The sequence below is a fragment of the Erithacus rubecula genome, assembly GCF_903797595.1.
Source record: "Erithacus rubecula genome assembly, chromosome: 3".
NCBI lineage: Eukaryota > Metazoa > Chordata > Aves > Passeriformes > Muscicapidae > Erithacus > Erithacus rubecula.
This window is the reverse complement of record NC_136689.1, coordinates 135,317,064-135,420,692: the sequence shown is the minus strand read 5'-3', so window position 1 is coordinate 135,420,692 and position 103,629 is coordinate 135,317,064. Positions and strand designations below refer to the sequence as shown.

The window sequence follows — 103,629 nt, the reverse complement described above, 5'->3', positions numbered from 1 at the left end:
CACCCGCAAAACTGCTACTGCCCTCCTGCTGTCCACATTGCCGCTTATCTGCCACCCAGGGGTTATTTTCAAACCCTGGTCCCCTGCTCACGTCAACTCTTTGTCTCCAGGCGACAGAGGATGCAGAATTCTTAAGGGCAAAAGAACATTTTGTCGTGGCAACGGGAAATAAATTGCAAGGTCACGAACACTGTTTGTCAACATTTTTGATGGGGGGAAAAAATCGTTCTTTTCTTTTAAAAACGTCCAGGAGGAGGCATCTTCTGCAGTGGTCCAACCATGGCTTTCATTTGCAAACACATGCAATACCTTGATTACCTACTCAGTGCCTTTATATCTGTCTGCACAGACTCTGTATGCATGGAAATTATGTCTGCTAAAGTACTTGCAACACTGTCGTCGATTCAGAACCAAAATTACAGAACCACAAGAAAAACTAAGAAGGAATTCAACAAACTAATAGCAACGAGAGTTCAGACAATGAGAAGAAGGTGTTGTTTGCATCACCCATAGCAGAATTGTGGCATTTATTACCAAAGGTGGCTCTGGATATAAAAGAATGGAATTGGAACCACGAAGAAAAATACTTGGAAAAGAAATCTACATAGGGTTACTAAGCAGACAGCAGCCACATCTAGCTCAGGAAATTCTCTGTTCTAAAAATAATGGTCTCACAAGGCAAGCTCTTGTGTGACATTTTTTATGTGCTTTCCCTGCTGCTCCCTACACATCTGTTTATAGCCACTGCAATGAACACACAGGACTAGATGGGCCTTTGGTTCAATCCAGTAGAGTCTTTTTTATGAGCACTGTTGTGAGTCTCAAAGAGCACTAGAGGTCCATGAATGGCAGAGGGAGAAAAACACAATCTGCCTTTGTTTCCTTTGGACCAGAGACAGGGACACCTTAGAACTGTAAGCACTACAGCTTGAGATTACTTTCTGTAAATTTGGAAGATACACATTTAGTCTGAATACTTGCAAACAGCCTCTAATTCCACTCATACTGCAAACATACAAAGTACAGATTCACAGAGCTGGAAACAAAAAGGGAATTGAAACAAGCATCTCATCTGACCTTAGTTTTAAGACAAAGAATGTACACAGCAATTTTTATCAAGCACTTTATCATATGACTGAAGGAAAGACATTTTCAAGAGAATGTACATTGCAGACCATTTCTGGGTAAATCCTTGGCGCTATCACCTGGGTTTGGCTGATTTCATCCCTTCACTGCTGCTAAAAGGAGATACAGTGTTCCAGGCTCTGGCAGGACAGTCTGCAGTGTGTCTTGTGTTAGTTTTCCCACTTGTAGGACCTCTGCTTGTTGCAATTCAATTCATTAAACAGGCAGAAGAGTAACAAAAAGCAGAGGACTTTCTTCTGAGCTAGTGAGCAGAGCTGTGCAGATGACTGCAGGGTTCAATGAGTGCCAGAGGTGACACCAAGATAGAGTGGGTCTTGGTAGCTTGAAACAGGAACAAAAGAGGAGGAAGAGGGAGAAGAGGCTGTCTTTTTGCAGTGACAAGGTATCGTGACAGGGTGTGGAACTGAAGCCTGAAATTCATATCTTTCCCTGCACAGTTTCGCAACTTGCAAAATGCAGGCCAGTGCAAATTCCTGTTCTGTATTTAATGATTATAGAATTTCATGTTGGCCTTTGCACACTGATATCCCATTTGTAATTTGTTCTGCATCTTCACACTGAAATTTCTTACAGTGACAGTTATCCTGAGAGGAGGGAATTGGCTATGAGTCATTCCAAGCCTACCATCACCCTAAAAAGGGTAATGACATAACCTTGAAGGGTTATGTTGCAGTCAAGAGCCAGTAAAAAGCTACACAAAATAACCTGATGGGATGTTTGCAACTTGCTTTTAATCTACAGAGTGATATAGAACATAAGGTCTCACAAAAATTATGCTGTGTTGACCCTTCCTCCCAGGGTCAGGAAGACTAAAACATCTCCTCTAAGAGATGGGACAGCATTTGCAGATCTAAAATCCTAACAGCAAGAGAGGGAGAGGCATCCCTCTGAGACAGCCTCCTGTAAGTAGAGTGATTTTTTGTTTTTTCAGATAAAGGATCAATTTTAGAAGTTGATGCCTATTCTAGATATGAATACCTGAGTTTTACTTTAGCATGGCTGAAATTAGGAGGTAGCTAGCCACCAGTTAGGCATTCCTCAGCCAAAAGCATGGCAGATCTTTGAGCTGCAGCCCTGGGACACTTCAAAACTCATTCTCCACAACATCAAGAGTGCAATAAAAACTGCACAGGCCTGCTAGAGGGTTGGTGTCACAGGTGTGAGGGGTAGCTCAAGTGTCTTTTGATGACATTAGAGGCTCTCTGGCATGCAGTGAGGTATAAGGCTGTACACTTGAACCACCAAGGTCACAATGCTCTGTGGAACCTAATGCATGAATAGGCACATTGTATTAGAGTACTGGGTTTAGAAAACATGTTAGTAAGTTGTATAAACTTTCTTATCTCATTTAGTAAATGCTCAAGTGGTGAAACACTAGATGTTTACATAATGAAATACGAATATTGCTTTTACTGCTTTGAAGATTGTTGTATCTATGGCCTACATTTTGACTCAATAAATTAATCTGATATTTGATAAATTATTTTTTTAGTCTCACTAGTCAATTTTCTGCAAGCTTATTTTAATACAAAACATCTTCATAAAAGAATTGCAAGTATTCGTGTCTATACTTCTCGTTTCTCCTATAGCATTATTCTTGGGTCCCATATAAAATTGTTTGGTTTTCCCTTGCTGGGATGACTAGAGCAGCTTTTCAAACAGGAAAATGACACAGATGCAAAAGATGGTGAAGCACTTCAGGGACAACAGGCATTAGCAGGTAAGCTGTTAGATGGTTGTGGGTTTTTTTCCCTAAAATCTTTTGTATAAGAGACAGCATTATGTAAACATCAAATTTAAAAATATTTTCCCACTGTCTTTGCTGAGAAAGACAAGTACAAAATGGTTTTTGGCTTTTAAGTTGACTTTTTATCTAAGTAGCTCTTGCAACACTCATGGAAAATTAGTGTGAAGGTTTTTTCCTATATTCCCATGCTAATTTGCAGAGAGCTCACTTGTCTTTGTGTTTCAACTGGTTGACTTCCTTAGCACTAGAGGCCTGGGAAGGGGCACCATAGGAACTACCAGGTATTGTCCAACCTCCCCTCCTCTTTTCAGGCTTGTACAATAGTGTTTCCCATACATGGAAGTGCATAGATTACATTCATTGCTGCTCTAAGTTTGAATCATTTAAGTTGTCTGCTAGGAACTGGTCATAAGAATCAGTGTCTGTGTGATTCAAAGAATGCATCTGGCCAAGCTAATTTTAGTCTTGTGATAAACCACAGGAAAAGTTAGTGAGTTTTCAAAAAAAAGAAAGAAAGAAAAAACCCCAACCCCCCAAAAAACCAAGGATATGTTTTAAACTTCTCTTTTTCTATTATTGCATCCAAGTTCCTGCAAAAGCTTCCATGGTGAGATAACAGAAGGAATTTTTCTCAGTCTGTCCAGCTTTTCAGCACTAGAATGAGAACCATGTCTGTTTATATTCTTATGTTTCATGTGTTACTGACCTGGTAGTTGTTATAATAGTGAGATGAAGTGCAGAGAAAAAGGTATTTTTATCCTGAGATATGCAGAGACAATCTGAAAGCAGTTTTCTAAGCCTGTCCTTGCACTGCTTTTCCATTTTGTATTAAATATTCAAACACTCACGAGGCCAGACAGAGGTAGCAAGATTTCTGTGCAGAATGACAGCTAAGGCATGACCAAGAGGTGGGTATCTGCTTCAGTGCTTGCTCTTGTGAGCAGGTAAATATTTTATAGAAACAAGCAGATTCAATAAGATAAAAGATCAGAAATTCGCATCAGACCTGTAACCCAAATAATTCCAGTTGACAGTATGCTCTTTTAAACCAGCATTTTGTACTACCCAAGGCATGTTGCCCCCTACTTTATTATACCTGGAATATTTTTTAATTCCTCTTATTTCATATATTCATCTGTTTTCCAATTATTTCAAATTTTGAGCATCACAAAAATATTTACAAATCAAAAAACACCTGTAAACCTGTTGGAAACGTCAGGTTTATCTTTGAAGTTCATATGTATTTCCTATAGTTCTTTTTGTTTGTTTGTTTTCTCTTTATTTTATTGTGCATTTTAACCAAGAGCAATTATGAACTTGTACAACTAGAGTTTTGTCTATGTTTAGTCCAGGTCATAGTCCTAGGCTTGTGCAGTATCCAGCCTAATGCATGGACTGGGAGGTGTGACTCAGCTGGGAAGTGTGACTAAGAGCTGAAAAGGAGCTGCTTTCTAAACCACTTCTCAAGTGTGAAGACAACACCTTCTGGCTCCGGTAAAAGCCAGCTTCTTAAGCCACCCGCCAGCCACTTCTGCGTTAATGCACTCTGGTGTCTGCTTGCAAGATTTAAAATGTTTGCTCAAAGCGCTGTGGCTTGAACTGGCGGTTTGACACTGAGTTGCCAACAGCCCTGAACACTCAGGCATGGGCTGGTTTTCTTGTTCTGTGGGAGACAACACCTAAGAGTAAAGATTCAGTCTAAGACACCTTACTATCCTTTGCTATCCATTTCTGCTTCTCACTGCAAGTTTTGTTGAGTGTTTCTCTTTCCACAGTGCCCACGATGGAGCAGACTCTGCCTTAGGACACCGGTTTGTTTCCTAGGGTGAGCATCCCAGCCAGGGCTTGGGGCAGTGCTGGGTGCAGTGTGCACATCTCCGGGGATTCTCTGGGGTTCTGGGGGCAGGAACAGAGGCGAACAGCTTGGCAGAGTCCAAACAGCTGCGTCTGTGAGGCACAGAATCACAGGGCTCCCGACAGGCTGCTGAGGCTTCAGCATTGTCCGTCCTCCCCCACATCCCACCCGGTAATTCCCTAGGTGAGGCTGTGGGGCACACGGAGCCATCCCGGCCTGAGGAAGCCGCTCCTGTGGTCACAGCGCTCGCTGGGGCACAGGCAGCAGCACAGCACGATGACACAATGACAATGTGCCACCGCTGCTGCGGGACATGGGCAGCGCTCATCCTCGGGCACAATCCAGCAGCGCTGCGCTGCGCTGGCTCGCCGGACTCGCCTCCGTGCCCGCAGAGAGAACTGCTGCCGCTATTCAATCACTCTGCCACCCTGTGGCCCTTGCAAGAATTTAACTATGAAAATGCCAATTGGAAAATTGTAGTGGATCGATACTCCACAAAAGAAAAAGACTAATTTTATAAAGGAATAATCTTTAGACAATACAGTCTTAGCACACAATTTAAAACACAAGCATATTTGACTCCATCATTAATTTCCCTCCTCAATGGACACTAAAAATAACTGCCCAATCTAGTAAAAATGAAAAGGTCAGTAAAACACTGGATAATTCAATATTCATTTTCAGGAAGGCACTTTGCAATCATTTGTGTGGGACTTCCTGGGTTCTCAGACTATTTCTGGATGTCCTACAGTGCTGAAGCAATGAGATTAACTCTGTAGAACATGATTCTAAAATAAATCAGAATCTACATTGTGCTGAGACATAGCAAAATGATTATGACCAGTCCCTCTATTGAACTAAAGAGAAAGTATCTTTGGTGCTATTAAGAACCAGAATTCTTTATAGAGAGAAAGTTCTTCTGCAGCTCTGCATCAGGATAACTGGATGCCAAAAAACTGTTGGAAGGAGGGACCCAAGACAGAACTGGGATGAAACAGAAGCATATCAAGGGTCTCTCACAAGATCAAATTCAGGTTTCTTGAAATAGGTGAACAATATTGCCGAGGGCTGAACTGTAGTGGGAACACTGTTCTGCTTTCAACAGCTCAGTGGGGAAAAAAAACAAACAAACAAACAAAAAAAAAAAAAAAACAACAAAAAAACATGTAAAAATCAGTCTGAAGTTGTTGACTCCAAGAAGAAAATTTCACCAAAGTGCACTCCCACAGGGAAGAGGGATGAAATGAGGATAAAAAGGTCCAGGAAGCATCAGCAAAGAAAAGAGGATTGGTGAGAAAAGCATCCCACTAAGAACACAAAAAAGACTTGAGCTGGAGAAGACAGGGGAAAAGAAGCTGGAACAGCAACAATAAAGCCGTGGTGAGGGAGGAGATGGAAGGAATAAATTTTCTTTGTGCAGTCCTTCAGAGTTTTCTCCCTGTATTACACTGGTTTCACAGCAACTGTCAGAGACACAAGACTTATCTGCACTGACTTCTCTCTCTGGAGAGGAGCCCTCCAAAGTGCTACTCTTAAAGATGTCAATATAGAAAACTCACCCAGAAGCATCTCAGAAAACCCACTTACTGAACATTTCCACTGTGGAATAGGATCAGCTAAACCTGTATTTTTTATGTAACACAATTTGGAAGGCCCCAGTGTGCACTCCCTCAGGAATGGAACCTGCATAGAATTTTTAATTAAAGCTTTTGAAGTTTTTTAATTGCCTTTAATATTTCTCTCATTCAAATCATTACATTTCATTACATTTTGGAGGAAAACTCATTTAGCTCTCTAAAGATGGGCTTAAAGGGCAGTATTTTGCCTCCTGCCTCACACAGTATCCCTTCTAAAGCAGTTCATGATGAGAGCAGCCTCTTCATCCACTTACTGAGCAATTTCCCACAGAAAGGCAATTCTGTTAGGTAAGGTCAGGTAATGTCACAACTCATGACCCAGTCTCCAACTCAGACAGGAGCAGTGAGAGGACAAGAATCTCTCCTAAGTGTACAGGCAGTGAACTTTTCTGAATCAACAATGATTGAGAGGCCAAAACATCCAGTGAATGGAGAATTACTTGTGTTATCCTGGTTATAGCCTACCACATTATGTCAAATTGTTCAACATCTCAAGATATTGACAGCCCTTTTGATATACTCACTACTATTCATTACTCAGAGTCGTAAGAAAAAAAATTGAACTATTCATTTTTACAGTGATTACAATGGAAAAATATTTGTCCTTATGACAAACTCCAGTATTCAGCAGCAGGAGAAAAAAATAAAGATGGTTAGCATCTTCACAGAAAAATATCAACAATATAACAGATATGGGATAATTTAGGCATAGACCCTAGTACCTGATGAGGGGGATAGATGGAAATCTTCAGAACAAAATGTTTCCTGCAGAGATGTCTACAGGGTTTTTCCATTTGCATGTCAGGTGGATGGTTTGGGATGAAAAAGGGCATGGGACTAGAAGGGCTTCTAGGTATATTGGGGAGCAGGATGGGAAGGGTATAGCCTGCTCCTCTAACATTGCAGCATTGGGAAGAAAGTTGAGAATAACAAAATCAAGTGAACTGGTTGGATGGTTACAGCTGAGATTGCATTATTCATCATGACTGAGAGTGAAACTAGAAGGCCCTACAAGCAGAAAATAAGAAACACCTGGAATGTAACAGAATCAGGTATTTGTTCTGCAGCCCATTGCAGCATTAAGTTTGTTGGACAGAATTTTTTATTATGTTCATTTTATTCTTTCCCATGTATGGCTTCTGCTCCCTTTGTTACATGAGCTTTTCCTATATTGGCTTCTTCTCATTTAAGTTTTCATCCTGCCATTCTTCACTGTTAGTTTCCTGTGCCCCTCCATTCCTCCATTGTAGTCTCTTTACAAATAGAATACTTGATGCATTTTCCTATTTGAGTTTTTAAAAATATTTTGCATTCAATGGCTACAGTTTTCACATTAATTTTATTAATCTATTTATTTATTTTAGATTCATACAGAAAGTGTAAGTATGTATTTTGCTGGGATATATTTGTAGTGAATATCCCCAGCAATGTCTTAAAAATTAATAATAAACTAAATCCACCCACTCTCTGAGGTTACTACTATGCAGATAGCATCTAGTCAAGAAGAGAGATGATGGGATAACTTGCCAGATGACACATACTGATATTTAGGTTGTCAGTATTAATGAGGTCTGCTGACTGAGCCTTGAAATTAGACACAAAATTTTCTACATGGAATTAAAAAAACTACATTTATTTGCATTTATCTCATGTAACTCCAAGATATCAATGTTAACATCATTTTAAATATCTCTAGCAGCAGGTGTTTTATGTGATTAAATTTTAGGGCTTGCAGTAAAGTATTGCTGTTAATTTTCCCAGCTAGCAAAATCATCTGGGTCTGAACTACAGGCTTTGCTGTGGTAGAAGCACTCTGGAAATCTACCCAGAAAATGATGTACAGGGAGAAAAATATTTTAATGATGTGCTCTTGCATGAATTAACATGGCTGCCTGATATATATGCCAAATTTAAAAGGGTCTCTGTAATTATTACATTCTTGAAAAAAACAGGTTATTCTTTCATGCCAGTGTGAACAGACATTACAGCACCTTCCCCCATCCATTGGACCAGTGTTTACAGTGGCAGGACATGCTGTGCAGCAATGAATGTCCTGGCTGATGGGGGAGACTGGGAGAAGCTCTGAACATAGGCTGGACATCAGCTTGCTCAGGTTTACCTTATCCTGAAATCAGTGTTGCATGACTGATCCTCTGCCTTTGTTTGCAGTTAGACATGCAGTCCCTGCAGAGAAATAACATAGCAATGAAACAGGGCTCTAATTGCCAGTTGTCTGAGAAGCTTTGGGCATCTGGGTTCTTGCTTGTCACTACGGTGTGTGGTGAAATTCTCAAAATCATTTCCAAATTGTCTCGATTGTGTTTGTGCTCCAGCTTTTTGGCGTATGCTTTCCAGCTCTGTGGCTGAGTGTCCCTTCTCCAGTATTTCCAGGCCAGAACCAATTTTATGTCACCGAAATACTCCAAGCTATTGTATGGTTTACATGAATATTTAGGTTTGGTTACAGCTGTTTATTTTCTCCTATATGTGTTTTGCATCTCCGTGGTTGCCTGTTAAGACTGATATGACAGCTTTGTCTGAGGTAGCAATGAGCTGTCTGGTTATTCTACTAATTGGCTAGAATTTCCCCAGTTTGAGTCTTGGATTCATTAGCTCTTGTTTTGTGGTGTTTTTCTGGCTGACATCATCAGGCATGATGGTTTTACTGGGGTACAGTAATACAAATGAATCAAGGTATGCAACACAGAATATGCAAGCCACTGTTTTGCTATTTCACCTTCCATTAAAAAAAAAATTAAAGTTAAAAAAAATTAAAGTATGTCTCAAGAACCAACTCTAATCGAGAGCAGAAGAATGTGTGCTCTGGTGATTTAGTGGGTCTGAATTTATTTTGGATCCTGAGTTATGACTAAAACCTGAATATTGTGATTAACAGAGACAAGCATATCTTTATGACCTTGTTAACTCTTCTGTGGATCACAGTCATTTCAACTTTCACCACATCTCATAAGTTTCTCAATGGGTTGCACAGAAATTTATTCTCTCCTCTTATCCATTATTTTCTGTTATTTTAATCAGTAATCTGCAATTCTTAATTTAAGACAGACTAGACAATCACTATTCAGGATAGGTGTGCACTATGGATTTATACAATGGCACAATTATATTTTCTGTTTGGTCTTTCTTTTCTCTTTCTTCTTTTCCCAGAAGGAAATGTAGTATTCCATTGTGTACCGACATTCATTGTAGAGTCATTCTCCCAGTGTCTGAAACAGCATTCAGTGCTCTAACCCCAGTCACACCTAGAACTTCTGTCACCCTCTGTACTGAAACACAATGAGCACATTCTATGTCAGGTATTTCTAGACAAGGGGAAATTGTCATTTAATGAGTAAAAATGTAACACACACGCTAATTTTAAATATTGCAGATGGCATTCCAGCTGAAAAAATAAATCCTTGAACTAGGGCTTATGTGGCTTTAATCAAAAGGAGTCTCTCTTGTAGAATAATTTCTAAGAACTGTAACTGTGAATTGTGTAATTATCACTGAGCTGATAATGTGTTGCTATATTCAACTTTGGCACTCTGCCAGTTTTTCCAGGGCTGGCTTTTTTTTTTTTTTTTTAAATTATTTTCTCAGCTACCTCTGTTATACTTTGAAGGACATCTGTAAATTTCTAGTGTGTACATCTTTGTCATTTGAATATCCCATTTCAAGTAGCCCCATTTTCTCACTTCATTTTACTGTACAGCTCCCAAGCACTTGAATTGCAATCACACATGGGAAGTCATCCTCCCAACATAGCAGCTAATGACTAGAGCCTGACAGTGCTAACGTGCACTGTTACCTCCTGCTTCATCATTCTAGGTTTCAGTCATGGAGCTTCAGAGTTATTTCTTTTACTTGATTTGTCTCAGATACCCTTCATTTATTTAACAGTTCACATCCCTGATGTTTGAGTCCTGGGAAGGATTATACAGGGTCAAGGACTTCAAAGACAAGACTATAACAATCTTCAATGATCCTTTTTTTATTTGCTAACTTCACTCAACGATTGTCAACCACATTCCATCAACACTAATTTCCATTAACATTTGTCAGTTGAAAAACTATGTCAAAGCTTATCTTGCTCGAGGCTTGACTTGATTCCAGCCCAGCTGAGGATGCAGAGGCTATTTAGCAGTTCAGTCTACTTCTCCCTTATGCTACTACAGGTGTACATGTTGTACCTCACACTCACAGCAGCCACTTAAAGCCTCCAGTGGGCACCTGGGTGGACTGATAGCAGTTGGTAATTATGGTAATTTGTTAAATCAGGATGGCTGCATTTACTGCTTCCTCAACTCTTGTTTCCATTCTCCTACAGGTGAATTTCACTCCTGTTGTACCATGATGTTACATGCTCTTGAACCCTGACAGTTTCAGCCCATAAGACCAGCTCAAACAGGAACGTTGCTACTTCATCATCTCATTTTCTCTGCGATTCAAATTCATTAAATGGTTCATTCATGTTTCAAGAAACCAACTTCATGAGGTCCTAGACAAACCTATTTTTGCCAGGTCACTGCTCTAAAACAATCTCATATAATACATAATAGCAGCTGTTTCCAGAGAAATGAGACATCTCTATAGCTTTATGTCCATGTCTTTGGTGATAGGTGCATTGGCTTCCACCTCTTAGAATCAGAGCAGCATTCCCCCAAGTAGGGGCTTCATCAGCCAGCCACTGATTTCTACCAAAATTCCAGGAAATTCACCTGCCAAATTTGCTTGAACTTGAATATCAACTTCCAGAGGGGTAAACAAGGGACAGGCAGAGAAAGATGGCAGGCAGCACAAGCATGTACATTTCAGTTCTGAAATATAAAATAAACAAAAAGCATCTTCAACCAGAACTACCAGGATAAACAAAACTGTTTAGAAGAATTAACAACTACTACAAATGTTCCTGACCACAGAACAATGCCAACTCCTGAATAACATCCAGTGATTTAATTCCTATTGAATTTCTGTTACATAGAAGATCTCTTAAGATAGAAACTCCATGAACCCATGCCTTGGGCGCAGTTTCTTGGCTATACCATAATTTTTTTTATTTCACAGAATGAAAAGAAGAAAGAAGAATAAGCAAGTGTGCAAGGTCATTGGAAAATTGCATAAATTAAGGTATAAATTAAAGCCAGCAAAAATAAGCTGCTATTCAGTTAGCAACTATTTCAGGATTTACTTGGTAAAAAGTGATTTTGTGGTTTACCTGAGAAGTGTGCATGAAGAGATTCACATTGAAGCAAAATGTAAATCTCAAATAAGATTATACACATATCAGTTTGCACCCCTGCATTAGTAGAAACCAGCCAAAGTTGGAGTGTCTCTGGTTTCCTGTGCACACAATGATGATATTTCCAACTTCCAATGACTGAAATAAAACATGTAAACATAATAGGTGTCTGGGTGTTTGAACAAGCCACTGCACATGTGTTGTGACAGAGGTAACAGCCTAATAATTTCAAAACTTCAGCCAAAGATTTCTCCAAGACCAATTAAGGCAGATGCCTGACTCAGTCACATACAACACCAGTTGGTCTCTGCCAGGCTGGGACTGAACCAAGCCAGCTCACCCCACCAGCTCCTGCTTCTGGTTCTCACATAAAAGTGGATGTGACCTCCTCGTCTGGGTCATTTGGTACAGACTCTTACCAAGCACAGAGGCACTCTGCAAGTGGATAGACATAACTTAGGAGCACTGAGGAACTATTTGTTAGCTGATGCACACAGCAGGCAGCTGGGGCTAACACACTACCAGGCTGAGTGTTAATATGCTCTGTAGCAAAAATCAGTATCTCAGGAGCCAGTTGTCCTGGACAAGGCAGGGAAGAGGCATCTTGTGCTGCTCCTTGCAGAAGTCTGATTCCCAGTGCTGTTTAGCTGCTGTGTTCTGAGCTTCCACTTCTGTTTTCTTCTCATGGTTTAAGGACATCAATAGACCTCCCCTTGAATCTCTGAGCTGCAGATTATTTCCATTGCAAGCCTGTGGTTTCCACTCATTTGTGTCATGGCTTTAGCTCAAGCACTTCCTCCGGCAGACGTAGCCCCATCAGGCCACAGCAAGAGCCCGAGCTGAGCCCTGAGTCAGGGGGAGACAAACCTCCATGTGAGGCTGTGCAAGCCTTTCCTGAGGGCTCATGTGTGGATGAGCACCTGCAGGTAGCTGTCCTCAGTCAGACTGTCCCCAGAAGGACAGAAGGGTGAGTGGTGCCATGGTGGCAGCTGCCTCAGCAGTGCTTTCCCACCCACGGTCAGGCCCTGTTGTGCTGGCTGGGACACTCAATCTCCCTCTCTCCACACTTGCTGTCATGCTCTGGTGTTGAGGAAAAACTTTGAGAGTGGCACAGCAATGCTCCAGGCTTGGAGCAGCATGGGTGGAAAGCTGTCAGGTGGAAAAGGGGCACTGGTCAACGTGGGCGAACAGCTGAATGAGCCAGCTGTGCCCAGGCAATGGCATCCTGGCCTGGGTCAGCAATAAGGTGGCCAGCAGGACCAGGGCAGTGACTGTCCCCTGAACTCAGCACTGGTGAGGCCATAGCTGGAATGCTGTGTTAAGGTCTGGGCCCCTCACTACAAGAAAGTCATTGAGGGGCTGGAGCTTGTCCAGAGAAGGGCAGTGGAGCTGGGGAAGGGTCTGGAGCACAACTCAGTTGAGGAGCAGCTGAGGGAGCTGGGGCTGTTTAGCCTGGAGAAAAGGAGGTTCAGGAAAGGCTCACCACCACTGCCTGAAAGGAGGCTGCAGCCAGGCAGGGATTCTCCCAGCTGAGAAGCAACAGGATGAGAGGAAGTGGGCTCAGGTTGCAGCAGCAGAGGTTTAGATTGCATAGTGGGAACAGTGTCTTCACAGAAAGGGTGGTCAGACACTGAACAGGCTGCCGAGGGACGTGGTGGAGTCACCAAAGAGATGTAAGTGCGGCTCTTAGGGACACGGATTTGCCAGTGCTGGATAAAGGGTTGGACTTCATCATCTTGGAAGCCTTTTCCATCCTAAACACGCCTATGATTTTATGCTGTCTCAGAGCTAGGCAGTGACTTCCATACTGGGCCTGTTTTGCAATGTTTTGTCATTTTATTTAGTTTTGCGCGTTTTGTATATTTTTATTGCATTTTTTGGCGTAAGGGGAGATCTTACTGCAGCACAGCCCGGCTCCTGTGCAGGGGGACAGAAATGGGGAGGTTAGCGAAGCGACTCCCCTCGGTACCACCCCGAGCCTTTCCCGTCCGCTTCCCGGTTCCTGTCTGTCTGTCCGTCCGTCACTCGCGGAGCCCAGGCAGGCTGCGCGCGCCGCCGCCGCCGCCTCCCCGTGGGCCGGGCCCCGCCGGGGCGGGCACGGAGACTGAGGCGCGGAGTTCGGAGCGGGCCGTGTTGGGGATGGAGACTGAGGCGCGGAGCTCGGAGCGGGCCCCGCCGGGGATGGAGGCCGTGCCCGTGGCCGCCGTGCGGAGCCGCGCCGAGGTGGACGCCACGCTGCAGACGGCCAAGCTGAACCCGGCGGAGCTGCTGCCGGCCGTGCAGTGCCTCAGCTTCGGCCCGCAGGCCGGCGGCGAGTGCTGCCTGCTGCAGCTGGAGCCCGGGCTGTGCGCCGAGCTGGAGGCGGGCCGCAGGTACCGCGGGCGGGGAAACGCGGGAACGCGGCTCAGTCCGCACTTGGGTTCTTGAGATGCGGTGTGCATAGGTGCCCCTTAAATCCCTTAAACCTGTCTCAGTTACACTGGAAACTAAAGTCTCTTTACACTTAAAAAAAAAACGTTGTTTGTGTTTGGGTGGGTTTTTTTGGTTTTTTTTTTTTATTTTTTTGCATTTTTTGGTTAATGGAAGAGTTGCTGTGGAGACTTGGAGACTTCTAAACAAAACTCAGAAGGTTCTGGAACAGGCTTCCCAAAAAGTGGGCACAGCCTGCCACAGTTGAAGAAGCAATTGGACAGTGTCTCGGGCACAGGGTGTGATTATTTGGGCAGCCCTGTGCCGGGCCAGGAGCTGGACTCACTCATCTTTGTGGGTCCCATCCAGCTCGGGATGTTCTATGATCAGAAATACAAGTTTAGAAAAGAGATTATGTCTCTAAAAGAATCCTGCTGACTCTGAGATTTTCCTGTTAGAGCTCTCGAGGTCTGATGGATGGCAGAGTGCCTACAAGATAGACAAATTGGCAGGGAAGGATGTGCAGTATTAGCATGGGCATAGGGTAACATGGTTATGTGACACCAAACTCTGGACCAAGAGCAAGTTCTAAATAAGGTTTTGATACTGTTTTAAATTTCTTCCTTTTACTGCTGTGCCAGTGACATAAGGAAAATCTTCAAAGTGATACAAAATGAGAAGTCCCTCTAAAGAAGGTAGTTCTGTGAGATGTATGTTAGTACAGTTCCTATTTAGTGCAATACTGATAAAGTATTATCTGTTGGAGGCTTGAATCATGTTGGTCCCTTGGGGCACAGCTGAGCTTTGTTCATGCAGGCTTTGGGAAACAAGAGGAGCAGTTTAACTAAATTGAATCTGAGCACCTGGGTTAGTGTATGTAGCCTGGGAGGAACTAAACATTCCCCTGTCATCATCATTATTTCTGTGCTGTTTTTTTTTTTCCCAGCCTAGTAATCCGTGGTGAAAAGGATGAACATGCAGTGTTGTGCAGCAAAGACAAAACTTATGACATGAAAATAGCAGATACCTCAAATATGCTGCTGTTTGTTCCTGGTTGCAAAACTCCAGAGGAATTGAATGCAGATCTGGCATCTTGTAATATTATTCATTCACAGGTATGTCTTTCAGGGGTTTTTGTTTGTTTGCTTTAATTCTGTGCTTTCTTATTTTCTGTATTTTTTTTGTATTTTGTCCAAGCTGCATATATGAAACCCAGCTGGGATTCACTTGCCTAAACATAGGCTTCTAATGCCATTTTAGATGCCCTGTGGTATTGCTTAGCCTCTATTGCAGGCTGCCACTGGAGAAGGAATGAGTCTCCTGTAATTTCTTTGGGTATTGACCAGTTTCAGGAAGATGTCTTTATAAATGTGCTTTTTATACAGGGCCATGCTAGGTGGCCAAAATGGCTTTGGAGCTCTTCTTCAGGCAGCTGAACTTTCTCTGTAATGTATGATTATTATTATTTCCAAGAAGTTAAAATTGTGGTTTATATTCAGTGCACAGTAATTACTTGTACTGAGTATTAAAAGATTGCAAAGAGAATATAATTTCTCAGTGTTAGGAATGATTTTTAAAGTAAGGTTGATTTTTAGGAGTGCTTTCCCTAAAAAGCAGATTTTACCACGTCATGTCTGAATATTATTTCTAAATATAGAAATGTATTCAAAGCTGGCTCTTTCAATTAGCATATCCAAACATTTATCAAAGTGAATGATTTTGGTGTTCTTGGTTTAAGAATTTATAGTTCTCTGCCCTCCTGAAGCATATTTAATAAAATCCTATTAAAAATAGCTAGGCAAATATTAGTTAATTATTTGCTGTAATGGACATAAAGGTGTCATTGAGGAATAATCCTACTTTGGCATCAGTTCTTTCATGAGACCTAATGAGCTAATGTAAAAAGTTAATTCAAGCTGAAGTAGATTAATGAGAAAGTCACATTATTCCATATACTTTTTCTTCTTTTGCAATATTTAATAGTTTCACTACTCCTCATTAGTTGAAGTTTCACCTCATTAAAATGTAATTTGCTTAGGAACTATTTAAAAAGTTTTATTTCTAAGAGCTCTCAAAATGGTTTCAGAAATGTTAGATGGTTCATTGACACTGTAAATTGTGAAACATAGCAGAAGATACCATGTGTACTCAGTACTTTGGGGCTTCACTGCCCTTCACTTGCAGTTTTGGTGCTGATCTTTTTATGAATTGCACAGCTGATACTCATATCTGCCATTTTATTTACCTCACACAGCTCAGCTCAGATTATGAGCTTTGGAATATTAATTGGAATTATTTATTTTCTTTTCTGTGCAGAGTATCTACTTATTACCAAATTCATCACAAGACAACTTGGCAGGAAAAAGCCTAGCACTTAAGTAAATGGTAATTGACATGAAGCTTGGAAGTTTATCAGGAAATTGGTGTTTAGCTGAATTTTTTCCTGAGCCAGTTATATAATAGATTAAAATTGAGAGATTCTGTGCATTAGAATTTGTATGGGATTTCTTCTATGTATAGGTGGTTTTGCTTATAGTCGATTACTTGAAAGTTTTAGTTGTTTTGTTTTCTTTTGATGGAGGACTTCTAAAATACACCAAGTACTCTGATAAAGCACTTAGGGTATTATAAAGTACTGTCCAGAGGCTTTTTTATGAAAGCTGTTTTAACATGGGGCTAATGATTGGGTCAGGAGCTAGAGCCTGTTCTGCCTCTGCAATTCTGTTCCCATTTCTGTCAGTTTGGTAAGTAGCAGAAATGATGCTGAAAGGCCTCCAATAGTCCACCCTCTTCAAAGAATCTTGCAGGAAGTCAAAGCAGTGATTACTTTTGAAAGTAAAGCTTTGGTAAATCACTGTTGTTGAATCAAGAACAGCTGAGCTTCCAGTTGCACACTCCTCATTTGTGTGTTGACTCAGGGCAAAGAAGAGATGTCTTGTCAGTTGTGTGCAAGTGCAGCTTTCTGTCCTTGTTAATGTCTGCTTTGCTTGAGCTTAGGGCTATGATGGTTCATTAAGGTGTAAAAAGGCCATGAATTAGATCCCATGCATGGGAGGAAGTGGGGAAGATGGACACAGGTTGATTCAGGAGGGCCCTTATGGCAGTAGTATCATTTACTGTTAAGACAAAAAGCAGTTTTGAGGGGAATTGTGCAGAAATATATCCCATGGTGATTTCCTGTCATTTGCAGGCAGAGTTGAATTGTTAGCTTTGTCTTATGCACTACGAACATTTTCTTTATCAATTAGTAGTGGATTTTTATTTTTCTGTCTGTAGTATTTTTTTATTGAAAACATCAGAATGCTTGTTTTGTCTTTAAAGTAATTACTCTGTTAGTAGTTTCTTGTTTTCAGTGACTAGATTAACACTGCTTGCTGATAATTTTTGGTAAGCAGCTTGAATCCAGATGCTGTGTTAAAATGTTTAAAGAGTCACTGTTTTCTGTTGTAGATTGCTGGTTTCTCCAAGAACTATTGGGAATTAAGGAGATGTCGACCAAAACTGAAGAAACTGAGGAAGCTCTTAATGGAAGATCCATATGAAGGGCCTGATAGCCAGAAAGATCAGACTTCAACGTTGTCAAAGGTAAATCATCTGTGTAAATTGCTTCCTTGCAATTGGTGATGAGCAAATTAAAGTGAAGATACATCCTTAAGTAGAAAAATCCCTTTTTTTACGTGATTCACAGTGCTTCTTTGAGTTAATTTTTTAGCTCTTCTATTCTAAACAAATTGGTTGTTATTAGCACTTTCAGTGAGTACATATAAGCAACCTTTTTATTAGTTAAAGGAGGAAAATTAAGGACATGGAAGGAGGCTGGGCATTTCTCTTTTCCTATGGGAAGTTTCTTGGAGGATGGCCTTTAGAATCTTTTTTAAATTCCATAAGAGTTACATGACTACTAAGATATAATGCAGCCTTTCCTTCTCCTTTGGGTCTGTCATGTATGAGGTCAGAGCACACCCGTGTGCAAGTTGCTTTCCAATCAGTAATTGGTGATGACAAGGAGGAAGAGGGAAGAGAGTAACAGGGATTATTGTAAGGCATGGAATAAGACACATTAAAAGAAGGGGAAGCACAAATGAAATCCTGTCCTGCTGTCTTATGTTTCCAGGAAATTCAGTTTGGGACCTAAAGAGTAGTGGGGAGACATGGACTGTGCAGCATATGATCTCAGATAGGTTTTCCTTTTAAGTTTAAAACCAAAAAGTAGTTGCTCCCAAGTATTTTATGCTGGGGCTTGAGTGAAGCTGACACCAGCAAACCATCTGCATGTGCTTGGATGTGCAAACACAGATGTTACTTTTCCCTGGAGAGACATGATGCCTCTCTCTTCTTAGATGATTAACAGGCTGATTTCTTATTAGTTACAGAATCTTGCCCCCAGAATTGCCTACTTGTGCTGATCTAGAAGGACATGCAGCAAAATAAGGGGTGGCAAAGATTAAAGGGCTTAAATGGTTTGAAAATTATGAGCATTGTCAAAGGCTAGCAACATGAAAAAGTCATATGAAATAATAATTTATTCTTAATATTGAGTATTACTAAAAATATGTCAGTGTCTCCCAAATGTTAATGCCCAGTTTGAGGTTTGATCACCATTTATTTTTGAAGGAGAATGTATTTCCTCCATGAGCTTATGGATAACAACTAGGTGTGTCTGATACATGTAGACAAGTCTTAACCTTGCCTCTGGTGGAACTCCTACATGAATCTGAAAGCTCTCTAGGGGAAAACTCTTTCCAATGGGAATAATTTTCACTGAAATCCCCAACAATGGATGTGTAGGAAACAATGATTTCCACTGTTTTGTTTGCTTACACTTAACATTTATTGTGTGCTGGAACTAATAGGCCACCTTTAATCTGTTTGAAAACAAATTACTTTCTTTTGGTTGCTTACTATAAGCTAAGTCTCATGATCTCCAGGACTGTTGGGAGTTTGGTTTGATGATATTTCAACACACTCTGATAGGAATAGCATATCAGAAAGTAGAGGCCTTTCTGTATTTATTAAATGCTTTTTAAACATGTGGTGTTCCAAACTTAGAGTTGGTATGTTCTGTTGGTGTTCCCATGGTCTGATAGATCTCAATCCCACACTTAATGCAATGTTTTTCTTTCTGATAGGAAATATTCTTGAGCTATAATCAACAAAACTTTAATATTGGAGTTGATTAAAAAGGCTCTAATGTGAATAAAGGAATTGATGTCGTATTTCCTGTGCATTGAAGTCTGATATATCTTCCATTTACTTCACTCTTCATGATAACTTTTGTTCCACCCACATCTTCACCACAGTATCTCACAGCACCTTCCCATCTCACCACAGAACTGTTCTGCAGGGAGGTGTTTGTGTTATGGCTGGGTCTGTGCTGTGTGTGTGCCAGTTGATTAGCAGACACCAAAACACAGCATGTAACTGTTGAGGTCATGGTGGAGGAGGCTTTCCCTCAGTGGAGGTACTAAGTGCAGGTTCTGACTTCTATCCAAAAGTGATAAGTGATTGTACTTTGCCTTTTCTTTGGATCTCAAAGATTAAAGTATGTGATTTCAGGAAAGCCAGAACACATTCACTTTTCATACTTACTGGGATACTTCACTTGCAAGGTCTGCTTGTGCTAGTTTGATGTTCTGGGAATACAAATATATTATTGCTTGCACCTGATACAAAGACTTTCCTGTAGATAGACTGCTTTTTATATTGAATAACCCTTTAAGAAAACATTTTAAGTTACAGGAAAATTTTCAGAGAGTGTAGCAAACCTTAGAAAATCAGAGTCTGGGAAAAAACATGTTTCTTAAGCCTTTCCTTCATTTTAGCTTATAATGCATTTAGTGTGGTTGCTGAAGCAAAGAAGGTGTAAGAATAACCTCTTTTATTTCCTTCTTTTTTTTTCCCTTATTGCAGTATACAACAGAAGATTTGTTAAGTCTGATTCAAGCAAGTGAAGAAGAAATACTCCACCAATTGCAGGTTATAGATGCCTGCAAAATTGAAGGTATTTATATCTAAAGAATATTATTACCTATGAGGAAATAACCCTGCTACTTTCCCCAGAATAAATGTCTCCTTTTGCTAAGGCCCGTTCCATATCCTTGACTTTCAAGGTGCAAGTTACTTCAAAGTTCTAAGACTTGTTTCCAAAGATCCATGTCCTCTGCTGCTATGAATCTGATCAGAAGGATAAAGCTGAGCAGGCACTGGCAGTCTCTCCCTTTCCAGGATGACTCCTCCTTTGCTGCTACAAACACTGGCATCAGAATGTCCCACCCACAGCACAAATATTTTTAGCTGTTCACCCTCTTCATGAATGAGTGGGTACTGCTTTCTGTAGTTCTAGAGGCAAAATTAGCTGATTCTTAGGTAACCCCATGCTTTTCATAGTCCTTTCTTCCTCCCAGACTGGGTTTATCTCAGTGTCTTCTTACCATGTGAGGAAAGACTTGAGCAAGTCCCTCACCTTGGGACAGGTCCTTCTCATCCTTTTCTTGGCCTTGCCCAAACCCTCCCTGGGACAAAGTGATGGCAAGTCCTTGACTTATGTGGATTTCTGGATTTTTGTAAACTTCTCTGGACCTGAGCTGTTGCTTTATAGGGCCAATGCAGACAGTTCTGTTCATGCAGTTCTGTTCCTGAACTAATTATTAGTTTTGCCACATCTGATTTATCTTGGAGGGATATTTGTAGTATCTTTGTATCTATGGATTACAAACAATTGAGATAATTAAGTTTCATTCTCCTTTACATTTGCTCTTATTATTTGGTTCCTTTTCTCAGCTTTTAATCTTGAAAAAGACACAATGCTGCTGTATGTTGCAAAGGTGTGACCTGAATGTTCAGACTCCAGTAATGTGTCTTAATGGCAGTAGAATTAAGGTGTTAATGCTTTCCTTCTAACACTGTTTTGTGGTGCTCTGTTTGGCAGGATATTGGAGAATTCTAGACTTCGACTATGAGATGAAACTCTTGAGTCATGTGACTCAGCTAATAGACTCAGAGTCCTGGCCTTTGAGTAAGGTTCCTCTATGTGCCTGCCTTGAAGAACTTGGATCTCTAGAACCCAGGTAAACAATTATTTTTAATACTTGAAATTACCCATGTTCTTTATTAGCTATTAATAATTACAGTACTTGATAACTGTCTATTAGAATTATAGTCTTGCAAGTCTAGATTCTCATTATCATGATGTAAATGATATATGTTCTTTGTTTCTAAAAATACTCAAGGGAATTTTTAGACAGGTTAGTAAATCGATTTTAATCTTTAGTGCTTGTATTTCCATTGATTCATAACAGAAGCATTACTTCTGAGTTGTAAATGATAGAAGTGGCATGTGCTTAAATTGTAAATTGCTAGAAGTAGCATGTGCTTAAATTGTAAATTGCTGAGCATCTCAAAATACCTGTTCTGAAGCTATAGCTAGCCAAAAATGTTTGGTTTATCTATTGCATATTAGCTGAGAGGGGGGTATGTTTTCTGGTGTAATTCAGAATTACCATTCAAAGAAAGTCTTAAGTTTACAATATGTAGCATTTTCCATTTAATTGGCTTTGGGCTCAAAAAGATACCTGCAGTTAGAATACAATTTCATGACACAGCTTCAGTAAAGTGCCTATTATTCAGTAAGGATAATTAATTGCTAAATTTTTGACTTGCATCATAGGATCATTCAGACTGGTAAAAAACATTAAGATCATTGAGTCCAACTATTAACCCAGCACTGCCAAGTCCAGTACTGAACCATGTCCCTAAGTTATAGGGACATATTATTTGCTAGTTATAACTAGAACGTGGAAGAGACCTTTGGTATTGACAGGCTAAATTAGCTCCTCTCTGTTATTTGTCCCCTTTTGTTCTCCTTTACTTCTATTTTTTACCAGTTTCTTTATTCCCCCACAAAAATGTCTTCTGATCTATTATCTTCATTTTTTTTCCTCCATACCTGTTTCTTAATATTTGTGGTAATGGTTTCAGTAGTGTCCTATTAAACAGTATTAGAACTTGATTTCTGATTTTTTTTTTCCCAGGGAGATGATAGAACACATTCTTTTAAGTTATGGCAGAAAATATGTTGATGATGGTAAGTTTGGGAAAGCTTAAATGGTTAACTTTGCATAAAAGAAATAGTTATTAATTAGGAAATGTAGGTTTTGCAAAGAATGGCCCAAATGAGCCAGATGAGTTTGCTGCAGTTCCAGTACAAGGAGGGAGCAAACTGGGCTAAAAATCAGTGCAATTGTTAAAGGAAGTTTGTTTCATAGGAAAAAAAAGATTATTAAACTGTACAAGACAATTGTGCACAGAGGTACTGAAAAGGATTTATTAGGTGTCTACAAGTCATAATTTCATCACTAAAGAGAGGTCACTAGTAAACTTTAGATGGCATCTCTTTAGATACCCTAGAAGATCTCAGATATTTAAACAGTTAATTGTGCTATTAGGAGTAGTCAGTGGTGAATTCAGCTTACCTGAAGTAGCTTCCTGCCTTTGATCTCTTGAACTGCACTTCAAGATCTGCTGGTTGTATTGATTAGATTTCCATTGTCCATCTCACACACACATATGATACTGCACTGCCCTAAACTCAGCCTGAATTCTTCTCCACAGTGGCTTTCATCTCACCTGAAGTAGGAGTTGCACTCAACCTTAGAGAACATAGGAAAGTAATTGGAGTGACAACAGACTCTTGTCTTAATATATTTAGGCAGTTTGCACAAGGAACAAGTCTGAGTTACAGACAGGTGGCTGAAACAATAGAAGGAAGTGTTTATATGTGATTTGGTTCAGAGAATTTTAGCTAAGTCAGTGTGAGAGAAAATGAAGTCTTATTCCCTCATAATCTCATAAGGGTGATTAAAGAAATGAAAATTTTATTAATTGTTCAAGCAAATAATACAAGCCATTTAGAAATAGGAATGAGAGCTGTAGGAGAAACAGAACAGAGTGAAAGAGGAAAACAGGGAGGGTAAGCACATTTATGGATATGAATTAACACTGTAGTTGGGACCTTGCTGCTGTATTCTGTATAATTTGTTCTTCAGAATGAGAAGATGCCATAATTTATCCAAATTAATACCAAGTCATATTACTTCCCAAGGGAAAGAAAAACAAGAATGCTTGGTGTACAGAAGACTGTAGAACAGAATGGAAATACAAGACTGTTCTTTTATCAAAGGCAAGAACCCAAGATAACCTAGTTTTTACTTCTTGGCAGGGGAGGTTTTCTTTGAAATGCGTGAAGATAAAATATGCAGAGCTATAGCACGAATGCTCTTGCAAAATGCAGTTAAATTCAACCTATCAGAGTTTGAAGAAGTCTGGCAACAGAGTGTCCCTGAGGGGATGACCACAAGGCTTGATCAGCTTCAGGTAAACACATAAATAATTATGGATTCTTTTGTGAGTAGGCTGACTGTGTCATATAGTAGTAGAACTGACTTGTGTCATATATAGATTTTATCCATGATTGGGTATTGTGTTGTTTCTGTCAGCTTTTGAGATCAAGGACACTTTATGATGTCCTCTATGAGCACCAGTAGTCTGTAATCATGATATTTCAGTTTTCTGTGACTCAGGCACGTTTCACTGTTTGAAGAATGGTTGCAGCTGTACCATTACTACTTGTAAATGTGACTGGAACAGAAGCTGAAGCTGTTGTTGGACAGATGGTAGTGACAGCCAGTAGAGTAGCAAACACTATAGGAATCCTTTTGCTCAAAGTAGGCAGAGAGATGGTGGAACTCAATGGATTCTCCCTTCCTTCTTGTCTTAAAGGAAATTAAAATACTGCCTGTAAAACAGTGCCTTTATGATACTTCTTCACTTTGCCTCTGGTAGTGCAGTTCTGGAAGGCTTTGGATCTGCAAAGAGCAACTTGTATGGAATATTGCTAGAAAGAAGGAAGTTTAATTGTTTTGTCAGTACTTAACATTTCCTTTCTGATGCTGATCTACAGGGCTTGGCTCTTGTGGATAAAAGTTCAAGACCAGAGACCATTTTTCTGTTAAAAGTAGAAGACTTACCTGAAGACAATCAGGAAAGATTCAACAGCTTATTTGGCATACGGGAAAAGTGGACAGAAGTGGATATTACCCCTTACATACAGTAAGGATGTAGTTTTTTAAATTAAAATATAATTAGTATTATATTCTTCTCTTTTTGCCTAGCAGGCTTCTGTTAACCTATCACTGCCTCAGTTGTACTACTATACTTTGCATTTTTAATTAATATGGATTCTATATGACTAGAATACCCACCTCTGGGATCTGTAACTTTTTTTTTTTTTATTTTTATTTAAATGTGTGTAAAAAGCTGATTTTACTGGGTTTAAATGAGCAATAATTCTCCTTTGATTAAGGCAGACAATTCAAAGGCTAAACTTTCTGACATGTACAATGAGTCTCTATATTTACAACACTTGAACTGTAGAGCAACAGTGCTTCCTGTACTGCATCCTTTGTTCCTTTGATATAAGATTTACTCTACTGCACTAGCTGGAACATCCAGCTGTGATAAATGTGAGCAGGTATTGATGGTAACCCAGAAGTAACTGCATCAACCCTTTATGAGTGGCTCTAAATTTACTGGAATATAACTGAATATAACTGAATAGGTCAGAGCTGACTGTTTTGCTAGATTGAAAACTCTAATAGAGAACAGTTTTCTGCCTAAACCCCAAAGTTCTTTGTTCTGAAGTATGTAATGTAGTTTGGCCTAGTGCTTAAATGTCAAGGGAAGTTCTAAACTTTAGGTAATTTAAAGCATTATGTTACAGTTATAATAGTTTAGGTTTTTTTCCTAATAACTCAATCCAATTTATTGCTGCAGTTATAAATATTTTACAGATTCATTTAGTGTGTCTCTGAATGCCAATGTCATGTGCTTTATTTCCTCTTCAGAGATTTGTGTGCAGAGAAGCAGACTGTTGGTGCTCTTCTGACAAAATATGCTCGCTCATCAATGCTGAATGGTGTTAAAGTTTTTAATTCTAGAAGACCCATCTCATAACAAGTATTGTTTGAAGAACTGAGGACACTGAATGTAGTAACAGGAACGTTCCTTGCTGCTGCCTTCTGGGGAAGAGAGTTGCCAGCCATCATTATACAGTGGAGTTTAAGCAGCTAGGCTACTTGAACAAGTTGTGTTTTCTGCTCAGCTAAGGAGAATGTGAGGACACTTGGGGCCTCCATGGAATGATATTCAGCTCACCTTCCTACGCCAGCCTTCTTTGCTGGCAAACTTTCTTTGCTCAGCTTCTTTTTCCTCTGTGTCTGGTTAAGCCAGGAGCCAAACTACTTCTTGAATAAGCTTAATCTGTTTATTCGTAAGTCTGAAATGAAAATTTAAAACCTCTTTGATAATAGTTCAATCAATTGATTTGGATAGCAAAATGGAAATTTTGGTCTTCTGCCCATTAGTGGCCATTCTTAACAATTAAACTTTCAATGCAGTGTTCACGTTTTGAATAGCACAGAGCTCATCAAGCTCATGAACAAATCATTCCCCACCGAGACTGTACCAGTCTTGATTTTGAAATGTGGTTGTTTTTAAGCTCCTGTCTATGAACACCATCAGCACAAGCACCTGACACTTGAATCCTTGGCAGAATGGCCTTATATATATTACAAAAAACCTAATTGCAGTGAAGTGTGAATATAAGAGAGTACTTGGACATTGTTACGAATTTCCTATAAATTGTCATTAAAATGTAGCTGAGGTAAAGCTATTGATTTACAGAAGACTACTTCAAGTTTTTTAAAAAGAACTGATAAATTTTGTAGTACAATTATTTTTTTAAAACTTTGTTGTGGCAAATAACTGCACATAGAAATTGTGCCTTGAAACCTTACAGTATAATACTGTGCTGTGTTGAGCAATGAAACAGGATGTTTTTATGATACTGCCATGAAGTGGTGTGCCTGAAATGGTATTTTTGTAATAATTAAAAAGGATTGTTTGTATGTCAGTAAACCAGAGTTTAATATTAGATAGTTTTCAGATTTATATTTTAAACTTAACAGTTGTAGGTTGTTTGATACAAAAAGCATTTTTTCCATCGGACTCAGATGTGAGGTATGAAATCCCTTGGAACTCCCAGCATTCCAGCTGTAGAATGAGGAGAGAAACTCCTTCTAAATCAAATGTAACTCTAAGAAGCAGGGTGTGTGTATTTGGAATTTGTTACAGATAAAAAGCCGAATAAAAGCTACTCCCTGAGCTCTGTTTATTGCTGCAAGGACAGTGCTCTGTGCTGCACAGTGCTGTGCAGGGGTGTGGTGCTTGGCCAGCTGTGTGGAGATGTGGAATGGCTCTGCTGGGAAGGGCTGCCTTGTTTGCTGTCTGGTTCCCACAGCTGCAGTCCCCCAGTAGCACCAGAATGTTCATTCCCAAAGATCAATGAATATTAATGGAAAAGACTTGGAAATTCCTTCCATTGCATCACAGAATGCTCCTTAGTTAAAATACTCAACACCATCGATACTTTTGTATGTGTGGTCCAAGTTTATATTTACATAGGGGTTTCTTTGTAAAACAAATAAGAAATTAAGTATTTCATGAAGAGAGATTTATTACAGTCGTGAAAAGAGTTTGTTTAATTTTGTGTGTGTTCATTCCTCCTGATTCAAAATGAAATGACGCTTTCAAACTCTGACCAGTTTCTTCGATGCGGGCATTTATTTTAACCTAAACTAGATGACTGGCGTTCCTTAGAACAGCCTCGGTGCGAGGGGCTGCGTGCACAGCCTCGGTGCGAGGGGCTGCGTGAACAGCCTCGGTGCGAGGGGCTGCGTGCACAGCCTCGGTGCGAGGGGCTGCGCGAACAGCCTCGGTGCGAGGGGCTGCGCGAACACCCTCGGTGCGAGGGGCTGCGCGAACACCCTCGGTGCGAGGGGCTGCGCGAACACCCTCGGTGCGAGGGGCTGCGCGAACACCCTCGGTGCGAGGGGCTGCGCGAACACCCTCGGTGCGAGGGGCTGCGTGAACAGCCTCGGTGCGAGGGGCTGCGTGAACAGCCTCGGTGCGAGGGGCTGCGTGAACAGCCCCGGTGCGAGGGGCTGCGTGCACAGCCTCGGTGCGAGGGGCCGCGTGCACAGCCTCGGTGTGAGGGGCCGCGTGAACACCCTCGGTGTGAGGGGCCGCGTGCACAGCCTCGGTGTGAGGGGCCGCGTGCACAGCCTCGGTGTGAGGGGCCGCGTGCACAGCCTCGGTGCGAGGGGCCGCGTGCACAGCCTCGGTGCGAGGGGCCGCGTGCACAGCCTCGGTGCGAGGGGCCGCGTGCACAGCCTCGGTGCGAGGGGCCGCGTGCACAGCCTCGGTGCGAGGGGCCGCGTGCACAGCCTCGGTGTGAGGGGCTGTGTCTCGCGTGCCGCTCCTCCCAGCGGTGACCCCGCGGGTGGCGGGCAGGGATCGCCGCGCTCCCGCCGCCCGTTCCCGCCTTCCCCGGGCCCGCGCCTGCGCGAGCCGCCGCGCCTGCGCACGGGGACACGGCGCGGCCCCGCTCGGTTTTCGGATTATTTTCTTATTTTCTTTTTTTTTTTTTCCCTCTTTTTTTCCTCCGTAGCTGCCTCCGCTGAACCGCCCTTCTGTAAAACGCAAAACTCCAAAAGCCTTCCCCGCTGAAGTGACAGAGCTCAGTGAATCGGCCGTGACCTCTCACCCGCGGGGTCGGGGGTGACCGGCAAGATGGCGGCGGCTGCGGAAGAGCCGCGGCGGGCGCGCTGCTGAGGGAGCCCCTGCCCGGCCCGGCCCGCTCCGCTCTCCGCCCCTTCCCGGCTCTCCGCGGACGCGCTCCCCAGCCGGCGCCCCGCTGCCTGCCCGGCCTCCTGGCCGCGGCCCTGCTGGTTCTGTGGCTGCCGCTGCGCGCTGAGCCCGTTGTTTGCCCTGGTTCCCGCGGAGAGGAGGCGCCTCTGGACTGGTCCCGTATCCCAGCGCACAGAGGGGCTGTGTGCATCCACAGGAGGTTATGTACAAACACTCCTTGGTGGCTGTGCTGTAACGATGGCGCTCGCTCGGGCTGAAGATTCCTGGCAGCTGAGGGTCACGCATCCGCTGAGGAGATGAGAGATCAAATGCGGCGTGACCCGGGCGAAATTGGAAGGAGCCGTTGAGTGAGGATGGTGTTGGTGCCAGTCTGACGGTCAGCAGTGTGTCTGTAGTGCTGCGGTTCAGGATGAATAGGAAGAAAGGAGACAAAGGATTTGAAAGCCCAAGACCCTATAAATTATAAGTATCCATTTTTTTAAAATTGCTATACTTGAAACCAATGCTCGCTGAATCAGACCACGGGCTGATTAATAATGATTTACTTGGGAAGGTTGGAGCTGTTGCTTGTGGTGTAGCTTGCATTCAGAAAATGCGTGTTGCAGATGTGTGTTTTAATGTGTAAATGGACCTACAGCAAGTCTGTCAGCCATTCAGTCTCACGAAGATATTTACATTATGCTCTTCAAACCTTGGACATTTCTTCACACAGTAGCAGTACTAAAGACCGTACTGCGATGTTCCATATGTACTGCTGTGTCAAGAAGCCCTTTTGACTTAAGGGCTCTTTTATTTATAAAAAAATGCTTGCCTTTGCAGCAAACCGCTTTGTTAAGCAAATTGTCGTTTTCACACATTCACTGTTTGGGTTGTAACCAAGCTACGAAGCACTTGGTGGTGGATTTTAGTGCATTTAAATAGATTTCTTGTTACACCTCCTTGATCCCTTTATAAATTTGTTAGAATCAGTCTTCTCATATACACTTAATATAAGTAATATCTGAATCCATTTTTAGATGGAAGTCTCTTGTAGGAACTTTTATCAAACTTTATCTCATCTGAAGCAATGTCACTTCTTAATGCTCAGGATATGATGAGCCATGGAAGTTGAATTATTTCAAGGTTTTATCTTGACTCATGAAATGCACTACTATGAAGATGGCACCTACTACAGGAAAATACATAAAAATAACTTACAGGATTTCTAAAAAGTTGGAATTATTTTCTCTCCTACCTTTTAAATCAGAGTTTTATTTACTAGAAGATTTAATATGTCACTCAAAATTTAAGCAATTGCGTTTGACTAGTATAAAATACTTACCTGGATTAGTGTATTTGCATTATTATAAATTCTAATGGCATGCTAATTGTAAAAGCACACACTGTATCTTTTAATGTGTAATACCTGCTTATATAAATCATGTACAAATGTCAACTCCCCAGTTAAACTTTCCACAGGTCTCTGTTTTTACATGTTATGGCTCCTGCCATTACTGATCCTGCTCATAATTATAGTGTTAGACCTTGACACTGCCATTTGTAATTCTTTATTTTACATACAGATAATATGATTTTTGAACATTTATCTTCCTATTTTAATTATTACTGGTAAGTTCATACTGGTATGATATACTGTGTTTGATTTTTTGGGGGACTTTCCTGATATTGTGGGTAACTTCTATTCATTATTTGATTTAGACCACATAAACGATTGAGACAATCATTAATGATTTTTATAGAAGTATATTCTGTTGGCAGTATTTATCTATATGTACATATATCCTGTGTGACTCTCTGTTAAACTTTGTTAAAGTATTATTTTGAATGCTGGCATTTGTGCAAAACTTTACTTTTTTTTTTGTTTTTTTTCAGCACAACTCATCAGGTAGTTTGTATCAACAACATAAATTTTCAGAGAAAGTCAGTTGTAGTAAGTATTTGTTAATAAAATGTGAAGTAGAAATTAAGTGTCTGGGTTTTCTTCGTGCTTTTAGAGAATAAAACTGCACTCACTGATTTTGCTGTTCAGCTAGTTCATATGGTCTACTTTCTAGATGCTTTTCCTAAGTATGTCATTGTTGAGATATATCAAATAAAACACCTAACTGTGAGCGTTTTTAGAAGAAGATTTCTAAATGAAGGCTGCTGCATTGTAAATATTACAGAGCAATTTTAATTTCAGAATTCTTGCTCACACATTATTAGCTGATGTTAGGGATAGGATTACTGAGTGTTCTACCATGTATGTGAGTTCATTTGGACTTTGAAGAGGCTTTCATCATTTAAGGCCTGAAGTCTTCAAGGGTCTCTGTCAATTTGCATGTCTGTTTAAAAGGATTCTGCTTAGGTTTTAAGAATCCTTGTCTCAAGTTCAGATACCAAAATAAACAATATAGTGTTACTAATAACTTAAAATCTAGTCAATAGATGTGGATTTTTTCCAGTAAAACAGGCATGATTGCCAGGCATATTTAATTTTTTGTTTTGATTTGTTTCATTTACATCTGCAAAAATTCACTTGTTAAATGGTATGAAAGAAAATGTAGAAAATCTGAAGGGCAAATAATTTGCCTTTTAAAATATGAAAATAGCATCTTTATAGCAGTGATTTTTTTAAATTGTATTGGTAATATTTTTTTATATCTCTCTAGTTTTTTGAGTTGATAAAGATTTAACAGAAGATTTTGATTTGTGTTTTCTTAGGGTTATGTGGAACTGACAATATTTCCCACAGTTGCAAACCTGAACAGAATCAAGCTGAACAGTAAACAGTGCAGGATCTACAGAGTGAGAGTCAATGATTTAGAAGCAGCTTTCATCTATAATGATCCAACACTGGAGGTCTGTCACCATGAGTCCAAGCAGTAAGTGGTGTATTTAAGACTCTGCAGATGCAATGATTTCTGTTACTCTTAAGTAGAATCTATTCTATTTTTCTGTCAAGTTTTACTTGGTAATTTCCTAATGGTAACTTTTGGTATAGTTCCTTAATTTTGGGAAATTATTTTGGCAATAATTTTGACTCCTACACTAGTCTTCTTTAGAATTTCTTGTGCTAATATAGCTTTGTATTGTTCTTTGAAAGATTAGCAAAAATTCTATAAAGTACTTCTTTATGGGAAGAAAAGGCCTTGGATTTGAGCTATATGCTCAAGGCACACTGTGTATTTCTTTATTCATCAGTTATGCAAGGGCTTCAATAATTCAGTTTGCAAATATATTTATATAGGACACCAAATTTATTATCAGAGTTATGCAATTTTCTTTGAGCCTTGATACTGAACCACTTGAGTATATTTGTAGTTCTGTTTGCTTTGTGACTTGATGTTTTTTTTGTTATTGATGCTATTGCTCATTAATGTCAAAAATTCAGAATCCTTGTTGCAGGGATTCTAGATTGTTGTTAAGAGCCAGGAAGTAAAGCTTTTGGCCTTTCCTGAGGAATCAAACTTTCATTATTTGTTATATACAGTATAAGTCCTAGAACCTGAACTCACTTCAAAATGTGAAAGGAACAGTTTCAAATTTGTTCACCATCTAATATTGAAGAGTATGTTTAAAATCATGAGGCATCCTGCATGTTCTAGGGAACTGATATGCAAAGGGACTTTAGCAAAAAATCTTGTAGCCATTTCATTTTTGGTAAGAGCATGAACTGCAAATGTTATTCTTAGGTATTCTCTTTTGATTTGCTGGAGTGTTCATATTCTCACTCCTTCTTTTAGCTGGCTTGGTTGAATTTACAGTTTGCTGAATTCTTAGAAAACTTCTAGAGAAAGTATTGTTTAACAGCAAATGATAAAAAAATCACAGAATCCTTTAGGCTGCAAAAGACTGGCTGAAATCATCTAGTCCAATTCCCCTGTTTCTGTGGGGTCAGGTAGAGCAGGTTGCACAGGGCTGTGCCTGCTTGGATTTTGAGTACCTTCAGGGATGGAATCTCTGTAGTCTCTCCAGGCAACCTTCTCCAGTGCTGGTGACCCTCACAGTAAAAAGCATTTTCCTGTATTCTGGTAGAATTTCACATGTTTTAACTTACATCCACTGACAGGAGCAGACACAGTGGGCACAAACTGAGGCACAGGAGGTTCCCTCTGAACATCAAGAAACAGTTTTTATTGTGAGGTGACTGACCACTGAGACAATTCACTCAAGAGACTGTGGAGTCTCTATCCTTGGAAATATTCCAGCCATCTGGACTTGAAGGAGCAAGCCCAGCATCCTGGGCAAGTGGTTGTAGGTGACCCTGTTGAAGCTGAGGGGTTGGACCAGAATCTTCAGAAACTGCTTCCAACCTCAGCTATTCTCTGATTCTGTGATAACTGGAATCCTATGTAACTCCTGGAAGATGGGAGACAGCAACAGCATTTAAAATTATCAGAGGGAGCACTCCATTATGTTAAAAAAGGAATTAGAAAAGAGAATTCTGTCCTTTTTTGGTGAAGGTGAGGGGTGTTTTGTTCATACTATTCAAACTTAATAGAAAATCTCTGTATTTCATAACTCCTATGTTATTCATAGTTATGAAAGACAGAGGTCACCAAATATTCGTTACAAAAACTGGTATGCCTCTTTCTGTATCTCAGAAGTTAAAGGCAACATGAGTTATAAAATAGTAGATGAAGTTAGATGTATTGTTCCATTGAAATATCTGGTCAGAATTGGGTAGTTAAATATAGCATCTCTGCTCTTTAGGCAGGATTGCAGGCAGAAATACTAGAAATCTAAAAACTCTAGAATTACAACCTCAAAAAAAAACCAACCAGTCAGTGTGTTTTTCTCTGCCCTTCTGTACAAAGAACTGTTTCTAGAAACAGTGCTTTATAGTTGTCTTTATGTCTCATCATCTGGTCATCTCTTCCAAGTTCTCATTTGTTGTGGCAAGTTTAGTGATGATGTCCTTTGTACCCTTGCAGCTGAACTAGCTGCAGCAATTATTTTAAAAGGTACACAGATGAGACATGATAGTTTCTTTCTGATCTTACAGGAATAATTACCTTTTGCACAGTTTTCTTAAATAGTCTGTTGAACTAGTAAATGGGAAATTAAGATGTTTCTTGGCAACCTGTTTACTCAAAATAATTTTTTTCAGTCTTTCCTTTTCCCTGTCGTGTGTAGCAAATATAAGCTCGAGTTATAAGACTGTATATACAAACACTGAATGTTGTTTTTATAATGCTTTTAGTTTCTTAGATGTTGTTTTCTAAAAGAACACTTGAAATCATAGAAGCATTGAAATTGGAAAAGACCCATAAGATCATTATCCATAAGTACAACTGTCAACCCAGCACCACCATGACCATTAAATCATGTCTTCAGGTGCCATGTCCACCTTTTTTTTTAAACACTTTCAGGAATGGTGACTCCATCACTTTCCTGGGAGTCTGTTCCAACCTTTACATTCTTTTCTGTAGAGAATTTTTTTCCAAATAGCCTATCTGGGGCATAAGTATTTAAAAAGTTGTTAATTTAATGGACGATTTTCTACCTTTTTAGCAAAGTTAAAATAATCTGAAGATTTCTTACTCCCTTACTCCCATACTCTGTATGGAGTAAAAATTAGGAAACTTGCTACAGCATCTCTGACTTGAAAGGTTATGTTTGCTGGTAGGAAATTGAGAAATGGTTCACTGTTATGTTGTGCACATTTTGGCATGCAAGGAAACAGTTAAAAGAGGGTTGAGAAATTCAGCTTTACATATGACACAATTCTGTCTGTTTCACTATGATGTTCTTTGCTACTTCTTGGTGAGATCTGTCAGGGCACCTCTTCGTGTTCTGAATTGAAATATTCAACTTGTTTTCAGTTCAAATAGTACTTTTGGGTTTTAGCATCTTTGAGGAAAAAAAAATCATTGACACATGGTGTTTGTCATTTCACATTTAGTGTTGCAGAGGATGAAGCAATTTTTTCAGTCATGTATTTTCATGTATTTCTGAATATCAGAAAAACATTTACTGAAAAGGTAATTAAGAATCAGTGAAATTTGTAGGAAAGGTTCGAAGCCATTCATTAGCACATTGAATATATTTTTAACTTTGATGCCATAGCAAATTTATCCATTAGTCCTAAACCATAACTTCAGGTAAGAGAGTGTTTAAAGGTTTATCTAGAAATAAAGTTGGACTTCTATCTTGTAATTTCCTCTGGAGGCTTCAGGACAACATGGCATTTTCATGTCAGAATAGATGGAGGAACTTAGATAATGGAGTCCCTTCCTTCCTGACCCAGCAAACACCTGAACAGTGGTGTAAGGTATGAAATAATTCACATTGCTTTACTGTGTGTACACAGGCTGGCACAGAATCCCATTTTGCTCCTGCTTTTGAGAAGAGTTTCAAATCTTGTGAAGACTGCATATAGTGTTGGGGAATGTCTATTTTGGTCATGTTTCAGGGCTGTTAAAGTTTTTGTCTTATCCTCTTCATCTTTCTTGTAAATTGTTGTTTTCTTGATTCTGTCAGTATAAGAGAAATGAATTTGCTTTTTCTGGGCTATCCTTCTACATTCTATGTAGAAATCCCAGTGCATATTCTGAATACTGAGACAATTGCTTGTATCTCAGCCCTATTTATTTAAATTGGCAAAAGAGATTTTTTTTTTTTTAAATCTTATGGTTGAGATTGTAAACTGTTAAATAGGTGCAGCAAAAGTTTGGAGTTTGGGTGCAGTAGTTTGATCTCTGATAGGTGAAGTTTGTGATGATCCCACTGTGCTGCTTACATGCTTCATGTTTGTGGGATAATTAGGACACTAGCTAGGGAGAAGCTGTTGCATTTTGCTATTATTTCTGTATAAAGGAAGCTGTGTTTTTGCATAGTTAGCTAATGTGCACATAATGCTTTCCTGTGCAATGCTGGTTCATTTGTCTTTTTTTTAGCTTGAAGACTGTAGCATTTAAGCATTACAAATATCAAGATGTTTTGATGTCCTCTGATTGCACTGTTGCTTTGTTTGCAAGCAGCAGTAAGCTGTGAGAGAGCAATGTGGTAGCCTTCAGGGCTTCATTCACCTCTTTTCTCATACACGATGTCATTGGTATTGTTGCTGTTACTGTCTTATTTCATTGCTGTCTCTGGTAAATTGTTCTTGTCTCAATCTATAATATCTACCTTTTGTGGCTCCAATTCTCCCACCACAGGAGAGGGTAGAGAGATAGAGTGGCACGTGGTAGTTTCAGTGGAAGCACTAAATGGGAGAATTCCTAGGCTGTGACACAAAGGTGCAGAGCACTTTTGAAAAGAGATGACCAAGTCCTTAAACTTGACAAGGAATAAAAATCAGATTTTTCATCATGACAGATTCAAATCATTACCCTATTAATAAATGACCTATATGTCTTATATATTTTAAGTGGGATATCTTGTATGTACTCCAGTATCAAGTGCTTATTCTATATGGGAAGCAAAGTAAAATAGTAATGAATTAAAGGTAGTGAAGAGCAATGAATTACACGTAGAGCAAAGAACTTACTTTGAAAAGTTGAAGTTAAGTACTGTAGGAAAACAGTGGTTTATAGACTGTAAACTACTATAGACTTGTAGCACTGCTGCAGCTACTAGTGGGAAAAGCTGTGCAAAGTTTGAGATCAGTTAGTAGTTTTAAAAAATAAGTCTCTGCAGAATTGCTTCTTTACAGTCTCTCAAGCTGCATTCTTTGGGCTGTAGTTAACAGCCCAAGGTGAATTCTGATAACAAAATGTATCTCTACTGGGGAAAAAAAATGCACAAATACACATTTGTTTTTCATTGTCATTCTACACTTAGCATTAGGAAAATTTATCATTGTTCCTTGGGCTGTAACTTTTGGCATGTGCTCAGTTTTTCTTAAAATAGCCATATTCAGTTTATTGAGAATAGTTCAACCTATAAAAAGATTAATCTGTGGTACTACTACGTCTTTAATGGATTCCTTTTACAATGAATCACCCATTTGAACTGGAACACTTCAGAAAAATAGAAATACAAGAATAGACTTATTTTCCATAAAACGTTAAACTCTGGAGTCTACCTTCTTTGATGTAAAATCATAATGTTTTCCTGTTTGTGAACCCAGTGACGTTTGAAGTGTAGCCACAAGCTCATCACAATCCTCAAAGTTTGAACAGATTCTCACTGATGTGTAGGAAAGGGATCCCTATCAGTAACAGTCAATTTGCAAAAACAGTTGGAGTAAAATTAAACACTTTGGACTTCAGAGTCTAACAGAATGTTACTGTGGTTTTCTGTTGATAGCTTTTTTTTGATTACTTAGTCTCTTTTTAAATAGAGATTTTCCAGTGGTGTTACTTGCCTTTCTAGGGTGCCATTTGAGGGACAACTTAAAGCAACTTTGCTTAGCGAGGTTCTTTGTCCCCTCAGTGTGACAGATCAAGGAAATGAATCAACTAAAAGCTGCCTGATCAGAAAGAAATGACTTATTTTCCCATTTGACACTTTCAGCTGCATCCATACGTGACCATATGAACAGGAATCTCTTTAGTTAGTGAGGTAGTAGAGCACATGAATGGGGATAGGAGAAAGCACATCAGCTGGAGTTTAAGTGGGGATTGTTCTGGAGCCATACCTGAAGTTATACTATATTCCAGGGTACAAGCTCAGCCTTTTCCTTTAAAATCTTGTTGGCATTATGTCTTGCACAAAGGTACAGTTAACTGTGAAAAAGGCAAAGAAAAATATATTAAAACTTGAGATTTGTGTGTTTCTCTACTGAAATGGTCCCATTTACTACTCATGTCCAATTTTCAGAATCTTCCAAGCAAAGTAGAAAAGGTTGCTGCTCCTGATATTCTTAGTCTTGGTAGTGGTGCCAGGGAATTTGTGCACTATTATTGCCAAAGATGAAGAACTATGTGAAAATATGTTCTCAATATATTTCTGTGTTTTAGCAAAGATTTTTGTATGTGGGAGACTCAGAATATTAAGCATGGTGTTTGACATACCTAGACTTATGGAATGGTGCTGGTGTCATGGTTAATTACACTTTGTTCTTCCAAGTAGGGTACAGTAATTTGGGTTGTTTTCTCTGTGGGTGGTGAACAGAGGGTGGTTAGATGAGAGCAAAATCCTGAAATGAGATCATGTCTGCTTTGTGTGGACTTCAGATTCCATGGAAGGTGGAGTCCCCAGCCAGAAGTTAATAGTGGTGCAGTAATCATGCTCCTGGGTCAGGACAGCCCCCAGTGTCAGTACAGGCTGGAGGATGAAGGGATTGCAGGCAGCCCTGCAGAGAGAGACTTCAAGGTGCTGGTGGCTGAGAGGCTTAGCCTGAGCTGGCAATGTGCATTTGCACCCCAAAAAGCCAGCAGTGTCCTGGGCTGCATCCCCAGCAGTGCAGGCAGCAGGGTGAGGGTGGGGACTCCAGCCTTGTGAGACCCCACCTGCAGCAACACTTCCAGCTCTGAGTCCTCAGCACAGAAGGTCTTGGACCTCTTGGGCAGATCCAGGATGGTAAGAGGGATGGAGCATCTGTCTGTGGGGAAAGGCTGAGAGAGTTGGGGTTGTTCAGCCCAGAGAAGATACAGCTCTGGGAAGATCTTATTGCAACCTTTCAATGCTTAGAGAGGCTTTATAAAGAGGATGGGGCAGACTTTTTAGTAGGTCATGCTACAGTAGTCCTACAAAGGGTAATGGTTTTAAACTTCAAGAGGGTAGATTTAGACTGGGTGCCAGGAAGAGCTCTCTTACTGTGAGGGCAATGAAACCCTGGAACTGGTTTCCCAGAGAGGTGGTAAATGCCTCATCCCTGGAAACACTGAAGGTCTGGTTGGACAGGACTCTGAGCCACATTATCTGGTACAAGATGTCCCTGTCCTCCCCAAGGAAAGTTGGGCTAGAGAACCTTTGAAGGTCCCTTCCAACCCAGAGTGTTCTGTGGCTCTGTGATTCTGTGACTGCTTGATTGTGCCCTGCTTCCACAGTGCTTGGATTCATCAGCAGTACCTCTCAATTTTGTGGGAAAGATGATAAGTTAGTCAAACACTTTCTCTTCAGGTATGGTTGTGAAAACTTTTGAAAAACTGTGTGTTCTGGAGAATTAGAATTAAGAAAGATTTTACTTCCATGCATTAAACAGTTTAGAAATCCATTTTTAAAAAATAAAGAAGCTGTAAAAGCAGGGTTGTTTTTCAACTTGACTGGTCATTGTCCAGTAGCTAAATATGATCACATTAAATAAGGTAACATCATCCTCTTAAGTACTTTAGCAGAAGAAATATGCTTGTTCCTGCTCATTTCAGTAGAAAGCAATTAATCTAGGTCATAACTGAAGTAATGATAGGAGACTTTGTAATGAAGTGAGCAGTTAATGAGCAACTGATACATAGTTGTTCAAATCTGATTACAAAACACTGTGTTTGCATCTTAAATAAATAAGGGTTATCTTTAAAAAAGAATGTTTCAAATATAACTAAAATCTAGAAAGTATAGCACATATTTCTGTGTTTGTGTATTAGGCCAAAACTCTTAACATATAATATTTTATGTGTTACTTGCAAGTGCATTAAAAAACTCCTAATGCTATACATCAAGCTAAATGGGTTAAACTAAGATGCCATTGTCAAGCTAAAATCTTACCTTTGGCAAAGCAAGATAAGAGCAAAACTGCAGTATATGAGGAAGCAAATCTTCAACACAGAGCTTTTGAATAAACATAAAAACTTCATCCAAAGTCCAGAATTTTAAATTTCTGTTCCAATAAATGTAGTTATTGCTCTTATTGGCAATAAAAGAACTGAACATTTCTCAGTTTATTGAGAGTTATTACTGCTTAAGTTTTTTTGATCACAGATAAAATATGGCTCTTGCAGAAGTTAAGTTCTGGTTGTTGAAATCTAATCTTTATTCCTTTTCTCTTCCATTCCTTTAGAAACAAAACAAAACACTTGGTTGTCCATGCACCTTGAAATTCAATATAGAAATTGTCTTAATTTGCAAAGTTGCTTTTTGTGCTTCAGCACAGCTGTACTTTAAGAATTAACTGGCTATTTCTGACAGGAGGAATCTCAACTATTTCTCCAATGCCTATGCTGCTGCTGTCAGTGCTGTGGACCCAGATGCTGGAAATGGAGAACTCTGCATTAAGGTTCCCTCAGAGCTGTGGAAACATGTTGATGGTAAAGAGACCAGACTGAAAAATTCATTTAGGATGTCAGAGCTGTCAACTACAATTTTGCTTAGGAAGATAGTAGCTTTGAAGAAACAGAAGTAGTGCTACATTATTTTATTAATTTTTGATTACTGTTTCCTTTTTCCTCTCCACTTGAACTCTGAAAAATACTTCTGCTTTTTGGTAATATGAAGTGTTGCAAGGTTTCTTGACACTATATCCAAACATACTCTTGGGTGGTCATGACCCCTGGAGAATACTTGAGGAAGTGGGAATAATTGAGTGTACTGGGAGCTAAATTGTGATATTGAAGCTGCTTACAATATATATGATCCAGCAAATAAAATAATTTACAAAGATGTAGTTATATACATCTTTTTACAAAGCTTTACTAATTTTATGCCATCTCACCTTGAGGAATGGTCATTTTAAAATGGATTTGGTAATGAAAGTAGACTCCTTTAAAAACTGGCATACTAGATCCTGCAACAAGTAACTGTTTTAGTAAGTTATTCTCCAGTGTTGATTATTTTCTTATAGGGATCTTACTAGTTTCTTGTATTATTTCTTTCATGGCTTTATCAGTTTTTCTCATGGATTATGAGACCTCTGAGAGAATAATAAAACTGTATCATGAGGTTGAGTCATGCAGTATTGTCAGGTGCACCTTAATGGGAAAGACATTTTTGTTTATTTTAGTTTTTAAGTTCCTGTTGCCTTAGGTGCAAGCCTAGAAGGGAAAATATTCAAACATGTACAGCTTCACTTTTCAAAGTTGGAGTGCCAAAAGGTGATACTTGTGGGATAAATTTCAGCATATGCTTGAATTTCTTTTCTTGACTGTCTATTCATAGGTGAGATTTCTGTGAAACTAAACCAAAATGAAGACACTTAAGTTATAAGAAAAGTGTTAACTATAATAAGAGATTTTAAGCAACTGCAAATTACAGTAATATCTCATTTAAGAATGTGCCTGCTTCATAGAGATCTTGGAGAAAATTTTTTCAGCAGGGTGCCAAGGAGATGATGGTTAGGGTGTAGTCTGTATAAATATGCTTTACTGTTGGGGAATTGGAAGATGAAATGTGACTCCAATTGCAGTTTTTATTAATTAATAAAGATTCTTATAAATAAATCTCCTGTAAGTTGTGCTTAGGGAGGTCTCAGTTTTCTAAGCTTTGAGCTGTATTTTGGAAGTGAACTTGAGAGTCCATGAGAATGAAGTTATCACATAATCTTCAAAGACCTAGAGTCCAAAACTGAGTTACTATTCTGAAATTACTTTCATGTGAGATCTTTATACTTACTCCAGTTTTGGTATTTCTGCTGCAGAATTAAAAGTCCTGAAGGTGCATATAAATTTTTCTCTGGACCAGCCAAAGGGAGGCCTTCATTTTGTGGTACCCAACATGGAGGGCAACATGGCAGAAAGAGGGGCTCATGTCTTTTCATGTGGTTATCAAAATTCTACAAGGTAAGAAAACTCTATGAGTGTTAGATTTGTGTTTTCTATTTATTCTCCAAGTGTAGGACATAAAAACAATTTATTTGGATTCTTTTAAGATTAAAAAATACTAAAACTTAATTTGTGCTTGAAAGGAGCTTACCAGTGTGAAGTAGTAATTAGAATGTCTAGTCTTTAGAGCTCAGTTGGAGGTAAAAACAAAAAAAAAATTTTAAAGCTTTATAAAGTTAATGTATTGTAGGAGTCAGTATGTCAACATTCATATATTCTTAAAGTATTTAGGGGTATAGTTTGGAACTTGAAAGAAAAATAACCTGTGAAAAAGATGATTGTTAAGTATAATTGTTAACTATTTTTCCCCCAATCCTAACTTTCCTAGGTTTTGGTTTCCTTGTGTGGATTCATATTCTGAGTTGTGTACCTGGAAACTTGAGTATACTGTAGATGCTGCAATGGTGGCTGTTTCAAATGGAGATTTGGTGGAAACTGTATACACCCATGATATGAGAAAGAAGACTTTTCATTACATGTTGACTATTCCAACTGCAGCTTCTAACATCTCCTTGGCAATTGGACCTTTTGAAATCCTTGTTGATCCATACATGCACGAGGTAATAATCAGTATATATTATATATATATATAGTCAGTATATATTAGTCCAAATATTTCTAGATCAACCATCAGTACAGTTGTATCATAAAGCTTGTCTAGTAATGCCTGTATTTAAATTTATCTCCAAAAAAGCCTTTAAATAATCAGCAATTCCATTTATGTCTGAATTTATGGGGAAAATTCAGTTCAAATTGGGTTTCTTCCCTGACATACAATATACTTGATATTTATGTATTTAAATATATTCATAGTCTTGTAACAAATTTTCCTTTGTTTGTAGGTGACTCACTTTTGCTTACCACAGCTTCTGCCATTGCTCAAACACACCACATCCTACCTTCATGAGGTGTTTGAATTTTATGAGGAGATTCTTACCTGCCGCTATCCTTACTCCTGCTTCAAGACGGTTTTTATAGATGAAGCTTATGTTGAAGTAGCTGCTTATGCATCCATGAGTATTTTCAGGTTAGTGTTTGAGAAAATTGCACCTAAATCCATGGGCTGGAAGCTCTAGATCCAAGACTGTTGGGAAATATGTGAATATCTAGTTATTTTTGTAGTCTGAGTTTTGGTTTTCTAGTTTGCCTAAAAAAGAAAGGCTTGAGCTTTCTAGTTTGAAAAGTCTTATTTTTATTGACATTACAGGCTTTTAACACCATTTCCATTTTTATCTCTTGTAAAGATGTTGGATTTACTTTAAGAAAACACTGGCAGTGGTTTTCCTTCTGAAGTAGAAATGCCATGCATGAAGTATTTAATCTCATTTAAGTGCAGAAGTTTGATTGTGTTTTATTTTTCTCCAGCTGAAATAGGTTATCAAGAATCCAAGAGAGTTTCACCAGTTAAACTACTTAGATTCTACACAGAGAGTTATGTATACATTATAATAGCAAGAGATCTGCTTGCATTAAGATTATTAAAAAATAAAAAAAATTAAAAGATGTTATTAACTCATTGAAAAAACATTGAAGAAATTATTTTACTTGTTTTGTTTTAAGGCTCTTGTGTTTCTTTGGAGCCAGTACTCATGTTGTGTGTTTGGTTTTTTTTTATGGGGGTCCAGCACAAATCTCTTGCACAGTGCAATGATTATAGATGAAACTCCACTGACAAGGAGATGCTTGGCACAGGCCCTGGCCCAGCAGTTCTTTGGATGTTTCATATCCAGAATGTCCTGGTAAGTATTTTACCATAGTATTCTCCAGAAAATGGGGAGGATCTAGGAAGCTCAAATTTTAATTCACAAATTCCGTTTTATCAGAAAAATAAGTAAAACAGTAATTGTAGAAGAAGGCAAAAATGAGAAAAAAAAGTAAGAGTAATAAACCCAACTCAATAAATGAAAATCCATTAGCATTTATTGTTGTTTTGAAAGGAGAATGTAAGAGATAAAAGTTCCAAAGACTGTACAGATTAAATATATCTTCCTGAATGTTGTAGTGTTTTGGCATCTAAAAATTATAGAAAGGTAACTCTTTTGCATTGTCAGTCAATTTCTGTTAGATATTTTGGATGATGAAGTATAACCTGCATGCAAGTACTTGTAGAGCACAGAACTAATAAATTAAGAACTAAATAGTTAAGGAGAATGCAGAAATTAGTGTCAAGTAGGAAAATTCCTGCTAAGGTAGCTGTAACCCCATGTCTCAGAAACAACCCCCCCCAAAATGATTCTGGCAGTTCTGATCAGTATTTATATTAAATCCTTTGACATACACTTTATTTATTGGGGACCCAATAAATAAAGTAACCCATTACTTTTTTTTATGGCAAAAGTGTATGTCCCAGAGCAACCTTATCTTAAAAACAACGAAAATCAACATGTTCTTAAATTGATGTTTGTATTGTTGTAGTTTCTCTGGCTCTCTTCTTTATTTCTAGCCCACTTCTGTGATGAAGGCAATTTTTTGCATCCTTCATAATCACTCAATTTTCCTATGTTCTTGTCCTATTTACTTCATCATACCCTGTGTACAATGTAATTTTTCTGTTTAAGGTTCAAGTTCATGATGAGTTTTTGTGTATTTTTTCTCTATTAGAGCATCACTTACAGAAGATGTGTTTGAAAGGGTTTCCACCAAATTGTGAGATAGCCTATTGTTGTCTAAATCTTCTGCACTGCATTGAGTTGTTTATCAAGAAATTAAGATCACATAGATTAGCAGTTGCTTTAATGTCCATTTCCACCTGTTTATTATTATTGTTTTAGCTAAACTAGTTTGGTTTCATATTTAAATCTGGATTTCTGTGGTAAAAGTTCAGTTTTCACTGACTTTTCAGTTTCATTGGTCCCATCCAGGTGCCAAGTTCCATAAATTGGTTCACAGCTCATCAGACTTCTGTTGACTTAGAGATGTTATACAACCTCTTGAAATTTGTGGCTATTTTTGAGCTAGTCAAAAATACCATCTCTTACAAAACATCCTCTAAAGTGATATAATTTCTTTCTTATGATAGGTCAGATGAATGGGTGCTGAAGGGAATCTCTGGTTACATTTATGGCCTTTGGATGAAAAAAACCTTTGGTGTAAATGAGTATCGTCACTGGATTAAACAGGTAACATCACAGCATTTTTTATACCTTTCAGACACTTTGCATCAAAGAAATATAAAGCCAGAATATAATATAGCTTTGCATTGCAATCTAAAGACCTTTTCAGTAGTGACAAACTTCAGAGCTAAAATATTTTTACTACTTGCTGCAAGGAAGAACACTGAATGTACAAACCAAAATAGATTTTTGTGACTGTTATATGAATAATGAATAATAATTGTTGTTGTCTCTCCATGCAATTAATTTTCCTCTTTTGTTTGGACTCCTGAACAAAAAAAAAAAAAGAGTCAAAAAAGCTACTTCTTTTGGAATACTTAGAATAGAATGTAGGATTCATAAAGATTTGTATTTGGTGAATTTATTATGCTGTCATGGCTGTCTGTACAGCTCTGAAAGGCTCCAGTATTAGCTTGGATCAGTGGTGATTCAGGTATCTTTTAGTGTCTTTGAAGTACTACATGAAATAATTAAACAGTAAAAAAATCCCTGTTTAAAGGGAGTTCTTTTTTTGGAAAATAAATTTCTGTCTGTAGCTTGCATTCCCAGATGTAATCTTTGAGACAGGTACTTTCTAGTAATAGCAGCTGTGACTTCTCATTCTTTACCAGTAACATTTATTCACAAAAAGATATGTATCTTCTTTCTCTCATCACATTTTCTTACTCTCTCTATTCCAAAAAGTAAATCCTAACACCACTTGTTCTGTGTACATCCCTTATTCACCTGGGGACCCAATACCAAGTCCTTCTCTGCCTAATGCTTCAGTTCACCAGTCTTGTATTGTCTGTGCTGAAGCTGTGGCTGTTGCAGAGAGCAGCAGAACTAGATGGAGGTTTGTTGTAAGATTTCACTGCTGTCTGCAGCAAAGTTGCTCATGTTGTTCCCTGTCTGTCCACACTAAACTAAAGGTGTCCATGTAGATTTGAGAGGTGCTACTGTCACAGCCTCCAGTTCTGCACTTTTGCCCTTTTTCAAATGTATTACCAATATATGAAAGTGTCAAAGTTGATATGTATCAATAATCTCAATACATAAAAATATTTGGAAAATCTTTAACCCTGGGTTGCACACAGGCATCAGTTTCTGTTTCCTGTGCTTAAGCTGACACAATTTGATTCATGTTGACTTTTGGGTGACAGTGAGCTCTTACCAGCATCCTGCCTTAAAGTATTCCTGTTAACCTGGACAAGTTCAGATTCAGTGCAGAGCTTGGGCCAGACATAAATATTTATTTATTTATTTATATCTATATTTAGTACATTATATTTATCTCTGTGTGTGTGTGTCTGTAGCTGTTTTCCATTGCATGAAATGCTAATCACATCTATTTCTTTGGTCAAAGACAACTTATTTATTGAATAAAAATACTCTGGTTATAATGTAGTTCAGCACTGTTGGGGATTACCCCATCTTCAGCCCCTGAACAAGTATAAACTGCTAATTTCTACTGTTTTATTGTTGTTTGTCTTTTGAAGATCATCCCTGATTTTAAAATATTTCTCCCTTTGGAAATAAGCTTATTAGGAGGTATGACTTGAACAATATTGAAAGCTTTTCTGTCTTTAAATAATTGCTGACTTACATATGTTGTTCTTAGGAGTTAGATCAAATCGTGGCATACGAGCTGAAGACTGGAGGAGTTTTACTGCATCCAATATTTGGAGGAGGAAAAGAGAAAGACAAGTATGTTTATTTAATCTGCAAGTCATTGCTGGGTATGTTTTTATGGGGTTATTAATGTATGCCTTGGGTGTGTTGTGGAGCACAAGGCCAAAGACTGAAGATCTTGAGCTGCCCAAGGCATGTATTACCAGTCTCATAAAGTACATCTTGAGTATATTGTAATACCTGTTGTTTTATTTTTCTTTCAATTTGAATCTCAAAGGAAATGAAGTATAATGAGTGTTCTTAATGCTGTTATGAAACTGCTTTTTAGTAAGAGGGTAAGAGAGAACATGGAGCCAGGATTTTGACATGAGCTGTTTTTGGAGTGGTTAGTAATTTTCAGGCTTTTTTATGCTATCATTAGTTTTCTATTTCTTTGCCCTTTTTTCTTTCTGCTCTCCGATATCACCTTGTAGTCTTAGACTGAGATTTCCTGGTATGTTGGAGGTAGAAAAGTATTAGATCAGTAATCTGTGAAGTACTATTAGCTACCAATGTGAACTGGCTGGATTTTTATTTTCCCTATAATTGTAGCTTCAGTATATCTGGCTTAGAATGATTCCCCTTCTTTCTCTGGTAATACTCCAGAACTACCCACTGAGTAGTACTAAATACTGGAGATAGAAAAATACTGCAACATGTCAGATCAGTAAGTTGATATGGGTTTCAGTGACAAGGTTTGGCTGGGTTTTTCTTTTCTTGCATGAATTGATCTCATTATAACACAGCCTCACAAGGAGTTGCTTTTTGGAAATGCACAAGCAGCATGTGCACAATTGCAAGGTTGAGCCTGTGTGGGTGGACTGTTACGTCAGCTTCTGTTCTTTACTGTAGCAGAAGCCCTTGTATTATGAAAATACAACCAAAATTGCCTGTAGTAGTGGTTCTTTTGCATTTGATTGTGTGCAAATCCAGTTTTAGTTAATTTAAAGTTAAAACTCTGGATTTATAACTGAATGAATTGTGAAAATCACTAAATTCACAAGAATAAGATCAGATGAAACTAGACATAAGGGGCACATTTTTAAAGAAGGAAATTCACTAAAATCAAAATCTCTAACTGCTAATTTATTAGTTTTACTATATTTAGTCTAGATTTGGAGACAAATAATTGACAAAATCTTGTCCTAATGCTCTTAAAGTTCTGTTTTCTTGCTGTGATATATTGTTGGAAACTGTTTTCACAGTTATTTTACTACTTCATTGTATAACAGCTTGTTAGTAATAACCACAGCATCACTAAAATATGGATTACAACTTGCTCTTCTTTGTAGACTGCAGAGTTCCCTTGTATGTAAATTATGGATATGTTCCTGACTCTGGGAGATAATTTGTATTTAAGGAAGGTATTTTCATAATGGGGCCTAGAACATTTTTCTCCAGTATATTGTATGCATTTCATTTCTTTCTTTTGCTTGTTATGATACAGTTTTCTGACAAATGCATTTGCAGCATAGCAGTTCCAATTAATAATAATATGAAGAAAATTTGTCTTAAGTAATAATCTCATTTTTCAGCTAAACTAGAAGTAAAATACCATAATGAATCATCAAAGGAAAAAAAAACAAAAACCCAACTTGTTTCAGACACATGAATTAATTTGTGTGCAAAACAAAGGTCTCAGATTCTTCCTGTTTATGTCTGGTGTAGCACAAACACTACACTCCAGAGTGCTTATTCTAAAAGACAAAATCCCAGAGCCTGGGACAATGAAGGGAAGAAAACTGCAGATTAACTGCTGTATGCATGAAAGCTTCAGAACAAAGCTTTCTGTATAATCTTTTCATCTTTTGCCTTCCTCTCTCAGACTGTGGTTTTCTTCAGCCTTTGATTATGCTGCTACCACCCTACTGTAAAAAATTAAAAACTTCTAGAAATTTATGTAGATATATTTTGTATGGAAGAATCTTACTAACCAGGTTTACATTGAATGGCTGGACTGTGTTCAAGAGCATGAGCATTACAAAATTCTGTGGAAAATCTGGTGCGCTTTCTGTTTCAAAAAAGGTTCTACATCCATATTGGTAATTTTAACCAATATGTTTTGGTGCCAATTCAATGAAAGCTGTGGAATTATAATGATTGGAAAAAAATATAATCTGTATTATTAAGAAATGTATTAATATTGAAGGAGCTACAAAATATGACTGTCAAATGCAAATTTGTCTCAGCTTGTTTTGCAGTTAAATAATGTATCCAGTACCAAAATCAATCAACACTTAGTAAATTTAAAAAGGGATCTTGGGATTGTGGGTCCTGGCTCGTTGTAATTTGCAAGAAAAGAATTTTACTAAAGTCAATCAACTGTATAATTTGAAGTTGGATAAATAGTTTTTATTCTGAGACCAAATTATTATATAATGTCTAAGCCATAACCTCAGTTTCCTCCTTGAATTTCAATTCTTTCATGATTGCTAATCCTTCCCTACCTCGGAATAGGGAAGTATCCAGAATAACAGGAGAACTGTGATAAGGGGAACTTCAGCAACTGCTTATCAGCTACAAACAAGGAGTTAAACTATGTACTTCTTTTCCACAAAATTGCTGTACCTAAGGAGGATAATACTTGCTTAAAAATAGAAATACTTCTCTTTTTGTATCTTCTTAAGATGTTTAAACAGATAATCATGAGCAAAGTCAAGGGATTCTCCCAGCAAGTAGAAGGATAGAAAAGTTATTAAAGTTATTAAGGTATTGCAGCTGATGGTTCTTGCCATCAGAAATACTAAGGGCTGCAGATAAGGAGCTAAATGCTGATAATGTCTTGCTGGAACACTTGCTAGTGAACCTCAGAAAACCTGGTTTCTTCAGATGTTTGTTATTCTTTCAAGGAAAACTCACTCCTGTGAAAGATACTAAAATACTAAAAAAAAAAAACCATAGCAGAGCAACATACAGTTGACAACAAACTTGGTTCATCAATAAAATTAGGTCAAACTATTAATAATTTCTACTTCTCAAATAAGAGTCTCCTTAAAAGGAGGCAAAAAAGTCTTATTTTTCTCGAGGATTAAATATTACCTGCCTAGTCTTCTTTGACACGTTACCTAATTTAGAAGATACCAAGTTTGCCAAAATAATGAAATATAAAATTGCTAACTAAAATAAAAGGAAAAATTCCTTAGACTCATCCCATGAAAGCATTCTGTGAATGGTAAAAAACTCCTCCTACTTTTCTTGAATTGCAACAACTATTTATTTAAATGTAAAATATTTACTGTATACAGTCATTCTTAAATGGAAGTGGAGCAGGAGGATTGCTGATTCATAAGTAATTTCCAGACTCAGTCACAGGTTCCTTGCTCAGTTTGTTGGTGCTTCCACTGTTTCTACAGCACTGCACAGCAGCTGTCATTGGCCATTGGTCTCTGTACAGTGTTGCTGCCTGCCAGGTACATACACTCTTGTTACCTCTCTGGACAAGGAGTGATCTTTGTAAGTCTGCCATAATTTGTAACTAAAGCAGTACAAGAAATCCTAAGTAATTGTTGGTGCAGCTCTAAGCTTGGTTGCTGGGGTACATTTTAAGTTTCATTCAATAAACAACATATATGTTGTTTTTTGGTTTTTTTCAGCCCTGCTTCACATTTGCATTTTTCAATCAAACACCCTCATACGCTGTCCTGGGAATATTACACTATGTTCCAGTGTAAAGCACATCTTGTTATGAGACTGATTGAGAACAGAATTAGCATGGAGTTCATGTTACAGGTAGGTGTTTAGATGGTTATGTGGAATATAAAAAACTCTTTGTCTTCAATTTTATTTATCTTCATTAAATAGAGTTCAGAGAGGAGCAGAGAAGGTCATCATTAGATTCCATTTGTAGTTTCAGTTTTAGCAGTTGATCATTTGGATTAGGATAAGGTTAGCTGTTATTCTTATGGCATAACTTACTTTTTATCTGCTGCATATTCTCTTTAATCTCAAGGTGTTTCATTGGTTTGGGTTATTTTGATTTGTTGTTAACACTGAGAGCCTGTTTTACTGTTCCTGACTGGTGTTGCTGTCAGCTAATATAATTATAAACAATGACAATAATGATAATGCAGCTCTCTCCTTATATAAAGTTTTCAGTGCTAGATGAAACTTAGATGCTTATATTAGAAGAAGCATTGAATAGAAGATTGTAATTTTATTCTGAATTACTGAACTTCAGCAGAACTGTAGTTTCTCTTCTTCACTAATAATGTTTGTTAACATACCTTAGAAAGAATAGGGTGATACAAATAAACAATTAAAAATTAATGATATTTTTATATCAGCTTTAGGTTTTTGAGGGATTGAGGTTTTTTTCCTTGGTTTGGGGTTATTTTTTAAGGAAAACATCTGTGTTGTGCTAGAGCTATTATAGGCAGTTGTCAGGTTGAAAATACTGCAGAGAATCTGATGAATGTTTAATTTCTGGAAAAGGAGATGTAGTCAGTGATTTCTTTTACTGTAGATAATTTTTCTAAGTTGATGATCTTGTAAAGGATTTTGTATATGCATATGGATGGGTAACTTGGAGGAAGATACATTTGGACTGAAAATTGCTGATATGGTCAAGCAAGTAATTTCCCATAATAGCTTGATTTCGAAAATCTTTTTTTTAAGGCAGTTATCAGAAAGTGAGCTGATAGGCCTTTAGTTGCAATTCAACTGAAACTTAACAGAAAAGCTTATTTTATATCTAAGTTATATTAGTTATATTAGGTTATAAAGTTTATATTACTTTAGGGAAAGTAATAACTTTTTATCGCTTTAGGTTTTCAACAAGTTGTTGAGTCTGGCCAGTACTGCTTCATCTCAGAAGTTCCAGTCACACATGTGGAGTCAGATGTTGGTTTCCACATCTGGGTTTTTGAAATCTATCTCAAATGTCTCAGGCAAAGACATCCAACCTTTAATAAAGCAATGGGTGTATCCTTTTTATTCTTGGTCTGGATTGTTAATATGGAGAATGAATTGGTTTTATATTGGCACTGTGAAAGGAATGTGAAGAAGAGTATGAAATGTCTTTACATAAAACAGTTTAGTACATTATTCTGTGAATTACATATATATGTGAGCCACAAGTTCACAATCTTTTCATAGTCCTTTGAACTATGCTGTCTTCTTTGCATGTCCTTTACTAGAAGGGATTTCATTATTTTAAGTTTTCCTTTGAAGGAAGCACAGGAACTCTGCTGGAATTTAAGGCCAAATTATACTAAAAGGATTCCAGAGGACACTGCCCATAGAAATATGCAGAAGTCGGACATGGAAAATGCTATAGTCTGGTGCATATTAATATGTGATTTCCAGTAAATCAGCATGAAATAAGTAACCTAAAGCACAGGCTGTTAGTTTACAATATACTTTAATAGCTTGGTGGCTTGTGTTAATAGCACAGTTTCAGGTAAAATAAACCTCTGTATGTTGATTCTTCAAATTTAAGTGATATTAGTCAAGAAACAGAGTTTCTTGTTTTGAATTGCTGTGAGGGGAAATTTGAAGTGGCTCCATTTAACAGTTTTAATTGTTAGTTTTGTTTATTGTGACTCCAGGCTAGAATTGTACATGACTGCAGCAAAAGCATACCTTGCTGTTGTAACAGACAACAAAAATAGGTATTTAATTTGAGCTGATTTAACAGCATTCATGCATCTCAATATCTTAACTAAAAAGCACAATTTAAAAAAAGTACAATTAGTATTTATAGAGTAATTTGAGAGATTAGTATTTTGCATGCATCAGAAGTGTTCATAAAGTATAAATACACATTATTCTAATTTCCTTACTTGGCTATGCCAAGCACTTAAGAAAAATAGGAGCTCTTTGTTCAAACTGCAGCTACACCTAAATGTCAGCATTACTATCTGAGCTGGGTGAATCTTAACTACACATTTGGGGATTTTTTCACCTTCTCCATACCTTGGCCCCAGGGTTGATCGTGTTAACTGTAACTTGTATTTAATCTTATGATTGCAACCTCCCTACCATGCTTCAAACACTGCTATTCCTGTGAAAATGGATTTTGTGATCTTGTAAGATCACAGCAGGTCTTTATGTTGTTTGAGAGGAGATCTTACTGCTATTAACTAGTGCTGTCTTATGCAATTAGCAAGGGCAGTGTTGATTCTGAGTGTAAACTTTGTGCTGAAGAAACCACTAAAAATCTCTTAAACTGTACCTGATCACAAAGTCCCAGAGCTTCATGAAGACAGCCTCCATGAACATTACCAGTCTGAGGTATTTAGCAAAATGGCCAAGTTTTGGGAGGAAAGTTAATAACCCCTGTACAATAAGAAGTGTCTTTGTGAAAACTCCTCCCTTAAATGTTGGGACACAAAATAATAGATTTTTGTCCCTTGCTTTTGTCTCGTATTGTCAGAGACATGTGAGAGAGCATTAGACTAAAATGCTTCAGTTTAGTGTTTTTGTTTACTGTAAGTAAAGTGTAGTAATGGCTGTCATAGAGAAATGAATGATGAAATTATTCACAGAAGTTGTCTTGAAGAAATCATTGCTTGGGCAAAAATTTAGAGTGAGATTGTTACTTTTGTCATTTATGTTGTATATTCTCACACATATGTGAACTCATATACACACAAAGGTGAATGATCACATGACCCAGTTTGAAGGAGAGCAATAAAATAATGGAGTTAAATGTAGTGTGGGTAGAAAGCAGAAACTAATGTGTACATTTCCCTCTTAGTTTTATTTAACTAAAATACATAGTAAAACCATATTGAAATTTCTGAAGTCTTACACAATTACTTTTTCTGAGAGCATGCCAAGGACGTTGGATGTAGTGGAGTTCAGAATAGTTTCTCATAACTAATTTCTTTGTATAGGTAGTTTTTATTACACTTCAGTTTTTTTCCACAAGAGACATGATTGGACATTAAAAAATTATTAAAAGAAAAAAAATTTAAAGAATGTAAAACCCCAGAATTTTGTGAATGTGTATGAGTGATTTCATTTCCAGATTTTTTTGGAATGGGAAATTCTAGGAATAAAGAAGCATAAAGCAAGTGTTAAGAATTGAGAATTATGGTTTTTTGTAACTGTTGCATTGGGCATTAGAATTCCTATACTGTTTATTAGGGATCAGAGTGGAGTGGTAAAATTTTATGGTAGCTTTGCATTTAATAGAAAACGGAACGTGTTGGAATTGGAAATAAAACAAGATTACACATCTCCTGGGACTCAGAAATATGTGGTAAGTTCCATTTTCTATATTTTACCTGCATGTAAAAATTTGATGTATACATTAATGATAAGTTTAATATTAATAACAAAATCTTGTGAACTTGAAGGGTCCTCTTAAAGTGACCGTGCAAGAACTTGATGGCTCATTCAACCATACATTGCAGATTGAAGAGAACAGTCTTAAGCATGATATACCTTGCCATTCTAAAAGCAGAAGGTAAGAGCTAAAATACTATTTGCAGGTATTATTACTTTGGATTTATGAAAACATACAGGGCATTTGATGATAAATGTATGCTTCTTCTTAATCTTACTAAACAAGATTTACCTGTGATGTAAGTGGGAAATTTCTTTCTGTTTAAGGACAGCAAGAAAGCTTACACAGTTCTTAATTACAAATTATTTTGTAAAAGTTTTATGAAGACCTAATTTAGCTAGAATGAATTGAATTCAAAATTCTTTTGAATGGCAATCACAAATTAGAGGGAAGACAAATGTAGACCAGAGGAGTGCCTCAAGTGAAGGGATGCTGGGACTGTTAGGTTAAACCTAAGGAACAAGAAAAGTGACATACTTCCCACATAGGATCTCTCCATCTTCTAATGCATTTCAATGATTACTTTGAATTCTACTTGTCAAACTTTTTTTTGTGCTTATATGTAATTGCAAAAATAGTGGGAGTAAAAATTGTAGAGATGGTTGCATAGCTCAAATTTGTGAATATTTTTTGCTGGAGAGAGCATTATGTTCTTGTGTGGTAAAATACACAAGAGTATTTATACAGTCTTAATTTATAAACATATATTTGCCAGTCTGGTAAGTAATACTTTTTTCCTCTTTTTTAATAGAAATAAGAAGAAAAAGATTCCACTGATGAATGGAGAAGAGGTGGACATGGACCTTTCTGCTATGGAGTAAGTTGGCTTGTTGGAGTTTCTCAGTGTGGGTCTGAGCCATCTTCCCCTTGTCTAAAGCATGCCATGTTGAAGGATTGGATAATAAAGTTGTACTTTGTTACATGACTGACAACTTTGAAGGCTATCCCACATTTCTTTGTCTTTTCTGCTGTAGCTGGGGAAATGCTGGGGAAGTGTAAAATGTATGGGTTAACAAATATAATCAGATTTTATAGAATACCTTGGGCATGGTGTGGTGATAATAAATTACCTGACTAACACATTTCCAGTGATACCTTTCAGCTGACTATATAGGTAAGAGGTAAACAAGAATTTGTTTGAAACAAAGTGAGAGCAAATATTGTTGGGTCTTGATGAAAACCATTTAACTGCCACTAATGCACACAAATTCCTGAAATCTGTAATTACAAAACAATTGCTCTAGATTAAAAATAATGATAAAGTGCTCCACACTGAAATCCACATGGACAATTAATTTCAGTTGGAACTGTTAAGCTCTTTGGAAGCAAATTGTTGCCCAGTGTAAATACCTGCCTTACCTTCTTGACTTGGAGCCAGTGGGGCCCTCAGAAACTGTGAAGGTGTTGGCACCTTGTTTTATGGCTGAGGGAAGTAAATAATCTGCTCTTGAAAGCCAGTGATGTCTCTTTGAAGGATAGATAGATTGCTTGTCACCTTGAAAGTGTTGCAGATGCTCATAAATTTAACCTCATCTTACACATGATGAGAAAAAACTTTGTAAGGCCTATTTACATTGAGCAAGTCATTGCTGTTGTTTCCATATGACAGTTTACATATGAGTAGTTGAATTGTATTGAAGGATAATTACCCTAAATATTTGTGAGTATTTTTGATCAGTTAGGCTCAGGTCCCTGCTGTGTTACCCTGAGCTGACACTTCAGTGATCCTAGAACGAGACTTTTGAGTTGGGATGGGATTTTATGCCAAACACCTGCACTTTATCTGATAACCAGATCTGTGGTGTGGTCATTCTGCTATCCAGTTTGGTCTCCTCTGCTCCTCAAGCATGTATGATAATACACATTCTATTTTCTAAATCTTGTGTATACACTCTTTCACTGTTGTTTCTTCTCCAGCTACTTGATGGTAATTCTAGTTATTCTAGGTTTTTTTTACAAAAATATGCAGAAATGCACATATATAATGATGCTCTTTTCATCAGTCCAAACTCTCTCCTAATGCCATGTCACTGTTTTGGTTTTGTGATTTTTATGTGGAATAATGAGTAAGAGAATGTATTGCATAGTTTGTGCTTGTTGTTCCCAGCAAATTACTTCTGCAGTCATGGTGTTGTGTGAATACTAAAGTGCAAAATGTTTGTTTGGGAGGAATACAACAGAGTCATTTTATCTGTAATATAACTTTAATCCTGATTTTTATCATCATTTTCATGGTTACCCATATAAGCTTTCAACATCATAGCATCTGAGTGGTTGTAAAGGAGTTTCACATATATTGATTAAAAAAACCCTGATTTTCTTTCTTGGATTTTTTTTTTTGGTAGTCTTAACCTTTAAAAGGTTTATCAGTTAGGAAAACTGTAGCATCTGAGCAAATAGAATTAAATATACTGAGATCATACAGTAGTTTACCATAAACAAAGATGTGTGGGTTAAAAATACCATAGCACTGTATTAATTTTGGTGTATCAGAGGTTTGGACAGATTGCCCTGGGAGGCTGTAGAAGCAGGAGATTGGAGCAGGAGACTTTCAAAAGTCTAGGTTCTTTCTAACCTGTATTTTGTTATGGTTCTTTGAATTTAAATACTTCACAAATAACTCATAAGTGGTTAGAGTATCTTTAGAATTTCTATACCCTTGACGTTTTGTGAGCTGTTAATGTTTTTTCTGTCTGTCTTAGTGCTGATTCCCCCTTGCTCTGGATAAGAATAGATCCCGATATGTCGGTGCTGAGGAAGGTGGAGTTTGAGCAGTCTGATTTCATGTGGCAGTATCAGCTGCGGTATGAGAGGGATGTGGTGGCACAGGAAGAAGCTATCCTGGCATTGGAAAAGTTCCCTACTCCTGCATCCCGGCTGGCCCTGACTGACATCCTGGAACAGGAACAATGTTTCTACCGGGTGAGAATGCTGGCCTGCTTCTGCCTTGCAAAGGTGAGGCTGTGTGGATGGGAGTAAGAGAGGAAATCCACTAGACTTTGTGAATGGCTGAAAATGGGTCAAAACTCATCACAGTTCCTAAACAGGATTGATATTTCGATTCTTAAATGTATTTGCCAAGTATTTTTAACATGACCGATGTGAAAGGAAAGTTGTATTATTTTAGTCTGTAAATGGAGACTGCAGAAGGCTTTCGTAATTGTCAAAATTGAGATGTCAGACATGAAAACCACAAGGGATTTTTCCAGATTTCATTAAGTGGCAGAAATAAAAGACTTCTGTTTAATGTTTTTCAGAACCAAAGTATATTTTTTATTATTTTAGTGGGCAGTTCCTTGGCCAGTCTGTTGAGAACTCTGAAGTGCTGAAATTCATCTTTTTCTAATTGGACTGCAGATTGCTACTCTGTAGCATTTCAGATTGAATAGGGTCACAAAATAAGCATCAAGTTGGGCTGCAATTAAATACTAAAAAGCCAAGTAATTGCCTTGAAAAGGGAAGATCTTTTTTTCCCTTAGGCATAAAATTAACAGTAAGAATGAAAATTAGTACACCCCTAATTTTGCACCATGTGGGTAGAAACACAGAAGAAGAATTTCTAAAATGGCATAGGGATGACTTCTATGGACAAGAAGACATATTGATTGACAATTTGTAGAGTTCAGATTATTGACATACAGCTTGCTTTTTGCTGTGTACCTGCTGGGAATAATTTAGTTCCCCTACAGAAATAAAGCCTTCAGCCTTATTTTGAATATCAAATCCCAGTGTTTTTGACAAACTGCTTTAATATTTCAAAACACTGATGTGAAACTGACAGTGTATGTTGTAGTATTGGTGCTGCCAGTATCTGACTTAAAATATGTGCTTTTCATAACAAATTTACTTGCAATATCTAATAGTGTATATTCCACAAGTAAATATTAAAAGAGCAGTTGTTGCAACATTTAAATGCTATAGTTTTTGCTGTCTTTACTCCAACTTCTTAGGCAATTGGGCTGCAGATAATGATTGCCAGTTTTGTTCAGTTGTAATTGTATGGAAAATCTTGGGTCTATGGATAAGGTGATTGACTTGCAGAAAAAAAGATAAGGCAAGCAAAAAGTGACATTTAATCAAGGTGAAGGAGCCTGGCAGGACAAAGCTGTAGATATGTTTATGTAAGTTACCTGGGAGGAAAGTGTAATACATTTTATTGCTGATTCCAGGATCAGAACATTAATAAGAATAATTTCCTGTTGTCATTGAATGTAATTTTCTCAGGTTGTAAATATTCAGGATTTGTATTTTTATTGAAAAAAGCCAAGTCCCTTGTAATTATTGAGGAGGAGGGTTCTTTTTTGTTGATTTACAGTTTCTAGCTGGGTTGAAGTTACTGATGTCAAATATTGTTGGTGTACTCATGTTGATACAGACAAATAATATGTGACAATGCAATTATCAAACTGAATTTGCTGCACTCTTTTGGTGTACTTCATGGTAAAACAGGACTCCAGTCTCTCAGCAGTGAAGTATCCAGGTGACACATTAAATCCTCATTGATAAACTAAAAGATGTGTGTGGATGTGTGCACACACACTGTGCTGGGGCTTTCAGGACAAATAACCATACAGACAAAGGAGAAAATAAAGTGACAGTCTTAATTCCTGAGGGCACACAGGCAGATTTCCCAGTTCAGATCCACTGCAGTGTAGGTGATATGTTACAGGCTTTGCAATAGGAACATTATTATCACAAACTTCTCTCCCCCAAATGTTGAGGAGTTCCATAAATGTGCATGAGGGTCATGCCTTAGTCTGCATTTTTATCCTGTATTGAATTGAATAATCCAGAAATGGAGTGTGCCTCCTGCCTTTTTAAGTAGGAATAATGCAAGACAGGTTCATTTGTGCTACTGTATGGGATATGTGCAGTTACATTTAGTTCAGAATGTGTAATGTCTCAGTAGAATAAGCAGAAAAATCAGATTCTGTCAATAAAGAGAAATTCTAATTGAGTCACAACACATAAGACCAAAAAAATACTGAAAAGATGATGATTTAACTACTGTTGGTTTTAATTGAAAATAGTTATTTCTATCTACAGACTTTGTGAACTTAAATGCTTACAATAAGATGTTAATATTTTAAAATTTACACCCTGATATGAATGGAATAGTGAATATCTTATAAGCATAGTACACTTTGATATTTTGGATTGAATTTTATTGGACATTGCTACATAAATTTCATATTTGTAGTTTTAAGTTCTTTATCATGGTTTCTAAGCAGTCTTTGGGATTAATTTTCCTCTGCAGGAAGCTACTGTATCTTTCAGAAAAAGCTGTACCTGCATCTTTAGTTCAAACCCTTCAGCTACTGCAAAGGGAAGAGCAATTGCAGTATTTCTGCTCTCTGACTTTCCTTTGAAGCCTGGCTTAGTGGAAGAATGGCTTTTAGTTATAAAGCACCACTCTTCCACAACAGCAATGGTGAAGTGCATTGCTGTGCATGTTCAGATAAGCTCTTGCTCTTCCTTCACTTGCTGCCTGTGTAATAGCCTTTGAAAGAAGCAACATAATTTAGAAGGAAATCATCAGATTCAGGTTTTTCTTTGTAAGAACAGATTTTTATTTATTTGTCATGGGTCTGTAACAATGGGAATTCCTGGTACACTGTAGGTGCATTGATCCCATTTGTGCACACACACACCAGGCAGGTTGTCCATTAGCAGGCACAGGTGGTTTTGTCTGCAGGCTTTCAGTGCTCCATACAGCAAATGTATAAAACCCAGGATGCTGGGAAGGCACAAAAAGCAGTTTTGTCTTTGTGGAACCTTAACTGTCTTACACCAAAGCAGAGTATAGAAAAAATTGTTCTCAGTGCACAGTCTTTTAGTAAATGACAATTAAAGTTAGAGGGAGCTGCCTTGTCTTTAACTTTAGGGGTGGTCTTTTATTCTTAGGGTGCTGAGGCCTGTTTTAAAGTCTAGGCTCAGGTTACTGGCAGGGTGAATTTGGGAAGTCAGTATTGCAAAATCCTCTTCCATCACTGGCTTCCGTAGAGTCAGAGAATTTGACTTAGTAAACACAGAATTTTCATCTAAAGTATATAACAGAGAAAATAATTAAGAACAGAAGTTTATCGTGGAAGGATAGTTAGTTGCAGATGACTTCCAAATGGAACCATTTCATAAAATTTACCTTTAATGTAGATAAGATATATTGAGGATGACAGTGAAAACTTAGCTAATATAGGATAATACACTCATGACAGTAAGTAACCATTTAAAGGAGAGAATGTTCTTGGCAATTATCCTTTTTGATTGTGGGAAATGTGTATTTTTCTACAGCCAAACTAAACTTGCAGTGGTCATGTTAATGCAATTTCCCTTCCCCCTACTTATTCAGATTGCAAATTCCATGGTAAGTACATGGACAGGACCACCAGCCATGAAGTCACTCTTTACACGAATGTTTTGTTGTAAGACTTGTCCAAACATTGTGAAGACCAACAACTTCATGAACTTTCAGAGCTACTTTCTTCAGAAGGTAAAATTTATTTTTCTCAATGAGTGTTTTGAAAGAACTGTCAAAAATACAAAAATGTTCCTACAATTGACAATTACAGGAACATGGATAACACAAACTTGATTTACTCTTTAATAAAAGTCAAAGTAACTAATTCTTTCTCATATAGCTTTTGTTTTTCCATCTTACTAAAAAATCAATTAACAATTCTTAGCTTTTTTCTGAGTAGTTGAAGTTAAATTAGCAGTTTCTTCAGGAGAGTGGAGAATTATATATTGTTATATCATTACTTTAAATTATTTGTAAGCTTATTCTTAAATAGGACTGTAAGAAATATACTAATTTTATATTTTAGATGAATTCAGCAACTGCCTTTATTATCATACTGCAAGTAAACTCTCATAACTGTTAAATTGATGGGCTTTTTTATTCAAGACATTGCATAATCCTTCTATTGTCAATGTCACATATTGCTGCTGTTTATTTTGGTGTTAACACAGAGGTTTTTGCTGTAACCTATAGTTTTTGGTTATTCATTGGGTAACAAAATTAATTACAATGTTTTTCTCTCATGATTCGCTTGACTGGGTGATTCGGTTCTTATTTCATAGATTTCATCTTACTGATTTTATAGAAGACTCACATTTTGGGTTTTTTTACTCTCTCCAAAATTGCTTCATCTTTCATGTCATTTTTGGACCTTCTTTTTGTATTTTTTTGCTTTTTTTTGTCATTGTTCATTCTTAACCACTAAATCTTCCATTTTTCTCCCTTCTTAATCCTGTGTGCCAAGTCTGTAGATCTAGAGTGGGATTCTTAAATCTGTGTTGAGTGGAGCCTAGAGATCTGCTTAGCTCATTCTAAAATAAATTATAGTAACAGCTGTGTGGCTAATAATTCTTCAGGCTTCACTGACCCTCTTGAGTCTATATGTCTCAGTGAAAATGGAAGCTTAGACTTTGTGTTCACATGAAAACACTCAAATTCAGTGTCTATCTCAAAATAAATTCCATCATCATTTTCTGTGTCTCACTGTTTTTCATTTGATGCCTTTTTAATAGTGTCTTGACTTGAGAGTGTGGTTTTTTATATTCTTTTTTTTAAATGTCTGTATTGTGACTAGTTACTGAGCAATAACTACATAGTTTATTTGATCTGAAAATTGCATAGTATGTGGTCTGACTTTCAGAAAGTATGTAAATACAGCTTTTCAGGCAGCTGCTGTTGTAAATTTGTTAATTGCTGATTTTCAGGATGTACCTGTTTTCAGGGTGTAACTATCATTTCAATAATGTAAAGAGTGATATTAATTATGTTTTATTACACAGACTATGCCTGTTGCCATGGCCCTTCTGAGAGATGTTCACAACCTTTGTCCTAAGGAGGTTTTAATGTTTATTTTGGATTTGATCAAGTATAACGATAACAGAAAGAATAAGGTAAAGACTGTGTTTATTTTAATCTCTTACTGATTTTTTTTTTTTTTGTGAAAAAGGTTTTAGTTAGTACACTGCATGATGTTTGATGCCACAGCTGCACATACCTAGCTCAGAGTTGATGCAAAGGTCATGCAGTAAATGTTAGAGAATGTTGTCCAGCTGACATTTCTATGGCAGCGCTTCTTGGATGTTTCAAAGCTCTGTGTGCTTGTTGTTACTAAGGACCCACTTGACTTCATTTGCACACATACTTTTCTTGCTTTACTCTTTTTCATTCAAAATACCCAAGTGTTTGGAGAAAAGGTAGCATGAGAAGTTAAGAGCTGGTGGGTTTTTTTTAATGTTTATTTCACCTTGAGAGGAGTATTCGAAAGAGCGAGGAAAGGAAATATTTTTTGTTAACACTATGCAGGACTCTGGCATTCTGTGTTCTGAGTATCAGTTCTAGCTCCCAGAATTGGATTGTCTTCATTTGGTTTAATAACAGGTGAACCACAGGTTTATGTTGTCCATCACTAAAATGAACCATCTAAGTTGGAAATGTTCCCATGCAGACCACTTCTGAAGGATGATTAAATGACCTTTAAAGATCCTGAGATGATACAGAATTCCCTATCTATAGCTAGGAGCTTAGCATGTTTCCCATTTAAGTATCCAGAGTGAAGTGTAACCAATCTGATGTGTCTTAAAAATCATTTTTTCTTGTGGATAGAACACATACTATAACAAGACATGTGTGGCTTGCTACTGAAATAAGGATGATGGGTGGGGAGAGGTAGAGAGTTGGACACAAGAATGCAAGCATCAGTAGTCACAGAAAAGGGTGACATGTGCTGACATCACTGAGGGAGAGGTTCAGCCCCACCTCTCCATGTGTCTCTTCTGCACATTTGACATAATCTGCTGCATCTGACAGATGTTTGATTTGTTTAGATTAAAGTAACTAACATTCAAATCCAGGACTTCTTTCTGCTTTTTGTAAATTTTATTTTTATATGTTTTGTTGCCTGCTAACACAACCAACAGATGCAAAAATCAGCATAATAGAAGGGGTGAAACTATGAGCCCCAGGTAAGAAGGGTGGATGGATAAGTAAGATTTTCTTCACTAAGCAGCAGTGAGCTTATTAGTTCACTTCAGAGGCTCATGAAGTTGCTGGCTGGATTAGTGGTACAATTTTCAGAACCATTCTTTTCCTGTTTTCATTTCTCAGTTTCTCCCATGGTCTTGGTTTTATGATCTGTAACAGGGCTTAAGCATTTCTTAGCTTTGAAAGGATATATATTGTTATATTTTCTTGTGTTAAATATTGGGTTTATCTAGTTTTCAGACAACTACTATCGTGCTGAGCTGATTGATGCCCTGGCCAACTCTGTGACTCCTGCAGTCAGTGTGAACAATGAAGTTCGAACACTGGATAACTTAAATCCTGATGTACGACTTATTCTTGAGGAAATTACCCGTTTCCTGAATATGGAGAAGCTTCTTCCCAGTTACAGACACACCATCACAGTCAGGTATGGTTTAATGACACTACTTTTCTTGGCTTTATGCACCTTTCTGTAATTAGCTTTTGCTGAGATTTTAGCTTGTATGTCTTAATCTTAAATGTCAAATTCCTTTCAAGTTTCAAAAGCTGCTAATGCAACTTTGTCTTGATTGCTTTACTTTCCAGCATTAATTTTTGTAAATGCAGACCTTTAGTAATAATTAGCAATAATGTAGACCTTTAGTCATAATTTGATCGTCCCATGCTTCTTTAAGAAGAGCATTTATGAAAGTTTTGCCTTGTAACAATAACTGTAGAGCATGCAATATCATTTGAGTTGTGTTTCTCTAAGTTATCATGTTTCTGTTGAAACCAAGCAATGGATTTGACAGGGTAGAAAAATTTGTTTCTGCCTAATTCAGAGATAATAAGAGCTGTATGTTAATGCTGTGAAAGTAATTGTAGCATATTAATCATGTTAATGCAGATAACATAATTCAGAAAATTTATAGTACTTGATTTGGAAGAAAGTAAGTTTCTTTTTCTTGGCTGGTATTCCATAAAGCTGGTGTGAATTTTCTGGTGCCATTTCTAGCTGTTTGAAAGCTATTCGGGTGCTGCAGAAGAACGGCCATGTCCCCAGTGATCCTGCTCTCTTCAAGTCCTACGCGGAGTACGGGCACTTCATCGATGTCCGAATAGCAGCGCTGGAGGCTGTTGTGGATTACACCAAAGGTACTTCTTTTCCAAGGATTTTGACATTTTCTAACAATTCTCATCCAAATGTAATGCTTAGCTCATTGATATTAGGTTAAAGAGTGTCCACCAGAAGAGCTTGTATGGTGACAGGTGTATTAATAAGAAGCTGAGATTTCTATTATTGCTTTGTGCCAGCAAGTACGAGTGTTATGAAGATGTGTTGAGCATTGTTCCTCAGTGCTTTGCAAATTGAATCAGATAACAATGTTTTGAAATTATGAGTGGCAATAAGGGGATTTGGTAATTTGTCTTTAATACTTTAGCGACTTGGATTTAGTTGATTTCAGCCGTAATTGATAGTCAAAGTCATTGATTTAGCTTTACCTTCTTCCTGATATCTTAACTGTGCTTTTTGCATACATCTTGTGCTTATGAATTTTGGAAATTTAGATTATTGTAGAGATATTTGGCTGATTCTGTTTTGCCATTCCTTATGCATAGCTTATGTTTGTGAGATGTTTGCATTCTTTTAATATTGTTTTTATCCTAGTTTACTATTGCAGGTCCATAAAAAAAACCCCAAAACCCTGGACAGTTTCTTAAATGCTCTGTAGTTGATACTCAGTCCTGACAGATTTCTAATGACAGTTAGAAAATACAGCTTCAGTGATTTACATTACTCAAAGTTAATTTAGTTTTATATTATCTTGATCATTTATTTTGGTTAATCTTTGTTTATTCAGCAGATTTGTAATACTTTTGTATTTGGAGGTTTATACCTTTCAAAGTGGCCAAATCCTTAAATTTTTCCTCTGTAGCAGACTGGTAGATCTAGATTTCTAATTGTTCTGTCTCAGATTTAGTGGGTTTTGCTTTCAGGGTAAAGGAGAGTTTCCTTTGCTTGTTACATGAATAATTGTTTTCTCCTTTTTTTAAAGGGCTATATTACTTTGACATTACTCCTGTTATTCTCAAACTAGATAAGCAGTCAGAGGTTTTAAGGCAGTCAGAATCTTTGAGTGAATGCACTTGGTGAAACTCAGGCATCCAGTCACAGGCTGAAAGCAGGTTTCCATTCTGAACAGCTGATGACTGTGAGGGAGGCTGTGCACTGCACACAGACCAGTTGGTGATCCGATGAGTGGTACACAGCTAGAATTCAGAACTGTGCTAGTGCTATGCATATCTGTCTCCAGTGGACTAATTGCTTTTTTCCATCCTTCATAGAATGTTAGTGGAAATACTTGCTGGAGAATAGAAAGCTTACTCATCAGCTCTTTTCCTCTAGAGCAATCTCCTCACTAATTCGTCCCACCCTATGGAAAGACAAACTGATAGAAATAATGTTTCCTTATGAAATTCTTGACCTTTTATGGATGGTATTTATAGTTAATAACTGTCTCCAGTATGGAAGTGTTTGTATTACAGAGTAGTAGAGTACATCTTTAAAACAGCTGGTCTGACAGAGTGTTGTATAAGCAAGGTAATATTATAAGTTGCTCGAAACCTACAGGAGGCTAAAACTTGAATGGTGAAAAGCAGTAGGTTACTTGAAATCATTGGTTGAACTGAACAGACTTTTTGACTGAGCTCACTATGAGATCTGATAATGACAGATTAGAATACTACCTTGCCCCTTGCCAGCAGCTTTTCCTCTGATGCAGAGGTAGCAGATGCAAGTATCTATCTTCTACAAAGTCACTTCAGTTCACCACACAGCCTGCTATCTAGCTGGTCATCAGCTTCCAAGCACTGAACACAGGAGCTTGTGCTCCTGCTGTAAGACTGGTGAGTTTTTGGTGGAGGGACAATCCAGAAACTCAGTGTGATAGCTGACTTCTTCCTCTACCCATAGAGGAGCTAGCAGTGCTTGTCTTGCAGAGCACTAAACCTGGCTTTGGAAGGAGAAGTGATTGGCCATCTATTGCCAAGAGATCTGATTCTCATTGTTCTCAGTTACCTGGTTTCCAGTTCACACTGGATGCAAACCAACAGCTATCAAGTGCCTGTTGCTTGTGCCAAAGCTGGCTTTTAACAGCTCTTGCAAAGGAAACTAGCAGCTTTTGTAATTTCCATAAAAAGGAAAGTCTGTATTTTCTGGGTGGAACTTTCAGAGAGGAATAACACTACCTTTTTTTGAGTTACTTGAAAAGAAATAATTTCTCCATGGAACTGAATAAGTTGTTTTCTTTGCCATTAATAGCAAGGGTTTTTTTTTGGGAAATAATAACTTTTTAAAATGCTTGAGGCAGCATATGAGGGCTTGGACAGTTTATCTAAAGTGGCTTGAAGTGAACTTTTTAAAGTTCACTTTAAATATAAACTTTTAATAATAACTATTACTTGTATAGAACAAGGTAGTTGCATGCTTAGAAGAGATAGCAACAAACTATTGTAAATAAATAACGATTATCAAATTTGTTAAATGTTAATGTTCAGTGTCAAAGATGTTCTGCTGCAATTGAGAACTGAGACAACTCTACTTGTATTTTGAATAAAAAATTGCAAGGGGATTTTTGTTTCAGAAAGCAATCACTTGTGTTTATATCTACCAGAAGTATGAAAATCTACACATGTTGCTTTTCCCACAGCTTTCTCCTAGGCAAACTGGCAAGCTGCAGACAGGATGGGTGGTCAGTGCAGTGGTAAGAATTCAGGTCATGGGCCACACTCTGAGGGTGGTGATCAGTGGTTTTTGCTCAGGCTGGCAATGTCTCACAAATGGGTCCCCCAGTGTGGAGAACAGCATTGAAAAGAGCCTCACCAGATTTATTGATGAAAAAGCTGATGACAAGGGGGGGCATGTCAGAAGGGAGAGACAGAGAGACCTGGGCAGGCTGGGAGAGCAGGAGGGCAAGAGCTGGATGAAGTTTGACAAGTGCAAGGTCCTGGGACAACATAACCAAAGAGCCCAGACCAAGCCAGGATCTGTGCTTGGGGAGCAGCATCAGTGAAAGGAACCTGGGGGTCTGGTGGATGAGAAAATGGCCACAAGTCAGCAGTGTGTGGCTGCAGCAGATCATCCTGGGCTGCATCTGCAGGGGCAATGCCAACAGAGACTGAGATGTGATCATCCCACTCTGCTTTGTACTCAGTTTGCATTTCAAGCAGGGTGTATAGTTGCAGCCCTTGCAATTCAAGAAAATTGTGGGCAGACTACAGAGGGTCCAGATAGGGGCCATGAGGATTATCAGAGGGGTGCAGAACCTGCTCTGTCAGGGAGGAGTGACAGAGTTGCTCTCTATTGTCCCTGGAGAAGAGAAGGCTTAAGGGCACTTCATCACAATATTCCAGTACTTTGAGAGCAGCTGCAAAGTGGATGGAGTGTCTCTCCCCTCCACATGGAAAGGAGAAGGATTAACAAGTAAAAGTTGCAGCAAGAGACATTTGATTGAGACAAGAAAATAATTTTTTTACAGTGAGGACAATCACTCAGTGGCACAGCCTCCCCAGAGATGGGATGGAGTCCCCAGTGCTGAAGGTTTCCACAATGTAGTTGGATAGAGTGCTAGATAATCTCAGCTAGGCTCCCTTTTCCATGGAAGGTTGGAGCAGGTGATTTTGTGAGGTCTCCAAACCAGGCCTGGTATATGCTTCTTCTGGCTAATAAGATTTTTTCTGCCTGAGGTCGGGTTTAATTTGTCATTGCTGTCCAGATTGTTACATAGTTCCTGTATAAATTTGAAGAGCAGGTTAAATGCTTTAGTAGCAAAGCTTTGGAAGCCTGGAAGGCTTAATTTACACTGTAAGGCAAATAGCAGGGAAGACTGAAGACTTGCTTCATTTCTAGAAATAAGTTTTAAGCACACAATTAATTATTTTTTTTTAAATCACAAAAGTATGTTGTTACCTAGCTTTGTTATCCAGTATCATCAGCCTAAAGGATTAGCCTTCCAGACTTTTCCTTTTCTAATTAAAAAGGGCTTTAAAATCCCTTTTGTTAGTCAAAATAATTGCAATTTGCTAATGATTGTGACTTCATGTTTGCAGTCAGTGTTGCAATTCTTTGCTGTGTGGTAATAAAATGTTATTTTTGTTAGATGCAAAACAACTTTTGTTTGCAAGCCAGGAAGAGCAGCTGTGCATTGAGCTGAGCACAGGAAGTCACTAATCCCTTAAAAGTATTTTCTCTGCATAGTTTTTCAAAGGTTTCTGGTTTTTAAGGCAAATCTGAGATTGCAGTTCTGAGCTGTATGGATACAAATTTCCTCTGGCATCATCTAGAACCGTAGTAAACTCTGAACAGTGAGCTAATGTGAGCTAATCCATTCTGCTTCTAAGCTGGGATCACTGGAGCTCACCAGTGTAACCATTTTTGTTTTGGCTGGGCTGTAGGAAGAGCAGGGTTGACTTGCAAGTGTCCTGCAAAAGACTCCTCAGCCATTGTCATAAGCAATATTTTAATGTAGTTGCCTTCTCTGAGCCTGTAAAGGGGTTTTATGTTCTAGCTGGCCAAAGCATTTTAAAAACTTGTAATAGAATGATGTGCTGGTTCTTTTATTTTAAATAAATATGTATTCTGTTAAAAGCAACTTACTCTAGTGAAATGACAAGAAAATAATAGGTGTTAGAATTGGGTGGACTAAAGAAGTTATATTTTAAAATTGTTGACTGAAAACAAACGAAGATAAGGAAGAAAAGTTGAACTGAGGTATTTAGAACTAGAAATAAAATTTGCTAGAAGAAAGAAATACATTGCTAGGACCTCAAGATGGAAAGCAATAGAAATGTTTTTGGACTTGTCTATCCAGTAATGATTAATACACTCTCTTCATTGTTTTGAAGAAATGAGAATACTGCTGTAAAAATGTTATAGCTATGTACCTGACAAAAAGATCAGGTAAAAATTTTTTCCTTTCTTGTGTAATGAGTGATGATGATATCCCATGTAGTTCTCTACTTTGCAGTACTACTCTGATAATCGAAGGAATTTTATAATGTAAGTTACATTTCAAACTAACAAGCTGACTTTGTTTCCAGCAGTGTCAAACAGCAATTTTCTAGAAGTGTGTGCTGATAGGTTTCAAAATCCATTTTAGTTGCAAAGTGTAATAATTTATAAAACCAATGAAGGCTGCTGAGGTGATCATGATTGCAGTTTTATATAAGCTCTGTAGTTGTCATTTTTCTGTCCTATGTAAAGATTATTATCTTTCACAGATTCCTGTGTATGAGAATTGTATATTCTCTACAGAAGATGTTGTGCTTCTGATTCTTGAAAGGATATTTGAATGTGTTTATTCTAGAAAGCACACAATATCCAGATGAGCCTTTATTCTGATTTTCCCAACCAATGCTCATGCAAATAGTCAAATTGGTGTTATTGAACAATTGAGGCATGTAAGAGTTTCCTCTATTTCCATGTAAAATAACACTCTTTTTACTCTGAATTTACTCTATAGAGGAATTCCTCTTTAATAGCAATGAGTCATGGTCTTCATGTGCTAGTTCAGGAACTCATGTCTTCATCAAAATCCTTCCAGTTTATATATATTAATAGGTGTTTTGTTTGATTTTGCTTTGCAGTTGATAGGAGCTATGAAGAATTACAGTGGCTACTTGCTATGGTTCAGAGTGATCCTGTACCCTACATAAGGTAATTGAGTTAATAAAAATACAGGTTTTTTACTAATGCTGAGGCTATTAAGTAAATTTTTCAGCTGGAATCTAACTGCTTCTTCACAAAACTGTTTTTCCTTCTTGTTATTTTACATTTATTGAAACACATTTAGATGTTTCAACAGTTCACATCTCAAAAATTAGTTTATTCTGTTACTATTCTATCTTGTGGCAGAAGTCTGAAGTTAGAGATTATTTCCTGATCATAAATAAAGTGTATAAATATGATGTTGCATATGGCAAAAAAGGCTTTGTGGTACTTAAAAAAAGAGGCTGAGACATAGTGCACAGAATATTTGGGCACTAAGGGGTGTAAAGCAATTGTCAGACTGTAGGTGGGGTGAAAGGATCATGTAAACACATGGTGAAATTTTAGTGTTGCTTGTTTTAACTCTGTTTTCACACAAGTGGTTGGGTATACTAGAATATTCATTGCAAACCTGTGGACACCCAGTTTCATAATAATTGTTTTTTTCCAACACTTTATTCTTACGGTAACCATTAAAATACTGAGATTCAAACTTAAATAATACTACTTTTACTCTCTCTATATAGTTGATTTCTTACAAATATCATGGCTGCAAGGTTGTTCTGTTTCATTTCTGTCGTTCTTGTTAATGAAAATAAATACAGATTTAGCTTCAGGTTAAGAAGGAGATTTAATTTTCTTTCTATCCCTTTAAAGAGGAGTTTTAATTTTGAATTGAGTGCTATATGTTAGCCTCTTCTAAGAGAAAATGAAAAAAAAAACTGTCTGCAAGATACTTCTTGTTCCAAATGTGCAAGACATCAAGGTGAAAGCTAGCTATACAGGGAAAATTGTTAAAATAATAAGTTATGAAACAAAGGATTCATTGTATGTTTTCAAGGCCAAGTTTAAACAAATAAAAATGTATCTACTTTCAGCTCAGTGTATAAATACTGTAAGAAGCATTGTAAGTGCAGGATCTTCAGGAACCAATGTAACTGAAGAGGTGGCAGTGTTTGTTTCCAGAAAAATGTGCAAGTCACTGTTTTTGGTCCTGCCATTTTCTATCAGTCATAAATTTTCAGTTATTTAAAACTTCTTTGTTTTGAGTATGTAAGGAGTTTCTTTGCCTGTGTTGCTTCTTCTTGGTGAAGTCAGTGTGCAAAAAAAGATCATTACTAAACAGAAGAGCATAGCATAGCCTGCAGCTGTCCAAAAACATCCTACTGCTTTGCACCTTACTTTTTATCTCTAAGTTATGTTGCTGGTGGTAAATCTGTGTCCATGCATATTGTGGACAGAAGGAAGAACTAGAGGCATAAAACATTGGTTAAAAATTTGGAAGTAATCCTGTAAGCTTAATAAGTTTAGAAGAATATTGCAGACTTAACAGACTTTGTATCCGTAGGGTTTTCCTTTTGGATTTAATAAAGATTATTTTTCTGCTTCTTTCAGGCATAAGATTTTGGATATGCTGACTAAGAATCCACCTTTCACCAAGAATATGGAGTCCCCCTTATGTAATGAAGCTTTGGTAGATCAGCTTTGGAAACTGATGAATTCAGGTCAAGTTTTTTTATTTGTTTGTTGTTTTGCTGTGTTGGGGTTTTATTGTGAGGTTTTTTGAAATAAGTATTAAAAACTTACTTCAGAATATGCCAAGAGCTGTCTTAGTTTCAGTAGTTAGAAATTAAGAATCCAGTCTCAGAAGCTGAAAATCATTTATGTACTTCCATGACATAGGCTACCAAACCTTGTCTTTAATTCTTTTGTCTGCTGATGTAGTGTGCTTTGACATCCTTCTGCACAGAATCATGCTTTTAATGTTCAAAATTGTTCAAAGCAAGTGTTTCCTCAAATAATGGTGTCTGTGCTACACTTAGAGCTTGCTTTACATTAGATAATCTCTTTTTGTCCTCTTTTTCTAAACTCTCACAGAATATGAGAGGACAGCATTGGTATAGATAATTTAAATGATATTTTCAGAAGTGCATTGTAGACCTAAAACTCCATTTGCCTTGTGAGATTAGGAAAGGTCCTGGTGAGAGAAGGCCTTGCATCTTTATCATTGACCTGTTTTTCCTTAGTGAAGCAGTTTTATCCAGTCCTGACAAACTGCCCTTTAACATCTGGCACATTACTACACAGATTACATATAAACATTTATATAGCTTTTTTAGGTCATTGCAGGCTTTCTGTTCTCTGTGTGTCATTCTATTCAGTGTTTAAAAGTTTACAGCTACACTCCAGAGGTTGAAGTGGGGAGACTACTAGTAGTTCAGTTTCATAGGATTTGCCAAGTGTCAGACACAGAAAATAAACAGTTTTGATGTTCCCATCAGAGAATTTGTTTTGGCTTTTTCGTGAGAGAAAAGTGTGTGCAGTGTTAAAAGCATTACCTCTTTTTGCAAGTAACAAATAGGGAACATTCTTATTAAGGTTCATGGGGCTTTAAGCACCTAAATTTCTATGCCTCAAGTTGATGTAATGTTTTTAGTTAATTTTCTATAAGGGATAACTGTAGCATTCCAGGGTGCTTTTTCTGTGTTAATGTTATGATAGTTCTAAAATTAATAATTTTGAATGTATCATTCTCTGGGGAGTATTTTAAAATTAGAAATATCCAGATTAATATTCATATTGCTAATATTTGTACCTGGTTAAGTGTAACTGGTAATTTGTAACTAGTAAGGGTAAGCTAAGCTTACTCCAAACACTGTTTTGGTCCCATAAAACTACTATTTACAGGGATAGATCTTGTAATTTTATTTTGTGCTAAGTCTTGCACAGCCCCATTAACTTGGCAGTTGGGCACATCTGTATCTTGTTTACCAGATATAGTTCAATTCCTGCTGGGGAACAATATGTTCAATAAACTTGAAATCAGTCAAGAGCTGGGCTGAGTTAACACCAGCATTGCTGTATTTGCAGCATTGCACCAGATGTTAAATGTCTTTCTGTTGTGATTGGTGCCAAAAGTGCTTAGACCATTTGTGTATGAAGATATTAAAGTAGTACACAGTTTGCAGTGAAAAAGAATTTAAAAATAAAGCACTGCAAGTATTGAGTATTCAGTGAAGTATATGACATAGTAATGATATTAAAAACTGTGGTTGTGCATTTCTCTATCAGTGCAGTTTCCAGAGAGTAAAGATCTTAGTTGTGCTTAAAATTATTATATTATATTATATTATATTATATTATATTATATTATATTATATTATATTATATTATATTATATTATATTATATTATATTATATTATATTATATTATATTATATTATATTATATTATATTATATTATATTTCATATCATATATCATATATCATATAATGCATTTATGGAATACACAGGCAAATGTAACCAAATCCATTAATACAGGAAGCCAATTTGGTAACAAAGTTTTCTGTTTACTTTTCCAGTAGAAGAACTTAGGAGAGCAACTTGAAAAATAAAGGCTTATGGGTGTGGTTATTTTTCTTTTATTTTTCATAATGTTATTGCAGCACTTACTTTTCCAGTCTTGTTCTACTAAATTTGTCTAACTTACAACCATGGAAACTTAAATCCTTCCTTTAAACAGGAAAGTTTAAAAAGAAAAAAAGTTTAAAAAAAAGCAAGTGAATAGGAGCTATTAAGAGGCAGGAGTAATGAACTAAGTGTATCTTAAGCACAGAAAATGTCATACTCTGGTAGGTTTAGATTACTTAAACTGGGAGAGGAGAAGATTTTCTCTCTGTATTAACAATTTCTTTTGTATTTTAGGAACTTCACATGACTGGAGATTACGATGTGGTGCTGTGGACCTCTATTTCACACTCTTTGGCCTCAGCAGACCTTCCTGTTTACCATTACCAGAGCTTGGACTTGTTCTTAACCTGAAAGAAAAGAAGGCTGTACTCAATCCAACAATTATCCCTGAATCAGTTGCAAATAATCAGGAACCTGTCAACAGTACTAACAATCATGGACAGTCAGTAGGATTTCAGAACACAGTAAGCACAAACCATCTGCATCCATCCTATTCAGCTGCCTCTGAGTTCTTGCATGGGTTGCTGATTTAATTTGATATTGTGTTCAAGCCTCTCATGCTCTACCTAAGCTACCTTCTTTCCTCATTGCTCTTGATTCTGTCCACTTGAAAAGCTGGCATATACCATGACTTTTTGGACATTTTTTAATGTTTTGCATCACACATGCAAGCTTTATACTTGTTTTTTTTTTCTTAGTCTCATAATTTCTGTTCTTTATGAAACTTTATGTATTGCTTATGAGATATGAAGTGATTCACAGAAATGTTTGATGCTGTGATAAAAGCTTTCTTCATGAAACTGTTTCTTATAGGCAAGTTATCCAGTTTTCCAAAACACAACCTTTTATCAGTGAATCTATTGCATCTTAAAACACATAGATACACCTCATTTTAAACAACTTCAAGTGATGTGAAGGTTGAAATTTTAGCACATCTGCATTGGACATTTGAATCTGATATTTTGAAGGATTTGTAACAGGATTAGCTCTGAAGAAAGGCATACATTCAGTTTGGTATTGTTCTGGATTCAGAGGCTTCAGTCCTAACACATATTCCATTGCATAGATAGAAAATAATTTTTTATAAAATATTAAGGTCATACTTTCTTCAAGAGTAACTGCCAGTGCTGCAAGACTAAGTATTTTTGTTGGACAAATTTAATTATGGGAGGAAAAGAAAATCAACAGACACATGGAAATATTAAGTGATTTTTTGTAAGAGTTTCAAAACCAGCATGTGATTAGCACGTTTGAAACTCTTTCCACCCTTTTGAATGGGATAGTTTGCTGTTACTTTATCAGTCCCATAGTCAATGTGTAAGTAGTTTTTTTTGAAAAGTATGCTGAGAGTACTAATTAACAGTACCCTGCAGGCTCTTTCCAGCAGGGGGAGGAAATGTTGATAGAGTCAGATATTGTTAGACCTGTCCTGCATATCTACAGAGCACGTGGTAAGTCCTAATTTGCTGCACATAATCATTAGAATTAAATAGCAGGAGGCATTTTGTTGGCAGATTTTTAGGCTGCAGTTCAGTGAACACCCAAACATTTTTTTGCAGCCAGACTATCAAAAAATTTCCTCTTAACTCTTCCTAAACTTTCCTCTCCCTTGTGCTAGCATAGTTGTTGCTGCAACAGTGAGCTGGATCAGAGAGGGTCTGGTTGAACAGCACCTTTTATGAACAGATGTTTCAGTTTCCTGAGCCAGTTTGTCATGCAGTTGTAAAAAGGCTTGGGCACCCCAGGACAGAACCATGTGTGGATGAGGCTGCTTCATTTAGCAGTGTACTGCTTTGCACTGGTGTGGAAATACAGCACTGCTGTAAGCCTCAGTTTGTACTTCATCCCTTGTATTTTCTCCTGTTCCTCATCTTCACTCTCCTGCCCCTTACCTTAAGGTTACCATTTTCACTGTAACTCCTCCCAAAATTCAGGGAACTGGTTTTCCAGTAGTATAAAACAAAGACTGTCTCTTACATCAGACACAGTTAATCCAGGAGTGTTTCACAATAGCAGTGCCTGGGACAAAATCATAGGGATGAAAAAAGAGAGATGCATATTTGAGGAGAAAAAAGAATAAACAGGTGATAGAATTTATCAGATTAACTAGATTCTTTAAAGTAGACATACATTAAGAGCATAAACATGTTAAAATCAGTACTGATAGAGTAGTGCCTTTGAAGCTGATGAGTATGGTAAAAGTTACCCACTTCATAAAATGGAACTTGAACTGTTCAGGGCTAGAGTCTGTGGGGCTAGAGTGCCCTTTGTAGGATAGAAGAAGAGCAGTATATGCCATTGAGAGGCTGTGATATATATGCCTTTTATAGTTTTTAGTGATCTTTTAATTATGTTTGCTTGTGTGGATGCTTTATTTTCCCTTCTAAATTTTGTTTATTGAACTTGTTGAAGCACCTGTCTCCTGTTTTCATTACTATATGTGTAACTTAGGAGACTCTCCTATTTTTCTATTTCTTTGAACTTGTTCTTTTTATTATCTAAGCAGTAATATACAGAACAGTTTCATTATTTTTAATAAATACTGTTGTAAATTGAAGAAAAAGAAATTATAAGTAATCATAATGATGATTTGTACTAAGTAAAATGTTAGCTTTTAAAACAAAGTAAAAAAAGATTTAGCTAAATCCCATGTGTAGATCAGAGGCTATCACAGTTTTTCAACTGAGATTTGTCCTGAGGAGAGTCTGCAAGGCACAGATTTATAGACAGGCTATTCAGAGGCAGCAAATGTTGTTGCACACCAACAGTACCATGATTGTAAGAAGCAACAGAAAAGATGCCAATGCTAGATATGCTGAGGGAGCAGGGATAGAAGTAAAGAAAAACTACATTTGTAGGAGTGGTTGGCACAAATCCATACAGGGTTTTAGAAAATACTTCATGCCAGAACTACAGGGAAAACTTTGTTCAAATCACCCACTTTACTCAGAAGATTTTTCAGGTATCAGGTCGCTTTCTCTGAAACATGGATCTTGCTATCTTCTAATTTTGGTCTTTTAATGCTACTTCAGGAGGATGATCATCTTATTAAGGAAACAGCATCCAGCATTTCTGGTCATCAGCAGGGGGTGAAGAGGAAGGCTGATATGCCACTCGGGTCTCCATTGGAGCCAGGGCAAATACTAGAGAAGAATGAAGACAGTAAAGTCAAACTCAAAATCAGAGTAAGAAATGGAAATTCAACTTGCACAATGTGTAGGGTGTTCAGAATAACAGCAGTGGTGTCTGCTGGCTTCCCTTGAAGCTGTGTTCAAACAAAAGGCATGCTGTGTATATATGGACAGCAGTTGTTATGCTTACTTTGGCAAAATCATTTCCTATCAGATTCTTTATTGGCTGGCAAGAACTAAAGTTGACAGATAATGCTCTTGTTCACACAGCTTCACAGTAAATTAGAAAGGAAAGACACTGACCCTTTTTAGTTTTATTGAACTTTTATTCCTTTGCAGTGGTAGATATCACTTCCTTTCCCTCTCACCCCCAGTTTACCTCCAAAAAAAATTAAAATTCTGTTCGGTAATGTTTTTGTGAGTTATTAGCATCTGCTTTTTTTTTTTTCCTGATATCTTAGTTCTCAAACTCTCAAGAAGAAGAGGAAATTGATATGGACACAGTTCATGACAGCCAAGCCTTCATTTATCATCATTTGAATATGCTGGAGAGACCATCCACACCAGGTATGAATAAATTTTTTAGGCAGAGTGGTTGTAATTTTTTGACTACTTCAATTGTGAGGTGTTTTTTGCTACTGTTAATTTCCATACATACAGTGTTGATAAGTGCTAAATGTTACTGGAATTTCAGGAACTGTGTAAAGGAGGCATAAAGAAATTTTCTTTAGGTTTCAGTAGATGCATAGATAAGTGTATACATATGTATTTTCACACATATCTAAGTAATACAAATATAAATCATGCTTATGAAAGTGAAAAGCTAAGGAATGAATAAAAGAGCACAAGATTTGAGTAGAATCCCATAAGCAGTTAGGTAAAACTTGTTTTGCCATAGGTGTCATTTAAAAAATAATAATTTTGAGGGCTAAAAAAACATAGCAAGACTCCTCAGATTAAAAAAACCCACTCAAATATTAATGAATTATAACTTAACATCATCTGTTAATAAACATAAAAGCCTCAGAGGTATTTAGAAGTGCTTTCCAAAGTTGCAAAGATTGCATCTGTGAGTAAAATTATTTCATTTCAAGCACTTCCTTTCTTTTACTACTTGTTAGTATATTTTTTTATACAACACTTGACAAAATTATTCTCTAGGCATAGTGTTTCTTAGAAACATTAAAACAGGTTGAACTTCATTGTTGAGCTTCCACCTTCTTTGCTTCTTTGTCTCTAGCAAAGAAATTCAAGGGTTAGTCTCAAAATGTTTTAACTACGTTTCTAAAGTTCAGTTCTAGAATATGCCAGTGGAGCAAAGCTGAGTTCATGTGACAATTTACCAAGCATTTTGAGGGATCTTCCATTCAGATTCAGAACAAGATTTTAAGGTTGCAGTACTGCATTGTGTCAGAGTGAAGTTTTTGGCTTTAGAATTCAGAGCAATTACCCTCTTCCTTGTTTTTCTGTTTTATTCAGTGACTGCCTAGAGTAAAACAGAAATAGACCTTAGCAGCAGGATCTGGAGTGTTGATTCCATCTTGAGTTGCCTTAGGTCCTGAGCTGTGCTGGCTGGTGACCTTATCTGCTTTCTCAGTGACCAGGCAGTTTAGTGGCCCCATTTAAGAGAAGGGCTGGTGGATGCTGCTGCCCTGGGAATCCTGCTGAGGCTGGTGCCTTGGTGCCAGGAGTGCAAGAGCTGGAGACTCATACTCCATTATGAGCCTTGGCCATAACATTTTTCCTTCCTTGACAGATGCTCTAGTCACTAAGGGACTTTATTTCTTTCTTCTGATTTTTGTGTTTTGTTTGTTTTGGGTTTTTTTTTTATAAAAGGCAGCTGCTGTCACTTCTCAGCTAAGAAATGATGTTAATATGGGGACATTAGAACACAGGGAGGTCTAGTTTCTGGATTCCAGATGGCCTTCAGTTAATGATGTGCCTACAGCCAACTCCACCAGGACAGCTTTGCTGTTAGGTATCTAGAGCAATAAAACCCACAGCCTTTTGACTTATTTCAACAGGGTAAAGGAGCAGGCTGCATGTAGGTTACTCTTGTGAACTTAGGAGCCTATACCTTTAATTGAAACTTCTCACAGCTGCTTTGAATTCTGTTCTCAATGTTACAGTCAACCAACATTTTCTTCTATACCAAAGAATGATGCATCCAGGGCATATAAGTGCAAAGCTGATCTGCTGAGGATTAGTATTTAAAATTCTTACATGATATTTTGCAACAATTTTTTCACTAGATTTTCACACTCTATGGAATATAAAGTCATAAACAAAACTCTGCCAAATACGTCACAAATAGGACTTAGGGGACCCTCTGTGTGCCAGCTCTGTGCTCTGGGACTGTTTGAGTTTGCACTGGAGATCAGAAAGGGTGAAGTCTGACAGGAGTGGAGCAGTGGCCACTTGACTGGTGCTTTTACAGACCCACAGCAGACACAAGCTACTTCAAGTCTCACTTGTGTCCTAAATGACCTTCTCACCTCTGTTTAGACATTGAGCACACTGTAATACATTTTCTTTCCTAGCTCATAAATGAGACAAGTGCCAGGTTTTGCACCAGAATTCATTTTAAATTATAAGCCTTTGAAAAGCATTACCTTGGACACACTTCAGATTGTTTTATTCTTTTTTTTTTTTTTTTTTTTTTTTTTTTTTTTGGTTTGTGCAGTTATAAACAGTTCAACTTCACATATTTTTTGCTCTAAAATTTCACCTTTTTCTTAATTGTGGCATTTATCTTAGAAGCTGAGATGAATGAATTACAGACTGAGTAAATAAAGACAGTTCAATCTTTAGGAAATGGTATACTGCTGAGAAGAAGCAGATGGGGAAAAATAAAAGCATGCATAAATAAAATCATTCACATGTAAGTGTTCTGTTTTACAAAGGAATTACAGGGCATGTGAGGTTTTACAGCAGTGATGGAGGATGGGTGCATTTCAGGGAGTGATTATTGTGAAATGGATTCACAGCAGGTTCTGAAATGGTCTCAGTGTCTTGTTAGTAAATCTCAGTTCTGAGTGCAGCTTGGAAGGAGTGAGCTCCAGGCCAGCCGCAGTGTCCCTCCCCCAGCTGTGGGCTGTGTCCCCACATGTCACATGGACTGTTAGGTCATCAGCCCAACACAGCATGTGAAAAGCAGCTGCCAGGAGGAAGTTCACATTGGGTCCTGTTGTATCTGTGGTTTTGTGCTGAATTGTTGGGTTGGGTTTTTTTTCCATTTCCCAGGACCACCCCAAATGGTGATTTGGATTTGGTCAAGTTTATGTAACCCCCTTAACACCAGGAAAATATTTTCCTTTAAAAGTTGTGGGAGGGTGGGGGCAGTGTTTTTGTATGGTTCTGCCTGTGGATATGAAAGGTTAAGGGTGAGACAATAAAAAAAGTTTTCTAGTACACCTCTTGCTGGGTTACAAATTTCAGCGTTAAAAGTACAGCACCTGTCCTAGTTCATATAGAAAATAAATGGTTTAAATTAATGGTCCTACTAAAGCATCCTGACTGTCAGAACTGTTGACTCTGGCAGCTGTAAGGGAATCTAATCATTTTATCAAGAAATTATTAGAACAAACAAAACATTAGTTGTGAACTGCCTTAAGAATGCTTTTGTGATGATTACTCATCTGCTCTTAGGGCTAGAAACTTGGTAGCCTCCTTTGAACCTCCAAGACTGTGCAATGTTGCATTTCTTATGTGAGAGCAGATTTCATTTGCCAGTAATCATCAAGAATATTAGGAATGCTCCCTTCACTTAAATCTTAAGATAAAAGACTGTCAAGATGAGATTTTGTATAAGCAACAGATTTGATCTCTCAGGCTGTGTCTTGCTTTCTTGACTTCAGTGAAATCAGATAAAGGTACCCTTCTTTAATATTTCACTCATCTGAAAGTACATTACATCAGAAATAATCTTTAAAAGGTTCTGCTGTATCTGTCAGTGGTTATTGATTGGCCTGGTCTTTTCTGCTTCCAAAATAAATGCCTGGCTGTAGGCTACATGATCTGCCAGTGAAGTTGCTCATCATTATGGCTCATCACTGATAAACACTTAAGTGAACTTTTTTCAATGAGTGTTAGTGGTTTGAAAGTTGATAAAAAGCAGTATCCAATTCTCTCTTTATTTCTGCAAGGGAAGGAAAAATAAAATACAGTGATGGTCTCTTCGTGCACCAGCAGTTCTTTTTCTGATGACATTCAGAGGCAGTGGGCTTTGAGGACATCCTGAGCATTCAGACTCAGATCAAACAGATTCCATTCTGTTAATCCTTTTGCACTTTTCCAGGATAGTCAAATTGGCAATTGCCACTGCTGAGTTTGTGGTTGCTCTGTTTACTGTGTAGGTGTACAGGAAACTTTGGAGGTCTAGACCACAGTCATAATGTTGATTGGATTGTGGTCTTGTTTATCACAGTTCCTGCACTTTCAGGAAATTATGGTTTATTTGGATTGACTTTTTTCTGAAACAATTTGAAACTGGACATACTGCATATGCTGCAATAAAGTGTAGAGGTAAACTACTGTAGATATTATGTTTAAACAGTACATTTACAGCAGCAGATCCAAGCCTGAGGTGCAGATCACTGCCCCTGGAGTTTGGATGCAGGAGTAAAATAGGAATTCAGTCCAAACTGTGTGAGAAGCCCAGTCCTCTGCAGTTACCCAAGATAGCTGTAAGTGCACCAGTACCTCAAAGTCCTGCCATTAGTGACTCTGCCAAAAAGTGCAATGGAAACATCAGCACACAGACAGATATATAAATGAGCACTTCTTGGATTTGAGGACACCACTGACAATGATTACCTTTTGCTTTGCTTTCTAAAGAGGTAAAAGTTTTTACAACTGTTCTGTTCGAATGCCTTTTAATAACATACAATATTAATACAGTATCTGTTACACTTTTTTACTCAAGATTTAACTGCTTCCAGAGTGGTAGCTCATAGGCTTTAAGGTTTGTAGATAAATTTGCCTCACTGAAATTGGTTAATAACACACTTCACAAGGAATGGTGTTTTCCAGTGCTTTACTCTAAAGTAAAGAAAGCAGCTTTAATAGAAGTGCAAGCCCTGTAGGTAGTGATAACAGAAATGAGAATTGCATCAGTGTGTGGCTGCAGTGTGTCAACTCCTTGATTTAATAAAATCGACATAATACTGTAGCACAAGTAATCACTCACATCTAGAGGATGAATAAGGCTAGCAAGTTTTCTAGTCAACTACCTGAAACAGGTAGAAACAAAGTATTCTGAATTGGCTTCCTGATTTAGATGTTCTTTCTTTCAAAAACAGGGATTTCATTAGAATGCTCTAGAATATTAAAATAAATCTAGTAGAAATAACACCACAGTTAAGCTATTATTTTACATGTAAGGCATGTAGTAGTGAAATGAAAGATGAGGAAATCAAACTTTTTAAACTTAAAACTGTATTTTTAGTTAAAACACCAGCTTGTCTATACAATACTTTTGTTTTACCTTTGGTATTGGTATAAGGAATTGCCTATCTGGATTTAAATGCCACTAAAAAATTGAAGTCAAATGAATCTGGAAATTGGAACTAGTTAAAATGATTATGTTGATGCCAAATTAACTGATTTGCTTAGGATATCTTCAGAAAACTTTTGGCTGGTTTTATTTTTTTTAACTAGACCTTTGCTTTTCACCCTCAAACTTTAATTTTTGTCCCATGGACCTTAAACAAGCACTCTCCTAGAGAGAAAATTGATAACCTTCTTCAGAGATGTATAATTTGAAAATTCTGGTTGTTTAGACTAATTACAGGACATTGCATTCTGGAAACTTGAAGTCATTTATGCTTGGTAATTTTTTCTATGTACTTTGTTGGTGGTTCAACAGATGCATAAACACAGCATTAAATTAAAAAATAATGTGTCTTGGACGTTTCCACAGTAACACTAAAAAGAAAAGAAGAAATAAGGAAAAGAGGCATAATTTTGAAACTGTTTTTATGGTATTTTCCTTTTTTTGCATGTTTTCTCCTTAGAGAAAATGCTAGCCAGAGAAGCAGTTCAGCTGCTAGGAGTAGAGTGTGCATTCCCTTTCTCATTGGTGAACCTTCTTTGGGTTCTGGGAGAGGCACATGAAGTGGTTCTGCCAGAGCCTCTCCATGAGAGGTGCTGCAGCACCAGCCTGCCCTCAGCACCCATGGGCTTCAGCCTTTGCTATGATTTGTGAACTTCTCCCTCTCTGATGTTTCAGTAAATTAGGGTGCAAATGGGGAAATTTCAAACAAGTGTCAGTTTGTAAAAATCCTGTATCAGCCAATTGTTTTACATTCATTGGCCATGCGAAAAACTGTAAATTGGTGGCATCCCACTCTCTTCACACAAAATCAGAAATTTAGCTTTCATGAGGGACTTCATGAAAGCCTGTCATCATGTTGAAGTCTCAAGTTACAGGTTTTCAAACTGTAAAAGTTGAAAACCAAAATAAGAGAAAAATAGGTGAAACAACAATATAGTCCAATGTTAATGCACCAATGAGTATTAAAACTTAAGTGAACAGGATGTTAGCATTATCTGACAGCAATTTGTATTATGACAGAAAATGTTACTTTAAAGCTGACCAGGATCCAAATCCCTTTAATTTTTAAACAAGATGCATGTTTTTATATTTTACTCTCTCTCATGACATCTGCAGCATTTGTAGTTGTCCCTGGGACAAACAGTACACGAATATTCTAATCTTTCTCCCATGGGATCATAATCCTGTCTAGTTTTAAGCACCTACCCAGCTAGCTGAACACCACAAAGCCAACAATTACACTGGAATCTCCACATCAAACAGGAGGAGATCCATGTGGATTGACACATGTATGTGCATTTTCTTCCAAGGAATGCTACTAACCACTTGAGAAGTGAGCTGCTGGGCTCGCCCTCCCCTTTCTGTGTGTTTCTGTGTTCTGTGAAACCTGGGTTTCAGTCCTTCTTTCTATGCCAGGAAGAAGTGGATTCCCTGCAGGAAGAGAGAGTGCTCTGTGGCTCTTTGCATCAGTCCTGCTACCCCCGTTGATAAAAAGATGATTATACTGCCCTGTGAGGCAATTTCTATTTAGCCTTGCTTTCCTTAGCTACACTTGTCATATTCCTGCTGTAGGCTTTAAGTAGATACTAATCAAAATGAATAAAAAAAAAAAAAAGGTTCTGTAGGTACAACACTGAATTTTATGCATGGGTATCTGTAACATTTTTTATAGGTCTGTCCATTTTGGCACATAACTGAGTTAGGTAGTTTGTGATCAATCTTTTATAGCTGTCATCCAGGATCAATATATTTGACTCTTGATTCCAAAGCACTCTTTGACAGTAGCAGGAAATTTTCTGGATAGCTGTTATTTTTGCATTTAAAACCCAACTATTGACCTCTATGAAGAAATTGTATGTACACTCCTATTGCTGGCTCAGTACAAGCAGATTTTTGTAATGACATTGTTTTATTTCTTACTGATATCTTTTCTGTATTACCACCAATGCTGACTGTTTCCTTAAGTGTCAGTAGCCCTTGAGTTGCAGTTGGATCCCATTTCTCCCTTTCTTGAAGATCTTCCCACCTCTCAAGGTGGTCACCACCACCCCTTTGGTCCTGTTGGCTTTAGCTGCTGTTGGATTTGCTCCTTAACTTACTCCAGTCAGTGGTGTTTAACTGCTGTAACAAACAGATTTATTTTTTTAATAACACACCTGAAATAAGTACTGAGGTGATAATACAGACTTTTGCCTTGGCAGAGCTGGCAGTTCTATAAACTGCAGGAAATTAGCACAAGTGACAGATCATGTAACAGAGTCAGGAGAGTCTGGTTGGTTGCATCCTCCATCTCCAATTGACACTACTGCTACATCATCCCTGCACACTTTAACCAGTGGTTTTATACCAGTTCTGGTATAAAACTAAATTTTTTTTAGTTCAGAGGCTTAGCTTTGGCTTGAGGTTGTTACAAATGTAGTGTCTACACTTACAGGTTTAGTTTTCAAATAAAATAACTCCACAATTTGGAATTAATGGAGCTGAGGAGTTTTAAGAATTTGTGTCGCATTGTGTGGGTTTTTTCTTCTATTTGAAGTTGACTTGAGTTTGCCACATGTGTTTTAATGTATCTTGTGCCTGTAGCTTGAGAACAGATGAGAATGTCTTCTGTACTTCAGGTGAAGTTTTATACATGTTCTATACAACCAACCAGTGTCTTCAGGCTTTTTGCCAAGACCTTTATTTCTGTGTTTCTAGGAGCTCTGTTTGTGTCACTGCCACAGTTCACCTGGAACTTCTGCAGCCTGTTTCAACAGTGTCAAATACTACCTGCTTTGATTTTCTGAGATAAAGCCTCCACTCTTTCTTTTTCTAATGGCCTGAGTCAGATACACTCCTTTTTTCACCATTGTCATCTGTTTAATGTCTGGTTTTGAATCTTTGCAGCTGCTAAATAAAGTTGTCTAAACACTGAATGTTTTAGAAGAAGGAGCTCAGGTTATGAGGATAGGTCTATATACAGGAGGAATTCCTTTAAAAATATTATTGGAAATAGTTACATAGTAAAGCAGCCTCATACCTTTCTGCATCAAATGCTTTCACACTGTCTTCATTGTTGAGAATGGCTCCAGACAACAATGTAAAAAAATGGTAGTAGGTATGCATTGAAGTCAGCAAATGGAAGCTGGAATTGGTGTGCATCTCCTCTTCCTGCCATAAGATACATAAAAATGTAAAGTTGTGAATTCTAACAACAAATTTTTGCATTGATAACATGAGCTTACTAATGTGTAGTTCTGATTAAATAAAAACTAAAGATTTTTAAAATACTTTTAGAGATTCCAAGCTTATAAGAAACTATTGTACTCCAGACTAGCCTCCTTCATAACCTCAACAGAGCTTTATATTGCACCATATTCCTGTCTTGTGGTTAAGACCAAACATATTTCTAGAAAGACATCATTTTGCTGCTTAAGACTCGAAGCAGTAGAAATTCCACTATGTCCCATAGTAAGTTATTGATTATCCTCACTATAACAATGTTCTGTCTTTCTATTGTGACTTCTAAACACTTCATATAGATGTAGATTTTGGTTTTTTCCAGATATATTTATAAACAAACAAAACCCAGAATAGCTGTACCATCTAGAAATTTTCCTATGTAAATACATGATTGAATCAGTTCTCAGTATTTTGGGTGAGGCTAGAAAGATTGGAAACAATTGGAAATTATTCTCAATATTTGCTTGTCATAGTACAGGAAGCTATCTCTTTAGACTTCCAGGAATCATTACTATAGACAAATCATTCTTGGCCTTAGAGTTATACAGCCAACCATCCAAACAAAAAGATGTACTGGAAAATAAATGTGTTTTCAAATATAAAGAAAAAGATAATTGCATAGTAACATCAAATGGCATCATTTCTTGTTATTTAATTGGGATATTTTTACCAAAAACTGGGTGGGAAAACCCCCCATATTTAAAATAGCAATGAAGAAAATCCATTTTAAGTAACACTTAGAGGATTTGTTGCCTTCAAAAGTCTGCTGGTGCATTTCTATATTTATCTAGTTGTTAAAGCATTCTTGCAGTGTGAGTGATCTGATTCAATTTCCACAAAAGGAATCTGAGTATTCCTAGCTTCCAAGCATTTCCACTCTTTAACAAAGGTTTCCTTTGAATAATGCCCTTTAATCTCTACTATTTGAAGCTATTGCAGTCTGTCTGGAAAATGAAATATTAAATGAGCCAAAGAGAGAATGTGAAAGTCATTCCTGCATTGAGATGTCATGGATAATATTTCCTTCCTCAGGTTCAGATACCAGGCTTGTTCAGTATATAACTAGTTCTGGTGTGCTTGTGAAATATACACTGATAAAGATGGTAGAGTTGTCTTTATTGGGCTCCAGTTTTGTTTAGGGAAAAAAAACCCTTGTAATCTTTCAAACAGGCTAAATTGGTTACAAGAGGCAATTTTTAGAAAAATCAGTTTAATTTTCCATTATCAAAAGATTTGTGTGTTGTTGTGGGGAGCTTTACCTCTTGACTAAGAAGAGTTCACATGCCAAAAATGCACTTTATTGTGCCAGTCTTGCACTTTATATCAGAATTTTCTCAGCAGTTATATTATTCAGGGTATAGTGGTCTTCCTACTCTATTTAAAAATTAATTTCAGGAAGCTAGTATGACTTGAAGTGTTTTAGGGCTCTTTACACTTCCTAATTGTCTGGGATACTTTTATGTTGTTGAGGAAGGGAGGACCATCTCTGAAAATTGTCAGTAGTGTGGGAACTTTGATGGCACTTTCAGAGCCTTCTCTGAAGCTAAATGATACAAGCATCATAACAGATTCCATGTTTTTATGCTTAAATGATAATGTAGGTTTTATGTAATGTTTCAGAAATCCTTATGTTTGGAAACATGGCAAGTTAAACATTTGCTAATCCCACTGTATCCATTTTTTTAGGTAAGGAACAGTCTTCTGGAGAGATAAACATGCACCCTGTCTCAGCAGCTCCACTCTCTGTGTTCAGTAAAGAATCAAACTCCTCAAAACACAGCGACCACCATCACCATCACCACCATGAGCACAAGAAAAAGAAGAAGAAACACAAGCATAAGCATAAACATAAACATAAACATGATACTAAAGAAAAGGAAAAGGATCCCTTTGTTTTCTCTAACAGTCCAGCCAGTGCACGATCAATCCGTTCCCCATCACTTTCAGACTGATGCCAATGGATTCTCTGGAGCTGAACTTGCAATACTCTTGGAGTGCTTAGAAGGATGTACATAACTAGAGCTTCTATCTTTTTTTTTTTTTTTTTTTTTTTTAATGGAACTAAGAATATGTGAATTGCCTGAGCAATTCAGAAGTTCTGCCACCTTTGAAGCCTTCTTTTTGCATGTGTGGTTGTTGAAATCTGATTCAAAAAATATGGTTTATGATTCTGACTCATTTTGTATTTCACTGTTCTCCACACCTCCCACTCTTTTTTCCATTTTAAACAAAGAAAACAGCCCTTTATGTAAGGGCCTCATGTCCACTGGCAGCCCCCTGCACATCACGCTTACCATGTGTATTGCCAGAATGAATTATGGTTTAATCCTTTGAAGAATGTTAGAGGCAGAGTATGTTTCAAACAGAAGCCAGTTGCCAGACCTTTGGTGACAGACTGTTTCCAGGGCAGTATTGTATAACTAATGTACATCTCCTCAGAAGACAGGGATTTTCTTTAGTCTTCAGCTGACCTGTTTCTTGCTTTAACCATTGCAGCGTAATGTCAGACTTCTAAACAGTATGTAGAACATTTTCAATTTTCAGATACTAAAACTCTTGAAAAATTCCAGGCTGCTTTTAAGCTGGTGGTATTTATTATGGACATGAGCCTTTTAATATTATTAAATTCTGCAATTGTTTTTGGAATTTTAGCAAAATGCATAATGCATGTTTTGTCCTGTAATCAGGCTTTTAAAAATCCAATAAAGTTTGCGAATTATTTTGACAGAGGCATATTTTTTTCTTCAAGCTTACATTGGAATATGATTTTGAAATATGTTTGCTAAAATTTAAAAAATAATTCTGAAAAGTTTGAAAATATTGAAAAACATGTATTTCTTCCTCCTGAGGGGTGATTTGCATGAAAGCAGGATCAGCTCATGAATCCACAGGAGAGATATATCAGTAGATTAAACTAGGTCTGGGACTTTAAATGATGGATGCATTTAAATTTCTTTAGCTGTGTTTTATGCAGTGTACTATTTACACCTGGGAAGTGTTTTATTTAAAAACTTAATTTTAAAAAAGTTTTAATAATAGAGATCAATAATCTCTGCCACTTTTTATATATTTTTCTCTGTATGTGTGTAGAGGCAGTGTTTTATTTCCATGTACTGGTTAGCTTCTGTTGCCCAGAGTTCACATAGTGTTCTATAAGATGGTTGTATTTGGGTTAAATATTTTTTTATCAGTTTTCACAATTTTCATGGGAGACTGATTCTCCTTCTTAGAGCAAAGAGAGAAAGTTCAAGAGGGACCCAAGAAGACTTTTTTAAAGCCATATTCTGTTTCATGAAAGTTAATAAATACTTTTATATTCTATACCTGCTGGTGAATCCTGTAGTTCTTGGAATAAAAAGTTATTTGTAGACTAGAAAGATGATAGGCTCAGGTATTTTGTAATATACATATACTTATTTTGTTTATCAAACACCATATTTTTTTAATACTGCAGGGATAGTTGTGCTAATCATTTCAATTGGAGCACATTTGGGCTGGATTCAGGTACAATGGCCCTGGGCAGCCCTGCAGCCTCTCCTCATCTGCTGCTTTGCTGTGTCAGGGGAAGCTCCCCTGGTTTCCTTTTATTGGTAACTGTGAGCTAAACGTGCAGGAGGAACACCTCAGCATAAGAATGAGGTACTGGGTGTGTTTTGGGTTCTAACCATGTGTGCAGCTCAGCTCAGCACTCCTGGGGAGACAGTAAGTAGCTCAATGGAAATATTTTGAGGTGTTTTTCCCTTGGCTAAGCAGTGATGTAACAGTGCCAGGGGTGTTTGTGGGAGACCTGGGCTAATAAGCAATGAAAGCTGGCATTGTTTGGGAGATTGAGGGCAGATACAATTATGTTTTAAAAATGAGGTCATGGATAATTTAAGCTGGTGTAGTTTCTACTTTCAGAGTTATGGATTTACACTCTTAGGCTGAGGGAAAACTTATTGTTCAGTGATACAGGCACAGAACTGAGGCAGAGCTGCAGCACAGGAACTCTGCCATCAGAGGTTCTGCTGTATGACTTTAAGTGAACTATTAAATGCATGCTGAGAAAATATGGTGAAGATAACTGCCAATAGAAAATTGGAAGGTAGGGGAGAGAGGGGGAGAATCTAAAAAAAAACTTTTTCTAATGCAGTTTCTGAGGCTACATCTTGTTCCTGGTTCAGAAAATCCATTAGTATATTTGATGGTGGAATACAAAGTTTAAGATCTGAAGATGGTGGAACATGGACAAGCAATGTTCACAAACTGGTAAATGTGCTCAGAAATCAGAATATTTTGGCAGATGGCACAGGTGATTTAAAAAAAAAAAACTGAAATTTTGAAGAAATGAATGTGAAATAGTGAACTCCAGGGAAAGGGAAGTGCATGAAAGCAAGCAATTCTCCCTGTCTTGTATGATGCAGTGAAAAAAAAAGCATCTGGTTGCACAGAGGTGAGCAGTTTTTTATACTATTGCAAAGTAAAAATCACTTAAGAGTTAACAGGATTTTTTTAATATAAGATGTAAAAGTAATTGTTCTATTGAGTGCAAATGATTTGGGGCACCATATTTTAGGAAATAAGTGGGCAGATGGAAACAAGAGGTAATATTGCATATAAGAAAATACATAAACACAACTGAGCATTCCTGGTCTAGAATAAAAGAAGTCTGAGGGAGGAACTCACCCTTCACATACCTAAAATATTGCTACAACAAAAAATGTTTGTCAGTTCTTGATGCTTCCTTTGGGAAGGGAGGGATTAGCTTTATTGACAATAAAAAGTATTTTTGTTGAATATTAAGATGAAAAGCAGGCACCTAATGATGATGTGAAAACTAATTTCTAGTAGGTTTGTAAGAAGCAGATTGGCAAATGTCTGGAGGGGATGTTTATGGGATGCTTCACCCCACCACACTGCAGGCACCTCACTGCTATGGTTGTTATTGTGGTTTCTTTAATCTTTGTTTTTGCAGTGAAGTTCTTGTGGTGCCTCCCTGGATGTGACCAGCACTTGCAGAAGGTTTTGGAAACTGGGGTCTTTGCCTGCCAAAGTTCTCACCAACTGAGGTTTAGCTTGAGTCTTCTGCTGAAAAACTGATGGCTATTTCAAAGTTGTAACGTGTCATCAATTCGAGTTAAAATTTGATATTTGGATGGTGGATTAATCTCTGTTCTCTCCACCTTCAGACCTCATAGATTGCCTGTAATCTATGCAGTTGCTTTTGATCTGGGTTCTGATTTTTTGTTAAAACTCCTGCTTTCTAGCTCTTCTTAAAACAAACAGAAAAACATTTTATTTGTGTGGGGTATTATCCAAATACTGCCAGAATGCATATTACATATATAAGTAGAAATTAATGTGTCATTGAAAATATGCAAAGCAGTCAAAGTCTGGAGTATTTATTTTGGTGTATCAGCTTTGAACATTAATTCCTCTATTTTGTTTAATATAAACATTAGAACACACATAAGTGTAGGGCAAATATGTAATGCTAAAATATATGTATGCGTTTCTAATGCAGACTTTTCATTGGGTTATTTTCTTTATTTCTCAGTATAATTAGAGAATAAAATGCCCACAAAGTAGGTGCTGCATCTCTTAAATTTGTAGGTATCTAATGAGGACATAGCTCCTGTCCTTAGGTGCCAAAGTAAGCAGGAGTTTCAGCTTTGGTCAGTCACTGCCAGGCCCTGTCAGAGTGTGCCAGTGCTGAGGAGGGAGGGACTGCAGGATGCACCTTCATGGAGTCCTTGGGTGAGCTCATAATGTCTTTGTATTGTCAAATTCTGCTGTCCATAAAGCACTCAAGCTGACACAAGGGCTCCTATCAATGACAATTAGTGTCTTACACTTCAGTTTTTGGGAATATAAGAGTTTCTTACTTTTAGTTGATTTCATATTCATAGAAATAGAATTTTTTAAAATTCTAATTGAAGAAATTTTGAGTAATATCATTATTTTTAGTTCTTTATGAGAGTTTATTCTCAGAATGTAAGAACCCTGTTTTTAATGGAGCATCTGTATTAATCAACAGCGCTTAAAATACATGTGGTAAGTAAAAATATTTTAGATGAGATTTAGTTACTTTTGTATGTTTAAATTTTTATATATTCATTAAAATATATGTTTACTTTCTGATTTTATAATTTTAAATGACAATAATATATGAGTGTCTGCATATGAATTAAGTCACAGCACCTAATATCTAAAGTCTGCATTATTGCACAGTCATCTGATCCCATAAATACAGGTATTCTAAACACATTTCTAAGGCTTGCTTTTACTGTTATTTTTGTCCTGATAATTCTACAATGTTAGCAATCTTTGTTGATGTAGAAGAGTCAAGATTTCATTTGAATGGCTTTGCATTTTAGGGAAAAATCCTTCTGTCAGTGTGGTGCTTAGGTTGTGGTAACCGCCATAAAGTGATAGAATCAAAAAAAGCATATTTAGCTGGATTTTCTTAATTTCTAAATGAATCTGCATGGGTATGCTTTGGGCTGGTTAACAGCTTGTCCCTCCTGCAGCAAGAAGCTCTTTCTCCCCCACAGCTCCTGACCCCACAGTGGCAAGTAGGATTTTTTTGCTAACTGAGCTCTTCTGTGGCCTGATAAAACTCTCTAAGCCATGAATAAAACTGGGGTTATTCTTACTCTGTTAGTGAGCTGAAACTTTTGGGCAGAGGCTGAGTAGGCAGTGAGGCTCATGCCTGGCTTGTGCAGTCAAGGGTGGAGTGGGAAGAGGGAGGGAGGGAGGTGTGAGCAGGAACAAAACCCTCTTTGGCAGCGGCAGCCGGCTCATCTGGCTCCGCTGCTTCTTGTGACTTTGCTCTGAGAAAATCATACAATAGGGAGAACTCAAGTTTTCACATCTGTGCCTCTCTGGGAGTCTTAATTTTGTTGTGAATTGGTTGAGTGATTGTTTTGAATCAGATTAATTTTGGACATTTTGGAAGGTTGGAGTGAGATGAGCTTATGTGACCGGCAGTTATTTTTGCTGTGTTAAAAAAAAATTGGTCTCAATGATAGTGTGGAAAAGAAACTCACTTCAAAAATTACTCCAAAAGTCATTTAAGGTCAAATAGAGTTTTATTAATTACTTTTATTCTTTCTATTGTTATTGTTCTAATCTATTATATTGTATTTTTCTTTTATCCACAGAACTGAATTTCACCAGAGTTAATCTGAAGCAATTCATTCTGAAAATGCACCTTTCATTTTCTAAATATATTTTGTAAATAAAGCACACTGTGAAGTGTAAGTAACCAGTTAAATTTCTAAATTAAAATATTCCCTTTAAAAAAAGGCAGAGTTTGAAAGCAGTGTACAAATGAAAGCATATTGTAAGACCTGGTTGATTATTCCCCTTTTCAAAACTATATTTCTGGGGAAGAAAAGTCTCTTTCAAAACTTACCTGTTTTATAGCTCATTTCCCACCCAGGAGCTGAATCAAAGCATATGGGGGAGGAAGGTTTCTTACAAGTTTTGAAGCTATTTGACTACAACTTTTCAAGTTGATACAGACGTCATGGAAGTTTTTGACAATGCATTATTGTCTTGCTAGTTTTAGTCAATTGCTAATTTTTCTGTAGAGTGAAAATCTTGAGATAGGGAGGAAGAGAAGAGTCTGGGATTGTTACCTCAGGGAAGAGAGACTTGGAGAGATTAAAGGTCTCCCATTAGCTCTGTCACCCTCCTAAGGCAGCTTCTGCTGCTTTTAGGTATTATGGAGCTGCTGCTGTCATCACTTGTTTTCCTCTACTATTTCTTTGCCTTTGAGTCTTCTTCCAATTTATAGATATAATAGATGTCAGAAAGATGACCAAGCTTCAAGAAAGACAAATGACTCAAAGACATCCACTAGAGCAGAGGGCTTAAGCTGCTTAGGAGCAGGTTAATACCCTACATTTGGGGATTTGAGTCTTGTCATGGCTGTTCATGGTCTGCTCCCAGCTCTGTGGCCAGCAGGCTGCTACAGCTTATTTCTCCTCTCTGAAAACCAAACATAGACATTCCTTGTGCCCTGTAGAGTTTTTATGGTTCCAGAGTCTGTGCAAGCATCTTTCTTGTGTTTGGAAGAGTATGTATAAAAAATGCTTCTCCATCTCAAATGTAATTTTATAATCTTGGAATTTTTATGTTTGTGTTTCAGTAGCTAACTATTTTTAAAATAGTGAACACTTCTGTTGCTTTTGAGAGTCAGCTTTTCTTTTCATAGCACTGAAAATCTTCCAGGTGCTCTATGAAACACTCAGCACTTACCAAGTAGGATAAGACACAAAGGAGGAGAGAGAACAAAAGCTTTTTGTACATCTCTTCACAGAAAAGAAGTGCTGTAAGAGAACTGATAAAGGACTTGAAGGAATTGGTTGTTGACTACTGCTATGATGAAGAGATACGAAAACCTCAGAGTAAAATAGTGTGGAGAGGGCAGCTGAAAACTATACTCTTTTTGCAAAAAAAATTTAAAAATTTAATTGGCAATAAAATAATTTGTGAAATGAAAACAAGAAAGTTGTAATCTGCAACAGCTGCTTAATTTTTGACCATTGAGGGCTTAGCAAGAGCCCCATTTCTTTTTCAGAGTCAAGCAGTGTGTCATGACTGAATATCTGTCATCCAACAGTCATTAACAGCTTGGTGATTCATTTTCATTTTCCTTTAGTGATTTGTGCTATCAGGAACAGAGAAAGCTCCTAAATATGTGATTTACAGCTGGTTGATAAAAATCAAATATACTTTGTACCTGATTTACCTGTTCTGTAATAACATATGTAATGTATACTTGGGCTGCACAGAAACACAGTTGAGAATTATCCTTTGGGCTGTATTTTTATCAGTTTATATTTCTGATTATGGCTGTGAGTTGAGGCAATGACTTGTACCTTTCCCTAGAGTCTGAGATTATTTTGGGTAATCAGTGCCACCATTGAGAGCCCCTTCCAGCTTCCTCAGCTTGAGTGCCAGTTTTTCTAATTCATCCACCTTTCTTGTACTTAAATATGTTGGAGGCTTCAGCCAAGGAGGATTTTTTCTGGGCAGATTTTCAGGCTGAGGTGATCCTGCTCCACTTGCTGGTCTCCTGAAGAAACTCCTGGCAGTTACTTGTCTGCTACAGAAAAGAGGGAAGTTGTAAATCCTAGAGTGTTTTTTGGTAACTGATGAATTAGGATAAGGCATCCACAATGCTATTACTGTTAAAAGAAAGTCCAGGTGGTGAGTTGTTGCATGTATGATATTCTTAATATTCCTGGGCCTTTGACATTCATTGGAGGGACATGACTATTTCAGTTTTTTAGATCCTGGTATAATTCAGAACTTTTTCATTTCTTTTTGTATCTGCAGAGTTCATCTTTGTGAAGGCAGCATCTCTCTCTTCCTTCAAATTACTGCTCAGGTCCTCTATTTACATACTAATTACTTCTCTGCCCTTTCAGGAGGGCAAAAAAGCACTTGTAGGCAGCCAAGCTGCAGGCATAAGTGCCAGGAGCTTTCTGCAGCCCACCTTCTGCATTGTGACTGGTATGTTCATCAGCCACACAAATGAGCTTTTTGGAGATTTCATGTGCCAGCACATGCTGTACCAGCACCTTGCCAGGCAGAGGAGGGGATGGACTGGAAGCTGAACCACTGTGTACCTCCCATGAGCTGAACACACTGCACAGATAAGGCCACCTCACCCCCCATCAGCTCTCAAGCTCCTCTTCTCCCTGGCCCCATCCCCCTGCTCCTCTGTCTCCCCTCTTCCTTCTCTCCATTTTCTTTTCCTCTAGTGTTGTATAACAATTCTCCAGCTCAGACATGATTTCAAACCTCACTGAGATGAAGAGCTGAACCAGAAGATGGAAGTAGGTTTATGCACAGAGCATCAGCACATGCCACCAAATAGTCTCATGGCCTTGAGACACTTAGAGAGATGGTAAAAGCTGCATTTGCATGTGTGCAGGTGAGGCACTCTGGTCATTTGCCACTGTCTGCTCCCAAAACTGCTTGTTCTGCTTTTTCAGAGGTTTTGACTGTCTCTAGTGTTTTCTGCAGCCCACATGGATGCAGTGTTCTGCCCTTGGCACAGCACTGGGGTGCTGGAGTGACTGGGGCCAGGGAGCAGCACCAGTGCCTGGCATGTCTCTGCTTTCTGGACTGGGGGTCGTGCTGGTGCTCCAGCAGCAATCAGAGATCTGTTTGATCAAAATACAGGCAGCAATTCACCTCCACACACTGCTCACATCCAGCACTGTTTACAGGTTGGCCTGGGAACAGGTGACTGAGCAGCATTTTCAGCCTAGAGGAAAATAGATAGTTTTGTTTAGGATTGGGTATATTTTCATTTTTGGAAGGCTACTCTTTTAAACATCTTAAGCATCTGAAATTGACCTAATCATGTACTATGTCCTTTCCATTCAGAGATTGTAGATTTCCTAATACATGTATATAAATAAATAAAATTTGTTGTGAATGATGGCAGGATTTCTATATAAGTTGACTTTATATGGCACCAATCATGCCCCACCCCCAGAATTAATAATGCTTATACTAAAATTTGGTTCTGAAATACAGCAAAACCTTAGAAAGGCATAGGGAAATAAGAGGCCCCATTGTGAGCTAATGACCTCTGTGAAGGAACCAACATGTCAGCACTGTAAAATGAGATACACTTAATAGCTTTTCACAATGGATGCTTGTATACGATACACATCAGCGTACTGTGAAGTGGCTTGTTATGATAAGACCATAATATAGAACTTTTCTGTTGAAATGGTTCTCTCTCCCTACTTCTTAGGAAATATTTGTTCAAATAAATATGTGGGTTAGTGAGGCAACAGATAGTTATTTGTCTCTCAAGTGTGAGTAATGTAATATGAACAAGCATTAATGACCTAACTCCTTAATTCAACAGGAGATCCTTATTTTTCTTACACGCTAGCTTATTTCTTAATATTTTGGAATCCATTGCTCAGTGTGTGTTGTGTGCTCCCAGGGGAGCTGAGAGCAAGTTACAAGCTTTGGATTAACTCTCAGTTTTGCTCAACTTTATAATCTCTTGGACTCTCTCTGGGGCTTCTTCAACTCAATGGCTGGCAACCATGTATCTGCTCCCTGAATCATCTACTAACATCTGCCTGAAATACTGAAAGACTCACATTTTTCACTGGATGTGAGAGGTAGAACTGGCCAAACCATTCACGTGATTTACAAGTCCTTGCCTGATTTCCAGAAGAGACTCCAGCATGGCGAAACCAAAGGCTTATGAATTTAACACCTTGATGCAAGGCTGGAGCAGTTCACATATCACTGCCACCAGGGCTGAGCCAGCAGAAAGGAACTTTGGGCCCAGCCATTCCAGAGTGAAGCCTGTTGGCATGGACAGACCTCTGATCAAAGTGAATCGAACATGAAATAAAGAGCTAAGCTAGCCCAGGGAGTGAGCGAGCTAAGCAAAAGAGTCAAAAACTGTGAAAGGGAGCCAGAGACAGTCCACAAAGTCACAGGAAGATCTGAGAGGCAGTAGCAACAAGGAAGAAAAGCTGGGCATCAAGGAAAAATGGGCAAAGATGACTAGGCAGAATAATTTAGATCTGCTATTCACTGGGTTGTAACCAGAAGTTCAGGAGTCTCCCTGCTCCTGGCCAGCAGGTATCATATCTGTTTGCTTAAAATACATGTTTTATTCCTCTGTAGGTATGAGTTACCAAAGGGATGACAGCCTACAACAGCTGTGGTTGCCAATCTCTTACCCCACGTGAGCCAGACATGTTCCAGTACTCCTGTTGAACCATGAAGGAGTCAGCACATCATCAGCACACTAGGAATTGCTCTTCTTCGAATTCAGCCTTCTAAAATAATTTTAAAATAAAGCAAACCACAAAGTACTTTCTTTGGAGAATATGAATAAGGTCCATTTGAATGGACATACGACCATCTGGGCAACTTCATGCAATGGCATTCACCTTGGCATTCAAGTATGATAAGACATTCTCAACACAGTGTCCAGAGTGGAGAATTGGGCTGCAGGAGAAATCTGGTCATGCTTAGATCAGTTCAATCTTTTTCTGGAGAGCTGGATCCTATTTCTGTGTGTCCATAGACAGAATTATTATGAGATGCTGCCAGGTCTTTTCAGCTATAGTTTTCAGAAAAGGTCATTTTTCAACTTCTCTGTTCAGCACTCATCTTGAAATGCCCAGCTGTGATTAGAACTGCTGAGTCTTGATGGGTTCATCTGAAGGCAGCAGGTCTGTGCTGCACACATGCAGTACAGCCAGTCTCTGGTAGTGTCTTTTATAGACTGTGGTAGTATGCTTTATAATGCTGTGTTTTCTTGAAACTGGCATTCTTCAAGTCTGGCTCTTAAATGAAGTAGAAATAATTTGTAAATGTCCCTGTGTCTCATCTGCAAATGGTGCTGCCTTTACCTCAAAGGAGTGCTGTCATGGAAGCTGCTTGGACAAAATTGCAAAGACATTTCTTGATCATCTTGTCCATAGAGAAGCTTTGAATGGTGCTTCACAATAAAGAAGTCAGGAATTTGTATGCAGTGACTGTGCTGAGCTGCAGTACTGCTGTCAGTGTCACTGGCAGCATCTGGAAGATCCAGCTGGTCCTGCAGCCCTGATGTGCAGTTCTGCAGCATTTGAACAGCAGGGGTGTGTTCTGTGTCCCTTTCTTCACAGCAGCATTTAGCATTGCAAAATGGATGTGTCTGAGAGCAAGCTGGCTCAACATTTCTGATCTGGAACAGCTCTCTGCCTGGCTTTGCTGTGTGGTGTTGATGTGGGAAGCAGATGAAGCAAGGGTATAAGAAGTTTGTTGCTGTGGTTGATGTTGCTTGAACAAGGGTCTAGAGCACCAAGACTTGTGCAGAAAGCACCTGAACAGCACATATATGAGCCAGAGCAACAGACATGAATCTGCATCTGACCAGCAGACTGAGTGGCAGTGGGAATCTATCCTAGTCTGAGTGACCTGGAGTACATTTTGGGTGATGTGTTTTGCATTTAGGTGACAATGCTGATACCCTAAGACTGTGCTAAAGGTAAAGGTGCAGAGATAAAAATATACTAAAAAATGCAGTAAAATTATTGCATGTCTTCAACATTGACATCCATGTTGGATATCTTCTGCAACATAGAATTGGTTGCTGTCTTGATCAGGTCCTTGGTAGCAGAGAAACACAAAACCAGCTGAGAGCTCGTTCTGCAATAGGCAGGAGGCTGTCCCTCAGCCATACTTCAAGCTCCCTTCAGCCTTGTGCTACTTGTTGAACACTGTGGCTTCTCCGTACTTGATAGCTTTTTGTATTTGACAGGTGACCTTCGAGTCAAATCAGTGGCTACTTGCCCACCTTGTTATATCTGCCTGTTTTAGGGTCATTATAAAACATTAGATGGATTTTTGGTGAATATAATTGGTTTTCTCTTTGGACAATACTCCAAATTTAGCACATCTTCTTTGATGCTTAGCATAGCACTTTCCTGGAGCTGCATCAAACCCCAGCACTCAGTGTTTAAAACTCAGAGTTAATGCCTGTTGGAGATGATGTTGTAACAGCCTCTGTCATGCTTTGAGTGATAGTCTTGTTTTCTTAAAATCTCTCTTACCATCTTGGAGATATCAAATTCTGGAATCAAACACTGATTTTAATGCAGGAATGTTCCCCATGGGCCCTGATGTTTTATCCAAGAGTCCCAACCTTTGTATACAATTGCTGTTGTTGATTTCCAGTCTAGGAGACTGTCTCAAATTGCCCCCCAAGTTTGGTGTCACCAAAAAAAGCTCATATCTCTTTGCAGCTAATCAGAAAAAAGAGCTGGGCTTTAGGAGATCATCTGAGTTTATAGACACTGAAAGAACCCTTGATTAGTAGCTCTTGAGCTGAAGATTTATTAAGTGATTTTCTGTATTATATTCCTTTTTGAGAGACTGAATGCATCTCTTGACAAAATGAAATACAATTTTTCTGCTTCTCTCCATTCTGCACAGTTCATGCTCCCCAGAGATGGGAGGAGTTCCTTCAATGACATACAAACAAAAAACTCAAGATTCAGTTGCTACAGGGGAATAGCAATTCATATTTTCAATTTTTTAAACCTTTAATTTGTTTTAACCCTCTTATTCTTGTTTTCTAGGTGAGGAATTTGTTTTGGCTTAAAATGTCCCAGAAAGGCCTGGGTAATCCAGTTGTTGAAATACAGGATTTCTCTGTGTAATGAAAAGTGCATGAGCTGAGGAATCAGAAAGTGCCAGCCCCTGGATTGTTTCCTCAAACATTCACAATGGGCATGGATTAATTCAGAGAACCCCTTGGTTTTGTCATGAAGGGTGAACTTGGCAATCACATTGTTGCACCTTCAGCTCAGAAGCATTTTGATGGAAGTGAATTTTTTATATAAATTTCATATCCAAGCTGCTTTGTGGCCCCATGAGGAGGGTAAGATTTAGTATCAGGTAAAAGAAGGAATCCCTGCTCTGAATGAGCAGCCCAGCTGTGTGTTACTTTTGGGCCTGCTGCTAATGTTCTTTCTGATGAGGCATGTTTACTTACTTTCACCATGACTGTCCAGAAATCCCATGGCAAGAAATGTCAGAACATTTGCCAAATCACTACTTCACCCATCAAGCTGATTGTTGTGTGTTTTTGGTCTGGTTCACATTAAGGGTTTGCTCCATCACTGCCTTTGCTCTTTTGGGGTATATTGATGACTTGTGGTGGGTTTTATAACAAACAGCCCTTTTTGAGGGATTAGTCTCCCCTTTTCTCCCTGAGCCTATGGCATGTTAGTAAATACAGGACTAATCTTTTCTACTTCAGACACAGTCTGTCTAAGGCAGTTCATCCAAAGTAATCAAAAGCAAACTCCTTCCACTTGATTATTATATTATAATGTCTTTTGCAAAACAAACAAAAAATAAAAAGCATGCCTATAAAATAGAAAGAATGTCATGAAACTGACAGAGGCTTAATTTCTCCTCCTGACAAGTATCTTATTTTTCTGTATATCATAACTTTTTCAAGGATCAGAAGTCCTGCGAGCAGAGGTAGGCTGGTGCTGCCTGAGAGCTGGCCTGTGTAAAGGGAAAGTTTGGCAGGCTGGGGTCTGGCTGGCTGGGGATGCACAGAGCCAAGCCCCCTTGCACCAGCACAGCTGGGGGCTGAAGCCTCTCCAGGGGCTCCTCCAGAGCACAAGAGGAGATTTGACTGATAAAGACAGGCTTGAAAGGCTGTCTCAGATCTGCTCTTTGCAGTCCCTGTGAACTCTGCAATGGACAGAGGGGGCCTTTCACAGCCTGGGTTTGGAAGTCTGGCATCTTCCCCAGCCTCTGATTTAACAATTTCATCTTACGTCCAGCCTGAGATGAATGGCAAAAGCATGAGGGATCAGAGAGAGAAACTGCTGCTTTGCAGGAGGGAGGCAGCACTCTTGGAACCCCCTGATACTGTGTTATTTATTTGCATAGTTCCACATTGATTCTACTGACTTTACCTATTGGTAAAGTATGGGCTGAATTAATAGATGGGTGAAACTCTGCTGGAGAGTGCATGCTCCAATAATTAGTTTTAAAAATATTATTACTTGTTTTATTTCTACTATGGGTGTATTGAATTTATACCTAAATTGGCTTTTTGTTGTGCATCAAGAATTCCTGAATGTTTTGCAGGTAACTTGGGAAGGAAACAAGAAACTTGGGATTGTGTTCTAAAAATCCTTTAGAATGGAGGAAGACACCTAAAAACCATCTTTTAAATGTCTTAAAGTGTATTTGGGCTTAATTTTACTTTAGAAATTCATATTGGTCCCCTGGAAGATGTGTGAGGACTGACAGTTCAAACAGCAAAATTATACTTAAGTAGTAATTATGTGTTTTCTGAAGGTGATACCTTGTAAAAGATAAAATGTGTTTTTTGCAGAAAGATGTTTATATGCTAAAGTTTGTGTGGAAATTACTGTCAGTGAGGCAAGAAGAGCAAGTGAAAGAAGGATGGGTGCTGTCACTTGTTAGTCTGTGCCAGTCTTCCCGAGGCTTGTGCTATTAAATGTTTTTATCTGAGGTAATGGATTTAGGGGTGGGATGATAGTAAGAGACACAGCAGGCTTAATCTGGAGGTACTTTCATCTTTTGAACCAAAAGTGGTGATAAGAATCAGCAGTGGTACTGAGAATAATGAATCTGGAACTTGGAGATGAACCAAAAAAAATCTGAAACCTGAAATTAGGCTATGATTAAGAGCCTTTTGGAGTTTTCTAAGCTCAACAGCTCTTTATTAATGCAGTCTGGCATATGTTTATTTCAATACTGTGATCCATAACAGCTTACTCCAAATGGAAGCAAGAAACTCAGCTGGACACAGCTTGGCAGGTTGCTGTGGTGTCTGAGTTTTATATGCTCTTCTGGCTACATTGCAATATTGCATTGCTATATGCTCTTCTGGCTACAGTGCAACAACTTAAACTGGAAATGCTCAAAGCCCTAATGAAACGTTTCATATTTAAAACATGGAGCAAGATTATGCTCTAGGCATGAGCCAGAAGGTGAGAGGGAGGAGCTGACATCACCTTAGCTGGATTTGAGCTTTTGTTGGCTGAAAAAAAAGGTCTGAGAAAAAAGTACATCTGTGTAACAGCAAATTGTATTGCTTAGGCCACCTACAGGGACTCCTTGCTGTGCTGTTCATTCCCTGGAATGCATGTCATGAAAGCAGCTGAGAGCTGTCAAGAAATGCAGTGCTAGGAGATGTAAAGAAAATAGAGGTGTTCAGCTCTCACCTGCCCCAGCTCCCTGCCTTGGCATCCCCTCACAAGTGCATTGCCTCTCTCTGTCCCAGTCTCACAGACCCACCCCTGCCCTGTGCACTTGGACTGCCAAAATCAAAAAAATGAACCAAAATCAAAACAAAATAAATCAACCCTGGAGAAAGGGCTTTTAAATTTTTTGTTTAGTGAAAGGTGGCTAAGCAAGTGATCACCACCTTAAATTTGCTGTATGGGTCCTTGTCTCTGCTGGGATGTTTGGAAGTCCGGTTGAAAACGAATTCACAGAAGTAGCATTGATGGTAAGAGATCCTGTAAGAACTAAAGCAAAACCTCAGGACATGCAAATAAACATCCATTTCTTGGTATTCCTATACACTTACTTGCTGCTGCTTGTGAGCAGCATGGTGCAGCTAAAAAATCTGATCTCATTACTTAGGTCCTGCTTACTCTTTGCAGGGATAGGAAGGGATACAGTGCCATTGACTTGCTTCCTTCATCCAGGCCACTTTTCTCTAGTATTTAATCTCATCATACAGCTAATTAAATGTGCAAACACTTATAATAAATTATAATAGCTGTTAGTGGGAAAATTCAGCTGAAGATAAGTCTCCAAATTTTCTGCTGTAAATCTTGATGCATTGGCTTGCTGACACGTGGTTAAAACACAGCCGTAAATCTCTTTGTGAGTCATGTTGTGAGGAGGGAAACACACAGGAATTTTTCAGCACAGCAGTTACAAGTCAAAAGCTCAGAGCTCCTTGCTGCTGCCAATCCAGCCCCACTGGTGTCTGAAGTACGAATTCCTGGTTTTGTACCAAGGTTGGAACATGATAAAAAGAAACAATCAAGTTGCTTTTACCTTGATTCCTGTCACTGAGAAGTTCAAACACCCACAAAAGCCTTCAGATGTTTCCACTTGAGTTCAAGTCAAACATTGCAAAGTTTGCTGTTCCCACCCCCCATTTTTTGACCTGGATTATGATATAATCAAACTGTTCACATCTTTACCTTAAAAGTAGGTGTATAGCTAACATACCAGCTTCAAAATACATCTAGGTGCTGCTAAAAATCTGTCCAAGTCCAAAAACTGTGATTATTTTCAGGAAATCTTCACCAAAATATTTTCTTGCATTTTTTGTATTGTAAAATGCAGACACAAAGGAGAAGGTGTATGGAGATATGCAGCCAGAAGGATAGATGGAGCTGTGTCTCTCTTCCCTAATTTGTGTATGATTCTACTATTAGTTAACACAGGGCTTCTGGATGTGGTGGTCCTGTCCTCCTCCCACTCCACTTTTAGGGATTCCTGAGAATCAGCCCAAAGGCTCAGCTGGATCTGGTGAGTCAGTTTGCTAAACAGCTAGAAACTAGATCCAACCAATATTGGGGGGGAAAGTATTTTGTACTTTTTGAAGAACTAAACTAAATCCATTGGGAGCCAAATGGGAGCCATAGCTGGTACAAGAAAGAGCAGTGTGCCAGCTGGGGGCTGCCAGCTTCCAGACCTGCAGGGCTGCAGGTGAGATCCTGCTCTTGGGCACCAGGAGGGAACAAACCCCATGGGACACAGACACAGGGCTGCAAGCTGCAGGCAGCCATGACGCAGTGGATTTTGTGAGCAGGTTTGGGAGAGAAAGCCAGCATGTTTGGCCACTACAAGTGAGAGGCTGTTCCCTGTGTGCAGTGTGGGGACACAGCTCTATGAATGGAGGCATTAATTGGGAGCACGGCTGCAGCTCCAGCTCAGAAAAGCTGCTTGGTGCTTGCTTGTGTCCCTTCCATTCCATCAAAGCTCGAGCACTTCATGGAATAAAAGCATATGGGACCAATAAAGCAGATTTAAGGAGATGGAGTCCAGGTGGCAAAAGCGTATAATGGGAAGTGACTTATGGGAAAATGTTGCATTCAAAACTCCTCTGTTGGTTTAGGTGACCCTGTAAATCCAGGCCCAGCTTTTAGTCAATGGGACTACTCATGAGAGCTAAATTACTTATGTTGCAGGATTGAACCTACTGAAAGGAAGACTTTTCAAGGAGGTCCAAATAAATGTTCTAACTCACGCTTACAGTGTTCTTAGTTTTTAGCATGATCCCAGTAGTGCACACAGACAACTAATTTACCATAATTTGTATATTTGTTTGGCATGTGTTTGCAGAGGGGAGATCTGGATTTATTTAAAGAATTACTTTGCCCCTGGTTTCCGTATCCTTCCCTTAATCTCTCTCCACAAAAGAAACTCAAAACCCCCATACTCTCCTTCTCCCCACTTAATGGAAAACTTGAAAACAAACCCTGCACAGTGTACCTTTCATATGCACATAGGTACCTTGCAGTGAAATGAGAAACAGCAGAAGAGCTCTGCAATAACCATGACTGAGTGTGCAAGGAAAATAACAAGCCTTCAGTAGAATACTGCTTTGTTAGATCTTAATAGCAGAAAAAAGTTCCCTAGAAATAAATCCTCAACATGATTCTCATATGAAAGAGAATCTCTCCACGTTTAAACCAAATGTTCAAAAGCTCTGTGCTTTGTTGTATGAATGCCCATAATTTATTCTTCTTAGAAACTATCCCTTACAGGCTGTTATAGCACTCAGTGTGGTACATCATAAAAAAAAAAAAAAAACATAGAAGGCAAAAACATTGGAACAAAAACAAAACTTTGAAAGCTTTAGTGAATAAAGACTTGCAGGGGGGTCTGGAAAAAGGACACAAACGTTGTGAGAAATCAAAAACAGAAGTATAAATTGTAAGCAGAAATATAAACTAAGCTTTGTGAACAAACAAGTCCTTTTAGAATTCTCAAGTAGTTGTATGTAAAATTGATTTATGCAGCCCAAAAACCTTTGCTGCACAGTCATTCCTCTCTGCAGCATCCAAAGCTAAACAAGTCAGTTCACTCTTGGGTTTTTTTCCCCAGAATTGTGTACATTTCAGTGCAGCAGCACCTGTCACTGTGATTGATACCTGCTCAATCTAGCACTTGTAAGGGCCATAATCCATGTTGGAGTTGGGCTTGAAACTTCCTCTCACAATGTATCTTCACACAAGAATGATTTGTTCAATCACTTGAAACAGCTTTTACACCCCAACTGGAGGTGGTAAGAAATAAGACATTTTTATTATTATTATTTTTTACTTCTAAAACATTTATCCAATTTCCCCTGCCCTGGAAATATTGAGACGTTTATGTTCTCTGCAGATTCAACTTTCTTTTCAGGAAGATGAAAATCCAAGCACTATATTAATGGTGGCCAACCCACTGATGTTGAATTACAAATGCCACATCAACAACCC

General features: G+C 38.0%; 2 protein-coding genes across 4 annotated transcripts; both read left to right on the top strand.

Moving 5' to 3' along the window:
• The first annotated feature begins 13,718 nt into the window (after positions 1 to 13,718).
• DSCC1 (DNA replication and sister chromatid cohesion 1) lies at positions 13,719 to 26,623 on the top strand. The gene is made up of 9 exons (XM_079302979.1): positions 13,719 to 13,999; positions 14,983 to 15,151; positions 17,487 to 17,621; positions 19,947 to 20,037; positions 20,965 to 21,103; positions 22,067 to 22,119; positions 23,254 to 23,408; positions 23,995 to 24,143; positions 24,938 to 26,623. Exons 1-9 carry the CDS (start codon positions 13,767 to 13,769, stop codon positions 25,044 to 25,046), a joined length of 1,233 nt encoding a protein of 410 aa, XP_079159105.1. The 5' UTR covers positions 13,719 to 13,766; the 3' UTR covers positions 25,047 to 26,623.
• A 1,434-nt stretch (positions 26,624 to 28,057) lies between these two features.
• TAF2 (TATA-box binding protein associated factor 2) lies at positions 28,058 to 86,922 on the top strand. 3 transcript variants are annotated; one of them, XM_079302976.1, is made up of 26 exons: positions 28,058 to 28,263; positions 29,677 to 29,730; positions 30,504 to 30,664; positions 38,796 to 38,914; positions 40,240 to 40,381; positions 40,752 to 40,983; positions 41,266 to 41,450; positions 42,049 to 42,162; positions 43,443 to 43,542; positions 45,137 to 45,222; positions 48,780 to 48,915; positions 49,952 to 50,106; positions 52,276 to 52,390; positions 52,488 to 52,597; positions 53,229 to 53,294; positions 55,180 to 55,432; positions 58,827 to 58,967; positions 60,275 to 60,385; positions 61,709 to 61,902; positions 62,470 to 62,609; positions 68,100 to 68,169; positions 69,616 to 69,725; positions 71,927 to 72,156; positions 74,725 to 74,877; positions 75,285 to 75,390; positions 85,286 to 86,324. In XM_079302976.1, the coding sequence occupies exons 1-26, from the start codon at positions 28,210 to 28,212 to the stop codon at positions 85,549 to 85,551; spliced, it is 3,603 nt and encodes a 1,200-aa protein (XP_079159102.1). In that variant the 5' UTR covers positions 28,058 to 28,209; the 3' UTR covers positions 85,552 to 86,324. The 3 variants fall into 3 exon arrangements, with proteins under 3 accessions (XP_079159102.1, XP_079159104.1, XP_079159103.1); XM_079302977.1 differs by lacking the exon at positions 28,058 to 28,263 and adding an exon at positions 29,347 to 29,408 and having other exon boundaries at positions 29,673 to 29,730; XM_079302978.1 differs by lacking the exon at positions 74,725 to 74,877 and having other exon boundaries at positions 85,286 to 86,922.
• The last annotated feature ends 16,707 nt before the right edge of the window (positions 86,923 to 103,629 follow it).

Coding starts and splice junctions, on each gene's coding strand:
- DSCC1 (XM_079302979.1), top strand. CDS start 13,767: ATGGAGACTGAGGCGCGGAGCTCGGAGCGGGCCCCGCCGGGGATGGAG. Junction 15,152..17,486: donor GTAATATTATTCATTCACAG/GTATGTCTTTCA, acceptor TTTCTGTTGTAG/ATTGCTGGTTTCTCCAAGAA. Junction 22,120..23,253: donor CAGAAAATATGTTGATGATG/GTAAGTTTGGGA, acceptor ACTTCTTGGCAG/GGGAGGTTTTCTTTGAAATG.
- TAF2 (XM_079302976.1), top strand. CDS start 28,210: ATGAATAGGAAGAAAGGAGACAAAGGATTTGAAAGCCCAAGACCCTAT. Junction 52,391..52,487: donor CTGGGACTCAGAAATATGTG/GTAAGTTCCATT, acceptor GTGAACTTGAAG/GGTCCTCTTAAAGTGACCGT. Junction 55,433..58,826: donor CCTGCTTCTGCCTTGCAAAG/GTGAGGCTGTGT, acceptor CTACTTATTCAG/ATTGCAAATTCCATGGTAAG.